This window comes from Rhea pennata, chromosome 1, assembly GCF_028389875.1.
Source record: "Rhea pennata isolate bPtePen1 chromosome 1, bPtePen1.pri, whole genome shotgun sequence".
In the NCBI taxonomy this organism is placed as follows: domain Eukaryota; kingdom Metazoa; phylum Chordata; class Aves; order Rheiformes; family Rheidae; genus Rhea; species Rhea pennata.
The window spans coordinates 212,998,343-213,142,521 of NC_084663.1; the positions used below are offsets into that span (position 1 = coordinate 212,998,343).

General features: G+C 44.4%; 3 protein-coding genes across 4 annotated transcripts in view; all 3 read right to left on the reverse strand.

Moving 5' to 3' along the window:
- Positions 1 to 2,215: 2,215 nt before the first annotated feature.
- CAPN5 (calpain 5) lies at positions 2,216 to 71,294 on the reverse strand. Its single transcript, XM_062567415.1, has 13 exons — positions 71,220 to 71,294; positions 47,851 to 48,027; positions 28,661 to 28,792; positions 15,235 to 15,443; positions 14,259 to 14,451; positions 13,130 to 13,323; positions 12,282 to 12,359; positions 11,577 to 11,772; positions 10,423 to 10,545; positions 9,231 to 9,427; positions 8,745 to 8,866; positions 6,546 to 6,682; positions 2,216 to 6,220 (listed from the first exon to the last, which is right to left on the reverse strand). The coding sequence occupies exons 2-13, from the start codon at positions 48,010 to 48,012 to the stop codon at positions 6,038 to 6,040; spliced, it is 1,926 nt and encodes a 641-aa protein (XP_062423399.1). The 5' UTR covers positions 48,013 to 48,027; positions 71,220 to 71,294; the 3' UTR covers positions 2,216 to 6,037.
- OMP (olfactory marker protein) lies at positions 22,145 to 22,624 on the reverse strand. Its single transcript, XM_062567417.1, has one exon. The coding sequence runs from the start codon at positions 22,622 to 22,624 to the stop codon at positions 22,145 to 22,147; it is 480 nt and encodes a 159-aa protein (XP_062423401.1).
- Positions 71,295 to 90,371: 19,077 nt separating the features above from the next.
- ACER3 (alkaline ceramidase 3) overlaps positions 90,372 to 144,179 on the reverse strand; it is a 62,507-nt gene continuing 8,699 nt past the window's right edge. For both annotated transcript variants that reach the window (XM_062567418.1, XM_062567419.1), the window contains exons 2-11: positions 132,349 to 132,459; positions 124,187 to 124,239; positions 119,787 to 119,839; positions 117,951 to 118,032; positions 115,639 to 115,674; positions 107,513 to 107,571; positions 104,679 to 104,780; positions 98,179 to 98,283; positions 96,889 to 96,934; positions 90,372 to 96,662 (exon numbers count right to left, since the gene is read on the reverse strand). In XM_062567418.1, coding sequence (XP_062423402.1) covers positions 96,609 to 96,662; positions 96,889 to 96,934; positions 98,179 to 98,283; positions 104,679 to 104,780; positions 107,513 to 107,571; positions 115,639 to 115,674; positions 117,951 to 118,032; positions 119,787 to 119,839; positions 124,187 to 124,239; positions 132,349 to 132,459 — 701 coding nt within the window. In that variant the 3' untranslated portion in view covers positions 90,372 to 96,608. The remainder of the gene's footprint in view (positions 96,663 to 96,888; positions 96,935 to 98,178; positions 98,284 to 104,678; positions 104,781 to 107,512; positions 107,572 to 115,638; positions 115,675 to 117,950; positions 118,033 to 119,786; positions 119,840 to 124,186; positions 124,240 to 132,348; positions 132,460 to 144,179) is intronic.

A 144,179-nucleotide genomic window follows, 5' to 3' on the forward strand; every position in this document is an offset into this window, starting at 1 on the left:
CCTGCTCAGTGTGCGAAAGTTGTTTCTGTAGATGTGAGAGCAGATATTGATGAGGACTGTAAACTGCTTCACTCCCAGACACATCCAATATGCCACTAATACCCTTGGTAATGGTCCAAAGGAGCAGCTCATCCCTGGGCAGCCTGTTACTTGTGCCCGGCCTGCTGACCGTGGGCATGTGGGAAGCCAATGAGAGAGGATCTGCCAAGGTCATGGTGCTGGACCTGCTCATCTGCCTGTGCCATTTGATTTAGACATGGGATTTGACTAGTGCAAGGAGCCTTGGACAACTGCTGCTCAGCACAGACTGTCCCAGCTGTGGTTCACCAGCTAATCTCGGGGTATTTAATACCTGGGACATTAGCCAAAGATGTGATGGCTGGGGATTTGAGGAGTGCTGAGAGAGAGGCAACAAGCCCAGATCCTTGCTAAAAACGCTGCTACCTCTGCAGCCCTGCTCACTGATAATCCTCTGGAGTGTCAGGAGCAGATAACCATGTGGGAGGAACTCTTTATAGGCCTTGGGGTGGGGAAGCTGCAGGCTATATGGGACCCTGGGCCAAGGAGAAGAATTCCAGCTCCATCTTGTGGCCAAGGCAGGATGTTCTTCCCTGAAGGTGATCTTGGAAGTGGGAAGGAGGCTCTGAAGTGTCAGTTATTTTAGTTACTTAAACATTAGTGAAATACTTGGCAGATGCCATTGCTGGAAGCATGAGGAGATGCTGTAGGACTCTTCGGGAGCCTGTGGTCCACTCCTCTTCCTCCTGTTGGGCCATCAGTGTGTGCAAGCTGCCTGTATGTCTCTGTGCAGATGTACTTGGGGCCCCACACTAATTCCAGTATCTCTGCATGTGTTGTCAGCCCCTCATATTGTCCTGCACCATTTAAACTTCAGGGCCAGCACAGGCTCAGATGGGATGGCAGAGCCTCCTGCTTCTGAAACACCTCCACTTTCAAACCTTCCGGGAGAAAAAGCCCAGCAGGCATGGCTGCTCCAGCATCAGCAAAACTTATATGTGGATCCTGGTGGGGAAGCATAGACCCCACTCCTGCAGGACAATTTGTGGCCTATCCAAGTTTGTGTAGCCTTTTCTTTGAATGTGCACAAAGCAGGACTCTGTGAAGCCCCCAGAGAGCTGGCGAGACCACAGCTCTTGTGCCATGCTCAGAAACTACAGTCTCATGCACAGACCCATAGGTGCTCAGCCATGTCTCCTGCTGAGGGGGTCTTTCAGGAGAGAAATAGGAAGTTCAGGAGGTTGAGATGTCTCCTGCTGGCAAGTAAGGAATTGTTCTGGCAAGCTATTTAAGTGATGGAGGCAGAGAAGGAGAATGTGCCTTTATCTCCTTCTCCTAAAGGTTTGGGCATGAACTTTGTTCCAGGGTATGATCCCAAGAGCAGGAGGAGCTAGAAGGGTTCCCCTACCCCACAATTAAAAAGAGTCTTTCTGGATGCCTTTTGTCTTTTCTGGGGATCCCAACGACAGGCTGTAGATGAGTGCAGCTTCTCTGTACTAGAAACACCTCTAGTACAGGCACCTCTAGCGTACAGGCATCATGGGCTAGAAGAAGAGGGGAATACAATCCTGAAGCCAGCAGGGCTGGAGACTCCTGGGGGGGGGGGGGAGGGGGGAGAAGCATGCTTACCGCAGAGCATGGGGAGACTGGAAGAGTCAAGTTCCCTCAGTGATGACTGCTCTAGTAGATAGAGTCTCCAGAGATTAGACTGGAACAGCCCTTCTTTTGCAGCAGTTATTGCTGGACATGGCTTGCTCAGACATCCTTCCCACCACGGTTTGTGAGACAAATATGTGTGTTACCACCCCTGCCATCCTGTCCTGCTCCCCTGCACCTATTCCTGGTGCCTGTTGCTCGTGTCCCCATCCTTGCCAGTTCTCCTTTCCCAGGAGAGAGGATTTGGTAGCTGGAGAGCAGCATACAGTTGTGGCATGGCTACTTTGAGGTATGGGATGCACCAGGTTTACACCCAGAGGAGGCGACCCTTTTCCTCCCATGGCTTTGCCCCATGGCGAGTGAACACAGATGGGTGTAACCTGGCATGAAGCTTTCCTGCAGTTTGCCTTGCTGCAGCCTCAAAGTCCACAGAGAAAATCATTCAAATGGAGTTTACTGAATTAAGTAATAAAAGGGCTCTGCAGAGCCATCTTGTGCCTATCCAAAGCTTTCTGGAAGAACACAGCAGTTTAAAGGGATGGAGTCTGAATAAAATATTCACAATTTATTTATAAGAGGTTTACAGCTGTACAGTGTTGGCTTTCTGTTTGGACCACTCTCTGATCTTGTGCAGCGTGACACTTCAGTGCCTTTGGAGATGAAGACATTGATAAACTGTTTTAACATGCATATGTCACAAAACAGATTTAACAGAGTGTAATGACAGTTTTTTTTGTGACTAACGAAACAATTAACAAAAGAAACAGGCAATAAATCAGAGATATGTCCCACACCATCCATGGGGGACTGAAGAGTGATAAGTGGATCCTCCCATCCTTCAGATAAAAAGACTTGAATATTTCTGTCTGCTTAATTGAAATAGAAAAGACATCAACATTAGCAAAGGTAGGTTGCCTTCCCCAACCTGCTTTAAAAACAAGACATAAAAAATGTAACAAAGGCAATTTTTGTTACATTCTTGGAATTAAGGGGAAAAGAATGTGTCTAGTCTAACTTAAAGTTTTCCTTTTTAAAAAATGGGGAGAAAAAAGGACAAAACTATTATTAAGACATTTTGGTCCTGATACAATATGTTATTTTTTATAAAAAAGGGCTACTAAAAAACTGCCTTTCCTCTCATTATGGCTTGATTCTCTGTAGGAAGGAAGGAGATTGGCACAGTTATTGGGGAAGCCCCCTCCTCAGTAAGCTCCAGCACTGTTCCTCGGGGCTTACGGTGCTTCTTGACAAGAGTAAGGGCATTCCTTGGCCAAATGCCTCTAGCTTGCTGAAGCTATTGATAGCCTAATTTCCTGAGAAAACAAGGCTAATGCAGGTGTACTTGCTACATCCATCTGCCTATGATGGTGCATCATTGATCCCTGTCCCAGTAGCTTTTTAGGTTGATTTCAGCTCAATTTTCTAGCGAGAAAAGCTCTCAGAGGCTCAGATTTCCCAAAGATTCATAAATTGGGTAGCTGGGTTGGCACCAGAGATTGTGCATTAACTGAAGAAAAGGCTGCAGTATGAGCCTGCTATTAGATGCAAAAAAATCGGGAGAATGAGACTTCTAAATGCCCTCAAAGCAAGAAAAGCTTCAGTTGGAATTAGCAATCTCCCCTGAGGTCAACTAACAGCCTGATGGACCTGGGATGCTCAAGGTAAGACTTCTCACAAGACCCCTTGTATTGAGGGTGCTCTCGGTCCCTGTCCCCTGTCATCACAGCATCTTCCCACATTGCTCCTTGCCCCCACAGCTCCTCTGTAAAGGCAGCTGGAAGAGCTGGGAGGGAGCTTCAAAACTTTCCTGCACCAGGGATGAGAACACGTCTACTTCCAGCTTAAAAGTATTCGTGGCTGGTGTATTCTCATTCCTTCCTGCGATGTTCTGTCTTACCTAAATAGCTCTTCTCCCTCCCAGGTGAGATATTTTTAGGCACCCCATTCCCTTGTACCTCTCTCTGTGAGCACAACCCTGTGAGGTCTTCTCCTAAGACAAGGTCCCCAATCCATAAAGCAGAGACATTGGTTTTGGCCCATCAGTGCTGCTTCCAGTTATTTTCAGTGATTAGCCCCCCTCCCCCCCAACAATGGGATTAAATCAAAATAATTCTGAATAAGAGGGCTGCCCAAATTCAAGGATTTGGTTTGACCTTTGTAGGGGTCAAGACATTGTTTTACCAAACCGAGTACATTTGAGCCAATACTGAAAGCTACCAAACTGATCCAGGTCCCAGTGATGGCAACAGGAGTCAGAACGTGCGCAACACAAGCCAGGAAAAATTGATATGCAGAAAGAGCATCCTGTGGGCCACTGCCTGCCTCTACGTCCTGCAAAATAGACCTAAGAAAAGGAGCAATTTGATCAACAACATAATTCAAACCCACCAGAGATGAACATCTAAACTCTGAAAATGAGGAAAGGAAAACCTGCAAAAATCCATTAAGTTGTACTGTACACTTCTTGATGCACCAAGAATTGAACTGGCAGCTAACCTGATTTTGTAGATCACGTTACAGACCTAGCAGATCTTTATGGAATTAAAACCAAAACCCAAACCAACAGCCTTATACAGCACAAACATTGACATTTAGTAGGACAGACAGAAACTCTGCTCTCTGTGATAAAAGAAGGCATACATATTAACCTGTCCTTGCAGATAAATTCTGCTTAGGTAAGAATTTACTGAGACTGCCTTGTACCGATTTTAAGAAGCTGTTTACAGGAAGCATTACATCATGTGTATTCCCTTCCCCTTGCATGCAGGTGACTGCAGAAGATTTGCTTCATACAAAATCATTTACATCTGACAGAAAATCCCTTAACTTGCACCATTTCAAAAGGCACATGAAAAAAAAAACAAACAAACCCTAAACAACAAAATAAAAACACCTTCAAACCTGCCTTGACCAGCTACTGAAAGGACAGCCAAGGGTCTGTGACTTTGCTTATCTGGGATGGTTTTATAAGAAGCCAGATTCTGCCACCCAGTGGAATAAGCAGGATGAACCCAGTATTCATTGCAAACAAGGCACAGAGCATGGCCCTAGATACAGGACTGCTCAGTCCCTGAAGATGCACTGGGGTTGTGCTTGTGAGACTGGATCTAGTCCAATGCAGCTAATTCTCCAGGCCCTCAGGCCAGAAATTAAAGTGAGAGATGTGCACTGACACTAGTACTACATAAATATGCCCAGCATTTTCAGGCTGCACTGGGAGCAGTGCTCCTCTTCTTTCCTTTAGCACAAACTAACATCCTAGTGTTTTTTATAAGAATTTGGGAAAGCGAGGCACAGAGAAATGATGCACTGGAATATGTATGCAGCAGCAAAGATTAAGTCCTGTCAGAGAAAGCTCCCCAACCCCTGGACCTGCTGCTCTGGCCTTCAGAGGAACCACTCTCTTCCTCTTCTCTGAATGCTGAATATCCATAGCAGACTTACGCCTGTGACAATGCACCCCGGCAATGGGGCTCTGGCATCTCTCCTGCACTCAGCAAAAGGCTGGGCTCAGTCTGTAGGGATGGAGACTGCATGGAGCGATGGAGACAGCAGGCACCAAGACAGTTCAATAGGCACATGCAGAAGACCAGCACAACTCAAAAACTGACCCTGGAGAACTGTTGTCCAGCTATGTCTGTTGGTGGCTTTGTACCTTTAGAGAGGTGTCAGGCTAAACAGGGCTTGTGTGAGACAGCTGATCCATAAAATGATAGAGCCTTTAGTCTTGTTTAATAGCAGGATAGCTTTGCCCCTGTTAATGGGGATTTGGGACTGTGGGAATGTCCTGGTGCTTCTTCTTTCCAGATGCTGTGTGTTAACCTGTACCCAGAAAACGTCCAAAAGCCTCAGTCCATTTTTACACTTGGCCATCTCTTTTCCTGAGATGCCTCCGCAGATAAGCAACTGAATGGCGGTTCACTGGAAATGACTCTCCATACACTAGTCTAAAATTAAGTAGACACATTGAGGGTGCACAGAAGTGCCTGGTGGAACTGCAGTGGATACGCGTGTGCGTGGTGGCATGTGCATGCCAGCCCCGTGTAAACAAACAGCACCATGGCATCCTGCTCCGGCTGTCAGAACACACAGCGTGCCCACAGCGATCCCACGGGACACATGGTGGTGGTGTGGGCTGTGGAAGACGAAAGTCAAAGAATCATTTTGGTTCCTCCAAAAGGCACCATTTTTTTGAACATTGAAAACACAAGATTGGCTCTGTTGAGTGCAATGCATGCGTAGGTCATATACACTTGCAGTGGTATATATGCTCTGTGTGTATATATTTATATATGTGTGTGAGAGTATGCATATATATGTATAAATATACATATGTGGCACTAGAAGAAGAGTCCTTGAGGATTTAGACATTAGTGAGGATGTTACTACTGAGCAGCCTCACAGCGATCGTTCCGGGAAGATCATTTGATCTCCTGTTCCCCTTGTCCTGGAGATGCAGTGTGTGCACTGACTGTCGGTCACTGGGATCCCCCGTGAGTGCCACTTGGCCCAAGAACTCATCACTTATTAAGCTGTGGTTCCAGATCTGGAGAAACAAAACAGACAGGAGGGCAGTTCCTTGCAGCCAACCTTTCCATACTGGGGAAGAGATGAGGTTACTGGGGGCATGTTCTGAGCTGGAGCTGTGGAGGTGGTTGAAGGTGTGGATTTCACTCTGCAGCTGAGGGGCTAAGGACATGGATTGGTGGTTGCTGGGGCTCAGCTGCAACGGTAACTGGCTAAGCTACATGAATTGACTGCGCTCAGCCATGGGAAACAGATCTGCTGCAGAGGGCTTAAGCATGAGGAAAGAGTGGATAGGGAGGTCTGAGTGAGTCGGGCTCTCAGATGACTGCTCATCTCTCGAGTACCTGAACAATGATAGGTTGTCCTGGCTTCTTGCGGTAGAAGAGACCTTTCACATCAAATTCTGGAGCCACTGTGTTTTTCTTCACCGGTGAACGAACCTTTTCCCCTTCACATTTTATGATCACATAAGGGTCAGCTCCTAGGGAAAGATAAGGGAATTTATGCTTTGTTTTAACTATTGTAATTCCTCAGAGCCTTTTTCCAGAGGTCCTGTCTAGCAGTTTTCCTCCATACCCCACCAGAGAAAATGGGTATTTATCAGAAAGTTCAAGATAGTTTAGAGATTTTCAAACCATAGCTGGAAGCTACCTGAGCTTCCAAGAGACAGAAAAGCAGTCCCTCATTAGTCAGTACTTCTGCCTTACAAAGCAAGTGCAGATTCTGGGAATTTCAGTAGAGAATGAGTTACTGCTATGGAAATTTAATTGCCAGATTGCATTTTCTCATTGTGGGCTTTAGTGGACATGACGGAAACACAGACCAGGTGGATGTGTTTTCTTGTCCAAGGGCAGAGTGGGAACAAGGAGGAACAAATAACTCCCTTCTGGAGGCCAGGAACTCAACCTCCTCTCTAATTGCCAGACCACCTCCTCATTTTCTCCTTGCAATGTCCATGGCTCCCCTGGCGAGACGCAGCTGCTGGATTTCACAGCTGTTTTTCCAAACCAGTCTTGTCTTTTGGGATGTCTAATGAAATCCTCATATTCCACCATCTGGAGCTAAATTCCAGTCTGTAAATCATTATTTCCAAAGTGGTCTGAAAGGACTGGGCTGGGAGATGGGAGAGATGCAATTGCACTGGAAACCACCAAACCAGCAGGTTGCTGGCTATGGGAGCAGAACAGCTGGAATATAGCTGGGAAAAGCCATTCCTGGGGGCATTTTCCTGAAAACATATTTTATGGCTGCAGGATCCCTGTCTGAAGGAGAGAAAGATAAATCTTGTTTCTATGAAGAATTTAGATACTTCTGGCTACAGATCTCCCTACACTGTTACAGGTACACCGAGCTATTGTGGGTAACCTGAGAAAAATCAGTCTACCCAGGGCAAGATTTACCCCCCTCAAATACCAGACAGGAATGGAGGACTCCCTTTGTGGCATCTGATAAGGAAGGAAATTGGTAGTACGTGCTCTCGGATAGATCCTGCTCATTACCTCTAGAGCTCCAGTGATATGCTGCGTAGCTTATAAGTTTGGAATAAATATATATATATTTAAATTAAAATTTTAATTCACATTTTAAAATTTAATTTTTCATTTTTTAATATTAAATATGTCTAAAAAGTGCTGGCATAATCCTTGACACATTCAGACCCATATGCTTGGCTCAGAAGAGGGGAAAGAAAAGCTAGGGTCTGGTCCATTCCCATTGTGAAGAGGCATTTGCTTCTCTAATCACAGCCTCTGGACTTTCCTCCTCTACTCCAATGATCTTCCAGTGCAAGTCATCACTACCACTGGGTTTCTCAGTCCAGATGCTCCATGAGTACTGAACATGGAGCTCTTGCCATGAGCTTCTGTATGGCTGCAGGACACAGGATTGGCATGGTACAGAATGTCTTTCATTCAGGAAAAATGTTGTCTCTCAAAATTGCGTCAGAGCATGGACCATAAAAATGACTCTTTACAGACTGAGGCAGAGGGAGACAAACAGTGTGCTATGCTGACAGTAGCTGAAATGATCTCAGTGCGGCTCTGCAGAGCTACGTAGAGCAGGATTCAGAGAAAATAAAGGCAGAGGTCCTTGACCCATGCCATCCCACAGCAAGCTCAACTTAACCTGTCCCTTACCAATAGTTCAGCTTCCCCCTCACACATCGCCCTACTCCATTGCTTCTCACTCCTTCATGTTAAAAAGTTTTTAAATAAGATTTCTGACTTTCACAACTGCTCCTACTCAGTAGGAAAGCCTAGATCTTTATAGGACTACTGTCAAGAGCTTTGGTGAAGTTGTGGGAGTGTCTCCTAAGAACCCTAGCCAACAGCTTAAATGTAACAGCTCCCAGATCATGTCCACACCAAGGAGTTTGATATTGATAGTCCATGGCCCTTCTCCTCTGACAGCCAGACTCCTTCAGTGAAGGAGTATCTGAAGATAAAGCAAATCCCAGCCACCTCCCATCTCATGAAATCACCCATATCTTTTCTCACTGAAAACCATCTCCTTTGTGACCAGACAACAGGCAGGGAAAGTTGTACCTCCTTGGGTCTCCTGGTTCTTGAGCCCAGTTGCGCCAAGGACGTGGATCTGCGACACCACTTGTGGATAGCCACACATTCCACTCCAGCAGGTGTGTGGAGGCTCATCCAGCGTCAGTTCTCTGCCAGGGGAGAAATATGCTGCCTTTGTGAGGTGCTCATCCTTACCCCATGGGCAAGTCTGAGCATTTGCTCTAGTGGGAGGGATGGACTATGCACCATCCCCTGCCAGATTCTGCACTCCACCTCCAAATTCCTTCTCAACTTAGAGTGAGGGGTGCTCTACCAAGCCATGCTTGGTAGCTTCTCTGCATGACTGTGATGAGAGCTGTAAATGTGCCCTATCTCTTGGCCACTCTTCAAAAGAAGTCAAATGTCAGCTCTAGGCAAGACTATGACCAATCCCAAACAGAACAAGCATATATCAAAAGCACAGGGATCTCTCCAAATGACTAGTTCCTCCCCACCATCATTCTTGCTCCTTACCGGCAATCTGAAGGCACATCTGTGAAAATCCTGAGAAGGAACTCGCCTGTGTGACCAGGGTCGAAGGTGGTGGGGATGATGACGTAACGGCCTTCCTTCAGGTCTGTTCTCAGGAAGACGCTGCGGGAGTTGATGTAAATGGAGCTGGCCACTTTCTGCTGCAGGGTGTGCATCCGATAGTTCCTGTTCAGCTCAACCTGAGCAGAGACCACAGTGTGACCATCAGCAGCATGTTAAGTGCCAACATATTGGTATCCAACTTGGAGGGCTAGCCTGCAAGGATCCCACAGAGATAGCTGGACCAGCACAATGGTCCCAACTGGGTCAGATGGAGAATAAGCTTGGATGTAGCTCTCTCACTTCTGTTGGATCAAAGACTTGTTCACTGTTACATCGCTGCCTGGCACCAAGGTCCCAGCAAGCAACACAAGAGGATCAGTCTAATGGATTTCAACACTTGGAGGTACAGACAAACTATTGCTTTTAGCAGGGAAAACCTGCCTGCACTGTCACTGCCCATTTCTGAAATCTTTACTACACTGAAGAGTTTGGACGGAGTGTCAGTCTCTTCCCTACCTCTGTAGCCTCCAATGTCAGACACGATTATACTAGGCAGCAACATACTCATGGTACTTATTATGCTCAGATGATTTAACACTCCAGATTTGTAGAAAATCTCGTTCAATATGAATGAAGAAAGCTTTTTCCTGACAAACTGTGGTGTAGTAAGGAAATTGTAATCCTTTCTGGGGATTGTATCAGCCGAAGGAAGTGTGAACCGGGTGAGGGTTTTGGGTGCAAGGTGGAACCTGTGCTCGGAGATGGGGAGAGAGGAGATAAGAGCTACAGTCCCTATGCATGGATGCCCTAAAGCACAACCCAGGCAGGTGTCAGGAGTTGATGCCTGTTCTTGTCCATCTTTCTCCCTTACTCTGATGATTTAACTGTTTTTTACCAAGACAGAGCAGGAACTGTTCCCCATATACTTTTTCAGACATAGTCTTTATGTCTTTATGTAGCTATCTCTTCACTATCACTTGAAGGATTGCAGGGTGGGCTGAAGGTACACCACAGGCAACCAGTGTAATGATTAAATGCATGATACCAGTTGTCATGCAGGACTGGGATATCACTCCACCTCTAACATATCTACCGGGGGGTTTCTAGCCAGCATGAAGGATTCATGGTCTACCTTATGGATATCGAAGCCTATGGCCAAATTCTCGCCTTTGCCCTCTTTGCGGCTGGTCCTTTTTGGCTTCTGCTGGATGGAGATCAGTACTTCATCTTCTGCCTTCTTAACATCAAACACGTACTAGAAGCAAAAGGAGGAAGGTAAGGGAGGCGTTCTACTAAGACAGGAGCACTGGGCATGGGTGCGATGGACACACAATGGAGTTAACCTCAGCTTCTCCCCACCAGCCTCACTGCAAGGACAACCTGGCTTCAGCTCCAGCATTAAGACCCTGCACCCACTGCTCTTGGGACTTGGCACCATCTTACCAAGCCAGAGACCCCTTTGGTCCATCTTATAAAAAACTGGCAAATCCAGGGCTGGTGGCTGAATTGCCCTGCAGGATCCAAGGAGTCTAGATGCAGTCTAGTATCAAAGCATTTCACCCCTTGCAGTCTGCCACAAAAGTCCATCAAAGGCATGGAAAAAGGGACTGATGTTAACAGAGACCTAAGAAGCATAGGAAGGCTAAAACACAGCTGGAAGCAGAGGACAACCTTCCCACATCCATGATGACAGCTTCTACAATGGACCAGACTGTCCTTCATCTACTTGTCAGGGCTAACAGGAACTTGTCTTGCATGTTACTGAGAATCCTAGTTCAGAGCAGGCCAGAATAGCTTGTTCCAGGAGATTAACTCGAGGGCAAGGCCTTTTCTGAAAGTCCAGTTAGAAGAAATGTCCCAAGAGGCTACATCTGTCCTAGTAAATATAACAGCATCAAGGTTTGAACAAAGGAACTGGAATTTGATCATCTGGATATCTATATTGCTAGAAATGGGCCCTGGTTCTGGTTGACTAACACCAGCTAACACTCTCCCACATCCACATCATGGCGCAGTTTGAAGTCTGCTTGTGCCAGGGGCTGTCTACACTAAGGACTTGGATGCAGTTTCTCTGTTAACAGGGATAAGATTAAGAGTGTTGGTTTGGATGTTGGTCATGCTGTGCCTGGGATCTCAGTCAGAAAATGGTCCTGGACACAGTTAATTTACTAGTACAGAGGTAGCATTGAGTCTAGCAGCTGTTTTGGCCTTCTAGGTCCCTGTAGGAGACTTAAAGCCCTGGAAGTATGTGTGAGGCTCTGGAAGGCCCTCTGCTCTGTGACTCACTTGTGGGTTTTGCAGAAAGGTGTCCTTGTGGTTGATGCAGCCTCCAGAGCGGTTCTTCAAGGGGTCTTCACTTCTTGTCCATGCCCCACGTAGCACTGCCTCCTCCCAGGTCTTGTGGATGCTCAGATAGGATGTGTTGATGAGACGGCACTTGATGATGTCTGTGAAGTATTTGCAGAAGTCTTCAAAGGTCATCCTAAGACAGCAAAGGGCAGAGCTGTGTTGTACTGTTCCCTTCCTCTGGGAAGGAAATTTCTGCAGGGAATTTCTTGATTATCTGCTCTGGAGAGCCCACGTGGAGGTAGTCTCTGATGGCAGATGACAAACAAAAGGGATGGCAATACCTTTCTGCATGAATGCAGTGAACTCCTTCAGTTCAAGTAATAGCACCATATGTTTTTGGAGTGGGAGGAGTAGAGTGGTGGCCCTTCCTCCACTTACGGGTACACTTTGTATTGAATTGTGTACCTGCGAGTCTATTAGCACATTCATACCATTGCCACAGGACACTTCAAGTGCCCTAGTAAAAGGGACCACAACCATTTAAAGCTAATTATGGGCTCAAGGAACAAGTTTCACTAAAGATTCCAGAGCTTGGGTGGCCCTTTGCTCTGGATAACTGGTGTATGGAAATGACTCTTACCCCTCATGGGGTGGGAGCACTTTCTTGACACGGCTCATGCGGGAAACCCATTAGGGACTCACCAGAACTCTCCATCATCTTCCACCGTCATTCCCATCTTCTCTCTCTCACTTTTGCTTATTTTCTGCCACTCCTCAGAGCTGTGGGAAGAATGCATGATCATTACTGTGAGGGCAAGGGGACATACAGGAATTCAAGGGGCTACTTTGCCTTAGTAGGATCTGTCAAGGGCATGAAGCCTACATAAAGCTCATGCCATGCAACAGGCCTTTAGACCAGAGAAAGGGGTGCAGGCTTGTCCTCAGGGATGGCATAAACTAATCCAGTCTCTGCATTGGTCTTTTTAGCACATTTTTCCAAAAATGGGCGGAATGCAGTATGTCTTGGAGCTTTAACTTTCTTCCTGACCACTGTAGCTGAACCCATCTCAGCCAGATTTTGTTTGGCTGCTGCTGTCTCAAATGCTGTGATTCTGGCCAAAGGCTCTGGCCCTTGTTTCATATGGCCTCATGTCCCATAGCAGTCAGTGGTGCCAGAAACCTCCTATGCTGAGTACTATTTTGGTTGGAATAGGATTGAGAGCACAAAGCTGAGCTACAACCATCCTTTATCTTGTATGAAAATGCTGGTGATTTCACCACAACAACCACTAGAACCTCAGTGACACAAAGGAAGCTTTGCAAGCTCAGCTACCCTCTTACAACCCTAACGCAAGGGCTGTATCTACCCTAGCAAAACAGCAGGGCTAGGTCATGTGTTGAAGCAGCAACCCACAACTGCCCCTACAATGGCAATGTCCATGTAGGACACTACTGGAGTGGATGTAGCCAAACTGTCTTACACCTCAAGGCTTGCTTTAGCCCAACCTTCTCCATCAAAAGCAGGCAATGATGTTGCTTGCCCTACTCACGTGTCACTCCAAGGGCCGTTCCACTCCCGCTCACCCCATGGGTTGCGCATGCGGATCATGTCCAGCTTCTCTGACTTGAAGAAGGACAGCAGACCATGCCCTAGGCGGACCTTCCGCACATCCGTCACTGCGTACGCATGGCCCTTCACCAGCCCACATGCCAGGCGGGCCTCCATATCTGCTGCTGACATAGCCTGGGCAAGGAGACACAGATGGTGCTCATATCAGGGCAGATGTGATTGCTTTTGCTTGCACCCTGGTTGCAGCTTTGAATTTCAGCTTTTGCCTTCATAGAGCTCTCTATCTTGGCTATAGGGAGGGCAATTACCTGGCAGGGACTGGGACAAAAGAGAGCTCAAGTTTTCCTGTGGATTGTTCTGAGCTGAAAAGAAGAGCACTGTTGCTCAGGGAGAGATAAATATCAGAGAGATAAGTATCATGTGTCATTTTAGATGTTAGATCCTTTCTGGCCCTCACTTGCTGCATGAGATCTCTAAGTTCCCACACTGTCAATCAATACAGCTTATCCTGCTGGTTATACTGGGAGGTCACGCACCCAGTGTTGCGGAGATGTCCACATGCAGACATCTAAATGTCTTACTCTGGAAGTGAATCCTCTCCTAGCATTTAAAGGGTGGTGGGATCAGGGTGGGATCTTGGACACAGAAATAAGAAATAAATAGGCTTTCCATCCAGGCTTGATTCCTTTTATCATCCATAGTAACAAGTAGGAACCCCTAGGCACAATTCATCTGACCTATTTTAGATGTCTCCAACAGGGTAAAATGAACTGTATCCTAAAATGCCTGTTCCCTTCCTTTTGATGAGCTCTGATGTGGACCATCTGCAACGAGAACATCGATATCTGGTCACACAGCTTCCACCCCCTGCAGAGTGTTTTCAGAGTATGACTCCAGCAGGAGAAGACAGTCTTTCCAGGGATTATCATCTGACAAAAGACATTCCATAAAACAGCAGCCAGGTGTGAAAGTGGCTCCAGATCTATCTGCAGAGCCCTGAGCATTTGGGGTGCAGACAGACTTTACACCATATGCGCAGGGGGCCCAGCCAATAGGACCCTCAGTCTGCCTCCAAGGAGACCCGTGACCATACAGACAATATTGCTTACTTTGATGGAGCAGCTGATGAGGCCTCCTCGGTTGTGCACCTTCAACACGCGCTCAAAGAGGAGGTTCCGCTTGGCTTCATCGGTGGTGTAGTCTCCTTCAGTCAGGTCAATAGGTTCAGAGACCCCACCAGTAAAGTCTACCAGGGCATCAGCTGTGTTGCCTCCATCCAGGGCCTCATAACAGCCTGACAACCTGAAAGAGGGCAAGAAGGATGGAACAACAGCACTAGCTTGACATTTTAAGGGGTCTGGGACAGTTTCTCGGGCAGCTGGGAGAGCAGACATTTGTTGGAAGCCATTCAATGGATGGGAGAGAAAAAAGCAAAACATGGTGAAGAAGCAGTACCTCTGCTGCTTGTAGCATTCTTGTTGTCACAGGACAAAGAAAAGGAAACTCAAAATCCCTGGTATAGCTGTTATTTCAGCCAAAGAGCAGCTGGAGGATATTCTACCTTGAAGGCAAATTAAGGCTTGTGAGGACTTTTGACCAAACCCTATACAAGGAAAGGAGAAGGGATGAGGTTGGACATGGAGATCATGTTCATGAATAGCCTTTGGGTAGTATTCTGAGGGATTCTCAATGCGGTACTCTTCCAAAGGTTTGCTTCTAACCTAGAAAACTACTGCTTCCTTGGAAAACAAAACAAAACAAAACGAAAGACCACATTCTCAGCTCATGTAGGAGGATAGAGATTCCCATTGCCTCCCTGTACCAGCATAAAATTTGACACTTCACAAAGTAACCAGCTACACTAGCACTAAACACCTGCAACTCCGATATGTCATCAGATACCTGGTAAGCTCACAGCATTTCATCACTGGACCCATCATCCAGTGGTGCAAAGCAACTGAGGATATGCACAGAGAGAAACTCCTGAGGTGCCCATGTCCTAGTTTGCTCTGCAAACTGCAAAGCCCCACTGCCTTGCAGAGCTAACAGCAGTCATTGGACTCATACTTCTGCCCAGGTACCTACTTGGCATAAGCTTTCTCCACCAAAGCACACCAGAACTCGTTCCTGGAGTTGGAATGGCAGTAGATGAGCTGATTATGGAGTGTGGGCAGGCGGTCATCTATCACCACATCCAGCCATTGACCAAAGCGCCAGAACTGGAAGTGAAAAATCCCCGCATAACTCTCAGGTTTCTCAGGGTTCCACTCCTGCTCCTTCCAGTCTGGAATGACCTGTGGGGAGAAGACAGTGGAAAGACACGAATCCACATTATTTCTCTTCCTAAATGTCATTCTTATCCTGGAACTAATGTAGAGAACATAACAGAGAATCACAGAATGGTTGAGTTTGGAAGGGACCTCTAGAGATCATAGAATCAGTAAGGTTGGAAGGGACCTCTGGAGATCATCTAGTCCAACCTCCCTGCTGAAGCAGGGTCACCTACAGCATGGTAGACAGGGTTGCATCCACGCAGGCCTTGAAGATCTCCAGAGAAGGAGACTCTACAATCTCTCTGGGCAACCTGGTCCAGTGCTCCGTCACTCTCACAGGGAAGAAATTCCCTCTCACACTCAGGCGGAACTTCCTGTGCTTCAATTTTGGCCCATCGCCTCTTGTCCTGTCACATGGGACAACTGAAAAGAGTTTGTCCCCATCCTCTCGACACCCTCCCTTCAGGTACTTGTACACATTGATTAGATGTCTTCAGTCCTCAGTCTTTTCCCCACGCTGAACAGGCCCAGCTCTCGCAGTTGTTCCTCATAGGGCAGGTGCTCCAGCCCTCTGATCATCATCGTAGCCCTATGCTAGATTCTCTCCAGTAGCTCCATGTCTCTGTTGTAGTGGGGAGCCCAGAACTGGACACAGGACTCGAGATGAGGCCTCTCCAGGGCTGAGGGGAGGGGCAGGATCACCTCCCTCCACCTGCTGCCAACACTCTTCCCAAGGCACGCCAGGAGACCATTGGCCTTCCTCGCCACAAGGGCACATTGCTGGCTCATGGTCAACTTGTCATCCACCAGCACTCCCAGGTCCTTCTCTGCAGAGCTGCTCTCCACAAGGGCAGACCCCAGCTTGGACTGGTGCGCAGGGTTATCTCTCCCTAGGTGCAGGACTCTGCACTTGCCCTTGTTGAACCTCACAAGGTTCCTCTCTGCCCAGCTCTCCCGCCTGTCCAGGTCTCTCTGAATGGCAGCACAGCCCTCAGGTGTGTCAGCCACTCCTCTCAGCTTGGGATCATCAACAAACTTGCTGAGGAGGCACTCTGTCCCCTCATCCAGGTCATTGATGAAGAAGTTGAACAGGATGGGACCCAGGACTGAGCCCTGGGGGATGCCACTAGCCACAGGCCTCCAACTGGACTCCACACCACTGATGATGACACTCTGAGCTCTGCCTTTCAGCCAGTTCTCAATCCACCTCACTGGCCACTCGTCTAACCCACACTTGCTGAGCTTCTCTAGGAGGATGTTATGGGAGACAGTGTCAAAAGCCTTGCTGAAATCAAGGTACGCAACGTCCACTGCTCTCCCCTCATCTACCCAGTCAGTCATGCCATCATCAGAGAAGGCTATCAGACTGGTTAAGCAGGATTTCCCCTTGGTGAATCCATGCTGGCTACTCCTGGTCACCTTCTTTTCCTCCACATACTTAGAGATGACATCCAGAATGAGCTGTTCCATCACCTTTGCAGGGATGGAGGTGAGGCTAACTGGCCTATAGTTTCCTGGGTCCTCTTTCTTGCCCTTTTTGAAGACTGGAGTGAATATGTGACAGGAAAAACAAGGAAGACCATGGGGGAGATGGACTGGCTTATAGCCTCTCTGGGCTGTATTTTGGTGTTAGTTCTTCCAAAGCAGATTAGATTAACATCTCCCAGAGCAGTTTAGCCTTTGTCCTGTCTTGGAGGATGAATTATAGGATAGGATCTCTCACAGCTCTCTTCCCATGAAAACTTTATTCTTGTTCTGTGTTTTATAATTTTACCCTAGACATCTGATGCTGCCTACTGATACAGAGCATTCCTTTGTCTGCCTTGGAATAGCTGTTCTTATGATCATACTTCTGTGCATTTTATTGTCCAAAGGATAGAAAAGGCCATCTTCCTTGAGCCTCTTGCTTGATTCTGGTGTGACTGGACTGGTCCAAGAACAAATGGTGTATTCATCTACCTGGTGGTAATGAACACAGAACAGGCCCTCTGCATACATCTACTCTAGTAAATAAAAGTGGGAGAAAACAAGGTCTCCATCACAGGGTCCGTGGTCACGCACAGTCCAGAATTGTTAGGTCGGTCCCTTACTCTTCTCCAACTAGATTCCTCACTGAGGGTTTAGGATAGGATAGGACACAGTATTAGTGCATGGAAAGAGACTCTTCATAAAGTCTCAGGCCATGATGAGCCTGCACTGGGCTTTGGCCCTTGTCCAGATGTCCAAGTCTCATCCTTTGCTTTGGCTGTTTTTGATCTCAAAGCCATAACTCATGCCCAGCCCTCTTTCTGCAGAACCTCCTGATTCCTCAGGATCCAGTCCAGGGCTTTTACCACTCCTAGGAATGAAGGACATCACTGAAATATTAATGATGCCATCAGCTCCATCCTTTGTGAGCTCATTGGCCTTCTTGAGTTGGCTGGATCAATAGAAGCAGAGCAGACAGCCATGGAAGAGAGGTATTTTTTGGAGAGTTTGGTGATTTCCAGGAGTGCTAATAAAGATGTGCCAGACTCCCTCTGGGATAGTGCCAGGGAAGGATCAGACAGCCTCCATATGTCCCCACCAATTCCTTCCTGACTGGAACTCATGCTAATGAATTGTCATAGAAGACCATTGTGTTAACCAATTCACTATTATTGTGGGCTTAGAAATGATTATGGCATCGATTAAGAAATGATTATGGCATTGATTAAAGACAGCTTCTCAGTCAGAGTGTGTAGCTATTGTTTCCCGCTGGCTGATTCTTGCTGTTACCATCAGGGTGGTAGGAGAAATTGGCACCCCACAGCTCTCGCTCTGTCCCTTCATTTGGGGACAGTGCTGAAAACACCCTCTGCCAGCAAAGGCAGCAGTAACTGGCATTTGCCTTCACACAGAGCAGGATCCAGACACTGGAGGCAGCTTTATCTACATGCTTAAACATTGACCCCAGGGGAAAGAGAGCAAGGTGTAAGCTGATACATTCTCTTCCTCCCATAGATTTCCCTGAATAGTAGTGAAGTCTTGAGGACATCTTGATCAGCAGCCACAAGAGAGAGGATGTGGATAGTACAAAGGGTAGGTGATGGGACCTCAGGGCTGCTGCTTTCACACTTACTCATTAATTATTAGTGTTACACAGCACAGAGGCCCTGAGCAAGGTCTCTGCCATGCTGCATGTCCTCAGTCTCCTAGGGGGACCATCCTAGCCCCTAGAACTCATAGTCCGAACAGACTGTTTGAGACTCATTTTGCCCTCCTCTGCTAAACTAGAGGCAATTTTGGCTGAATGGTTTCAGCTTGCAAGGCCAAATTGTCTTGCTGCAGTCACTGTGCTGTAGATAAAGCCTGAGGGCAACAGAGCTTGTGGCCAAGAAATCAAGCAAACACCACCTCCACCAGCCCTTTACTAACAAGCAGGTGGCAGCAGAAAGGGTGAGCAGCAGGCACTGGCAGATTCATACTGAACAGGCCATGGAGGGAAAATGCTAGTAAAGGTGAAACAGTATTTATTTAAATGCACTGAAAGGGGACAAGCCTAAAGGGAAATGGTTATTTAAGAGTTGTATATGTCATCCTCAGTTTGAGGGTAGATATTTAGCTATGGAAATTCAGAGGGTGACAGAAAGAAACAGCTCTGCCTCCCTCCTCAGCATCACTCTGTAAGAAGCCTGCTGCCTCTGAACATCCTATCCAGGTGCGTGGATTGCTCCTCCTGTCATCTCTGGCCCAGGTGTCCGTGATTAGGGATGGCTGTCCTGGCATGGCAGGGGACAGGTGAAAGCTCTGGATGTGGTGCTTATGAGGACACCATCCTCAGGACAATCACACTTCAAGGCATATAGTGTGACTGCTGCCTCATGTCACAACTCCTGCCTGTGACCAGACATGGCATGGGTCTGTGTGCCCTGAAGAATTAACTTTGGGCACATCTACTGATCCCAGCAGTGTGCTGAAGCTCAGATCCCTTCCAGAAGTCCTTCTCACTGGTGCTGGAAATCATGCCCTGGGCAACCCATCCCAGGATCCTACAGTGTCCAGGACTCGACTTGGCTGTTTGATGCTTAGGCAATGCAAACAAGATCTCCTTATTCACAGAACTGTGCTACTTTTTGTATAGGGGCTGCTAAAATCTAGAGCTGTAACACTCTTTTCTAGCACAAAGAAAGAAAGAGTTCAGAGAAAGGTAAGTTGAGAGCTCAGAAATACGAGGTTCCAGATCTAATCTGCAACTAAGTTAGTTTAGGACTTTTTTTATTTTTCTTAACACCGTCTAATTAAGAGAAAATGTATCTCTGATTATGGAGAAATGGTCCCAAGAGGAAATAGGAACTGGTAGATGCTGATTTCTCCAAGTAAGGGCTCTTCCACTGGGAACTCGCCAACACAGGAAGGGATTGGGTGGGGGGGAAGGAGGCAAAGACAGTGCCAATCTGCTGAACCACACATAAAAACTGGGGTGAAGTTCCCCTAGGAGCTGGGCTAAGGTGGTGCATCTCAAAGCCTTTACAAGATGCTGACATTGTGTAGGGAGAATTTCATTTACTAGTATATAACAGCTCCTCTATTGGAGAAATAACAGTGCCCTCCAATCATTTTCCACTCCCAGCTCTGACAGAAGGGTGAGATACACTTGAGAATCATCACCCCTCCTCTTCCCAACTTTAAAATCCTCTCCACAAACCACACAAATGGATAAATGCTCTCCACATCAAAAGAAAAGAGGATAATATTAATTTTATCCTCTATTTTATTGTTAATAGGAGAAGAGTGCGCAAAAATACAAATGACTTGAAAAATGGTTGGTTCTGCTTTACTGTGTGCAAGATTGGGGCAATTCCTCTCCCCCCCCCCCCCAAAAAAAAAGCATCAAGTAGACATGCACAGCCTCAGTTCTTAAGGGGAATCATACTGATTAGGCTTTTATTGAGTGTGGTACATCAATACCCAGCAAGGTACTTGCAGTAGGAAGTCTACCCAAGCTACAAGCAACACAGTAATGTCATTGTGAGACCTGGCATGCAAAAGCCCTTTTGGAGACTGACAGTGACTCCTGCTATTGGATCAAATGTTGTTTGCAGTCAGGAGCTCTGCCCTGGCATGTACTTAGAGAGGTCTTCTGTGGGAAAGTCTGCTGGGATACCAGAACTGGATTTGGCCCCCAGTGAGTCCATGTTATGGCCAAGCAGGAATGGATCCAATTTTCTCTCTGTTTACTGGGTCCTGCATTACTCAAGCTCTAAATGAAAACAGATACTACCTTCTCCAGCAGTACCCATGCAAGCCTGGTGCTTGCTGAGCTTTGTCTGCGGGCAAGACTCAAAGCTCCCATCATCAAGCGAGTAAATAGTTGATCTTCCTGCTTGCCCTTTCCTCTCTGCCTGGCATAGCTTGTGCATATCATCTTATATACGCCAAGCAGGCTGGGAAGGCATGTAGTCTGCATCTCTGGAGGCTCTGAAGAAGAGGTCTGACAACTCTCTGGAGTGGTTCATGCAAGTCAGTAGGCCATGAGAATGAAGGGACTTCATCCTGGTTTCCCTTCACTGCCTTCTCCGTACACAGTCCACTAAACCCACTGTCCATAGGTTGAGGGATCCAACACTTGAGTGCAACAAGCAGCTTCACCAAAGTATTTCCACTTGCTGGTGGAGGAAAAGGGGAAGTCCAAATTTATTCACAGGAACAAGCCAGGCAAAAAACATCCTCATGCTGCTAACTTGCAAAGATAGTGGCTCCCTGATTCACTGCTCCGGACACCAGACACAGCTTCCTGCCTGAAAACAGGCGTTTGAAGGGGTTCAGTAGATAGCAGAGAAAGGTTCTTGCTCTGTGGTCTGTAAAGTGTCTACTGTGGGGGACTCACCACAGACTCAGACCCACAAGCCTTCTCAGAGCTGCTGTCTCATTTGCCCAGCTCTGCAAACAGATGGATGCCTGCTCCAACTCATCTCAGTACCAAAAATCTCCAGGCAGCATGAGGTGAGCAACAGGCTGGAGTACAACTCCCTACACTAACCCCCAGCAAGAACCACTTGCAGCTGCCAGGAAAATCGGATGCCAACCTCCTTGAGCTACCTTGTCCAGCCAGTTCGCAATCTGCAGAACACAGCATATCAGAAGGTACTTTAGCTTCACGGCAGCACGAACAACCCAGGGACCTGGCCTTCAGAGACACCGCAGCCACAGTCACAACTGGAGTTACTGCACCTGCAAACATTTATCTTTGCAAGGGCAAGCACAGCATCTCTCACAAGCTCCTCTTTCGAATGGCTAGCCTAGAAATTGGAAGCTAGTGCTCTCTCCAGGTCACCTGTCTTGTTTCTAGGGTGGAAATTTCTGATTTTTACGTTAGGCTTTTGATATCCAGATACCTGGCTGGAGGGATCAGGACAGCCTCACCATTTCCATGCCAGCAAGATCCTGGCAGTCAGACCTGCTATTTCCCTGTTGAATTCACAAGCATGCAGTTCTATGCTCTAAGCAATTACAGTAACAAGCCCTCATGGCCCATTCTTCCTCCTCCCCATCATTCAGATAGAGGACAGTGTGTTAGGGGAAAGTTTCAAAGCGGGGAGGTGGCGAAGGTGTCTCCAGAACTGCTGTGAAGCTGTTTGCCACTTTCTTGCAGTGCTGTCCCTTGATGAAGAACTACATAAAAATGACCAAGAACTGAACTAAGAGAAAGAAAAATGAAAACAAAAACATAGCTAGAGCAAGATGGGCTTAGCAAGAGGGGATCAGGCTTTAAACACGACAGAGCCCTTCAGCTGAGCTGGTTCAAGGCCGTCGGCGAAAGCGAGGAGGAAATACATCACCTTGCGGATCTTGGCTAACTCCACTAGCCGCTCCCCAAATTCCTGGGCATCTGCCTCATTGCACTCCACATGCATGGCCCCTGGCTTTTTCCAGAAGATGCCTACTGGCTCCAGTAGCTGCCGGTTCATAAGATGAGTGAGATCAGGAGTCCAGTGCTGGGAAGTACCAGTCACTGTGACCTTCCCAGATCTCTCCAGCTGTATCTCCCAGCGGAGGAAGCACAAGTTCTGCTGTTGTATGAAATTCACTCGGTAGATGTGCTCATTGGGGCGCAGCAGCTTCTCCCCATCCTGGGGCTTCTCATTTTTCTGCTGTAGGCTCTGGACTCTCAGTCGCATGCACCGGGTGAGCTGGTCATCTCGGATGAAGGGCACCTTGAGCTCTCCTGCCTTGGCTGCCATCGCCTTGGCTTCTCTGCTGCTAGATCCTCAGCAATATTTGGTTCTCAAATAAGCCACTCAGGGGTAATAAGCCACCAAGCCCCCAGTGCTGGTGCCCCCTCTCCACGGTCCCAGCAGTGCTAGGCAACCCGGGCTGGTGACGCAAAGCACCCTCCGTGGCTTCCTTTGGGTGCCCTCTTGTCTTGTTTGCAGATTAGGAACTGATTGTGCTGCTGTGCACAGTAATCTATGGGGAAGGGAGGTCTGATGTCAGCCTCCCTGGCAACCTCCCTGACAACTGCTCCCAGGCAAGCAGGAGCATGGTTCATCATACCGAAATGAAGGTGCTTGCAGCCTGGTCACCATCTTACAGGGCTCAGTTGCAGAGGCTTTCTCTAGATGTAGACTCATAGGATAACTAAAGGTGGAAGGAGCCCCTGCAGGGGTCTGATCCAACCCTCTGCTCAAAGCAGGACTTAATTCAATGCTAACTGAGGTTGCTCTGAGCTTTGTCCAGTCAAGCTTTGAATATCTCCATGAATGGAGAGCCCATAGCTTCTCCGGGCTCATGTTCCAGTTTGTTTGACCATCCTTATGATGAAGATATTTTCCCCCCTTTATATCTAGTCAGAATTTCCTATGTTGCAGCTTTTGTTGTTGACTTTTGTCCTCACTCCAAGAAGATTTTAGCTCTGTCTTTTCTGTACCCCTATTAGGGAGTTGTAGACAGCAATGAGATTCCTTTTCACCTTCCCTTCTCCTGGTTGCACAAACCCAGCTCTCAGCCTCTCCTTGCATAAACTGTCCTCCAGGCCCTGACCACCTTGGTGGCCTTCGTTGGAGTCACTCTAGTCTGTCACTGGCTTTTACTGGGGACTGCAAAACTGGATACAGCGCCCAGTCAGGGACTCACAAATGCCGAGCAGAGGGGGGGAATCATCTCCCTTGTCTTGCTGGATGCATTTTTGCTGATTTGTCCAATTGTGTCACGGATCTTCATCTCTGCAAGGGCACATATTTGATTCACGGTCAACTTGTCCATCAGGGCCATCAGTCCATTTCTGCACGGTGCTTTTGGCCGGAGTCACGCCCTACACTGCTGCTGTAATAGCAAGAAGCCACAGAGGATGCTCATGGGTCTGCCTGCCGTTGAATAGACTTGCCAAAGTCTGAAAAGATGTTCACATATGGACTTCACCTTAGCACTCCTTGGGTTTTTAAAGTTAAAATGCATTCATGTGTCTGATTCTATGATTCTATGATCTCTAGAGATCTTTTTGAGTTGAGCTGCATGTGTCAGTATCACATGGACCTTGCATGGATGGCCTCAGCTCTTTTACCTACTATACCCTGCATTGCCTAAATGTGGTGGCAGTAGAAGAAGCAACGTTCTTGCATCTGATGATGAACAATCTGTGGTGGGGGAATAGCTGCCACATGCTATGTGATGTTACTCCCCTGCTCTGCTGAGGCACAAAATCAGCCTTCAGGACTTCTGCAGAGAGTAATATTTGACACTAGGCTTTGGAAGAGCTATGCAAAATGGACTTTGGGATATGAATGTCCTCAGAATACTCTGATCATGGTGTCCCATTCAAGACAGGCCTGCACTCTTGAAAGGGACTGAAGGGAAAGAAGACCAGGCTAAGCAGTGGAGACGCAAGGCTGACTGTATCACTTAGTTTCAGAGACTGGTTCCTGTCTCTCTTTTATTGAGTGGTACCAATGAAGCCTGTAGGAGTTGCTGGAAATGGCCTAACTGTCCCACTCCCAGGGACTTAATTTCTTTACATAAGATCTAGATACCTCTGAAGTGCCACAAAGATCTAGATACCTCTGAAGTGCCACAAAGAGGGTGTTACAGAGAAAGGTCAAATGTAAAGCCAAGGAGGGGTAGCCAAGTCTCAAATAATTAGAAAATGGCTCTAAATTTTCACTACCAGTCCCTCACTCCCATTTGGTGACTCAGATACCAAAGATTTAATGCCAACATCATCTCCTCACAGCAGCTGAAAGACATGCAGTCATAGGAAAAATATGGCTCAGAGGAGACAAGGACTGCCACTTGCCTCAGCTTCCCTAGCTCCACATCCACGGCTCAGGGGAAGCATTGAAGCGATGTGCAATGCATGCTGTGCCAGAAAACTTGGTGTTGAAAGCTGCTTCCTAATTACATCCAGAACAAGCCTTCTGAGGGAGGAGGAGGGAGCTTTAGACCAAGGTAGAAGAAAGAGTGTGAATAAAATCCATCTCTTGTGGTACACAACAATGTGCTACTCCATCCTATCTCCCTGAAGGACGTCTCTCTTCCCACACTTGCTCACCTCCATGGCAGAGAGACTGCTTTGCTGTGCACAATGGAGGAAGGGACACACAGAACCTAATTTACACTGTGATGTAACTTGGGATTAAATTTTTTAGGATCAACGGGAAACTGGGGCCAAGATCCCTATGCTGATATTTCAGCAATACTAACAGGCACATAGAATCATAGAATCAGTAAGGTTGGAAGGGACCTCCGGAGATCATCTAGTCCAACCTCCCTGCTCAAGCAGGGTCACCTACAGCATGGTAGACAGAGTTGCATCCAGGCGGGCCTTGAAGAGCTCCAGACAAGGAGACTCCACAACCTCTCTGGGCAACCTGGTCCAGGGCTCCGTCACTCTTGCAGGGAAGAAATTCCCCCTCACACTCAGGCGGAACTTCCTGTGCTTCAATTTTGGCCCATTCCCTCTTGTCCTGTCACATGGGACAACTGAAAAGAGTTTGTCCCTGTCCCCTTGACACCCTCCCTTCAGGTACTTGTACACATTGATCAGATCCCCCCTCACTCCTCTCTTCCCCACACTGAAGAGGCCCAGCTCTCGCAGCCGTTCCTCATAGGGCAGATTCTCCAGCCCTCGGATCATCATCGTAGCCTTACGCTAGACTCTCTCCAGTAGCTCCATGTCTCTCTTGTAGTGGGGAGCCCAGAACTGGACACAGTCCTCTAGATGAGGCCTCCCCAGGGCTGAGGGGAGGGGCAGGATCACCTCCCTCCACCTGCTGCCAACACTCTTCCCAATGCACCCCAGGAGACTATTGGCCTTCTTGGCCACAAGGGCACATTGCTGGCTCATGGTCAACTTGTCATCCACCAGCATTCCGAGGTCCTTCTCTGCAGAGCTGCTCTCCACAAGGGCAGACACCAGCTTGGACTGGTTGGTGCCCAGGGTTACTTTTCCCTAGGTTCAGGACTCTGCACTTGCCCTTGTTGAACCTCACGAGGTTCCTCTCCGCCCAGTTCTCCAGCCTGGCCAGGTATCTGCCTGGACACCAGCCCTCGGGTGTATCGGCCACTCCTCCCAGCTTGGCATCATCAGCAGACTGGCTGAGGAGGCACTCTGTCCCCTCATCCAGGTCATTGATGAAGAAGTTGAACAGGGTGGGACCCAGTACTGAGCCCTGGGGCATGCCACTAGCCTCCAGTGGAGGTGTGGAGCCTCCAACTGGACTCCACACCACTGATGACGATCCTATGAGCTCTGCCTTTCAGCCAGTTCTCAATCCACCTCACTGTCCACTCGTCTAACCCACACTTGCTGAGCATCTATAGGAGGATGTTATGGGAGACAGTGTTAAAAGTGTTGCTGAAGTCAAGGCTTCCAGAATGAGCTATTCCATCAGCCTTACCTCTGTCCCTGGTAAAGCAATGGAACAGCTCATTCTGAATGTCATCTCTAAGTATATGGAGGAAAAGAAGGTGATCAGAAGTAGCCAGCATGGATTCACCAAGGGGAAATCCTGCTTAATCAATCTGATAGCCTTCTAGGATGGAATGACTGGCTGGGTAGATGAGGGGAGAGCAGTGGATGTTGTGTACCTTGACTTCAGCAAGGCTTTTGACACTGTCTCCCATAACATCCTACTAGATAAGCATCATCTTTCATTTCATTCTGGAATCCAGATCAGAGACATATTGGTGTCTACTGACGGTTTAAGAACCTAGTGTTCTACTGTCTTGTCTGTTACCATGATTATCACTTTTATCGGAGTATTGATCAGTTAGGAGCAGAAGTTTGTCTTTGTAGGCACTAGGTCCCATCCCTTAAGAAGTGTTTGATCCCCGGCCTCCACAAGTCACGCCAACAGTGTGGAGAGGCCCGAAGGCCACAGAAAAACGGTACCTCAGCAATGGCATTGCAACTACACATGCAACTGTAGCAGGGAGCAAGAGGCCCATTACTTCTGGGCTAGTGAAAGACTTGAAGATCCTTGGCAGGAATCATGCTCCAAACAAGGCATATCTCTCAGAGCTGATGCCCTTGGACCTAAGAGTTAGTCTGTGCACTTGATTTCTCCTGTTTTGAAAGTTGCTGTTGCAGTATATAGCCACGCTCACCCCTTGCAGAGTACTGTTTGTCACAAGCTCTCAAAGAGAACATTGCTCTCTTTTTTACAGATGGGGAGCTGAGGCACAGAGATATTTCCTGAGGTTCCACCGTGCTCATCGGAGAGGTGGGGCACAGACTGCAATCCCAGTCTGAGCCCATGAGAGGGACTAACCATTGGAGAGTGCCTCCAAGAAATTCTGCCTCCAACTCTTCACAGCTGGACATCATCCCAGGAGAGATATTTTTAACCAAATGCATGTTAATGGGCTCCGCAGAGGGGTAAGTGGGTGAAACTTGCTCATGTGATAAACACAGGCTGGTCAACACAATTTGTGCAGTAGACAGGGCTGTTAGTAAAGGTCCCATCTAATCTAGAGGTCTCCAAAAATAGGTGTGTGCTGCTTGTCTATAGCCACAGGATGAGTACTGCAGCAATCTGAACATAGCTAGAAAGGAAGGCTTGGGAAGAGGATTGTAGCTTTTGCTTTTGCCTGAAAACAAGCCTTTCCAAAAAAGAGAGGGATTTAGGAGACAGGTAAAGAAGAGCCTGTTAAGGGCATGGAAGATGAGAAGTCACAAACAGCTACAGTAAAATTACCAAGGGAGGAAAAGCAGTGCAGCTGGCAAACTGAAATAATGAGGTCTCCAAAGGGACCCAGCTTCTGTTTGACTGGCATTTCCCAGGGCAGGGCTAGAAATGAATGGTGAGCAGGGAAGACAACCCACACTCTTCCTCTTGGGAGACTGCAAGGTGGAGGAACAAGCCAAACAACACCATGGACAACCCTGGGAACAAGAGCCATGACAGTCACAGCAGCCACGGAGGGTGCCTTACTGATTATCCAGAAGCCAAAAACTTCTTTTCTCATGTAAGGAAGAGACTCAATTCTAATAGAAAACAGGGATGCTGCAACAAACACAAATTCCTAAGGCTGAGCTTAGTGTTTATGATCACTGAAAGCACATACTGCAGAGGCTGGATGTATCACAGCACATAGAGCCAATGAAAGCGCTGAGGTGGGAGGGAATATTTGGATCCTCTGGTATGTTGCAGAAGGAGGCTGTGGGTGAAGCTTTCTGGTCAGTGACAGAAAGGTCATGGAGCTGCATGGTTCCTGTGGACCCTACGCTCAAAGGAAGAGTCTCTCATGTGGTAGGCAATCCAGCCACGAGCTGACCAGCCAAAGACTTTTGCTTTGGGGAAGCAGTACCTTGGGAGAGATGCTTATACCCTTGAACCGCCCTACCTGCCTGAGTGCATGGTGTCATATTGCTGAGATGGGCACACAACAAGCAGAGAGAAAGAGAGAGAGAGAGAGAGAACACCATGGGAACTAGGGAAATGGGGCCAAGCACTGCAGCTGAGCATCCTCAACTTTTTTTTTTGTTTGTTTGTTTGTTTTTTTTTTAGGTTATTCTGGAGTGAGGAGAGTCAGATCTGAAGGAGTCGCATGAGGCTTGATTCATTTGGTTAAAATGAGAGAGGCCAAGAGTTTGGCTTGAGTGTGATGAGGCTACAGTCACACCAAATGATTTCTCCTCAAAATACAGTCATTCAAGGGAGGTTATACACATGTGAATAGCTTCTTAGGATCTGAGGTATCCCAGGAAAACAACAGTTTATGAGCTCCACAAACACAACACAAGGCCAAGGTGCTGAAGGCAGGCACAGGAAACTGCTTACCTTCTGCCACAGGGACTCCCGGGATGCCAGGGAGGAGCAGGCAGCCACGAACCAGCAGTTCCCAACCTGGCCCTGGTGTAAGTCATGGGAGCTGATCCCATCCACAAAGAGACGTGGGTCATCGCAGATTTCCTGTGGAACAGGAGAAAACAGACACACTAGGTAAAAGAGGAGTCAGGGGAATCAGCAGCCAGGCTTCCTGGCAAAAGAAAATCTCTCTTCTCCTTAGGTCCCCTTTAAATCCCACCTGCAGCCTTTCTGCTGGCCTGGTTTATCACACCAGTGGCAGAAGGATCCTATCCTGCCTACGGCTCTCCTTGGGACATGCGTAGTAGCATCACTGCTGGAATGACACCTGTCCAACTCCCCAGGTGGCTATTCAATTCCAGCATCAAAACTGCCTTGCTTGGCTATAATTATCCTCAGTGAAAATGGCACATTATCACATCATTACAGCCCTTGTGACCCATCTCTTCTTTTAAGTCCATCCTTTGCTGATTGTCATAAGTCCTTCAGTTCTCCCTGTCCTTTGGTTGTTTCATAAGCTTCTCCTCCTCTCTCATTTGCTCTGGGAAATTTCTAGTAAAAAGCATTTGGAGCTGAGAGTATCACCCAAGGCCACAGTCTCCCACACTGGGGTTGTGGATTATACATCCAGAAATTAAATCCTGTGGGAGCAGGGAAAGCCAGGAATTTAGGTAAGGAATCGTAACACTTACTATTGGACAGTTTACCCAGGAAAGCTCAATGCAGATTGAGGGCTCAGTCATGGTTACAAGAAGCCGAGGCCCAAAAGCCAAGTGTGCTCACCCAGGGGGTATAGGGGCTATGTCCTCCAGATCCCACCACAGTGTAGAGAGAACTTCTGGTGAGTCAAAAACTTTGTGACTGGACCATCAGAATTAAATGTTCACCTTGACACCAGAACAGAGAGAGTAGACTGTGCACAGGCATAATGCAGTAGACCATGAACAGAGAATCCTTGGGTAGGAGAGAGCTAGGAGATGAACTCATCTCCCTGGCCACTTGGACACCAACCACATCGCCTTTCTTCTTCCTGGCTCCTACCAGACTATTCTCCCTTCTTCCCACTCCCAATTACAGCCTTGCCAAGAAAGCATTTAAATACCAGAGGGTGTCAAGAAAGCTTCATGTGAAACATTGCTTTTTTTTTAATTTTCTTCTGATCAGTCCAGTTTGGAAGGGCATGTCCAGCTGGATGGAGGGAGTGAATGGGACATTGTAAGAGTTGAAAGAAACTCTTCCACTTTGCTATTATATTTAATTTGAGGTGTCAAAGGAAAGGCAGACTTTTCCTTAGACCTGAAACAAGTCCTCCTTTCCTTCTTCCCCTCCATCCCTTAATTTTTCACATTGACTGCTGCACCCAGAATAACCTTAATAACCTTTTCCCCAATCTTTGCATAGGAATAATTGTGTTTCCTCTATTCATAATAGGGAGGAACAGGATTTACTGCTTCATGAGCACCTTCTGGTATTCCTACCTAATGCTGCCTCCTCTCAGCCAGCACCATACACTGAAAAATTAACATGGGCTCCATCTGGACGCACGCACTATGCAGAGGTCAAACATGAGACAGAGAGGACTATTTCACTTCCAGATGTGGGAGTTGTAGGAGGTTAGGATAAGCACTAGAGGGAGGCAGTCTAACAGCCACCAAAGCTAAGAGGCACCTGCACTTTTCAGCATCTCTGAGTGCAAAGAGGGATGGGTGAAGAGCTGTGGCATTTAACTCCTGTTTCATATTGCTGAGGAGGCAGTCAGCAGCAGGGGATGCATCTGCCCCATCTGTTGGCAACAGGACTCTGCAAAATCAGCTCATAGCTGGTGGGAAGAGGCACCATATTTTCCCCATTTGAGGACCATGGCTGCATTTTCTACCCTTGGGTGAATCTGCAGTGTATAAAGGGAGTCATTCAGTGCTTATATAGACAGAGGAGAATAGGAGTGGGGCTAAAGCATGAAAAACCTCCCACTTTACAGAAATTACCTCCAGGTAAAGGGTGTCTGATGCTCAGGGACCTTTTCAAGAGCACAGCCGCAAATTAGCTGTGACTGCCCGCCTCTCACCAAGCAAGAGTTTGCAAATTAAAACTCTGTGATTGCTCATTTTAGGAGAGGGAAGCCCTATGCATTCATCAAAGCTGAACCTATCCTAGCACAGACAAGGGGTGCAGTTAATTAGACTCTGTTCTCTCAGATCCGTGGCAGCACTGAGGGTGCCAAGGCTCATGAAAATGATCATGGCAAGGCAGACTCCCACTGCACAACACGCTCCTCATTTGACTCAACTCCTCAGCCTGCTAATGAAGATGTGTCCCTAGGTGCATATCATCCTTGAAGGATTAATTCAGACAGTTGTCTGGATGCTGCAGTAGTAGTTTCCCATCCAGATGCAAGCTTGAATGTGGAGTTTCAAGGTGCTTTTGGTCTGGCATAACTATGGCTAATGTCACACATTTGCTCTAACATGCAGCAGCCTGTAGACTTTTTAACCCCTTTCTCTAATAATGTTCAATCTGCCCTGACAGATTTCAGCTAAATTGCAAGTCTCGTAGGAGAACAAAGGTCCCTAAATAAAACAATCGTCTGCTCTGGCAGAGGGTGATGGCTTCTCCCCTGCCCTTGTGACACTGCATGTCTGGTGCCCATCCGAGGAGATGCATCAGGCCGTGGAGCAGGAGGGATATTTTACACACTGATCTCCCCAACACCACATACAGGCCTGGCTGGAAGGAGAAATGCAACATGGGCTCTACACATGACTTGGATAAGACCCAAAATGCTCATTGAGTCTTCCCAGGAGTCTGTCCTGAAAGGCAGACAGGGGCTGCCATGCTTCTCAGCATATGGACCGTGTAGCACCATCAAGCTCCAGGATGTGCTCTGTGCTTGGAGTTCCAGTGGTCCTAAGTGCAGAATAACCAAATAGTTGAGGGTGAAAGAGACCTCTGGAGATCATCTCGTCCAACCCCTCTGCTCAAATAGAGTCAGTTGGAGCAGGTTGCTCAGCATTGTGTCCAGTCATGCTGCAAATATCTGCAAGGATAGAGACACGACAACCTTTCTGGGCAACCTGGTCCAGTGTTCCACTAACCTCACGGTAAAGAAACGTTTTCGTATGTTTAAATGGAATTTCCTGTATTTCAGTTTGTGCCCACTGCCTCTCATCCTTTCACTGGGCACCACATAGAAGAGTCTGGCTCCATCTTCTTTACACCTTCCTATTCAATATTTATACACACTAATAAGATCTTCGTTTAGTCTTCTCTTTTCCAGGATGAACATCAACCTTTTCTTGTTTGTCAGATGCTTCAATCCCTTAATCATCTTTGTGTTTCTATCCTGCTCTCACACAGGGGAAGGCAGCAAATACCTCCTTGCTGTAATGCTGTGTAGATGCTTCCATCAGGGCAAGGTTCATCTGTGGGCCAGCTTCCCCATCAAAACCTATCAAGAAGATTTCCTAAATCCCTTAGACTGCAGCTCCCAAATTTTGATTTACTCAGGTTCTGAGTCCAGTCCACGCTGAAGCTGCTCAGGTCCCACTCACATAATGTGCCCCAATCCAGGCCGTGTAGCCTTTGACTTGTGTGGCTGCTTTTCCCTGTAGATTCTGCAGTTACTGAAGGAAACAGGAGATGTAGGATCAATGCACTGCTTTGGCGAAGATGTAATTTCGCCCAGGCAGACTGCTTCCATTGTGCACCACACTGAGCGCAGCAGGGCCATGGTGTACAATGCAGCACGTTCAGGGTGCAAAGCCCCCTCAGAGCCACAATGCACCACGCCCACACCCAGAGCTGGGCGATAAGTTAAAGAAACCAAAGGGAATTAGGTGAAAAACACCAGAAAAGACATCGAATTTTGCCTTGGAGTTGAAAGAGATAAAGGGCTTGTTTCACAGCTAGACTGAATTATAGGGTCCAGAGTTTGTACATGCAGGGAGATAAGAGAAACAGGGGTGGCTGTGGTGTTTGTGGAAGGTCACCACTTTGGTTTCATCCTCTCCTCCTGTGCAGGAGACAGAAACTAGGAGAAGAAAATCATTTACCCAGGTGGGGTTCCTCCCAAAAAGCAAACACTATGTCATCTTCCTGGTCCTGCAGGCCTGGGAGAAGACAGAAGCACAGAAATACCCACTCTGGGAGCCTTTGGGGTTCAAATGTCAGCCACCTCAGAGTCAGCTCAAACTGCACCTCAGCACATGAAGTTTCAGTAAATAGTGAGTCCACCCTGTCCTTCCCCTCAGCACAGCTGGCTCCTGAGTTATGGTGCTTCTAGACTGGACACAGATGTTCAACAGGAAGCAATATGCAAGGGGACAGCTGAAAGCTATGGCTGCAAAAAAGAAATCTTTGATGTATTGCTCTCAACTCCATCTTGGCCAAGAGAGCATTATCTGTTTGCCCCAAAGGAGAATGTGGCTTGGAACATCTCAAGGAGGCCTAGGCAGTATCAGAGCAGATTTGCCCTTGCTAAGAGGGACTGATGAAGCAGCTAGTGGGCTCCAGGCAAGAAAATATAACTTAGATCTAAGGCCTGTGTGGCTGCTGCTATGGAGAAGGTTGCTCCTGATAACATAGGGAGGGCCAAACGAGTGATTTGAGCTTGTGGTGATTCATATCCTCCTTCCCACATCCTCCCTCCTGTGAGAGATAGAGACAGAATTGGAACGGAGAGCCAGGGCTTGGAAAGAACTTTGAGGTCCCTCTTGAGGAAAAAGCTGATTGCAAAGGTAGCAAGACTGTCTTGGAGGAGCAGAGTGACCATCTGGAATGGATCTGTGCTAGTTCACTCCATCTGGCTCAGGAGTAACCAAAGTCCATTAGGGAAAACAAGACCCAGTCAGTGCAATTACCCTACACTCAGCAGTGTAATTTTGCCTCCCACAGAAAAGCATACAGGCTTTCCCTCCACTCTCTCCTTTAGTACTCTCTCCTTTAATACTTAAGTACCTCAATACACACATTTTCCTTCCAAATGCAATTAAATCAGAAACAATCATCCTTGCTTTCTCCTCCTTGCCCCATTCCACATACGGTAGTACTGAGCAAATCATCTTCTAATTGGCTTTATAATTGTTGACTGCCTTATTGTAAATATTTCGTGGTGCAGATGTCTGGGCTTTTGATTCACTGGGGATCTGGATCATGTCAAGCCTGGTGCAGGGAGAGAATAAGCTAAGGGGGGGAATAACTATGTGAGATACAACATCTGCTGCATGCTAGGATCATTTTTTGCTAACAAGATTTGGTAAGGAACAGACTAGTCTAACTGCACTGCAGAACCAGGACACAAGAGACTGTCTGTTTTTCAGGAACAATGCTTTTACTCAGACTTGCAAAATCAGCAACATAATCTATTAGCATGGCTGCGCTTTCACCTCCTCACGGACAACAGAGAATCAAAACGAACATGCATCCTAAATATCGTTCACCCAGCTGAGAGAGCAGAAGTGGCCAAGCACAGAGGACAACAGCGTTGCAATTGCTATATCATCTCTGAGTGGCAGACGTGCAGGTTTGAGAGCACAGCAGAGCGATAGGGCCAGAAAGCAGAATTAATCCCTTTGGATACAGCCCTAAGCTTGCAGGAAGCTTCAGGCAGCTTAAGACACAACTGACTCACAAGTCTCTGCACTGCCTTCTTCCTAACATCTGCACCAGGGTGCAGTTTTGCAAAAAGGCAATTACAAAATTTGCTCCAGAGTGATATAGGAAAGAGAAATAGGGGTGAGCTTAGAAACCCAAAGGACTGTGTTTTCAGAGAGATTAACATTTCTTTAATGTCCCAGCTTCATGTGCACCACCAGGTAGGGCTGGTTTGCAGGAGCACTGAATACCTATGCCCTGCAAAGCTGGGTTTTAGGGGTGTTGTATTGCCTCAGGCATCCATAACACCAATCCCCTTCGAATCCACCTCAACTTAGCTCAACTTATGTATCTGTTATCAACTCTCACCCCACAAAAAGGGCTTTGCACACTCCACCCACAGCAAACAGGACTTGCTTGTAAAGGGAGGCATCAAAAATATACTCCCCATCAACCACATAACTCTGCTCATACACCTCAGCGCCAAGCCATAACATTTATTTTGGCAACAGAAAGGGCATGGAGACATCTGCAAACAAGATTTAAATGTTAATTTGCAGGCTTAGCAGCCTTGACAGATTTCTCTGCGGTTTTCTCTTCTGGGGATCCAAAGTACAAATGCAATATAGAAATCTCTGTTAAAGCAATGAAATAGGGAGAGAAACACAATGTCACCTCCCTGGGAGCAGATAGACAGATAGCCAAAGAAATAAAGGATGGGGAGCAAATTGGAACAAGCGCAGAGTTTTTGGACCCTGTGTTCCTGTTTCTCTCACCCACACTCTCCGGGGACACGCTCTTGGAAAGCCTCACTGTTACTTATGGCCAGGACTTCTTTGGTCTCCACCCAGCTAAGATTGATGCAAAGGCCATCACAGCCAGGCTTTTAGCATTTCCATGCACTCAAATGCCACCCTCCCCAGCCTGCGGCTCTGACCGCAAGCTGCTTCTGCTATGTCTGGTAGCAGAGCCGCTGAGGAAAACACTCAACACCTCCTTCCCTTGGGTCCCAGAGGCTAGTACGTGTAGGCATGGGCTCAAGGGAGCTACAGCAAAGAGGTGCTAAAGTGGAAATGGAAATAAGGTCCTGTGGCTGTTTTAACATCTTGCGATAGATGTACCCCTTCTATTTGCCACAGTGTGAAGTCCATCTCCTCCCAGATCTCTCCATCCTCCATCACACACCACCCTTGACCAAGTCCCCTTGAGACAGCACCAAGGACTCACAGAGCCTCAGTTTGGCAACATTATGGGTTTAAAATACACCCATCCTCCAGTGCTCATTCATATGCTGTGGCGTGCTGTTTCTCCAGGTATGCTAGCATGTATGGTTGCAGGATCTACTCTGAACCAGGCAGGGGACCTGCTCTGGCTGGACACTACATGCACACCCGGGCAGCTTCACAATCATGTTAGCACAAGTGAGAGACCACGCGTCGCAGGCTGGGTGGGAGCTGTGAGCATGGCCACAGCTTGCATCGTACAGTTGTACCGTTGGGCCCCACCACGGAGGACATGGTAGTGGGAATGTGTTGGTGGGAAAGGAGTTAAAAACCACCTGCTGCAAAAAACCACCAGTGAAACCACACCATTTTGGGAGGAATTACCCAAAAACACCCACTCTGCATGTAGCTATTGTGAAATCCCTGAGTGAGTTGGTGTGGCTATAATTTCGGCTGCACCATTCCTGCCTCCAAGCGACGTAATTCAGGTTTGACATCATGTCGACCAAATACTGCCCTGTTTAGTAGTCAGCTGCCTGAATCCCAAATCCTGTGTCTCACTGAAAGCCAATCTTCTAAAACCAGGATTTATGAAACTAAATCATGCAGCTTTTTTTTTTTTTTTTCAATTATCCTAAGAGCCAAATTAGAGATGGAGAAAGAAAGAACACAAAGCCACAGAGGAAAATTACCTCCACTGAGCATATCTCTGAGCAAAATCTCCTAAGTACTTTTCCACAGGAATACCTCCCACCCCTCCTTGGATCATTCTGTGCCAGTGCTGGGAACTGCTCTTTTTTTTTCTGTTCATATCTTACTTATAGCATGGCAGTGCCTTGACCCAAGACTGAGACTTCACAGCCCAAATTAATCCATGACTATGTAAACGATGACAAAGAGGTTATCGTGAGTGTGGTCTACAAAGAAACTACTCTCAACTCACACCTATCCTGGTTACTGAAACTTTGGGTGTAGCTTTACAAACACAGAAACCTGCTTCATGAGACAGACCTTCCTCTAGAGATGTGGGTACATGAGCACCTCCGGGCTGAGATGGGAGAGGGGACAAAAAGGGAACATTATTCGGAGACAACTATTCATTATTCAGGCACAGGGGAAAAGGCTGCATTCCCATCCCTGCCAAGAGAAGGAAGTGCAGTGAGATTTAGTAGTAGGGTTGACTCAAATAAGGCTGTAAGTGCAGGGCTTTGGCCAGTGCTGGCTGGCACCTCCAATAGGAGTTTTATCAAACAGGATGAAGCCAGTATTTAATATCTAGAGTAGGGATCTTCCCACTGAGGCCACAGGCCGAGTTCCTGAAACTAGAACAGTTCAGAGAGCAGTCAGACCCAGGCAAGCTTCACCTCTCCTCAGTTAACATCCTTTTCCTCTACAGCGATTTCCTTCTGACCCGCTCAACATTCCCAATAACGCAGGCAATACACAGCATTTCTGGAGGAGACTCTGAAGCCTTCAGCTCTTGCCAAGCATGCTGCCAGTTTACTGAGACACACACACAAAGACATGGGTATGTTATCAGGAGACAGGAACATGCACAAGATCTCACAGCGACCGGTAGCACAGGCTTGTGGGTCTCTGCATAGACTCACCACATGTTTTACATGGACTGTACACAAGCTGAACATGCATACGGTTAGACTTTTAGCTAGTTTGTCCAATTATGAAGCACTCTGTTCACATTTTCCACCATTAATGCTTAACCATCTACATCAGTGGTATTTGTATCTACTCACAGTCAAACACCTATAGATAACACGATAGGCAATGAAGCTTCAAGCATCCACAAACACTCTCCCTTAAAATTGTTTATCTACCCTTTCTTTTCTTTAAAGGGAACTGGGAGGAATATATCACCAGAAGAGGGTTTCTTCCCAAAGATCCATAAAAATATCAAAGATTTAGGACAATTTTTTGGTGTCTATGTGAAAGAGTGGGTCATCCCCCTCCCCCAAGCTGCAGTCTCCTGTTTGGTCAGCAGAGCTCCTGCTGACCCATTACTGGCCTCGTCTATCACCCCAAAGGATGCTTCAGCTCTCCCTTGCTGCTCTGCTTTCTTTGACAAGGGTCCTGTAGCAGAAGGTGAAGTCCTCTAGGACAGTGACACTTCTGAGAGCTGAATGAGTCATCATAAGCCTCAAGGGGTGGGAGAGCAGTCTTAGCTTTCCGTCTGCCCTCCAGGGACCACGCACAGCTGCTAAAGTGCTGATCTCCTTAGCAGTACCTGGGAAGCCAGGGCCAAAAGGAGTGAAGTTAGAGAACGTGGCAAACTCAAGTGAAAGCATCATCTTGGGGTGCTCCTTTTGATCCCCATTTCTATGTAGAAGGGTAATCTAAGAGGGACCTATTGGCAGGTTTTCAGAGAGACAAACTTCCAAAAGAGGACATTAAGGGGTCAGCCGCTCGCACAACTCAGCACTCTGTCGTGCAGGCTCAGGACCCAGCTAGCTCAACTACTGAGCACCTAGGGTCTGCTCCACAACACTGTCACTGCCTAAAGCCTGTGTGAGCACTGCAGCCATCATTCTTTCTCAACGACACTTTTCCTTTGCTTTCCTTCCCTGAGTGTCCCCATGCAGGACGGGCCTTTCCAGATGGTCATGGGGGCGGCGGGGGGGGGGTGCCTGGAGCATAGCAAAGAACCAGACCCCAGGTCCCACCACTGCACGTGGCAGCAAGATAGCAGGGTGGGGGCGAATGGCCGAGAGCCTGGGTAGGGCAGTCAAACAGAGCAGCCTCAGCCAAGGCAATTCATCCACCCATTAAACTGTGTTTCAGCATGCAGAAATCTCGATGACTTGCAGTAGGCACCTTCACTTCAGACAAAAACCCCACCCTACCAACCTTTAGCTTACTGCACATTTGCAGTGCACCTCATGAATGACTTCTTGATCCTTGCCAGGCTTTGGGACAGTATTTGCACAGTTTCTGTGCTAATTATGTATGCCAGAAAGCTGCAGAAGAACAATGGTGCCATTCCACTTATTATCAGACAGTGTTGGGGTTTTATTTTAAAATGGGAAGACTTGGAGAATATAATACTCTGTACAAATCATTCAGACAGTGTCAGTCATTTGGCAGTCAGCAGAGAACAAGCCCTTGCCCTGGGAGGTTTACACAGATAAATGTTAGCTGCATTTATTCATCCCTGGTTGACCCACCAATGTTCCCAGGCCAGGGACTGTTGTCCAGTCCCTACTGAGCAAGACAAGAAGAAAAATAATGATGGAGAGAGGGTTTGTGTCCACTTCCTTACAAGCACAGATAGCTATCTGCCCTGATCACAGATGCATTACAGGGCTACCATATATTTAAAATCATTTTTAAGCACAAAATTCCTTTCATGGTTTACTAATCATGCTATGATTATTATTTATTATTATTGAAAAATATTATTGAAATATTTTTGAAGTTTAAAACTTCATTTTTACTGCTTAGTGCTATCTAAGCAGCATGGGTCCTATCTTGCAAGTTCCCCTCACTTACTCTGTCTGCCCTGACTGATTTTATAAGCGACAAAGGAAATGCTCCCATCCACATCTAGGACTAGAGTAAGACTTCAGATAAGAAAACTTTTAAAGGCTACTCTGACCATGATACGGATTATGCAGGGGTATGGCAGGACAGTGCAACTATTTACTCTGTCCTGGAAGAAGGTGGAGGTAAACTTTGCTGTTGCATTTTAAATAAACACTTCCAGAAGCTGGAAAGAGTTCCCCAAAGAGCAATGCACATGTGCAAGTCCAACACCAGGCTCCGTGCTGTTCTCCATTACAAATCTGACAAAGAAGGACTGATTTAATCATAGCCTGTAAGAAACCTCCCAGGGAACAGAAACACAAAAGCAAGGTCATCCCAGTACACGTAAGATGCAAAGGGTGTAAGCTGAAGCTAAATCAATTCAGAGTGAGATGTAAGATGCAAAGTCTGAGTCAGGGACTGGTCTTCAGAGCAAGTCATCCAGAGCTGCAGCGGATTTTCCTTACTTGGAAGTGCTTTAAATAAAACTGGATGTTGCTTAGAGGATGCAGTTCAAGTTTAGTTCAATGGAGTGTTAATTCAAGGAATTACCCTCTTGTTACTCAGAAGTCCAGCAGTTCCTTCTGGCCTTTAAATCCACCAAGTCGAGGAAGTGGTTTCTTTTCTGCTCCAGAGCTAGCTGCAGGCCAGCGCGGTTCAGGGTGTTTTTCCACCAACAACACTTCCTCCTTCTGCTTTGTTTAACCACTTCTTGCTGCTGCTGGAGTCAGACCTCCATTTTACTTGGTTTTACTGACCTATTGCCTTCGTGAGAGGACTTAATATGGACTTCAGCTAAATGCATGTGTCAGCAGGACTAAACCACCCTTAACAGGGATGGAGCACCCTGAAATCCCATCCACTCTGAGGGCTCCAGAATTAGAGCTTAGCATTGACCGACACAGTCACGTTGGTCCGTAAGAGCTCCCAAAGGAGTTGTGAGCACTGAGCGCAACGTGCCCTCAAGGAGGACGGCAGCAGCAAGGCAAAGGTTCCCATGAGACCACAGCAGCACAAAACACTGCTTGATTCAGCTTTCTCCTAGCACCTGCTTTGCTTGCTACAGCAAAATCAAAATCAACTCGAGCGTGCAGTCGGTGCTCTGAAAACACCTTATCAGCCACCTGCAAGACACCAAAGAGCACCGGGCCATCAGTTAATCTGAGTGCTTTCACACATGGCTGAAAAGAAGGAGGGGAACAAACCAGAGGCAAGACGGCATCTGCATTCAGGCTCTCTCAGAAGGGCTCACGACGGGAGCGGAGGTAGGCTGGGTGCGAGCAGCTGTGTCTCCATGGCCCCATGGGGGCATCTGCAACTTTGTGCTTCATCTGATACACTCCTCGTCTGCTGGCAGCGCTTGCTAGGAGGGATGTCTGCCCTTCTCTGCCTTCAAAGCATGGGAAACTGGGCTGGATGAGGCCATGAGAGCCAGCAAAAGAGGTCATCTCCTGACATGACTCACAGGCAGTGCAGCACCTCTGAGCCTGCACCAAGGCCAGAAGATGGGGCTGAACCCCAGGCCTGACCAGCTTCCCACCTGCTCCACAGACTGAATGTGGCCCTCCTGCACCCTGGAGCCAATTCTACAGGGATCTGCGCTGTTCTCTCCCACCGAGTTCAGAGAGGAGAGAGGACGCTCAGGGCTCATTTCAGAGATGCTTTCTGCTAATACTGTGCTGTTCTCCATTACATATGCAATGATGATAATTTCTAGCCACAGAAGAACCATCACATTAAAATGCAGGCCATGTATTTAATCCACTGATCTTACTGCTGGTTTTGCATTTAAGGCCATGTCCTTCTGATGCTGACTAAAGAGCAGACTCGCTGGCTAACTTCTTATCGAACACTGCAGTGAGCCACACTGATGCTGGGCAGCTTATCACACCGTATCGTCACTGGGGCAAGGAGGGAGAGCATGTTTGTCCGGAGCCTGGCACTGTGGGACCATGGCCCTGGGAGGACCCGGCGAGATGGCCAAGGTCAGCATCAAGTTCACTGAGAGCTCTGCAAATAGGCATAAATAATAACAGAAATTAGCCTTGTCCTTCAGAGGTGGGGAGGGAATCAGCTAGCTTAAAAACAAGAGCAATTCAGAGATGGCGTTAAATGGTGATCAAATCCTTTGCTGGCATTGCTGACTGATACAGATAGATTAACAAGAGAGTGGCTCATAATTCATAAACTGTGAAACACTAAGGCCTGTATGGACTTTGACTCCTATTACAGTCTGGTGACAGACTCCCAAGAGGAGGAGATGATCCCTCTGTCCACCCAGCAGGACACTGGAGAGGTAGCAGCAATGCTACACGTGAGCACCTCTGACCTCCTCCAGGCAGGACTAGAACTGCTTGATGGTGCAGCTGGCCAAAAATCTTGAAAAATCTAAGCAGAGACTGCCCTTGAATACAGATGCCAGAGGTCAGTATTTCTGCCAGAATAGGGTCCAAGCAGGAGACAAGGACACAGAAGGTTACTGCTCTCTGACTGCTGCCATTTTAATTCCTCCGTATGCCCCAGGTGCCCTCCCATATGCTTCAGGTGAGCTTTCAGAGCAAAAAACTGCAAGAACTTAACCTCTGACTTTCCCATTATCTTTACCCTTGGCTGCTCTCTGTTTTTGCCAGCTTTCCATACTGTGCTATACACTGGGGAAAAGACCTTTTAACGCAGAAACTTGCAGGCAGGCAAGTGTTGGTCATGCTTTTAGTAAATTAGTTCATTGACTTCTTTCCCCTTCCAGGAAAACCCCACAGGGACTGATTGTATAATCCTCACTCAGCAAGCGAAAGCAACTAAGTGCTTAGGAGAAAAGGGGATCTGAGATGCTCTCCCATCCTGCCCCAACTCCTTCTGGTTCAAGGACAGCAGTATCAAATCCAGAAGGTAAAGGATCTAATGAACAAAATGGCTATATAGTAGTCAGGGGCTTGCCTCACTTGCCTGTGTAGCAAGAATCTACCTTTGTGGTATTAATTGTGCTTAACAATTCTTGCAGAGACAGTTCAGCACTTGCAAGCAAATTAGAGGGGGCTATAAAAATACCCCCAAAACATGGTTAGAGGGCAAAACTCTTCTCCTCCAAAAAGAAGAGGGTGTGGTGTTCATCCAAGAGAGTTTCTCTGGTTGTTGCAAGCAACCAGGCTTGAACTCACAGCACAAAGGTGCAGCTCAGGTTCAAACACTACATGTCACCTTGAGCCACCCAGTCACTGTTACAACAACCTGCCTGGAAACCTTTATGCTTCAACCCAGCCTCTCCCCATTACACCGCCTTGGGTTCACCTGGCACTGCCCTGCTTTGTGCTAGTCAGCGCTGAGCTACTGCTGTGTCCCCTCCAAGCATCTTTGGGATCGCTGTAGGATGCTTTGCCCTTGTCCCAACCACCTTGGAGAAGACCAACGGGTGCTTCTGGAGGGTCCTGCAACGCACTTTTGTGTGGACATGGAAACATCTAGCCTATAGCAGTTTGGCCTGCCATCTAGGACAGGGAAGAAAACCTTCTCCAGGCTTGATCTTGCTCCTAGTGAGAAACTCAAGGGTCATAGCACACAGCCAGGCTGATGCTACGTCTGTTCATGGCCTAACTCTCCCACCAGGCCTAATTTACTTACTTTAAGTAAATTAATAAAAAGGCCCTAATTTGTCTTGGCTGGTGACCAAGACAGTTGCTCAGGTCACCACATGACCCTCCTTTCTCCAGAGAGAAAACAGGCCCTTACTTATGTTCAGGGGCACTAAAAACCCCAATTTAACCCCATACTAATCCTGTGTAATGTTTGGAAATGGCCTGTGCCCAAGAACAGAGTTTGGGACAGTGATGATTGGAACAGGTAAACTGTTTTCCCCTGGGGTAGCCAATCCTCATCCTCTTCATGCCAATGCTGGTTATGTTTCCAGGGGATCAACAGATACAGTCTGGTGCCCTTGATCCTCCTCACCCCTATTTCTCCCTGCCAGCCTGACTCTTATCATTCCCCTTCTGCTCTTCTCAGTACCATCTATCCACATCTACCTGGCTCCCAAAAGCCCAGAGCAGTATAACTCAGAGCTTGGGGTAAAGCTAAGACTTTCTCCATGAATAGTACAGCTTGCCTGAAAACAGAGATCTCCCTCATCTTCATGTGGTAGCAGGTAGAGGAGCTTAAAGTAAGATACTGCAGTTCGGCTGCTTGTTCGAGGCCCATAACGCTGGGTTTCATTTCTAATGGTACAGCTAAGTGTTGCTGTTCTAGCCAGCTCCAAAACACGCTTCGGTTCAGCAGTGAGGAAAATCAAGCAGCCAGTCTCATTTTTAAGTGGATGCACTAAAACAAAGTTCTTCAGGATCCCCTTTCAGGCTCAGGCTGATGCTACGACTTCCCTCTCCCTGATAGGTTCTGCTAGTAATCAGCTTTCTGGCTTCACTGTGTTGTAACACGAAGGTACCGGTGAACAGTCATTGAAGCCCAATCCAAGAGCCGAACAGCTGTTCCCTCTGCAAAGATCTGGCATCCAGAGCAGGGCTCCTGGCCAGCGGAAAGAGCAGGGAGGAAGGGAGGGAGGGAGGATACCCTACTGGAAAGAATAAGACTAAGCCCGTTCCAGGAAACGCTGCGGTGCCAGATGTGGGAGGAAGTCGAAGCAAAACTCAGCTTGACCTGGGAAGGGTTACTCAAGAGGGGAGAAGTCTACTGGGAGCCAGACTGGACTAGCAATGTCCGGTGCTAAAGGTTTGACTGCTGATGCCTGCAGCCTTTGGCAGGACCTGGGACTGGAGGATTTTATGGGAGGTCTAGACTGAAACCATCTCTGTTCTTTGCCTAAACGCTGGTCAGATTAATGCCCACAAAAGGACTGCTCTTGATTTATACAAGAGGAGGCGAAAAAGAGGATCAGATTCCCCCCCTCACAGGGAAAAAAAAAAAAAAAAACTCTGCAGTCATGCGAGTTATGTGCAATTTTTCATGGGGCTGAACAAGAGGGGCTGGCCCACACTGCTTTCTATCCTACAAAGCAGGGAGCTTGTTAAGCGAAGCCCTTCAGCCTTCCCCTTTCCTCCTGCCCAAACACAAGGGCGAGCGGTGCAGAGCAGTGCTCTTTGGCCAAAGTAGCCTCTGGCTATGGGAGCATGCAGAGAGCAGAAAAGACAAGGGCAGGTTACAGGTACTGGTTGGGAAGGAATGAACACACACACATGAGAGATGGGCTGACTGGACTAGCACTAGTGCCAAATAAATATATGGAAATGAGATCTTGGCTCTATCAAAGCAAATTCCCAGTATCCTGGTAGAACTAGTTCTCACATGTAAGTGCTTTGCCTGAAAAACTTAGCTTTTACGTATCAGTGCCCTGTGTAGATATTAGGTGACACCCTTGCTCTGAGTGCAAACAGTGGATTTTGATAGCTGACACCTTTTACTTCCCCTCTCCACCCACTCTGCTTCCACAGTGAAGCTTGGGGCATGATGAGCTCTCATGTTTTTATCATGCAGTTTCAGCTGAAACTCTCCAAAGCAAACCAACCATGGCCATGTCCCTGAGAGATAACAGAGGCACGTACACACAATCCCCACCCCGCAGACAGTATCACTGGGACTACCAAACTCCATTTCTGTGTCAGGAAGTCCCCAGATTAGCAGATGCCGGGAGCTGGGAGTCTCACTCTTTTTGTTTTTCTAAATAAAAATATGATGCAATTGCCTAAGGAAAGATTTCCTGGTTGTATCACAAAGAGGATGCTATAACTCAGGACAGCTTAATGACCACACCACCTAATTACCATGCAAGTGGAGCAGTAGATACGAACTTCATTGACATTTTGGACCCTAATGAGCATTATGCTGCTTTCCTCCCCAGACTGTTTCTCTTTGGAGACTACCCAGTTTCTCCCAACCTCCCTGAACATGCAGCCTCCAATTGTTGCCTCCAGCTCTTCCCTCACAACCTCTGAGCTTCACCACTAGGTACCACATGAAGGTCAGATCCAAGCACTTTACAGATGTAGAGCACAGCATGGCTAATTCTGCAACAGCAATCAGCCTGGGAACAAAGCAAGACCCATTACACTAAGTGTAAAGTTGTTCCAGAGTGGAGCAGGACTTTATTACTGCATTCATGCAGTTTCTTACATCCTCTCCCACCTCTCTGGCAGACAGCAAGGTGGCAAGATACAAGATCCTTAAAACACAGAGGCATTGCATTTGCTTTCTTGCAAAAGCTGCCAAACCCATTCCTTAGAGATCTGGTAAGAATTCAGGCAGAATTTGGGTCTGCAACTAAAAATTTCACTTTGCATTGGCTGCACAAAGCATTTCTTCTCCCAACTAAATTCAGTTACTTTTGCTGAAATTCACAACTGAGAGGAAAGAACCTGAAGTGCCTTAGAGAAACAGGCCTCTGGAAATGTCAGAAGTAACAAGGGCAGATGTGAGCTCAAATTCTTTTTTATGCCAATTTTGTGCTTAAGGCAGCTAGCCAGTTCTGGTCAGATGAACTCCTCAGACAGTGACATCGAGGAGTCTACTACTGCTTCACAGAGACTCCTTTTGGTCCTGAAACTGGTGGCAAAATTCTCTTTATCTGGTGAGGATGCAGCAAAAGAAAGGGACTATTTCCACTGCCAGTTAAGTGAATGAGGCCACTTGCAAGCCCACCTTCACCACCCATTCCCACTGCTAGCCTGGGCCAGAAGGAGCCCCCATTCAAACTGTAGGGCTTATTGGATGGGAAAAGCTCAAATTCACTCCATGCTTTAGCAGGGGTGGGCTTGGACCTACCTGTGTATGCTATCATCCAGATGCATATCAGGAGGTCCAGGAAGCCCTTTCAAAAAGACATTGTGCCTTCCGGAGCAACACAGCAACAATATACATCACCAGCTAAGCTCAGGTCTTCTCAACCAAGAGCAGATGCTACAGGTCTAAAGTACAAGAGCTGCAAATGTACCCAAAGCCAGAAAAGCAAATGGCAAATAGGTTGACACCTATGGCTGCCACTTGTTCAGAATGGGTCTCCCTTCTCCCTGAAAAGAAGTATCAGCAAGTATCATACATCAATATCTGTGATAAAGTCTGGATATCCGGATCCACTTATGGCTCATGCAGCAAACCCCAGGACATATGTGCGCAGCAAGAGATGAGCAAACTTTGCCCATCTGCAACTGCATCCAGTCCTCTGTCATTAGATACGGAGGGCTTAATTAATGAGTGTGGACGAGGGCAGTCTGTGGCTGGCCCAACTCTGAATGCAAACCAGAAAACAAGGCTGTAAAACATCTCCCTGCTATCATCTATTTTCTTTCAGACAGGTTACACCCTCAGACTGAAGGAAAGTATTTTGAGAAGATCAAGAAAATATATCAATCAGCTCCCTGCCAGCTAAAATGCCAGTTTAGCACCCAGAGTTTGTTGCCGCCCTGCTAACAGCAGGTAGGTCTTCCTCTGAGAGCATCTCAGCAGTACCATTCCCTTATGGGAGAAGATGCAGACAGAGGTGACAGTCCAACCTGAAATATTAGACAAAAGATTTGTCCTTGTCCTTTCCTTTAGTCCTAGAGAAAGGAGTTTAGAGAGTTGTGGGTATCACTCATCTGCTGTATCTTGATAAGCCTGGGCCCTGAGCTCCACAGTTCAGGCCCAGGTCCCAGCTCTGCTCATGGATCGACCAGCTCAGCCCACAAAGCACCCAGCTTGAACGGCTGACCCCCTTGTCCGGCACTGCGCAAGGCCTGACCACAGAAGGAAGCTGTGCACAGAACATCTTTCCAGTTACCTGCAGAAGGGGAATAAGCTGAACTGCACGCAGGGTCTTGCACAAACCCCTCAGCCCCTTGTGCCACACAAAAAGTCAATTCAACTCCTTCCCTCCCTTCGCACAAAGCCTTTTTGTGCCCCGTTCACCCAGGCTGCTCTTACCCGGACAGAGACAACACTGTCTCGGGAAAGACCAGCTGATTTTCTGGGCTGCCCATGGGGGTGAGGAGGACAACGGCTTCTCAGACAGCCCTGCCCCACTGAAATGTCACCAAGCTACGTGCAAAATGAACATGGACCAGGCAGCAAGGGAAGCTACTCTTCACTGCAGGGTAAGGCAGAGAACCAGATGTGTTAGACGCTGCAGTACTGCCTTTCTCCAACCCCACATACTACTACTGCCTGGGATTCCTCCTATTTCCTTCAGTCAAAGTGGCTTTGTGGTCACCTCCAGAGAAGATAGCCATACAAGGGCAGACAAATTCCCCAAGATAACCTGCCTCCAGGCTCTGAAATGTACTTTGCAGACAGACACCAGGGACAGCACAAGGGACTGAGACACCACTGAGGACAGGCAATGCTATCCACAGAAAGCCACAGCCTCCCACAATCACCATCAAAATCTCTCTGGGTTCAGGGGGGGACGGGTGCTGCTACAGCTGCTGAGCTCCCAAGGAACCAAAAATCACTGTGCCTGCCCAAAACTCATGTTCTTTTCCCGTTCCAAATAGGATCAGCAAGAGTATTTGGAGATACTGCTTTGCCCTGCCAGGCTCAGCAACAGCATCCAGCTCCAAGCCAGCTGCAAATCATTTCTCTGTCTTACATATGGGGGAAACAAGTCGCAGAGAAGCCAAGGGACTGTTTCGCTCCTGGGTTTCGTTAGGGGCAGAACAACCCACACTGGAGGGCAGCAGGACTCCCTGGCTTCACAGAGCAATCTGTTCCCAGCAAGAGCTGCAGGTATTCAAGCAACAGCTCCAGGGATTTCCCAAAGCAATTCCTAGTCTCTGGTTTTAATTCCTGGCACATTGTCTCCGCCACACCTGATCATATCACCTTCACAAGCACACTTACTTTTGGTCGCTTCCACTGGATGCCCTGGATCCTTGACTTGTAGAAAAGCGAGTCATCATTGGCAGGGAAAAGAGGGTCCTCAAAGAGGTGCTTCCGCCTCTGACACTCCTTCTTCAGGGAGTTGTAGCGCTGGTTCTCGTACGGCTTCACCGAGGAAAACATCCTTCCCCGCTGGCCCTGGGAGGACAGGCAGAGCAGAAGTGAGATGGAGCAGAGTCCAGCCGGGGACACTGGATCCTCTGCAACCCTGGATGGCAGCACTGTAAAGTCATGGCTGAAGTCACCCACCCAGCCTCTGCCCTTGCCTTCCTCTGAGGGCCAGCGTAGGGCCCATATGGCATGGTCTAGATCCCTAGACACTACATTTATAGTCCCTTGAAGCACTACTGGCTCCCTGACCAAAACAGTTTAAGTGACACTGGGAGGGATCAGCATGCTGCATCACCAATTTTAACACCCATGGAAAAAACATGTATCTGAGTGAGGAGAAATAGATTACCCCTTTAAGCCCATCCCTAACTTGTTGATCGCAGAGTTGGCTAGACACCATCAGAACAGGCGGAGTAAGAGACTATAATCAGTGTCCTGCCATGGGCACCAGAATCCTAGTGAATTGTAACTCATTTGGGAAAACACAGCCCTCCAAGCTGAAGGAACAGAAGACATCCCTGGCCAGCTGTCCCAGTAAAGACCTGGCTGTGAGCAGGTTTCACCAGGGCTGAGCTCTCATCTCAAGCTCTTCAATCGCAGCAACACAGATGTGCCTCTTCCCTGAGCAATGGTGGACCCTGAGCTTTGCTCACCCGTTGTGGCTTCCCAGCCTGCTCCCATGTAGAGGGGCAGCAGCTTTAAAGCCACAGGTTGTCTTTGTTGTGATCAATATTAAACAGTCAAAATCCCAGCTGCCCCCTTAAAAGATTGTGAGTATCATCATTTGGTTGTCGGGAGGTGATGGCCGTATATCTGCCTGGAGAGCCCAGGCTGTCTCTGGAGAGCTCGTGCCTGGAGAAATGCTTTCTGCCCCTCCCACACAGCCCAAAATTACACACGTGGTTCACGATTTAAACAGAGACACTCGCTTCTCAGAAGACCTTATCAGATCCTCTGGCTTGTTTTTAATTAAAAAAAAATCTCCTGGCAGAGGACCACGTGTTTTTGGATTAATTATTCTGTCTTGACAAGCATCTAGCTTCCAAGGCGCAGATGTGAATACAGCGATCCAGACGAAAGCTGGAAACTGTTGCCAAAATACCCCCAAAAGAGAATTGCACTTGAGATGCCGTTCTGCCACTCTGGTAGCTGGGCTGCCACTTTGGGAGGTGGGTACCACTGCCTTTGCTCTGGTCCGCATCCCTTCATCCCACAGGGCCGAGTCACCTTGGCACTACAGCAGGCACAAGAGAAGGGGGGAGCTCTGAATGTGTTGTTCTCAACTACTAAATCATAGACCTCATTCCATAGGTACTTTTCTAAAGTCTACCCTGTATTTATTTTTAACATCCACATACAACTGTTCTTCTTCCCCCAAATAGGATGTCCTGACTAATTCAAATCATTAATGACCCTAGTTTAGAAACACCTACACTGGTTTCCTGAAGAAATGGGGTTTGGGCGTACCACAGGACTTCTGCTATATTGAAAGCTGCAGGACCCCGGGTGCTTCAGTTCTGCTGCTCCCAGCAGTGGTTATTTGCAGGAAGACATCAGAGGAAACCTGTCTGCTGGCAGTTGCATTCATAATCCCATCTGTGATCTCCAGCACCATTCATGGCAAAATGATGGGTACCCCGTTTAGCGGGCAGATGTGTCCAGTGAGCTGACCTAAGCCATTGCTCCCAGCAAAAAGTAAAGAAGCTCTATGCTTATTCTGGTAAACATCCACAGATGCTGGAAACCTTCATGTATTTTGGGGCAAGAAAACCGCAATAAAGGTAGGTTAGAAGCTAATTTGGAAATCTCTCAGGTCCCAGGATTTATGTGATTGCTTACAATTGGGTGCCAGTTTGGAGGTAGTGACACATCCTTCCCTAATGAATTGCCAGGAATAGTGACAGGAAAGTAGGTGTTAGGGAGCTAACCCTGTCCCATCTCACCAGAGCAATCACTTTTGAGCCTCACTGGCAAAGCCTGCCTCTTTTCACCCAGGTAAGATGAAAACACTTCACTAAAGACTTCTGGGGGAGAGCAAAGGAGAGGCTTTAATTGACTGTATTGATCCATCTGATTAGCAGTAGGAGTGCTCATCATTCAGAACCTAAGTGAACCCAAAATAACTCTCTTGTTGGCTGCATCAAAGGATGCTCTACAGGCCTCTCTGCTGCTAGGGATCATTTGATAAGGCAGTTCTTTTGTATGCTTTGTGCCAGACAGCACTATTTCTCCAAATCACCTAATGGGTCACAGCCCTCCACCCTGAGGGACAGCGACTGCAAATAACTGAGCAGAAGGGACAATTAGGCCTTTACTTAAATAAGATCTCAATCACAGGAGAGGGACCACCCTGGAGATGTGGAAACATGCACAGGATGGACTGGGGCATGGGTCTCCCATGAAGAAACCATCAGCAAAGGATGGCTGAACTTCACCAGACCAACGGCCCACCTACCCTCATGCCATGTCTCTGCAGACATCAGAGGAACAGCGTAGCAAACTACATAATGATAATTCTCCAAGATGTTCTCCCAGCCTCCAGCATTTTGTTGCTGTCACTGTAAGCAATTTTCTCCCTCCTACAAATGAATTTTTCAGTGGCTTTCTGAGCCCTTTAGCGCCCACAGCACCCCACAACAAGGCCTTCTGTATCTTAGATATACACTGTGTCGAGACCCTGTTGAGAAGCCTTCCTAGAAGGTAGCCGCTTGTGCTCTCCTCTAGTTCCTGCAATGGAATAAACAGTAAATGGCAGCATTTTTCTGTAACACCTGTGATTTTTCAGTTCATAAAATCAATAGCTTACAGGTAGAAGACTGGGAGAGCAGTCCCAGCTCTGGGTTCGATGCATTGCATGATCTGGTCTGTTTGAACACCATGGCTAGGATCCAGCCTGTGTGGGCCCAGAAGAAAAGGCCTTAATTCATCTACGAGTCGCTGAAGGCACGTCAGCAGTGTGTTGAGGTGATGTGGCTAAAGGGCTTCTACTGATGCTCCAAGCACTTTCCCTTCAGCATTATGACCAGTTTTTAGATGCTACAAAGCAACACAATGCATCACCAGGCCTCAAGAAGGCCTTAAAATAAGCAGCATAATATCAAGACCTGAATAAAACATCAGCTTTCGCTTTGCAGAAGAGCTAGAAGCCTCACTGAGCAGCCAGGGTCAAAACATACATCCATCCTACTAAGAGGGCCAGGAAACAAGTTAATCCCTGATATCCAACAGTCCACATAATTTGTTCATTATCTCATTCCAAGAACCAGAAATCAGCTGCTCTTTATTTAGCAGAACTTTGTATTTTCCTTTTCTGGGGGATGGCCCAGGTCTATGCATCAGTTTGTCCACGGAGATTTCACAGGCAGAGAAGTGCTGTGAACAAGTAAATGCTCCGAGATTCCCCAGGCGGCCTGTCCAGGTGTGTGCTGGGGTCCACTGAAATCAGCAGTACCAGAGGACAATACTGCAGCATCAGCCCAGACTTGGCTGGGACCTGGAAGAGGCTTCTGCTCATCCTGATTATCTCCACCAGAACAGGGTTGGGCGCTTGTGTCCTAGTCCCATCAGGACAGGATCATCCTGCACGTGTCATGCCATTCTAACCACACTGCACCTTTTGCCAGGAGCACAGAGAAAGGCTGGGGCAGAGCTGCACAGGGAAGAGGGTAAGAGACAGGAGAGATGTCTCCAAGGGGATCATGGTGACTGACATCTCAGCAGCAAAGGAGCTACTTTCAAGTGACAGTCAGTTCGGGGCCTTTGCAGTGATGGCACTAACTGCTGCAGGGAGAGAGACAGTCAAAGCAGCAGATAGGAAAGGATGGTTGGCAGCCACCTCCTGAATGAATGTGACAGGGTGAGAGAGTAAGATGTTGCTGTAATTGAGACATGAGATGAATTGCTTGGACTAGTGAGTTAGCTGGGCTGACAGACAGGAAAGGACATTTCTATGGGACGTCATGCAGAAAGAGACAGCAAGATTTAGGAACAGAGCCTGGAGAGGAGTGGAGGTTCTGGTGCATTTCTCAAAGCCACGCTTGCGTTACAGCAGGAGTTATGGGTTTGATGTAAGAGATACTGGCTGCTCTTCTGCAGCCTGTCCCGTGGCAGAGGACTGTCACTTAGCTGCTCATTTGTAAAATTACTGCTCCTCCCCCAGGACCTCTGCAACAACACCTTGGAGCTGTGTTTTCCAATAGCTTTTGCAACACCAATTTCCATGAGACCTCATAATCCAGATGCCCCGGGCAGCACCCAGCCCTTTGAGAACCACACTGCAGTCCTCTTGGCCCAGGATTCCCATCCTTCCTATAGCCCAGCCTTGCTTGGGAGAAGTGCTTCAACTCCTTGCCCTGATTTCCCACGCCACAGTGATTGTCACCCCAACAGCCACCTGTCCTCATTGTGTGGCTGCTCTCACTTGAAAGAGGAGCTCCAACTCCTTTTTCTTGCCCTCATGGCTCTAACACAAAGATTGATTTAATAAACCAGGTAGGACAGATCGAGATCTCTCTGACCCACAGGCTTCAGTTGTGTGTACAACATAGACCCGACTCATTTCACTTGCTCACTTTCTTCATCACCACTGCTGCCAGTGGTATTACTCTGCCCCAGAAGGAATGTTGGCAGCATGGGAAGCGCAGGCACCGCTCATAGAGCATGCTGCAGTCCCCAGGGAGGAGGAGGCACAATGCAAAACTTAACCCTCTGTCTGAATGGGTGACTCAGTGATGGAAATGGACTTGGGTCGCAAAGGAAGTGCCAACCAGAATGAGAAAGGATATTGTTCAGGAACATTTTTAAAACTTGCAAAATAATTAAAGGCAGGGAAGAATTCTTACAGTGGTGTTAAAATTCATTACCCTCTCTTACTTGCATGCTTACCACTTACATTTCATGCTTACCAGACAGACCTTCAGATCTACCACATAAAAATGTTCAGGGCAGCCTAATTGCTTTTTGCCTTCTTGCACAAAGCTAGGGCACTCCAGAAGCATGGTTAACAGGCATTTTCACACCTAGTCCAAATTAGCAAAACTATACATAGGTGTTTGTGCATAGGGAGGGGAATCCATATTCCTATCCCTCTATGGGAGCTAGATTTTCAGAAACAGTGGTCTGAACACACCTCAGTTCAGCCATGAAGGAGTTAAGTGAGAAACTATTTTATTTTAGGAGGGAGCCAAGTGTATGACTCAGTTGTATTACAGAATCCCCCTTTTCACTTCCAGCGTGGTCCAGGCATTCAAGCCAAGCACTCCCGCCAGCTGGTAATGATCAAGGCTCAAAGCTCTGAAACCAGGATAATTATTGAAAGTACTTGTTTTGGCCAGGACAAATCTTGCTAAAAGGCTATTCCTTCCCCTTGCAGAAACCACTTCCCTTCCCTTCCAGCTCTGAGGCTCCTGTAGCATGGGCTTGCCACACTTACTCTACCACAAGACTGCATCCCGGCCAGGAGCAAAGGGTCTTGCTTGCAGATCCTACAGGTTTAACTCATCAATGCCTTTACACTAGACAAAATAGTTTGTCCTTAGAGGACAGGATTGGCTGGCCCTTTCTTTCTAGCTGTGTTCTCACTGAACAGCAGATAGACTTGACATCGTACTGCAAGGCAGAGGATTGGGGTCTAGAGAAAGACAAGGTGGGCACTAGGCATGTGGCTGCAAAAGACCTGACCTGCTGCACTCATATGAGGGTAACCTACTGCACCCTGAAGACTAATAGTAGGGTATTCAGAGTAGCCAGGATCTCTCCTAAAATTTTATAAAATACATCTTATTTTTCAGCCTCCTTGGTGCTCCTATTGACGGGCATTGCAGCTGATGTGGACTGGACAATGCTGTGGTTGCCTTCCCACCTATGAACATAAATGTCTAGCTCTGCAGAGAAACGTTGCCAATACAAGGAGAATTTTATACACCTTTTTCCTGTAACCCAGGAGAGGCACAGTCAAGCTGCGATGACCTCTCTTGTTTTCCCACCAGTGTATAGCCCTGAGGGCACAGGCAGAAGGCCCTGGCAAGACTCAGATGACTATCAAATGCAGAACAGCAAAACAAAACAAACAGTTTTGTCCACTTTTTGCATTAAACATGAGATAAGCATGTCATACCTCTTTTTGAAAGGCCTTTGGGACCAGCCATACATGGTCTGCAGCAGGTGAGCTGCCTTCCCAAAGCCCTTCCCATTCCCACACGAGTCTACTGCAGTTTTGCTCTGGATTCAGAGTGGTAGGGCACAGAGCCACCGGGACCACATAATATTCTGCCTCGCATTAGCAGCATTCAAAGTGAAGCTACACTGGTAAAAATGAAAAAAACAAAATGCAATTTCTCCAAGTTTGATTGTGATTAATCAGGGTAAATAACTGTTCAGGGAAGTCACAGGTTTTTCCTCTCCAGATGTTTCTGGACAGGGCTGAATATCTTTCTGGAGTTGGTGCTTTCACCAAAATACAAATTAATGTGCATTTACAGCAGTGTTTGGCTGAAACAAAATTATTGAAGAACAGAAGGCTGCACATTCCTTTCTAGTCTTTATCCCTCCCTTTTATCCAATGGTCAAACAGTTTCTCTATTTTCACCTAACAGTTGTAAGCTCCATCAGGCTAAATGTAGAACAACCATGTTTTTTTCTTAATTATACTTACATAAAGCTCTGATTTTGACTCTGTTTTGCTGCAACATGACTGGGATCGGAATCCGAACAGTAACACCTGAACATGGTGCCTTTCAGCTAGGGGGTTAATCTTGTGTGAATATACACCAGAGATTGTTCCCCCCACTCAAAAACTCAGTGTACATGGAGTGAATTTAGTCTCTCAAAAAAATCCTGATGGAGGTAGATGCTGTCTCGTGTGAGTGAATGAATCCACTGCACTGATGCACAGCTTTTTGTAAGCACATAAAGTATAACAAATATATTATTCTTCCCGTAGATTTCTACCTAGGCACAAGCACTGAATAAATATATTTTTAAAAAAAAAAAAAAAAAAAGTTTTTAAGCAGCAGTCACTGGAAAAAGTGAAATCACATAGAAGTGGGTGCTACCACAGCTGCAAAGGAGCTGGGGGCAAGGCCACGGACAGCATCCTCCAGTGATATCAGACAACCAACATCACATGTAAAGAGCAACCTGGGGTAGCTGCAAAGTCCTTCCAGGCTCTACCACTGATCACTGTGTGACCTTAATCAAATCATTTAATCTTCCTCCTCTATAGAGTAGGGAAAAGCATCATTCTCCATTTGAAGGGATCCTGATCTCTTCTCCAAAGCACTCCAAGATCCACAGAGGAAAATAGCAGCTGGCTATTAGCACAACTTAAGAAAAAAGCAATCTTTTGTAGCAAAAAAAAAAAAAAAAAAAAAAATCTGCAGCATATCCAGGGAAATGCAATGGTCATACAATGGCAGAAATCTAGTTCAGGTAACTCAGCAGTCACCAAAGTGAGCCTGGCAGTCACCATTTGCAATAAAATCAGCTGAAGGGCAAATGTCACATTCAGAGGATATTTCCAGCAATGTGCAGTGATTTCATTGTGCTAGTTTTATTCTCTCTTGCTTTTTCTTCTACAGCATCACTCCTTAGTTGCTTAACAGGGACAAGGCAGAGATGAGAGAAACTCGGCAGGTCAGTGGAAGTCTCCTTCTGGATTCCCCTGTTCTCCCCTAACCAGCTAACTACAAATAACTGACAGCACCCAGTGCTGAACAGGAGAAACTAAGTGATACTGGTTGCAACTGGTAAGGCCAGAAACGGGTACAAGATCAGCAAAAAGGTATATTTTCCCAATAGGACGCGAGCTTAGAAAAAAGGTACATCTCCACACCAAATATTGTATGACCATGAGTCAAACTCCGTGCCCATAAATAGTGCTGCAGCCTAGAGCCCATGGGCTGCATGACGGTGAATCTCCCCTTGAGTTGGGACACCTCTCCAGGCTACTCTCTGGGAGTTAAGAGAACCTCTGATAAGAAACCGTTGAAGAGGTAAGAAACCAAGACTTGAGCAATAACAAATGTTAAAAAGATTCACTTGCTATCACTACACTGTATCACCATTTTCAATAACTTTGTTTGTAATAAACCCAGAGTTAATATCCCCCCCACATGACAATTTGGTGTAATCAGCAGGATGATGGCTAATGACCTCATAGCAATGTACTTACGGAGGCCCAAAGTGGAGGAATCCCCCAAGCTCTCACCCGAATAGGTTCACAGTCATTAATATGATTTGGGAAGGCGGCCAGACTTAGCTAGGGGTAAAAGCAAGGACGGTCCAAAATGATCTGCAGGCCCCCAAACAGTGATGTCTGCTACTGCAGGTGGAAAGTGATTGCATCAAAGAACAATCGAAGGTCGGAGAAGATAAAAGGAGGACAGCAGAAGAGAAGTTGGAGACAATGCTGGTGAGGCAGTCTAAAACTTTTGACCCTGTCAAAGTACTCCAAGTGCTGACCGACCCAGAAACTTGGGATGGGGATATCTCATTTGATCCAGATAATGATCAACTCCTCCTCTCCCCCTGCGGAGAACAGAGTAGGAGACAGAGTAGGAAAAGTGGACAAAAAGAATAAAGAAATTGTGAGGAGATAGGATGTTGGACATGATGGAGGCAGGATTCTGGGGACTAGGAGTTTTCCTCATGGAAGATCCTCCTGATAACCCTGCTCTGCTGGAGAATCACCTTCATCTCTGACTTCCCAAGCTGCCTTTTGATCAGCAGGAATCAATCCTCGTGAGTTAGGGGAGCCATTAGTGATCCCCGTCCACACATCAATGGGATTGACTGAAGCAGTAAATCAGGCTGCCTGTCTACAAGTGATTGGGGGAACAAGGACAGCTAGGCCACTCACCTGTATCGTACCCAGTGGACCTGGTGTACCTAAAGCCATTGATAAGATTAGAAGATCACCACATACCTTGAAGGCATACTTAATTTGACGGTGGGAGGGAATAGAGCACATCCAACAACATAACAGGGCATTCCAGCAGCCTCAGCAGCAGCAGCAACCCCCTCCTCACATACCCATGTGGGCTGACCTCTTACACCAAGTGGTCACCCATAGACAGGAAATGCGATGGAATGAGCTCCAATCCTGGAGGCTGGAGGTTGCCAGACAAGGAAAGTGGTCAGAACTGCAGTCATGGGGGAAGCCCACCTTGCAGGCAGAAAGGGAAAGAAGAAATCAGCTATAGCACACAGCACTGCAGTTAGGTATAGCTAGAGCTGCTCTACTTGGGCAGAGGTCAGGGACAATTGCTAACCTAACAGATGCCTTTCAGCGTGTGTCCCCTGCAGGGCAGGAAACAAGATCAGATAAAGATGAAAGGGAATAGGAGGAGATTACTCCCACAACACCTCCACGTACAAATAACCCTTTCTCCCATCTCTGGAAGGAGATAAAGACTGTAGAAGCAAAAAAAATAGTGGATCCCAGACAGGTATTGGGCATCCCCATCCGGAGAATAGAGGGTTTCGAGTAGTACCACGTGGAAGGACCCCACATCTACCTTCTGTTAAGGACTTACCAAATCCCAACCAAATTCCTTATTGACACAGGGGCTCAGATGTCCACCCTCACAAAGGTGGCAGCAAAGAAGGCAGGGGTCACCTTGGGGAGGCACTGAGTCTGAGAATTCAGACACACCGGTGAAAGTGAGGTGTGCGTGGAAGTGAGGTGTGCCTGGTAGCGAGAAGAGAGCAACTCTGTACCAGCTGACTGTCACTGAGGGCAGGGACAATGTCTTGGGATTTGATGTATTGAATGCCAGACAATAGTTACTCCCAAATGGTAGTACCTGGGCATTTGGTAGACCCCAGCAGATAGGCTGGGAAGAGGACTCAGGACTGGCAGCAGGTCCAGGGGACAGCGGAATCCCAACCTGTATTTACATGGTGGTCAAACCTCATACCATTCCATCAAAGGGAATGGACCTTCCCCTCCAAATGGATTAGAGAGTTAGACACACACAGATAGGTGCTATATTAATGGAGCCTGAGGAGCAGCAAGAAAAGGAATGCTATAGGATAAGGTAGTGCGCTTCATGGAAGACTAGGGCACATCGGCAAGGAAGTAGTCTTTTTCTCCGCCCAGAGTCAAGGTTGACCACTGTCATGAAAAATCTGTGAACAATTACGAAATGTCCACAATGTAGATTAAGTTTGAAAGCAGGAAGTGCAGCTCTCCAACCAGTGCTTCACTTAAAAATGGGGAAGTCCTTGTGGTCCACCTGGCAAATTGATTACCTGGGGTCCTTACCTTGTACAGCCATGGGGTAGAAACACATCCTAACCTGAGTAAAAGTCACCTCTGGCTTACTAAAGCTAAACTCATGCTCCTCTGCAAATAGAGAAAATAGTGAAGGGGCTTTTGGGATGGTTCTCAAGCTTATCAGCACCTGAGAACATTCAAACTGACAACCATAGTCATTTTATTGCCACAATAGTGAACAACTTGGCAAAGGATCAACGGATACAGAGGACACTCCATACACCTTATTACCCACAGTCCAACGGTCTGTTCAAATGTGTATTGGAAGCACATCAATCAAATTGGGGAAAATGGTTATGGGAAACAGTTTACAATTTGAATAACAGGCAGGGACATTACAGGAGCCTGGTAACACGAGCCTTCATGCCCACAACCATCACCTCCCAAGGCATACCCCACAGCCAAGATAACCTGCTATGGTCAAACTTCCACATATAGGCACTATACCCATGATGTTTAGTTAACCTCAAAGCCCTCTCACTTGGAAGGCCTTGGATGATGGGGGAGAAAACCACTGTATCAGCTCAAAATGGATATATCCTAGTCATTAAGAGGTAACTGGATGCACCCTGCCAAGATGCACTATCTTTATTTTCACAGGATCAGTGAGCAAAGCTTGAAATTACGAATCCTACTGGCAGGACTGAAACTGGTAGTACTTCTTATTATTTTCCCAGATTGCTAACCCTTAACTGAGGAAGTACTACCCTGAAAAAAGTCAAATTCTTCCTGAGGGAATCCTATGTAAAATGAATTCATTCCAAATGATAAGGATAGTAGGAGGAATGATAACCCTAGTATTTGTTACTGATGGTATGGGAGCACTCCCACAAAATGAGGGATTAGAATCTAATGTAATCCTAAAACAAATACAACTCTGTAAAACAAATACAACTCTTCGATCGCCTTATTAATACCCCCTCAAGCTTGTTTAAATGACCTGGAACCGACCAAGGGGAACCCACTGCTCTTCCACCTCTACTTCCCACATTTAGAGGAAGACTTAAATAATACTTGGGCTAAATTAAGGTCATTTGCCCTCCGACTGGAAGCCAGGGACCCACTGTGGCACAATCACAGCTGGTCCTTTAGGGCCTAAAAGGTAAAACCTGCACTGATCAAAGTGTATCCTGATGGTACTACTGTACGGGGAAGGAAGACCACCATCCCATGCACTACCCTCCCTTGTGCTCTTGATCAGTGGAGCCAAGAAGATCATTCAATGAAATGGGAGTGGTTGGAATAACTTGCTCCATGGTGTGCGATACGCTCCAAAGTCAAGGGACATGAGTGTCCGACGTACTGTCAGGATAGAACTCGGCAGACACCAGGAGAAAGAAAACAGACTAAATTCTCCCTTTGCCCCAAATCATGTCAGTGGGGAGGAAGAGGATCATTATGGGGATGGGCTTGGAGACGACCCAAACACTCTTGCAACCCCACTCCCAAAAATCCTGAAGGGAAGATGCACACTCCCATTGCCCTGTAATAAATTAGTCCCTCCACTCACGACCTCTCCCCTTCCACAGCGTGCACTAATGCAAGGTTGTCTGTGTGCCAACAACTCAGCACTTAATTTCACTGAGAAACTCTTTAAGGATTATTTTTATCCTGCAGATGGGAGAAGGACCTTTGTAGCCAAATGCAAAAAGGCAACTGTGCCAGCCCTAAGGGGAATGGTTTGGGCATGCTCGGATTGCACGCTATACACCCTCCTCCCAACTATGCTTTTGGGGGTACAATGCTCATTAGTTTGCAATCCCATTGCTTTGTCCTATTACGCAGGCCTCCCTTTCTCTCGAAAGTGGGGATGAGTTAAAAGGTCAACTCTACGGTGAGACCTAGCACATGGAAAAAACGTTCAGCAAAATAAAATCATTGCCCACCAACAGGGGAAAACTGGGTCTCACAGAGTCCAGCCTGGCAAAAGGGCAAACACAGAGGGGTTGTGTATTCCCAAAGCAGGAAATGACCTTTCAGGCATCATGAGATGAGGCTGGGCAGGTGGAAAAGCAATTCCCGCCTGGCCAAGAAGGAACAGAAAACAAGGCAGTGCCAGGCACTAGAAGGAGGATACAGGCTGGAGCCAGCAAGGAGCTGGCAGCTTGATGCCTCCACCACCACCATGTTAACTAGCACCTTTTACTCACTAACTGACCCCCAAAAGCCTCTCCTTAAGAAAAGATCTACTAGCTTGCATGGAGATGCTGCACTTAGATCTGCTTTAAATTTCCAGCTAGAATGGGTTTTGACTGAGAATGCTGGGGTTAAAGGGAGAGTCTTTCCCAGTGCCTGCATGCTCATTTCCTGAAGGATCTAGGCAGGGTGTGAATGCCAGGAGCTCCCTTTCACTTGGATAACCCACTCCTAGGACTGCCTTTGGCCTCGGGACTTCCTCATTCCTTTCAAGGATGACTCACTGTTTGCAAATAATTAATTTTGGAGCTGCAGGACCAGAGGGCAGCCCTATTGCGGTCAACACCCAAATAATCCCATGTTGGCAGCAGTGCAGTTTGCGGTAAGTTATAGACACACACGTTGCTTGGCAGCAGAGCCAGCTCTCACAGCCTGTGCTTGAGTGTGCCATGGGGCTCACATTTCACCCTCCAGCCAGGTCTTCCCTTGGAGAAGCAGGACTCCATCCACCCATGCCCATCCCCTTCACTCTGGCTAATGTGAGGCCTTAGTCCTTTACAGCATGCATATCACAGAAGCTACTTGGGTTCCCGGGGAGCTACTGTCAATACCATGCAGGCAAGCTCTGCCTAGCATGAGTAGTTGCACACAAAATGTATTTGTGCCATGCTTGCAATGCCATCCAAACCAACCCTTTTGCTCATCACAGACATGAAAGTCAGAGAGGAGAAATTACACCTGTCTGAGGACATCCACAGGCAGGAGTTACAGCTCCAAGCAGAATCAGCAGCATTCCTCCACCAGGCTGGCAAATGCAAGAGGCTGGAGACGTGCAAGACTAGCAGGAGCAGAGGTGAAAGAAAAGGTAATGGAGATGGCAGGAGGACAGACCCTGCCCAGAAGCTGCAGGAAGGGGGAGGCTAATGTGACTCGAGGCTGCCAGCCTCGGCCAAGGGAAGCATGGAGGAGCAGAAGGTATTCACCACTGTGGGTCTAGCTCAGCCCATCCCACCCACAGTTCAGGGAGAACAGAGAAGCTCAGTGTAGGGTACCCCTTAGTCTATACACACACACACACGCACACTCTCAAACATAGAGCCAGCCTTATCATGGCAGACACTCATTACATTAGGGTTGCATCCAGGCCAGGGCAAGGTTAAACATGCCTGGAGATCAGAGGAGGTTGCCAGACAAGCACTGATATGTGAACTTTGCCAATGCCCAGCCCCCTCCCAGCCCTTTGATATATCCATGGCTTTTCTAGCCTTCCATGCCCCAGCACCCTCACTGTGACTCATGCCTAACCGGTTAATCATTACAAGGAGCAGCACAGAGTGCCACGGATAGCAAGGCAGTAAAAGGTCACATCTGAGTTAGCTTATGAGTTCTGTGGCTTCCTAATAAAGCCCTGCTCATGGCAGGAAGCTCTTTGGGGCTCCCAGGTTTATATACTGTGGCCTGAACCTAGGGTACCGCTCTGTCATGCGATGGAATAGTACAGGGACATGGACCAGGTCTTGCTTATGAAGGCTTATGTTAAAACATGACACTGCTCAAACAGCAAGTTTTCAGGCATCAGAGAAATACAGCCTAGGAAGAGCAGAGACTATCGAACACGCAGAATTAAGCCATCTCCATCTAAAGTCACTTAGTCAGCCTTGTTTTGAGAGAGTGCAAACAGAGGTCACCCTGACACAGGCATCGCTTTGAGCACAGGCTTGCCACACCTTGAGCTTACACGTAACACCCAGGGCTTCGACACCTGTTTCAGCATCTATTTTGCTCACCTCTGGTAACAAAAGGATGTTATCTTTGCAGGAGTGGACTGAACGCCTATTTCTATTATTTATTCAGGACTTCTAATTGAATGTCTGGACCAACTTCTTTTAAATCCAGTCACGTTGACTCCAGTGGAAGCCTTACACAAAAACAATAGGCACTCACATTGTTTTCTTGCCAGCCGGGCAAAAACACTGTGGTCTAAACACAGACCTGTGCCTCTGTTATGTTGATAAAGGGAAGGACAGAAGGGTAACATAGCATTGCCTCAGTTATCCTAGACGGCATTTTGCCTGAGCATTACGGATCACAGAGGTGCTTAGTTAAGAGGTTTGGGTAACTGGATAATTCATTCAGAAAATTCATCATTAGCACAGATAAAATGCTGCACATCCCCATGCAAATGTTACGCCTTCATTTGCTTCTGCAGCCTCTGGGATAATTAAAGTAATTGAACATCAAGAGATGCAGAGTCACACATCTGAGAAGTGGAAAAGATAATGGGGCTGCGGGTTAGTCTGTAGGAGACTGAATCAAGGCGATTGGCTCCTACAAAATTATACCTCTTAATTAGCTCTGCTGTTGGTCCCTTCCACCTCCCTTTGGAAGGGCTGATCCAAAACATCCCTCTGTCAAGCTTTAGCCTAAATCAAGGTCTCTTACAACACCAGCATCATCCCTGGCCCATAAGACTTTTCTCTCTCCCTCATCTTTAACCTTGATGTAGGCAGAGCCAGCAACTGTGTCCTCTTGAAGGCAAGGAGACACAACCAAGTCCTTCTGGTGCCTTCTTGAAAGACCAGCTAACGTCTCCTGGTCATGCCAGTACTGTGGCCTTTTACATGCTTCAGTTCAAATTAAGCAGAGGCTCAGAACAGCACCACAATTTCAGATGAAGAGGTCACTACACTGCCTCTGATTTTGTGCTCTGGACCCCAGATTTTGCTCCACTCAGACCTTTGCTTAGACCTGAAAGAGGAGCCTCTTTCAGGTAGACTGGACCACTCAAAATTTGTGAGATTTATAAGAAATCAGAGCAGAGCTCAGCCTACTGAGCTAGTAGTTTCAAATGCACATCTAAGCTCCGAGAAAGCTCCTGTGCTGCCTGAGGAAGGGAAAACACATTTGTGACAGATCTGGTGACGTGCCTGGCTGAAAGACACTTCTTCCTGGCACCTTGGTGCTGACCCACAGGAAGACTTTGCTCTTTGCTAACCTCTCCTTGCTGCTCCAGAGCTCTGCACTCTTGACAGACAACTCTTTCCCTCTTGCTGGCAGATCAAGAAACTAAGAAGCAAAAAGTTATTTTAAAGAGACCTGTTCCCAAGGAGCCCTGCTCCTTGTGTTGCATCTCCAAACTGACATTTGGAGATGAAACCCCTCTAAAATCCCTTCTCCTCTGAAGGTATTCACCATCCTCTGCCACTTATCCCCCTGGGGCTGTCTCTAACGAGCATCCTTCAGAAGTGGGGATTATAGAAGCATCATTAGGAGAAACCCTACACAGACAGGATAAAAGAAGCAGCCATCTGCCCAGGTCAAAGGACTTCTTCCAAAGAAGAGTTTCTCTTATTTTGAAGACCTCTGCTGCTCCACAGCAGCCCAGCACAGCCAGCACTTGCTCTTGCCACTGTGTCGGGCAACAGGATCTGCCACCTCTGCTTTCACTGCAGTGAATAATTATGTCACTGTGTGTCTGAAAACTCTGCTCAAAGCCTGAGTAGGCTTGAGCATGTGTGACAGGTACTGTGGGGCACCAGCCCACCTGCAGGAGATGGCTCAGGGCATGTTCCTCTCATGTGGTTAACTGCAACCAGGGAGAGCATGGGCTACGTGTAGGGCAGAACTGGAGCATAGCAGCTCCATGATGGGAATAAGTCTCTGCCTTCTCTTCAAAGAGCCAGTAGGTAAAAGCCTTGCACATGCTGCTGGACAGTCTTCCAGGACTTCTCTGAGGCGCTTCAGGAAAATCACATTCCCTCCAACACTGAAAACTCAGGGATAACACAGACACGGACAGGGCCATAAAAGGAGGGTCTGGGGGAAAAGTGCCTCTGTGCTTGGCTACCCTGAATGTCCACCACTGAAAACGGGCTGGTATTCACTCTGGGCAGCACAAAACCAAGAACTTCTCAATGAACAAACCTCCCCCAGCTCCCTCTAAAAGGTACTATAAGACTCTTTATTCTGTTGGAAGTCCTTGCTTTATATCTCTTTAGATAACCTCCAAGCTTGCAGCAGCCCTTACAGCAGCGAGTCACAAGGATCCCTCGAGACATACCCTGTGACACAGGGAAGAGTTCCACTTCCCCGCACGAGACAGGAGTCTGCTGTCTGCTGTCGCAGCCTCTGCCACAGGCACTGGTCCTGCTGACAGCCACATCTTAGGCACTCGCAATAAAACATTGCCCTCCTCACTTCTGTGCAAAGACCTGCCGTGCTGCCAAAGGTCGTGCGAGCAGCCGACAAACACAGCGCTAATCCAAGACCCACGCAACGGCAGGTCACCCGGCTTCCTGCAAAATGAGAGTTTGCTGCTGCATCTTTTCTCCATGCAAGACTTCCCTTCACTTGGCAGAGAAATTGCCTCCTTTAATCATTCCCAAGCTGCTCTGTCGCTACCCCGAAGCAATGCTTAATACTTATATATCCTCGGATAACTGGTAGGACCAGCTCTGCAAGGCAACCCTGCTCTTGGAGCAGCAGGCATGTAAGTGTTTTATAGGAAGCTCTCGCTTACTAGGGTGTGGCTTGCCAGAAAAAAATAAAAAGGAAAAAACCCTCAGCAACAAACAAGCATGCTTCCTTCTTCTCTGTGAAAGGGCTGGGGGAAATGGCAGAACAGCTCAAAAATTGGCCTGGGAAAGGTTGGAGTCACCCAGGCTGATCAGAGCCATCTGCATCCCACATCAACAAGCTGGAGAACCTCAAACAAATGGAAACGTAAGGTAAGCCAGGACAAAGGCCTTGTATTCACTGACAGAGCAGATATGTTTTCTCATCTGGAGGATTTGCCATGTGAATTCTCTGGAGGTAAAAAATAAAAAGGCAGTAACAACAACAAAAACACAGTGGAGGAAAGCTATGTGCTTGCCCTTTTCATCCTATGGTTAGAGAAAGGTGCCTTCCATTGTATCTTAATTCTGTGCAACGTGATGGCATATGTCCCTTTTCTGGATGGTAAAAAGGAAGCCTTACACTAGGCTGCCACAGTCATATTTGATTAATTATTGCCAGCCCTCAGGATAAACCTCAGAGCAATAAAACACAGCTGCAACCTCCCTCATATAAAGTTGAGCTCCAACAAGGGAGATGATGTGCGCAATAATATGAGGAAGGCCCTACACAGCAGCGGCCAGGAGGCATCTCCCAAGCGTCATTTCAGAGCCACTCAGGAGACTTCACAGCCTCCCAGTTCAGAGCAGAGTTGAGTTTGCTGGGATGCTTTACAGTCCCTTATCTCTCTTAATCTACTTGTATTGCCTCACAGGTGATCTTTACATTTCCTGGGCTTATAAAAAGTTAAGACTCACACAAGGAAAAACCCTGTAGTGTTCACCAACCCCCGCAGTATCGATGCAAACTGAGAGCCTTAACTGTGCACTCCTGGCTTCTCTGCTTAATGGGTTGTCACAAGTGCGCAGGGACACTGCCAACTCAAAGGGAAGGTTTCCCCAGGGCCATATGCTGGACAGTATCAGTATGCTGCCAGACACAGTGAAGAAACAGTGTGAAAGGTTCACAATGGGCTGAAATCACAGGTTACAACAGAGCAAAAATGCTGCTGGAGATGGAGACGGACAAGAGCTGGCCATCTCCGCACAAGGACAGGGAACGCATCCTAGTTTTGGAGAATACTTTAAGGTAAAACAAGTCAAAGCATTACTGAATTGGGACATGCTCCCTAGAGTGCTTGAAAGCTGCCCATGGGATGTTTGAATAGGCTGGAGGTAAAAAGCCTGGTCCAGCCCCCTTTGAAGCACTAGAGCAGACCCAGAAGAGTCGGTTCTCTGACCTACATGTTGCATATCCTGAGAGCACACCACACGGCACTGCAGGGGGATCATCTGTCACATCTCCAGCACCAGGTAGTAGGATCCTCAGCACAGCCTCAGAGCACAACGATCCGCAATAGCGGCTGAAAATAATTTATCCTACAGAAAGGAAAAAGCTACCAAAGCTCTCCCTGACCGAGAGTGTGGAGGAGAAAGGATTTCATCCTTGAGAGGGTGAGATACTCAATGGCAACCATTCCTATTTCTGCCGTGACCTCAAGGAGTTATCCCTACCCTGAGGCACAACTGGTGTCTTCCCTATACAACAAGTCAGTTTAGTACAAGCATGCCAGCACCAAAAAGGCTCCATGCAGGTACAGCTCTGTGGTGCAAACTGAGCAGGGAAAGAGTTAACACTGTGGCTGAACACACGTCCAGACACTCAACCAGTGCAAATCAAAGCTGCCCCAATGAAGCCAGCGGGTCTGTGTCTGTTCTCTGTGGTGCCTAAGAGCAAGCCTGGCTCTTTATCCCTAGCTAATCAGCTGGAAGTGAATAGAGACGGAGTAATCACAGCAGTTCACTCCTCATGCATGACAGTTTACGGGGACATAGGCTGGGAAAGGAGCTGTATGGAGCACCATCAAAGCTGCAGCACAAACCAGGGCCACACAAGCCCTTCGCTGAGCCTGTGTGTGCCACGAGCAGCTTGTAAGAGTAGGTGAAGGCTCGGGCAATAAGATCTCAGAGTCTCCTTCTCTGGAGATATTCAAAGCCTGCCTGGATGTAACCCTGTCTAACATGCTCTAGTTGACCCTGCTTGAACAGGGAGGTTGGACAAGATGATCTCCAGAGGTCCCTTCCAACCTTACCGGTTCTATGATTCTATGATCTCAGTGAACAAATAGTATCTAAGCATGTCCCATGAGATCTCAGCATGAGCAAAGGATGACCAGACACCTTCCTATGGGACAAAATCCTCCTGCAGGTAGGTTTCATTGCCAGACATTTGGAGAGAAAGGAGTTGACGTCCCTAAAGACTAGTAAGGAGGAGGAAGGAGATGTGCCTGATCCCAGCCTCCAAGACACAGTCGCTTCCTTCATATTCCCCTCATATCAACCTACTGCTGCTGTTCCGCTTGGACTAAGTGTAAAAAGAAGGTCTTGGCAGCTCTGGGCTGGCCAAAGGTGTCTGGTAAACGAATACATAAGTGTGGATTAAGAGCATGCACCCATTCTTATCATCACCATACCCACGTACAAATGCAATCTAAATCTGCTTTTCGGATCAGATCCAAAGCCTTCTTAAAGCATTGATGCTTTATAATTAATCTATGCAGCAAGCAGGGAAGGGAGGGTTGGATTTTTTTTTTTTTTTTTTTTGAGGCATAATCGACAGCAGCATTTATCTAGGTGAGATAGCTGGATTTCATCCGCTTCATGCTGAGTCGAGTGCTGCATCAGGCAGATGAGACACCAGCCCTGCTCACAGAGCCCTTCCCAAAGGGGATACCAGGACAGGGTATCTGGACCAGAGTGTCGCAGCCTCCTGCCTCAACAAGTCCCACATCCTCCTTCCTATTACAATCAAGCTTCCCCTTAGAAGCGAGGTGATGGCCCCAAATTCACGCTCTCCTACCCTTCTCCTGCGGGATGCAGTTACAGAGCCTCTAGATAAGTCTTCCAGGCTAAACTGGCCCAGGATTCATTCACACCCCTTTGTCCCTGCGCCAACGCTGTCCTCCAGTTTAAAGAGCTCTTCTGTCTCCCTGCTCTTCACCCCTCCGATGTATTTATAGGCAGCAATCATATCCCCTCTCTGCCTTTGTTTCGCTGGGCTTTTATAGCCTCCTGTATAATAGGCTCTCCATCCCTCCGAACCTCCTCCGAGCCCTTTTTCTCCGCACCTGTTTCAGATTGAGTTAATCCATCTTGAGCACCAGCGATGAGATCCAAGCAGCATGTGCCGGGGCCCCCATACAGCTGTGTTAACTCTTCCGTAGCCTCATCCCACAGTGTTTCACTCCCTTAGCCTCCTTTCCCCTTGCCTTTCTGCAGTTCCCCCGGAGGTGTCCTTGAAACCAAGCCAGCCCCGAACCCCAACCTCTGCCAACTCAAAGGGATTTGCTCGCAAAACAGAGTGTAAAGTCTAGCTCTGCTGCTCCCCCATATGACCTGACATTTCTACTGGGGGACACCACCTTGTACCTCTCATCTTCTGGTTCCCTCTACCTGGACATTTTTCCCTCTCAGCTTGGTCTCATAGGAGATTCTTGGCATGAAAAACAAGAACAAGCTCAGATTCTCCCTTAGAGACTTTAAGCTGTAGCCTCCCTTCAGCTGCTGCCCACATATTTCTACCTTTTTGGAGACCCAGCTGGGAAAGATCAGCAATATTCATTGCTGGCTGAAAGAGCTCCCTTGGGTGAGACAGCAGCCTGCCTTATCAGACACAGAAGAGCTCCATTTTTGGTTTCATTTTGAGGTGGGAAGGAGCTGTCTCAGGAACAAGCTGCCTGGTAGAGCCAGGGGTTTGCAGAAAGGTGGGAAGAGGCCAGCAGAGCCTTCAAGGCACTGAGCATGGATTTTGCTGGCCATAATGAGGCCCCCATCAGAACCATTTCTTGCAAGAATGAGCAAGGACACGGGTCTGCCAGCACAGAGCAGGGTTCAAGTCTCAGCTCTGCCATAAACTTTCTGATCACCTTGGTTGTGCCACTTTGCCTTTTTGTGTGTCCCTACTTTTACAACCAAGATTATTATTTCTGAGTGTCCGGAGTGTCCTTAGGACACACACATGACCAAGCAGCTTGATTTCTATTCTAACGGGTCCACATAAGCGCTACAAAGACATACAGGAAAGCCGCAGCCCTCAAGGGGTAACGTGGCATGGGAAGGGTTGGACTCGGAGCTCACTACTGTGAGGACTGGGCTGCCATGAAAAGTGCTCTGCAGTCAGTAGAGCAGATGTTCGCGAAGAGAAACCACCAGCTGGGAACACAGGTGAGCCCAGAGGGGGTCAGAAGGCTGCAGCACGCTCTCCGGCAGCCACCGAGCTGCAGAGCTGCTGCTTAACTTCCTCTTTCTCAAATAACTTACCACTGGCGCCTGCCACACCACGCAGCTGAGAAGGGCTTGCTCCAGCAAGCCCTGCTGCTGCCTTCCTGAAGAACTGATTTTCCTTTCACTCATACTTTGTTCCTCCATTCTGCTGCCAACGGGAAAGTTTTTCCCAAACAATTCTGGCAAACTGTCAATTCTGACAAATGTGAGCCTCGGTTAATGACCATGCTAAGCAAGCCAGCTCCTATCTGTGCAGAGCCACCAGCACGTATTATTTGTACACATGTGCTGCAGGATGAATTTAGAGCTCATGTCCTGCTTGCAGGTGGTGGAGGGTCGCTCCTACTAAGAGCATCCAAGAGTCCTTCTTGGGCATTACGGCCTGGTTGCTGGAGCTTCAGGCCCTCTGAGTACAGGAATTACATTTAATGAGTAGTAGGAAGTCCCTGGGGAGGGGGGAAATAGGAGAGTGCATTGCAGCTCCTGGGATCAGGCTTCTCCAACTGTGCCCAGCTCTGCTGCTTTTCACCCTCCCTGTTTCTCGCTGGCCCTGGGGCAGTTCCCAACAGGTGACACCTGCTCTCCACCAGCATCTGTGAGCTTTTCCCTCCCCAGAGTGCTCCTGCCAATGCATGGATGGTGCCCGTGGGGTGCCCGCTCCCCACATCAGCCCTAGGCCACGCGCACCAGCGTAAAGAGCGCAGGGTGGGAGAGGGGAGCTGCGGCGACTCTGCCCTGCCCACGTTCCCATATAACGCCAGCTCAGCGCTCCGGTGCACCAGGCTGAGCCCAAGTGGGGAAAACCGTCCCCCGGCCCTGCTGGAGTCGAGCCCCTAAGCCAGGGAGGAAAGGCAGGCGTGGGAAAGGCTGCAGCACCGTGCATCGCAGTCACACAGATGCAGCAAGAAAAGCAGCTGGCGAATTTAACCGGATCCCCCTCCACCCTCCTGCCTCCCTCGCTGCCCTGCTTTTATCTCCATTTGCCATGTATGCTTGCTTCCCCCTGCCAAGCTCTGAGCTACCCCGGTATCCGGGCGGTGATGTTACAGGTAATAAATCCAAGCACTGCATTCGGGTGGATCTGCAGGAGCCAGCGAGCAGCCTGAGCTCACCTAACAGCTGCCGGAGCCAGGGGAGGTGAGAGAAGAGGAATCCTTTAGCCAGAGCTCCCTGGGCACCTCTGATGGGATGCTCTCCAGGAGGAAACGCCAGCTTGCAAGCCTGGCTCAGGGCAGGAAAAAAAGGGAAAAAGAGATGGTGCCTCCCTCTGCTGCGGTACGGGAAATCCAGATTTATATTGCTTTTTGGAAACCCAAAGAGACATTGGTGGGGTTTTATTGCGTCCCAGCAACTGCCTGGACTATCTGGGTGGCAGGATCTCCCTCTCTTTGACTTTCCATAGGACTCTCTGAAAGATCTTGGGTTTGTCTCAGAAACATGGAACAAAGAACAATACCAAAACCTCAGAATTTTTCCTGATGCAGAAATCTTGCGCTCCAGCCAACACCAGTCTCATGAGGCCTCGCTGCTCAAAGTTTCTGTCTAGCTTGGCTCCACAAGCGGTAACAGCCTGGACTCAAAGCAATCGCTTAACCGGTCGGGGCCTAACTTCAGGATGCCCAGAGCATCGGCATGTGTCGCCAATCACCCCGGGAGTTGCAGCATCTCCAAAAACTAGACCTCAGGCTAGCGCTAGTTAAGCAGCCAAGGGCAGCGACACGCTCCACGGCAAAGCGGCGCAGGAGGAGGAGGCAGGTGCCTGCATTTGGCTTTTTTCTTTTCTTTTATTAACTAAAAAAAAAAAAAAAAAATCCCTCCCAGCCCCAAGCGCATCCTGTAGCGCCGCTGCCCCAGAGCCACAGGTGCCCCGAGCCGCCCCCGCGGGGGAGGCTCTGCCCCGGGCCGGGCGCGGAGCTGCCCGCGGTGCCCCGGCCCCGGCGGGGGGCGCAGCCGGGCCGGGCTCGTCTTACCTGCCCGCCGGAGCCGGAGCCGGTGCCGGTGCTGGTGCCGGTGCCGCCGCTCCGGGCGCGCCGCTGCCCGCAGCGCTTCGCCTCCCCAAGCGCCGCCCCGACGGGGCGGGCAGCGGCCGCCGCCGCGCCTGCGCTGGGGCCGCGGCTCCGGCGCCGGGACCGGGACCGGGACCGGGACCAACACCGCCACCACCGACCGGGGTCGGCACCAACAGCCAGCGCCGGCGCCCGGCACCAGAACCGGCACCGCCTGGCACTGGTTCTGCACCAGGAACTGGCACTGGTCCGGCACCACCTGGCACTGGTCCAGCACCAGGAACTGGCACCAGCACTGGGACTGGCACTGCCTATTACTGATCTGGGACCAGACATGGGGACCAGCATCACCTGTCACTGGTCTGGGAGCAGGAGCTGGCCCTGGGACAGGGAACTGGGACCAATGCCACCCAGGTATCAGGATCTAGGACTGCATAGGACATGGGACCGACACCAGTGGAACTATGAACTGGGACTGCCCAGGCACTGGTACCAGCACCAGCACCTGCGCACCAGGAGCTAGGACCAGCACTTAGACCATCACTGAGACTGGCAGCACTCTGGCACCAGGAACTGGGACTAGGACCAGCTGGGAACTGGGATCTGCTCTACCTGGAAACTGGCACCAGGATCAGCACTGGGACTGAGCCAACTGTGACACTGTGCATGGGCACCAGCTGGGAGCTCCACACCAGGGCCACTCAGGCTCCTGCACTGCACCTGGGCACACTAGGGCATCATGCACAGAGGGAGCAGGGGACAGTAGAAGGGGGGTGGGAGGGATGCAGGGTTTGGGTGCAAAGGGTTCATCCCTCCATCAGGGGTGATGTGAGGCAGGACCGGCGTGGATAGAGGAGCTGCATTTTCCAGCCCAACGGACAAAGGTGGTTCCCCTGCTCTGTTTTGCAAGAGGGAAACTGAGGCACTGGGGAAGAGGTTCAAGGCCAGGCGAGTACTTGTCTCTCCTTCATGTTTCTGGGAGTGGACATGCAACAGGCATCACGGAGCTGGCGACAAGGCGCAGGTGGCCAGACTGGCTGTGCCTCACAGCAAAGCATGCACTCTCAGCTCGTAAACATACCCCCAAGAGGGGCAAAGCCAACCCAAATGGGGACATGACCCATCCTAAAGTATATCCCCCACCATGGGAAGGGGCTGGAGCAGTTTTATAAACCTGCTGTCACAGGTGGCTCCAATCTGCTGCTGCTCTATCGGTTGGTGTCAGCAGTCATTTGTCCCTCCTGTGAGCCATACTGCAGAGTTAAAACAGCAGAAAAGTAGCCTAAAAAAGGGAAAAGTGAGCAATTTTCTCCTGGTGTAGTGATCTGAAGCAGCTCCCTGCAGGCTCAGACCAGTGCCAAGGGGAGAGGACCAGCTTTTTGGCAGATACTACCTCAGTCTAGCCCAACCAAACTCAACACTTACGGGTTAGCAGCAGCTCCACCATACCCTTATTAGGCTAGGTGCTGTACAAAAGAGCCTGCTCTAAAAATAAAACCCAACTAGGAAATAGAGTGCTTGAGGAGACGGGAATGGACATTTATTCCTGCATTTGCAACAAAATTTTGGTGATAAGAAAGGAGGGCTGTGCCTGGAGCAGCTGAGGCCTGGCACAAGCTCTTGTTCCCACCGAGGTTTCCACCTGCTGCTGCACACAGGCTTGTGCAGTTCGTCTGCAGCCACTTCCTTATGTTTCTTACCATCTAAACCCTCCTGGACTTTCCGTATTAGATTTCAGCTTATGATAATTTTATTACTCATTTGATTCATGCAATGTTTGTATTGTGATTATTTTAGTTGATGTATTGGCTCAAAGCATAGGAAAGCTCCTGGAGTTGGGTCCTTGGAGCATTTTCTTTTTCCAGGACTAGTTCTTTGAGCTCCAGCTCATGTCTGGGGTTAGTATTTCTGCCTGTCCCTTTCCTTGCCCCCTCCAGCTCATCCGTTCCTTTACGACTACCCAAGTCTGCAGCTCCACAAACATTTTCTCTGGCAGAAAAAAGCCATTTTCAAGTATTTCCCTCCTCTTCATTGCTTTTGCCTCTGCCCTGCAGGCCTCTGGGCTGCAGGGATCTGACTGGGCTCAAAATTGGGTCAGTGACACGATCCAATTTTATGCACCTCTTTTCCCTCCACTTCTTCTCTTCACCAAATGCCACAACAAAAATCTCTCAGGGAAAAAAGAAAAAATCCTAAAATCCATGATGATTTCTCATCTGGGTCCAGACTCTGGCCATGTGTCCACTGAACCATCATACCCACTGGCAGGGAAAACTCCACCAGTAGAAAAGACGTTATCTCTGTCTCTAGAGGGTTTGTAAGGCAGAGGAGGACCCCTGCTTGCAGGATGGGGCTCCAACCCCAAGTCTCAAATCTTGTAATGGACCTAAAAACAGCTACCAGGCAGGGCAGGATGCTGCTGTTTCTCCCTAAGAGGGCAGGGAGAGCCACTGGCCCATTCTGGTTTGCAATGTGCTTAAATTAGGAGTAACTCCATCGATATTAATTAGTATCATCATCAATCCTTCCTCCCCACTGTGCAGACCCCTCCTGTGCATTAGCCACTGAGGGCTTCCTCCATTGGCAACAGGCATTTTTGGCATGTGGTTGGCCTCATCCTGGAGGCTCTTCCTCTCTGCATCTTCTTCCCCCGGGCACCCATGGACCCTGCAAGAATTCAAGCTACAAGGCTGGTGAAAGACAGGAATGAAGAAGCAGCAACAGACAAGGAGGTAGAGGGGGGAAAAGAAGAAAAAAGGAGCTCTCCCCAGAGACGAGTCAGCAGCAGGAGCCCTGCTTTTATGTTGTTAACGGTCTAGAAAGCTTTAGGGAGAAGCTCCTCTGTTGAATTAATGCAGCCAGCGGGTCCCTGCCTGATGTGGCATGTCCCTTCCCCCCTGCGGCAACGTGGAGCCCAAGCCCCCACTCTTGTTGCCGGCCCAAATATCAGTGATTAATGGCATCCCGTTTTCGATTTCAGCCTCAGCAAGGGAAGAATTCTGCAAATAGGATTTATAACGATGTTTCGATGTTCCTCAGTCACATGCAAACGAGGCTGCAGCGAGGGGAACTGTGAGCAAGGCTGTGCAAAGGGGAAGGAGAAAATACGGATGCTTTAAAACCATACCTCAGAAATGAAGTAGAAATAAGGGAAGGTAACGGTCAAGATGGAAGAGGCAAATTGCACCCAGGAAGTGCTTCAACAAATAAAAAGGAATTCATTATCCCACATAATTTCAAGGAGGAAAGAGAGGAAACGCTTGCAAGCGTGTGGCTGCTTCCCACATTCTCGTGGGTGGAGAGGGAACAACTTCCCATTGCCCCATCTCAGTGATAAGCCCAACGCTCTTGAGTCTTGCAGGTTGCTGTCTTCTCCTCCTCTCTGAAGACACTGAGACCTGAACTTGCTGCAGATCCTTTGGACTGTTTGTCCTGGTGGCGCATCATCACTTTAATTAAATGACGTTTTTCTGAATCTTTAATGTTCTTTGCCCCAGTTGCAGCCTCTGGAATATCAGTAATGTATTCTCCGTTCTCCTCTCCACATGATTGCAGCATCATCTCCTACTCACTTGATTTATTTAAGCAGGCCTTCAGATGCTCCAGTAATGGGAGTCATATACGTCCCTCTGCAGATATGTATTTATTTATTGCTGTTCATTTAAACTGCAGAGCCAGTTGGCAGGAGAGAGACAAGGCCGAGGTCATAAGGGTGCTAAATTATTCGCTGTCAAAAATAGCTGGTTGAGACGGTTAAACGAGAGGTCGTTCAAGGTCATATTCAATCACTGATGTGAGAAAAAGGGTGTTAATTATCTGTTTTATTTATGGGGGTCATTGCAACCAATGGACCAGCAGTTGCAAACAAGAAGGTAAACTACAGCAACTATTCTTGCTTTTTTTGGCAGCAGCGGCTTGTGGATGAGAAATCAAATTACTGTCCTTGAGCACGACGGAGAAGTTTAGTCTATTAAAACGCAGTGTTGTGATGAGCACTTAGATTCCTGCAGACCTCCGTGTAGCCAAATCTGGGGAATTCTCCCAGCAAAGCCAGGCTAATGGAGATTTTGCCCTTCCCTTGGTAGCCAGTCCAGCAGCTGAGTATCCTTTTTGTTAATATTTGTATTACAGTTCCTGCTTGAACTTCACTGATTTCACCATCCAGCTAGTAGATCTTGCAATGTCCTTTTCTCACAGTTTAGGAGTTCCTTAAGATTAGGTATTTTGCCCTGGAGCTCAGGGACCCTGGACCTGGGCTGACTTCCAAACCTCACCATGGACCTGCCTTGACATCATGGACTTGCCTGTGAATCACTGGACCCAATATTCGGCCATTTAGCATAACTAACAGCAAACAGTTGCTGTCATTTGAGAGCACCCAAGTGGAGAGAGCAGAAGGACTTTTCCAGTCTTCTCTATCATGCCCTGTGCTGACTGGTACCACTCATGTCGGAAAATCAGTAACTTTGGCAGATACATCCTGGAGACATTGGAGACAACAAATACAGATCCACACCTTATAGCTCCCAGCAGCACCTACTATAGGTGAAAAGCACTGCAATAATATAAACAATTCAATTCCTGAACACTATCAATGTCTGGTCAGAAGACACCTTTTCATACAAAGGTCCATATCATACGCACTCATCACTGGAAAGCTCATTTTTTCATATCCTTTCCAGGATATGGAATATCCTCCAATGACTGAAAAGAGGAAATCATAACACATTGAAAACCTGGACAAAACTCACCCTCTGCCTCAATCCCCTGGCAACCACGTTGGCAGGGCCGTGGCCTGCTGTGGGTTCAGCGCAAACGTGAGCACAACTCACCTGCACAGAGTGGATGTGCCCGTGTTTGGATCTGCACAGCGGCTGCCTTGCAAACAGCTCCTGCTAATTGATAGCTCTGCTGGGAAATCCGCACTGTTAAATTCAGTGCTTAACTGTCTGTATCAGCACTTATTTCTGTATAGGCACAAATCAGAGCTTTGGAAAGGACCAGCCACCATCGAGCAAGATAAAGAAGGTGAAAGCAAGAAGCTCGCTTGAAGAGTAATAAAAACATGAAATGGTGATTTATATTAGAGATGTGATGTTTCAGCTGAGATCAGGGTTTCATTAGAGAGCCACAGCCCAGAGGGCTGCTAGGATTCTGGCATCTGAACAGCAAAAAAGCTAAACGGACAGCCAAAAGGTAACTGTCTGGAGAACAACAGAGGAAGACAAGGGGTGCATGATCATACCTACAGAGGTAGTTCTGGTGTCACGGAAATCAAGCTGTGGCAACACAGGGCTGCCTGTGCACTTACTCTGGTCCTAGATCCCTGCGGCAGCTGAATCACCCTTTGGGGTGACTCCAGGTCACATAAGTGTGGGAAATGGGGCTTCAGGCTTCCCCAGTCCCAGCCCTGTGCCCTGGCCACTTGAGCAGCCTTTCTCTCAGCAGCGTATCATTCGAGAAGAGCTGGGCTTGTTCTAACAGCTTTCCTATCCAGCATTGATCTGATCTCCTAAGCAGAGGCTTGCCTGCTTACTCATAAGCAAGCAACCTCAGAGGGAAAAACACAAGTGCTGAAAAAAAGATGGTGTCACAAAGCTCCAGTCTAGTCTAGTGATGTACTGCAATACTAAGTCAAACAGCCCTGGCCTGAAGCACTTTGGGGTTATTCGCATGCAAGGAGATTAACCTGGGGCTTTAGCTAAACTTCAGCTGGCTACTTACTGGTTTTCAGGTGGCTTGCTGAAGAGCTCAACCACAGTGCAGAGTGAGGAGTCTTCTCTACCCCAGATGCCCCTGCAGTACCCCACCACCTAAACAGCAGCTTGAGTGATACAAATGTAAGTGTTTCCCAGCCCCCTTAACAACAAACTTCCCAGCCATCCTTTCTTCTGGGCTCCAGGAGCCAAATGTAACCCGGCGCCTTTATGCCCGGGCTTTCAAATGCTGTGAGCCTGAAGTCATCTTCCCAACAGAGCAGAGAAGCCCCTGAGTTGCTACGGCTTCCAGACATAAGCTGATGGGCCAAGAAATAGCAGAGGACTGAAATACAGCCTGTGGTAAATGTCTATTTTACACATGCCAGAATGGTTTATCTGTCATACACTTTTTACTGGACTAATGTAGAAAACAAAGAGATGGTATCGCCCAGAGTCATGTTCCTTGTGTTCCTCCTCAAGTGAAGAGACCAAAATCTTTCCTGAAAGCCCAGTGCAATACAAAGATCAGTCAAGAGTGACATAGGGGTGCTGCACTCTGCCAAAGCCCAGAGACATCAGCAGATAAAAGTGGTGGCCAAGAACTGCCACCATCCCAAGGTTTCTCTTGGCACGAGCAGTATGGTTGTGGTTCTGCTTGCTAGAGTGCTGGGAAGCCAATGCCATCTGGCTACAAAACTCACAGGATTTTGCTCCCTTTTTCAAGTGTGACCACCCAGCTGGAGGCGACCAGGGCTCAGCTACCTTGGCAGGGATAGACCTCTGCATTGGAGCATTTTAGGAGTTTAATCAGTGACCTTGATTTTTCCATGAGGTTTTCCATAGTGAGGAACAAGATGGTTTGAAAAACAAGAGAGTTGCCAGCACCCCCATGTCTTTGGAGCAGAGAGGAAAGAAAGGAGCAAACAGCACTGCCATCCTCTCAGCTGCTCTTCATTTATCGTAAATTAGAAGCAGCTCTAACAAATGCTGACATCAGACTGTCCTGCCAACTGTCTTCCAGGCAATTTCCCTTCTGATCCTTTTCCTGACCCCATAGACAAAATATATATATATACACACATACACACACACATACACATCTATCTATCCCTGCTCCCTATTTCTGCTTTCAGCTCCCAGCAGACAGACATCTGAAGATGCCGTTTCCAGCAGTCCCCAAGAGCATACAGAGAGCCAGCAAAGGCAGAGCTGCACATCAATGCTTTTCCATACAGCTCTTCTTGCAGATAAGCAGCTTGTTGTGATATTAGAACAACTTCTGATCCTGGCTTCACAAGCCTGAATCAATGCTGGGATCAGTGGAATTACTTTGGATTTACACTGGTGTAACTGAGACCAAAATTTCGCTTGATAACAGCATGCCTCTGCTTCAAGTCATGTTCACTGTGCAAAACACTGGCTTATTTCTGACATCAGAAGGACCCACAGAAAGGTAGTATTTGCTCTTCCTAAGAAAATCTTAGAAAATGTCACTCCTCCTTTTAATTCTGCTGTGTTTTGAGTTTCTATTTTTTCTCAGTCCCCTAAAAATACTGCATATCTATAGTTTGTAGAAACATCAAGCACTGCCTGACTTTCCATTTATAGTAGTTTTCTGGCCCTATGGTATCTTCTCACTCAGCTAACCCCACACCTCTGCCACCTGGCTCAATGTTACTCCCATAATAACCACGATCCTCGACTGTAAGGGAATTACAGAAAACCACCAAGGGGGAAAAAATCAGAGTAGACTGACAGCTATATACTGTCTTCAGTCCATGATACTCCTGACAAATTATTCTCCAAAGCTACTAAACCCACCCTGTGTGACTGTCAGATAACTTGCTTTGAAGAGAAAAGCAGAGAACTATTGATTTGAGTGAAAAAACTTTGCCTTAGATAAAGTCCTACCAGTCTCCAGATGTTCCATGAAAAAGGTGGTATCTCAAATGTCACTATGAGGTGCAGAAGAAATACAAAGTCATCCATAGGCAAGCTTAGAGCAGCTCCAAAACCTATCCATCTGCAACATCCTACTGTAAAACATTCCCAAATAGCATCGCCTCCCACCTGACAGAGCTGGTGACAAGGGGACAAGCTGTTCAAACGTGCAGCAGAGAAGGCATGGCAACTAGCACTGTCCAGCTGTAGTCCAGCATGAGGACATCTTGTGACCATATCCCATTGTGAGGAAGAGTGCAGAGCTGCTTGAATGGATGAGACGGCTGCAGAACAACAGGATTTCATGAGAAATACTCAATATGTCCCTCCTGTATCAGAAGAGATTTTGTCCTTCCAGGCACTGATCCTCAGATGTCACCTCTGGGCTGTCCTTACTGGCTTTTGGGGAGGTCATGTCTGGAGGAAGATGAGAAGTGAGTAAAAGCTGGATCTCATAGGAACACCTTTGAGCAAGTCCTTGCTCCTACATACTCAGAGAAAAGCTCCCAGCAGGAGAAGACAGGGCCAAAGGCAACACAGGGATAGATGATTCCCCACAATACAAGACAAAATTGTTGAGTAACCGGTGGTTCTGAAATGACAGATTTCCCTAGGGGTTTACCCATTCTGTGCAGTATATTTCTGAAGGAGCTGCTTCCAACATCCACCAGGCCTGTGAGCTGGCCACTCGCATCTGTTGCATTTCAGGGAGGTTTCAGAGTGGCTGAAGATAACCTACCAGGGTGGCTGTGTCCCAACAGTCACTTCACACCTCTGCACCAGCAACAGTGTACTCGTATTTCCATTGCACCATGAGAGCTGGTCATCCAAGAGTTTTTTCCCCACCATTTCCAAATAAGATATTTTCACTCAACCACCTACTCACCAAGGGACATCTCTGGGACATGTTCTGGACACTCCTGGGGTATCTTCTCCTACTTACAGTTTCTCAGCCTAACCTTTCACCCTAGTGTTAATGTGCAACAACTCTCCAGCACTTGTGCTGACTCCTACAGTTGGTAAGGTACCAGCACCAACCTCAGCTCCCCCACCTCTCTCCAATTACGAAGCCTGATTATTAACTAGAGGGGTCACCTCTACTTGTCAGCTTCTTCTGGGCTTAGCTTCAAACACCAAGCAAGCATAAAAACTATTAGCACAATCAAGATTTATTTGTCGCAGTACAGACTGGCTATAAAGGTGAAGCTGATGGTGTGGGAAACACAACAGCAATGTAAATCTTAGTGTAAACTCTCAGCAGCAAGACACTACTCAATGTCCTTGTCTAACCCCTGAACCGTAATTCAGTTGCTGTGTTTGGGAATCCACATGAGCCTTGACTTGGTTACAGCTTCTCAGTGTATGTTCAGAAATTGTCCTCTTCTTGCAGTGTCTAGTGATTAACTTCTGCCCCTTCCCTCTCTGCAGACCTTGTATTTTAGAAGAAGATACGGTATTGCAGCCAGAATTAGCTGATACACATTGTGTAGTAGAAGGAGATGTTCTTAAATGTACTTTTTCAAAGAGACCTTTGAAACGGTAACTTCTCATTGTTGCCTGCCTGTTCGGGCAGTGGACTCAATTGTCATTTTAGAGAGCTCTGCATACACCATGAAAACCTTTTTATCTTGCATCATCACGTACTGGAAGAAGCAACAGTTATACAGCAATGCCGGCAAGATTGCTAGCTACTACTTGCTTTGCACGGATAGTCCCCTCAAATTCCACTGATACAGATGACGACGATGCAGATGGCAGGTGGCATGCCTTGATTCCCCCATTTCTCGGTTTTAGAGAACAGGACTGTTTCAATCAGGAATGTTGAAGGGAACATGACACTGATTTTAAGTGGTCTGTGCAACCAGTGAAGGCTCAGTCATCATATACAAAGAGATGAGGGACCTTAAAACTTCATCTGGTTTCTCAAGAGGGTTGTTTCTCTGCTCAAGGCGAAGATATGCCCAAGGGCCATCTAAGCTCCAGCAGACCTTGCTGAGTTGGCTATACGCACCCTTATTCAAAATCTCCCTCCCACTACTCAGCCCTCCAGATAGTTTTCCACAGTCTTTCTCGCAACAGCTCTGCATTTGTCAAGCAAATGAATAATGATGCAGTTTCTGAGCAGCCTGTGTGCTGCCGAGAGGCCGTTGCCTCATTAAGTCTGTGCCATATACATGCACACTCTCACACAAGGACGTTTCTGGCTCCGCTTCCGGGCAGCGTGCAGGAGACAAGAATTTTTTGGGTATTTCAGTGATTTCCGTAAAGGAGATGACATTGTGCAGTTTATAGGTTTGTAGTCAGGGCAATGGGCAAGGCACCAGGAACTCTCCAATCCTGCACAATAGCAGTTCTTGATCAGTCTTTCTGAGAACAAAGTATTGCCAGCTAGCAGGTAACATTTCCTGCTGTCTGTAGTGAGGAAGGAAGCACAACTACTCCAGTTTTCTTCTGACCCTGCAACCCCACCAGCTCATGCTGTAATTGCGCCTGATCATATTAACGAAGTGCAGCCAGAGCTGGCTGGGGTTTGGCGAGGATCTGCAGGGAAAAGACAGGTGCTGCAAGAAGCGGCGGGTTGATTCACAGCTTGGCTCTCTTCCCTCTGAATCAGCACAAAAATAATTATTATCCCAGGCTAGCAATAAGGGCGACCAGCCAGCTATTTAATTACACAGTTCTTATAATCCAAGGACCTCCTATTTTTTTTTTAATAACTGAAGTGATCTCACTTACTTGCCACCCTCGAAGAGAGGGCTGTTTCAATTAGCAAACAAGTGTGTTGTGCTGGCAGCGTGTAAAGCATTGGGGAAAAGAGAGGCAAGACAAAACGCTTATTTTGCACCAAATTCTCAGTGGAGTCTCTCGTTCTCTTTGGGCAATTGCTTGCAGTTAAAATCCAGCCCCAGGAATCTCCTTGGTGGTTTCAGCAGATCTCAGCTGGTGCAGGGCTGTGGAAGGAGAGACACTTGCTGCTGCACAGGGCCCATGGGACAGGCTTGGGCTACCTGGCCTGGGCGCTGAGCCGTTTCCAAGGATTTTACACCTTTGGTCTTGCTCAGGGGGTTCACGGAGCAATGGCACCTTGCACTTCCATCTTTGGAAAAAGGAAAAATCAGAGCCAGCACTGGTTGCACACGATGTGCTAACCCAAAACCAGCAGCGTCCCCTGCCCTTGCTCTTTTGGAGGAATGCAGGAGGTCCTTGCTGCCTGTCTCTGTCCTGGCATTTCTGTAGACACTTCCTAAACTTGCTCGATCTCCATGGGAAAAGGATTTCTAGGCAACTTGGGAGGCCGGATATACTAAGACTCAACTTATGAATCCCATAATAAACTGAAGCTCTGGTAAGGCCTATCCAAACCAGTTTTCTCACACCTGCAAGAGCTTCCTATATCTGCAGGAGCGTGCATTTATGCCCTCTCTTGGGCAGCAGCACAGCTGTCTGACTCATGTCCTTCCCACTCCAAAACTAGAGAGTGGGGGGTGAAGAATGCTCTCTGTTGCACCCAGAGCAACGCCGAGCTGATTGCTGCATGCAGCATAACCGGAACAGTGGAGAGCTGCAGAAGAAGCAGAAACTGTGCAAAATCCACCGAGGTGATCAGCCATGGGGCACTAAAGCAGTGGGTCACTGGGTCCAGTGCTGCAAAATCCTTCTGCCCAAGGAAATAAATCCATCCCAAAGCAGTCCAGGTTGTTTCCTCTTTGCCTGTGGGGTTTTACTAAGTCTGATGAAGCCCAGCCAGTGAAATCTCTATTCATCACTATTTATCTTTGCTAAAAATAGGCATTGGTGCCAAGAAGATACAGAGGGAAAGAAAAGAGAGTATTCAGAAATGAGAAGTTTCTATTTCAACTGTGAGGACAGAAAAAAAAAATCTAGTCCAGTGACATCCATAGTTTTCCGTAAAACGAAAAGGAATATAAAAAGGAAGAGAGATAATCCCCTGTCACGTTCAGCTTATTGCAAGAAGCAAAACACAAAGGAGAGATAAGGTTTGTAGCTCATTTAGATACTAGGGAAGACTTTCCAAGTCTTGTTTTGCAGCGGGAAGGCAGGGGAGACTGTGGCATCCCTGTGCTTTTGGGTACAGCTCGCACGACTTCAGTGTGCACCCTCTGCACTGGTGGCTCTGAAAGTGTCCCTGTTTGCTGCAGTTCACGTAATCAGAGATCCCCACAGTCCACTGGCCTTGCTTGTCCAGCTGACAGCATCTGACCACTGCCCAAAGAGCACAGTAGACCCAGCAACTGCATTTTAGACCCTTACAGGACAGACAACTCCTGCAAAAGTAACCTGAAAGCTTGTTATTTGCCTAATGCAATTTTGCTAGTGCGCAGGAGGTGGCAGCATCCTTCCAAATACAGCACTGCAGCTAAAAAAGCTAGTCGGCAGATCCCAGGTTTTAACCTGGAGGGGGTGAGTTAATCAGTGAATTAGCTTATTTAGGGAGAAGAGGCAGTGTCCATTGCTCCAAGCGCCTGGATGAAGGAAGCGTTGAACTGAAAGTCACGCTCCAGTGCTACCCAGATGGCTACTGGGCTCCGCAGGGGAAAATCCTGCTGCCTGATATCTGGGTCAGGGCAGACGACTGCAGAAATCACATTGGCCAGTAGCAAAATAAAATAAAATAAAATAAAATAAAATAAAATAAAATAAAAGTCAGCTACTTCTTATTAATGGAGCCAAGAAAAAAAAAAGAAACAAGGCCTTTAGCTGAAGTTCAGTAAAGTTTTGCACTTCACATGGGCAAGGACCATGTCTTCGCAGCTTGTATAGGTGTATAGATGTACAACTCTCTCTGGGGCCAATGCATAAGACTTACAAATATTGTCACACATTTAACAAATAACACCGGGAACTCATTCGGCTTCACTCACTAATTTGCAAACTCCTGAATTCAAGCTGCCTGCAACAGGAGCCCTCTCTGATTTCACTAGACTGCATATATATTTTTAACATACACCTCAGTTGCCAGTATATTCACATTTCACTCTTCCCTGATCCAAGATCTCTTAAGCAGCAAGAGCCAAGCCAGGCATGGATTCAGGCAGGAAAACACCGTTGGAAATCGTGGGCTGTAGAGGGATGCTCTCTTGCAGCTCCAGCCTTCCCAGTTCAGCATGTTCCTGCTTCAGATACTCATCACTGCCCTTGCTGATGGTAACTGCTTCCAGTACTCTATGTAGCACTTTTAAATCTACTTTAAGCAATACTAGTCAGGTTTGCTCATGCTGGTAGTTAACTTAACTAGCTAGTGTTAACTCCTCCTGAGCATCACTGAAAAGCCTGTGCTGCCGAGTGGGGATGTGCATGTGGAGCTGCAAAGCAGGCTGATAGCAAACTGTCAAATTCAGGGCTAGCAGCAGAGATGTTGCATCTTCAGCAGAGACAACTCCATAACACTGATCAGCCCTCCAACTTAAATTAATGCCAGCAGCAAGAAAACATAGCTGGTGTTTGTTTGCTTTTAAAATACCCTGCATAAAAATATCCCCTCCCTAACAGCTCTGCTTTGATGTTGTTGCTCACAGTTTCATTGCTGTTTTAATCTTGTAACTAGTGCTTAATCCTGTTCTAATTCCAGACAAGCTGAGATGTTAAAAACGTTTAAAAAGAAAGCTGAACAAATAGAAAACACCCTTAGAAAACTTCAAGCTAACAAAATCCTGTTAAGCAATGACTCAAAAGCACCTGGGTGGGTTTGCCCGGGTGCAGAGTGGATTTACCTGCTCCATTCATCACTTCTCTCACCTGAGGCCAGGAAGGCGGACTCGCCCCCAGGCTAATACGAACACTGCAGGATTTTAACAAATTTACTCCGGTTCCGCTGCTCAGTAGTGAATCAACATGCCAGCTACGAGGGAAAGCACAGTTAAGGTGAGGCATCTGCATAAATCAGTGCAGTTTTGATGCTCAGTTGATCTATAAATGTGAGAGTTTTTGATGTCAGTTTACATCAGCACAATTATTCAATTACGTGCATTTTGGGGAGATTATGTAAGCTCCTATTACCATTTACCTGCCTGATCTCAGAGATGAGAAACCACTGGCTCAGACTCCCGGTGTCTGAAGGTGTCTCTGGGTGCTGTGCTGCGGGTGCGCAGTGCCACAGGGCTTCCAGGGAGCTGCACCTGCCAGGTGCTGGCTGGTTCACGTGCTCACCCTGTGTGCACTTCGGTGCTGTTAACTACTGCTGATTGCATTATGTTGGTATGTGCCTCTTGCATGTAAATTATGGAATCAGTCTCCAAGCAAAGCAGATTAATCAGGGTTGGGCATTTTTCAGTGGTTATTTGGATTGTGGTAGCAGCTGGAAAGTGTTGTGCACTGAGAACCTTGGGTATTGCATGGGAGCAAGCTGGGGAAGCTGGATGGCAAGTAATTTAGGAGGCAGGACGCTGGTTTAACCACAAGGGTTGAGAAGCATGTCTAAAGTAAACCCATGCAGTTTCTGTCTGTAGGTTGCAACGTTTTACCGGTTACATGTGACACTCCATGCAACACTAGTTCCCTCTTGATAAACATGGGTTTCTCCTTGAGGTGAGTGAGATCTTTGCAGTTCTGACTGTCTCTGTCACTCGGGCTGCTGTTCTGGGTGCAGGGGTTCATCCTCAACCTTCTGGTCTTACTCTGTTGTTCCCCACTGGCTCTCAGGTGGCTGGAGCTCCATCCAGCCCAGTCCTTGTCCTGCCTCTCCTGCTGATCTCTTCTTGGGCCAGTAAAACTGCAATGGACTCATGGGTCTGTCCTGTGGCTGCAAGGACCCATCCAAAGAGCCTGCTGGATTGGGATCTAGCACTGGACCTACCCCTTTGGGCAACTTGACTTAGCCCTGTCCTGGCTTCTGGAGATGGAGCTGTTTGGAAATACATACTTCAGCTTTTAGCCCTTCACCAAGCTGAATAAAGAAAAAACAAGGAAAAGAGAACTGGAAATTAATAAACCTGTAACTAAATGTGCAGTCTTGAAATGGAGTCATCAAGCTCAAAATTGAATTTTATGTTTGGGAGGAGGTCTTTCGCAGAACCACAACACTATTTTTTCCCAGGGAAATTTCAAAGTATTAGTCAGTTCTAGGTTAGCCACAAGCCCAGAATGCAATGCTAGATTTTACACAGCCCAAATTCAGATGGCATTCAGCTGCAGAATTTGAGTGTGCCCCTGCCTGCAACACTGGGCAAGCACAGCTGAGATGACCCATCCAAAATGCTAATGGATCCCCTTTGCGATAGATTCACTAATTCTAGGGGTTCCAGGAGAAATGTTTAAGCATCACCCCCCACTCCCAAAGGCTGACCCCTGAATACGTAAATACGTAGCTCCATGTTGTTGCTGCAGAGACATGGCTGCACACATGCAAGCACATGGCTGGATTTTTTGCTGTAATACTGACATGTGGAACTGGCCTTATACCACCTGTGTACCTTAATCAAACACACATGCAGTCACCAAGTAGGGAGGAAAGCGCACGAAGATTGTATGGTTGCTGCAAGATGGAGGTATGGGAAGGCTTGAATCCCTCCATTCAAGCTGCAGCATAGGGTCTTGGCACTGGAACAGGTTGCCCACAGAGTTTGTGGAGTCTCCTTCTCTGGAGATATTCAAAAACCGCCTGGATGTGATCCTGTCTAACATGCTCTACGTGAGCAGGGAGGTTGTACTAGATGATCTCCAGAGGTCCCTCTCAACCTTACCGATTCTGTGATTCTGTGGCATACTGTGGTCCTGCCTGTCACACAAGTGACACATGAGTTTCTTTAGCATGGCTACAAGTGGGATTTTTGTGGTGTCTGCCTTCCTCCTGTTCCTTCTTCTCTAGGATATGGTAATGGGCTCTCTGACTAGGACTTCTGATAGCCTGATAGCCTTCTGATAGACAATCTGATAGACTTCTCTGATGGAATGACTGGCTGGGTAAATGAGGGGAGAGCAGTGGACGTTGTGTACCTTGACTTCAGCATGGCTTCTGACACTGTCTCCCACAACATCCTCCTAGAGAAGCTCAGCAAGTGTGGGTTAGACGAGTGGACAGTGAGGTGGACTGAGAACTGGCTGAAAGGCAGAGCTCAGTCCTGGGTCCCAGCCTGTTCAACTTCTTCATCAATGACCTGGATGAGAGGACAGAGTGCTTCCTCAGCAAGTTTGCTGATGATCCCAAGCTGGGAGGAGTGTCTGATATACCTGAGAGCTGTGCTGCCATTCAGAGAAACCTGGACAGGCGGGAGAGCTGGGCAGAGGGGAACCTCCTGAGGTTCAACAAGGGCAAGGGCAGAGTCCTGCACCTAGGGAGAAATAACCCTGCGCACCAGTCCAAGCTGGGGTCTGCCCTTGTGGAGAGCAGCTCTGCAGAGAAGGACCTGGGAGTGCTGGTGGATGACAAGTTGACCATGAGCCAGCAATGTGCCCTTGTGGCCAAGAAGGCCAGTGGTCTCCTGGGGTGCCTTAGGAAGACCGTTGCCAGCAGGTGGAGGGAGATGATCCTGCCCCTCCCTTCAGCCCTGAGGAGGCCTCATCTCGAGTCCTGTGTCCAGTTCTGGGCTCCCCAGGACAAGAGAGATATGGAGCTACTGGAGAGAGTCCAGCATGGGGCGAAAAAGATGATCAGAGGGCTGGAGCACCTGCCCTATGAGGAACAGCTGCGAGAGCTGGGCCTCTTCAGCGTGGGGAAGAGAAGCCTGAGGGGGGATCTTATCAATGTGTACAAGTACCTGAAGGGAGGGTGTGAAGGGGACAGGGACAAACTTTTTTCAGTGGTCCCCAGTGACAGGACAAGAGGCAATGGGCCAAAATTGAAGCACAGGAAGTTCCGCCTGACTGTGAGAGGGAATTTCTTCCCTGTGAGAGTGACGGAGCACTGGACCAGGTTGCCCAGAGAGGTTGTGGAGTCTCCTTCTGTGGAGATCTTCAAGGCCTGCGTGGATGCAACCCTGTCTAACGTGCTGTAGGTGACCCTGCTGAGCAGGGAGGTTGGACTAGATGATCTCCAGCGGTCCCTTCCAACCTTATTGATTCTATGACTTGGCAGAGTGGCCAGAAGTGAGAGAAGTAACCAAGAGCTGCTCTCTTTCCCTAGCTGCTGAGGGTCCTGAACTAGCTGATGTGTCCTGCTAGGTAAGCCTCTACAGGTCCAAGATTCTAGCTTGGAGGCTTCTACCACAGCAGTTATACAGCAATTATCCTTTTCTTCCACTGAAAGAAGCAGGAAAAAGATTAGGTTTAGGAGGGACCTGCCATTTCCCATTTCATCAGACAAGCTGTATGCTCCAAGTTGACAAACATTCTCCCAACTCCCACCTTTTCCACTCCCAGCATGTCAGGTGTGTGCTGCAGAGCGGCTCTGACATAGGAGAGAATCCACTGCACTATCTGCCATCAGTACTGCACCTCCAAGCAAGGCCTTGTGCTCAAAGGGTCCCAGCAAAAGGTATGTTCTCCAGGTGGGAGCCCAATGCCACAGGACCTCCTCCATCACCAGCCTCTGATAAGGGCTGGGCATCACAATAAATATGATGATCTTCTGCATCAGTGCTCCCATAGGCCAAGTGCTCTGCTAACATCACTGACAACCTGAATCAGCATCAGAGGATCAGGGCAGGACAAAGGAGTGCAGTGCAAGTAACCAGTGCAATGAGCAAGCGGGTTTTGTATTGAACCAGGAGAGGGGATGAAAGCACAGTGAAAACTAGCTCCGCAGGGAGATAATCTAAAGGGAAACATGAACGTTTCCTATGTGAAGAAGAGCTACAAGGACCCTTTGCCCCTGCCATGTTCTGTTTTTGTCAAATGCCTCCAAGCTCCCTCTGAAGGCAATTAAGTAGAGCTGATGGAGACGGCAGCTCTTTGCCCTCTGCAACAGCCTTTCCAGCATCATGTTGCGAGTTTGTATTTGGGAAGTCAATTGTTGCAGCTCAAGTCTTGCCATGCCTCTTTCACAGAACATGGGTTAAAAGTGACTCAGGCTACCGCCGACTATTAGGAGACAGAGAGCGCTGAAATACTGTCTGCTCTGAGGCAACAGGGCCAGGATAACACACACTAGAATCAAGGATCAGGAGACACGAGATGTTGCCAAAAAACTAGATGGACCAACTATGTCCATCGTTAAAGGGTGAGGGGATGTGTGTGTGTGTGTGTGGAAGATTAGCAAACAGATTACAAACTAGTCATTTTTACTTTAACTGCTGGAAGAGGAAAAAATCAAAAAGATCAAGCACTGAGCATTTAGGAATTTCCTAAGAGGGAGGAAAAACCTCATCCAACATAGACTCATCATCAACAGATTATGCCAAGCAGGTCTAATGTCTTTCATGAGAGGTAAGAGGCCTTGTGAATAGGTCAGAAGTAAAACTGTCATATATCATACCTTGGTTTTAGCAAGGCTTTTGGTACTGTCTCCCTTTTCCTCTTAGACAAGCTATGGAAGCACACTCTTGATGAGAAGAGACTGTCAAAATGGAAGAATGGATCGAATGAGCTTTTGCAAGGTCTTCTCTTGGTCTAGTATTAGTCAGTGCTTCCACGAATGTTCCCAGTGAAGCAAATGGAAATCTAATTCACAGAAAAACACTGAACTGAAGGATAATTGAGGGATACTTCATTCACACTCTGAAGCGGCATGGATAAATGGGAGAACTAGAAAAACTCAACCCAGAACATGAGGATAAATGCAAAATTGTGTTTTGGGGCAGAGATATTTAATAGTACCAGTAAAGGGGGCGCAGTGATTGGTAGGCAGCAATACTGCCGCAAATCGTCTGGGACCTGTAATGCTTTGACCACATACTGTCACGAGCCAACAATACTGGCTTTTGGAAAAAGGCAAACACCTTCACTGGCTATATTAAAAGAGCGTTTTTGGGGGATCCCACTCAGAATCACTGGAAGTCAGTGTCAAGCTCCAAGCAACATGTTTCAAATAGGCTGCAGGTGGAGAGGAACCTGTTATTAGATATAGGCAACGTGACCTCCACAGCAAGGCCGAACAAACTGGAGTTTAGTGCAGTGTGTCACAGGTGAATAATACTTTTCAAATGAGAGACAGAGGGAGATGGAAAATAAAAGAAAATAATTTGTTCTTGTCCTCCTAGAGCTGTGGGGAAATGGGCTTAAATTATAGAAAAAAAGGCTAGACATCATGAAAAAAAATAAAATAAATATTAAGGATAATGCAGCATTAAGTGAGTTGCCAGAGCAAATGGAAAAGTGACAACCTCTGCAGGTCATAAAAACATCTTTAAAAAACAAAGTACTGTAACTATATATATATAAATAAAAGAGTACAGCGTAGCCTACCTCTTGGTAAATCCTTCTCAGCTTACTGTCTAGGATTTCTCTGGTAAATGTACAGGCAAATCCTGCTATTCTGCTTGTGTGTCCACTAACTGAGGCATCCAGCTATTGAATAGCATTCAGACAAACCGACCAGCTCTGTGCAACACAAAAGCCAAGAAATGCCTGGGGAAAAAAAACGTATTTAAAACAAAATTCTTTAATAATTTGAACTATAAAGACACAAATTAGTGCTTGACTGCCACATGACTAACAAATCAAATACATTAAATATCTCAAAGCTACTGTGCTTTGCAAAACGAGATACGCTGATACGTACAAGCCTAGTGTTAGTTACCAGTTTGTCTGGCACGAAGAATTAGTATATCAAAATTTTCAATAAACATTGCTTAATGCACTGTGTTTTACAAGTCAGCTGCTATTTATCTGTCACAGTGTATCTACCTATCAGCAACAATATACTGAATTTCGGAAAAAAAGAAATACATTAAAAGTAATAGTGTCAGTGTAAGAAAGTTTGGTCACGTAATGAGCAGGCTATTTCATGTCCGTTATAGCTGGACAAATGTTATTTCCTAAAACAGTAAACAAGGCATCATCAGTGCATTAAGCTAAGTTCAATAGTTAACAAATAGCCAGCGTTAATTTGGAAGATCAAGAGAAAAATCTGTTTCTGTTCAGTCTAAGGAGTAACTAGTGTTCATATTCTTGGAGATTCTTTCTTCCCAAATCTAGGGAGCAATACTACCTACAGCCTAAATTCTTTTACAACCACTGATCAAGGCTTTACTTCAGGAAACAATTTGATACATGATTTGTCATGTGCATGTGTGAAAGCCCATCTCTAGTCAACATTTGCTTTGAAGGAACATAGTATGTTCCAGGGGTTTGGGGAAAGAAGGATGAAGTTGAGATAGTGCTTACAACTATGCTTCAATATTTTGGTGATGAAGGGCAGATAATCCAGGGAGTTTTTAACTTTGTATTTTTAAAATTTTAACTCTCTGCTCTCAACATCAGACAGATGTGTGTATTCAACTCTGCAAAAAAAGGTTTAGGTTTTGCATTAGCTGGATTCTGAATCTGGCTTGTCTTAAATCTGCAATTACATGTTCAAACAAAACAAATCTAAACACCTTCAAAATGTGAAAAACGAAGAGTTCTGAAGCAAAGCAAGAGATTCAGGTGTCAATTCTGCCTTCTAAATTACACGTACAAACTGCCTGGAGTATTTGGCTGGGAGCTCCAGAATGGGGCTCTGCATAAAGTGCTTGACTGACTGCTGTGCCCTCAAACTGCTGCTCACTGAGCTATACTTGCTAAAATAAACAGCAGCTGTGAGGCTAAATCCCTCATCCAGCTTTCAAAGTCTGAAAGGATGCAACAACATCTGGGATGGAGGGAAGCTGTGCACATGGTTTGAGCCGAGCAGAGACAGCCATAGCTGCCTTCCAGAAATGTAGTTAAGTGGAGCACGGTCACTCTTGCAGTAGGAGCACTTTTAACAAAAAAACCCCACAAACCAGCAACTGCCAAGGACCTTGCCTGTGGGTCCCAAGAGAAAATACAGTCTACTCCTGGGAAAAAGTTGTGACAGAGAGATCAGGCACTTGGCAGCAGCAGGCAGTTGTGAGCAAGACACTGAACAAACAAAATCCAAAGCAGTCTTCATAGTTACGCTGTATATTCTCTGTAGTTATATTATGGACTCTCAAACAAAGCTAGCAGAGAAAACTCCAGATGCGTAAGAAACATTTTCTTTCATGTATCCAACAATCTATGTCATGTTCCACACACACAAAACAACAGTTGAATAATCTATAATGAACCAAATGTGATATATTGTCTTCATGACCTCTATGGAAAGGAGTGCAGAATCAGCATTAGAAGTTAAATGTATAAATAACAGAACATTCAAGCTTGTTACATAAGTACATAAAAAGTGCAGTTATCATCAGAGGGATGGCTGACGTAAGTCTACAGGATTCTGTGCTTAATCTCTTGTTATTCTCTTTCCATGTAAAATTTATTAATCTCCTTCTGGCTTTCACTTCTCATGGGTAATAAAGATTCCATCGTTTATCCTTGTTCATAATAAGGTCCCACAGTTAAATAGTACTTTGCATTTAAAGCCTCCCACTGCCTACTGTAAAGTGTAGACAGGGAGAGAGGGTTTTTCTAAAGTAAACCAATCGTTTCACCTGAATATGTTAATTAAAATGATGGGGCATGCAGGCCATCAAAATGAAGACGTGTTTCTAGATTCACAGCTCGACTGAAGACAAAAGCAATGCTGCTTCATTACAGTTTGCCTTCCAATAAATAGTGTTTACTGAATCACTTCATCATCTGCCATCAAATGCCAAGAATACATTCATGGAGAGAAACAGATTTAAAAACTGTACTACCAAAATTGTTCAATGCAAACTAGAAGTGGCACTAACTGTGAGAAACATAAAGTGATACTGGGGGGATCTTCTGTTGCTCAGTTTCACATGGGAGAGCTAGCTGAAGAAGTCATTTAACTGTTAAGAACTAGGTGCTGGAAGCATATGCACCAAAGCCAAAAAGAATCAACTGTGTTTCAAATCATACAATTTTCTTTCAGCCAAATAAGACAGATCTGGGAATAAACACAGCACAATACTAGCTCAAAAAAGAATTAAAATTAATTATAGAACTGTTTTTCCCATCACATCTCTTAACATGTCACATATCAAAAAAAAGCTGTACAATGTTTGTATCTTAGCATTAAATCCAACTTAACAATATTGCCAAAAAGACTTCAGCTGTCCTGAACTAAAAACCTTCTGCTCATGTCTCTTTCTACAGCAGTCAGAATTCTGCATGCAGATGAAAATGGACCGAGTGCAACCTAAAAGTCAGAGACGTGGGACAAGGCAATACATTTAGAGAGTGTACAGAATCAGCCACAGATCAATACAATACTGTTGCAAACCTCTGGGGTTGAATGTCCTAAGTTAGGCTGCTCTAACGTCTGCCCTTTACAAGCAGACGTAATTAAGGGCACAGGTATTGTACAACACGTGACAGAGGTAGATCGGCAAGTGATAGACTGCATATTCCAATTCTAACTCTAGGGTAGTTTTCTAAACACTTGCTGGTAGTGTATCTCCCTTGTGCTAAAAGAAAGAGCATTAAAATGAGGTCCAGAGATGACTAATACTGCTAGCCAGCTTCTAACACTGCCTTCAAAACACAGATGAGATTCTTCCTGATGGCAGATTTGTTTAACATGTCTCATCCTCAGTTGATAATGCCTGTCTTGAGCTCTATCCAGAAAATCCTGATTCCTGGAGTAAGGTACGGTGTTGACCTGCACTGTGAGAGTCCTTGTGAGATTTTTCTGTTATTTCCAAGGAAGAAGTTTTCAGATCATGGTGTGCAGAACTACTTGCTGCTGATCTGTGCCAACCTGATGGTCAGATGGTGACAAATTTTCTGGTTCTTCACGTATGTTAAGGAACAGAAGAGTTCATTGCTGTGATTCAGTCTGTTCAACACATGCTATAGGATTCATGTTAAAAGACACCTGCTACTTCCTTTTAAGTAGCTGTTGACTATATCCCACTCAAAATACAGGATCAAGGATGACCCACCTTGAAAGATGTAGTACATGACAGGTTTGGGATATGCTGCTCCAAGGATCTTAGAAAAAACAGCACCTCATACAAGTGATATAAATAAAGAACAATTTAACAGACATCTAACAAAATACAGGAGAAAGGATTTACATCTTTCCAGGCACTAGAAAAGGTAGTCTGAAATTCAGTGACATAAAGTTAAAACTGGCTTGCCACACTTTCAATAACACTTACAAGTTTAGTAAGGCTGAAAACCCAAAGACCTATAATTAGATTATTTATGTTTAAAAGGATATACACATAAATTACATTCTTCAGGAACTAACACAACTTGAAAAAAACACTACTGGAAAGGTGGCAGAAGTGTGCACATTTCAGTCATTTATAATGAAAGAACAACCCAACCTGTATAATGTTTTTTAAGATAAAAACGTTAAGTGAGAAATGATTTCTGAACGAAAATCTAGCAGCAGCATAATATTAATACAAGAGCTCTTCCAATTTGCATAAAAAAATCTTGACAACTTAATTCAACAAGATCTGAAAAGAAACATATACCTCCTTGTTGCAAGTGTGTAAGACAATCAATAAACTTCTTTAAAATACACTGTTGTAGGGATGCCTTGTGACTAAGAAAGTGGCTTCCTACTACACCATAGTTACTGCAATTACAGATAAGTCAAACAGATCCCCCAAATGCTCCATGAAGGCCACTGAAACACAGGGTTTGTTTGTTTGTTCTTTTTTTTTTTAAAAAAAATAATACCATGCTAAGCAGATATCACTAGTGACTGTTCATATCTCTAGTTGCTGCACCACTCCTATTATGGAGCTCTTTTCCTTAGTTTAGGAAAGCATGTAAACACACTAAATAACGGGAAAAAAAAATCAAACATAGTGTGCAGAAGCAACAGCATGCTTGGGAGAACCTGGAGATGAACAGGCAGGCACTTTTTTTAAGCTACATTTTTAAAACAGTTCTCAAATCTCTTTACCAAAAATACTCCTTCTGGGTAATTAAAGGCACCTGATCCAAGACAGCATTTTCCTACCTCTGTGCTAGTTGTTTCAACCTCTTTCAGTCCTCCAATTGTCCAGCACAGAGGCAGACCTTGCCTATGGAACTAAAGCCTACTGGTAACAGATATTTTTTAAACTTATCATTCAGGGACCCTTATAGTGATTTGTGGATTACAGGTTGAAATGCACTGTTCTCAGCATGTACTTAAACCTCACTGCACCACCGAGAATTAAGCATCTTTTTCTAGTGCTGTGTTTGGGTCTATTCAATTCTAAGGGTCAGGGGTCAGTCACTATGACCAAGAGCCATGATTTTGCATGGAGATTCGCATCACTAGGGGTGCTACCAACGTACAGGGAGGATAGAGTTAAGCTCCAAGCAGAAACAAACACATATTAAAGAGAAGAGACAATTTTAGTTAGCACTGATCCTACAATACAGACTTCAGTCTGACTTTTCAGCAAAGCAAGGAAACTTATGCTAGCCAGGGCTTTGTGATGTGGGAAACAGGCTCCATAAGTAACCCCAAGGTCTGGAAAGTCAAAACCACAGCCTCTGATATGAGGTATCTTTTGAAAAACTGTGTTTTAATGTTTTCTTTATGCTTACTTATCGATTTTGATTGGCTAGGTAGAAAAAAATATGCAGAAACCAGAGGGTTTGTCCCCAGTGAAGACCCAAAGGTTTTGTTCTAGAAGAGATGGTCACGAGGAATGATCTCAATCTTTCCACAGAGTAACTGCATCATGGGATTAAGAAGAATCAAAGAGCTGCCAATTTTATATTGGAATATCCTCAATGTAAGTCTTGTTTTTTACGCTTCGTTCAATATTTCTGAAAAATAAGATGCTTTTGGAAGTCAGACCAATATTTAAGACTTGCAAAATAAGGGAAAGACATGAATTCAAAACTGCATTAGCATATTTCTAAAGTGGTTGTGAATCTGTAGTAGGAATGGAATATGGGGAGAGAAAACAGAGGCATGTAATACTTACATGCCCAAACTGTACTTACATGTACAGTTACCCAACGGACCCTGCAGACTCCTGACAGATCACTACTGGTCAAAAACTAGGAATTCAGGTTCCATACACCAAACGAGAACCCTTATAAAGGTTCCACCATCTTAAGTATCTTCTCTTGATCGCATCCTGGAACATCCTCCATGGTTCATCTCAGTTGGACTAAAGAGAAAATGGAAATCTGGTGCAAAATAAAGTAAATGGCACTATGTATCCCAACCTTTTTTGCTTAAAATATAAATTGCTAATGAGGCTGTGGAGAAACAAGACAGAATAAAGCCCTAAATCATTATATACTTCATTAACTGTATAGAAGTGCAAGATTAAAGTTGTTCAGATTAAGCAGTCAGTTCACTATAGGCCACACAGATGCTTAGCTTGGCCAGCAACGGCCTGTTTTTATCATTCAGTTACTAATATTAGCTTAAACCACAGAAAGAACAACAACTGAACGAAAAATGTATGCAATCCACTTCAAAAATGGTTAGTTTTCTGTGACCAGCACGAAATATTAGCTCAGTATCATCAGCTATACAATATATACATAAAAATATTGTGTCTTTTTTTTTTTTAACAACTTAGAATAAAACCATACTAAATGTTATTTCCCTAATGTGTCGACTCTTCACTTTGGCCTTGCTAGGAGACCAAGTAACACAGAGAAGTCCTTTTATAGCAGTGGTACTTGAATTGATCCATAATTTTGACACTTCAACTGTTGAATCTATTCAGCCAGGCTAGGTGGTTGAATGCAACTGCCTAGATCTCAGTCAAAGCTTCTTGGGCGGCTCCACAAGAAGAATAGGCCATATTCCAAGAACAAACTGTAAAAAGAAAATCAGGGAGAGGGGAAAGATTTCTTGGAATGTTATGCCTCTTAAAACAGAAATCAAACATAATTAACATCACTTCAACTGTATTTCTTGGAATCAATAGAGAAATCAAAGACAGAACCCTAACAAGGACAGCCACTAAACCTCAATGCATGTTCAAACACAAGACATCTGAATGAGACAGTGCATCAATGAACACAATATACTGGTTGCTTACCTTCACCTTTGGCCTGTGTTTCAGAAAAAGTGTCCTTGTGTATAGACTGAGGGAGAGAGGAAAAGTGTGCTTAAAATTCAATATATAATAAAGCAGAAAAAATAATAATGATGTACTAATTCCAGTTTCATTTTCCAACTACAAAAGAATTGCCTCTGTGATTGCAGGGATAGCCATTCTGCCTAGGATATGTTAGCCTACAGCAACTCCCTTAGTGCTAGACAGCACTTAGCAGACAAATTTCCGCTGACTCTATGTGGGGAGGAAGAGGGAAACCCAGACAAAAAAAAAATTTCCCTCCGTTAGGGGAAAGATTAAATAGGAACTAGACCCTGCAATTTTGGAAGGATGAAAACACATCAGTGTACCACAAAATTCAGCAGAATTGCTCTGTGAGTAACGAGTTACCAGGAAAACGAAACAAACCAAAACAAACCCCAAAACAACCATTATCAGAGTATCAGAGTAGCTGCTGGAATTGTACTTATTTTCCTTTCATTTTCCTTTTATTAGTCATTTAGAATCTTGTATTTGTTTGATGTAGGAAAACTGATACCTAATCAAGTTTTCTCAACTACTCAGAATACATCTCTTAAACAGACGTTATTTTATAGTTCTTGTTAAGTGGTAAAAAAGCTTTTATTACATAATGAACAAACTACAGAAATTCCTCAGTTTGCATTTTAAATTCCACCTTCAGTTCTCATTCCAGCAGATGGTGGTATAGAGCAAAAATAGAGCCAAAAGCTGCTGCTGCTGCAAACTTGCTAATTTAGGTTCCTGTTGAGTCTCCCTCTAAAACTAGTATCTTGTGCTTCTGGGAACAACACCTTGGTTACAACCACTTCAACCATCGCTTTTCTGCTTTATAGTGCAATGTCTGCAAGTTTTCAGGAGTGACAGTTCATATCAAAAAGATTAGTTAATACTTCTAAAATTAAACATGTGCAGTGATGCTCAAGCACTTACACAAGAACAGAAAGGTGTTAATAGCATATATTTTTAAAATAAAATACTGTCAGATACATTTTCAGTGTAATTACTACACGGTTCCCATTTATGAATTGCATCGTCCTGAAGAACTATGACTATTTAAAGACTTATGATTACATTTTGAAGAATGTAACTAGTCTAAAAACTCTAAAAACAGTAATAAAGAAAGAAACCTTCTCTAGTTTAATAAGTTATTTTCCTGTTCTTCTGGCTGATACAACAATCTGAAGTAAATCTGACCCTGGGAAAACTCCTAAGGCTGTTTTATTATCATCCAGATTAGAAAACATTTCATACCTCAGAAGGATATGAAGGTAAGAGCCCAGGCCTGTAAGTATATGCCACCAAGCATGAAACTGTGTCACAGCTCCCACAACAGGAGGCATCTTCTCTCGTAGTGCCCTGCAGAAAGAAATACAACACGATGTGTTTTTTAAAGCTAAATGATCTCAAATAGCAGTGATTACTTGCCAGATTATTCGTACAGATTCTCTGTCCCAGGCCTGTGCTTCACGTAGACAGGCTTTCAGTAGGTCTGCAACACCAGTTCTACTGCCAGTCTTGAAAGAATATTAGCAAACTGGCTTCCTCACATATTTACAGAAACAAAGCAATCCAGGAGGCTCCTGCAATGCATTGATGGTAGCTTCTTGTCACAAATGGTGGAGGAGCCTACAAGGAAGGGTGTCCTGCTGGACCTTGTCCTTACCAACAGAGAGGGACTGGTCAGAGATGTGAAGGTTGGGGGCAGCCTTGGCTGCAGTAACCATGAGATGGTGGAGTTCAGGATCCCGCAGGAAAGAATTAAGGCAACAAGCAGGATTGCAACCCTGGACTTCAGGAGAGAGGACTCTGGGCTCTTCAGAGACTTACTTGGAGGAATCCCATGGGTTAAGGCCCTAGAAGGAAGGGGGGTCCAGGAGAGCTGGCTACTATTCAAACATCACTTCCTCCAAGCTCAAGATAGGCGCATCCCTATGAGTAAGAAGTGCAGCAAAAGGGGCAGGAGATCTGCATGGGTGAGCAAGAGCTCCTGGCAAAATTCAGACAGAAGAAGAAAGTACACAGACTGTGGAAGAGGGGACAGGCTACTTGGGAGAATTATAGGAATGCAGTCAGAGTTATGTAGAGATGCTGCGAGGAAGGCCAAGTCCCAGTTGGAATTGAGTCTGGCAAGGGATGTCAAGGACAACAGGAAGGGCTTCTTCAAATACATCAGCAGCAACAGGAGGACTAGGGAAAATGTGGGCCCACTACTCAATGGGCCGGGGGCCCTGGTGACAAGGGATGCAGAGAAGGCAGAATTACTGAATGCCTTCTGTGCTTCAGTCTTCACTGCTAAGGGCAGCCCCCAGGAATCCTGCAGCCTGGACGTGAAGGAGAAAGTCCGGAGAAGGGAAGACTTTCCTTTGGTTAAGGAGGAAAGGATTAAAGACCTTCTGGGCAGGCTGGACATCCACAAATCCATGGGCCTGGATGGGATACACCCATAGGTACTTAGGGAGCTGGCGGACGTTGTTGCCAGGCCGCTCTCCATCATCTTGGAAAGGTCCTGGAGAACTGGAGAAGTGCCTGAGGACTGGAAGAAAGCCAATGTCACTCCAGTCTTCAAAAAGGGCAAGAAGGAGGACCCAGGCAACTATAGGCCAGTCAGCCTCACCTCCATCCCTGGAAAGGTGATGGAACAGCTCATTCTGGATGTCATCTCCAGACATATGGAGGAAAAGAAGGTGACCAGGAGTAGCCACTGGATTCACCACGGGGAAATCCTGCTTAACCAACCCAATAGCCTTCCATGTTACAGTGGCTGGCTGGGTAGATGAAGGGAGAGCAGTGGACATTGTGTACCTTGACTTCAGCAAGGCTTTTGACACTGTCTCCCATAACATCCTCCTAGGCAAGCTCAGCAAGTGTGGGTTACACAAGTGGACAGTGAGGTGGATTGAGAACTGGCTGAAAGGCAGAGCTCACAGGGTCGCCAGCAGTGGCGTGGAGTCCAGTTGGAGGCCTGTGGCTAGTGGCATGCCCCAGGGCTCAGTCCTGGGTCCCAGCCTGTTCAGTTTCTCCATCAATGACCTGGATGAGGGGACAGAGTGCCTCCTCAGCAAGTCTGCTGATGATGCCAAGCTGGGAGGAGTGGCTGATACACCCGAGGGCTGTGCTGCCATTCAGAGACACCTGGACAGGCGGGAGAGCTGGGCAGAGAGGAATCTCCTGAGGTTCAACAAGGGCAAGTGCAGAGTCCTGCACCTAGGGAGAAATAACTGTGGGCACCAGTCCAAGCTGGGGTCTGCCCTTGTGGAGAGCAGCTCTGCAGAGAAGGACCTGGGAGTGCTGGTGGATGACAAGTTGACCATGAGCCAGCAATGTGCCCTTGTGGCCAAGAAGGCCAATGGTCTCCTGGGGTGCCTTAGGAAGACCATTGCCAGCAGGCTGAGGAAGGTGATCCTGCCCCTCCCCTCAGCCCTGGGGAGGCCTCATCTCGAGTCCTGTGTCCAGTTCTGGGCTCCTCAGCGCAAGAGAGACATGGAGCTACTGGAGAGAGTCTAGTGTAGGGCTATGAAGATGATCCGAGGGCTGGAGCACCTGCCCTATGAGGAACAGCTGCGAGAGCTGGGCCTCTTCAGCCTGGGGAAGAGAAGACTGAGGGGGGATCTGATCAATGTGTACAAGTACCTGAAGGGATGGTGTCAGGGGAAGAGGGACAAACTCTTTCCAGTTGTCCCGTGTGACAGGACAAGAGGCAATGGGCAGAAACTGAAGCACAGGAAGTTCCGCCTGACAGTGAGGGGGAATTTCTTCCCTGTGAGAGTGACGGAGCCCTGGACCAGGTTGCCCAGAGAGATTGTGGAGTCTCCTTCTCTGGAGCTCTTCAAGGCCCGCCTGGATGCAACCCTGTCTAACGTGCTGTAGGTGACCCTGCTTGAGCAGGGAGGTTGGACTAGATGATCTCCAGAGGTCCCTTCCAACCTTACTGATTCTATGATTCTATGATCTACTCATCCATACAATGAGTGATCAGTTACTTCTTGACTTAAATTTCAAGGAATATATTTATGGCATCCCACAGTCCTAAATGAGTTTTATTATTCTACCAAGTCCTATGAAGTACTGTCCATAGGAAGAAAAGCTGAGGATAAGGTCTGACAGAGGAAATGGGAACCATAAAACATCATCATTTCATGTTTGGCAATCTTGCCACCTATTCTCCAGCTCCATGGAAGCTTAGCTTGCCTTCCTCTACTGTATGCTAAATAGGGACAAAGTGGGTGTACAGGCAGAAAGCAGAAGGTGGAGAGTCAGAAATGCTCTGCCCACGTGCTTAATCTTTGAACTGTTATGGGGCAGGAGCTACTCAAGAAGTTAAAGGATAGAGATGGAGAAAGAAATGGAAGGAACTGAATTGCCATGGCTTCTCCTGTTCACTATAGAGTTATGCTGATAACGATGCCTATTTTGGTTGACAGTGGAGCAAACATTCACATCTGATTGTCTTTTTTTCTGACATATATTTTACATTCAGTCAAAACAAAAGAAAAAGGGAAAATATAATGACTGCAGATTTTAAAGAAGAAAAACCTGCAGCTACTGTAACACTTAGTTAGTGTGTGATGCTTTAGTATTTTGTGCCCCTGACTAAATGCTAATCCCTGAGCTGCTACTCAATTTCCAGAGTTGCTCAGTCACAAAGACAAACACAGAGTCACGATTCAGTTAGCCAGGAATGACACAGTGGAACACCCAAACTGTCACTCCTGGCACAGCCTCATGGCCTTCTGATGGCAGGAAAACGCAAAGTTCAAGTTTTGAAAGTTCATGAATCCATCCAGGGAAGCTGAGTGCTACAGAGGTATCATTTTTTATCAGCTCCAGACTTCATGAAATATGGAAATACAAAAACAGAATGAAAATGCAATTTTGAAAATTAAAAGCAAAGAGCAGGTGGGTGGATGATTCACAAGTTAGATCTTCAGAGAATAAAAAATTACAAGGAACTGGAATATATTTTCTCCAAATGTTCCAGTTATAATATCATTTTGAGAAATTCAAAGGCTCTGCAGACATCTGATTAAAGCTAATAAACAAGCTTAATTATCTTCTTTTAGTATCATAACTAAACAAGTATAATAGGAAATATACTGACATTATACTATTTATATACTGTTTTCCCCTTTACAAAATAAAGGTGGAAAAAAGTGCTTCAGCAGCTGGTGTAATCTTTGAGTCCAGGAGCAAATTCCAAAGCCTCAAGGACTTAGCAGCTCTATGAACTGGGGTTATGATCTCACCACTGATCTGATGCTGCTGCGATAATCAGCCCTGGTGTCAGAATTTGCAAAGTCATTGTAAACTAACCCACCTGTGTAGTCAAATAACTTTATGCTAGCTATATCAAGTGTTTCTAGAGTTGAAGCACTGTGTACCATATTCATTTTTGACAGTTTCAGGAAAACTCTGTTGTGATAAAGTTCCAATTGGCCTAACACAGTGTAAGGCCTACAGAGCCAAAAGGGACAGATGGGAAACACCAGACTTCTTCCTTCAGCACACACTGATCTCAGCCTACACCAACATACTAGGACAATTCTGTACACCACAGATTGAAGTGTGTAACAGTGTATGTTGAAGGACAACAGACAGATCAGAGTCAGATGGAACTTTCTTGATACTGGCATCAACTTTTCATCTCTTCCAGCTTGCAGTGGAACACAACCATCACAACCAAGCAAGAGAGAGGTGCCATGAGGCAGCTGTCCAACTCCAGGTGAACACACATTCAGAGAATAACCTGTTAAACTGGTGTTCTTACATGCATGGGTATGATGTCTAGCCATACAACCAGAGGGTGGCTTCCTGTAAGTCTTGTCTAGAGGACTTTTTACCTCATTTGGCAATAGACTAAACAGAAATGAAGCCTTTCCTAGCCTCCTTTACAAGCCAGAAGACTTCAGGCTAACAATGATTAATAAAGTGCAGGGTCCTGCACCTAGAGAGGAAGAATCCCATACACCAGTACAGGCTGAGGTTTGACCCAGGTGCTGGAAAGCAGCTCTGCAGGTAAGGACCTGGGAGTTCTGGTGAACAGCAAGGCGACCATGTAGCCACAAAGGCCAATGGCATCCTAGGGTGCATTAGAAAGAGTATTGCTAGCAGGCTGAGGAAGGTGATCCTTACCCTCTACTCAGCCCTGGGGAGGCCACATCAGGAGTACCGTGTCCAGTTCTGGGCTCCCCACTACGAGAGAGACATGGAACTGCTGGAGAGAGTCCAGTGCCGGGCTATGAAGATGATCAGAGGACTGGAGCACCTGCCCTCTGAGGAACAGCTGCGAGAGCTGGGCCTGTTTAGCCTGGAGAAGAAAAGACTGAGGGGGATCTTATCAATGTCTATAAATACCTTAAAGGAAGGTGTCAAGGGGATGGGGCTGAGCTCTCTTCAGTGGTGCCAAGCAACAGGACTAGAGGCAACAGGCACAAACTGAACCACAGAAGTTTCACTTGAACATGAGGAAGAAATTCTTTTCTGTGAGGGTGACAGAGCACTGGACCAGGTTGCCCAGAGAGGTTGTGGTGTCTCCTTCTCTGGAGACACTCAAAACCCACCTGGACATGATCCGGGACAATGTGCTCTAGGTGAACCTGCTTGAGCTGGGGGATTAGACTAGGTGATCTGCAGAGGTCTTTTCCAACCTCAACCATTCCATGATTCTGTGACAGCCAAGCACAATGAACTGACTCATGGAGTTGCTGCTCATTCTGAGACATTCAAATAGCTGCTGTTTATTGGTGACTAATATACTGCATTAGCTATTTCTTTAACCTGCCAAGCTACTGCTTGTAATGTTTTCCTGGGAAACGAGAAAAGCAGAAACTAAACAAAAGCAGGATAAAAAACTAATTTGGATGAAATCAAGTGTGAACAGCAGATTTCAGTGTGCCACAGATCCTCAATGCAATTTAAACTGAACTTAAAGAGAAATACCAGCTATAAAAACCTCTGCTTGTGGATAAGAAAAACTGAGTTCAGATTCAGAAATAAGCAAAAATAACAAAGCTATGGCAGAACGCACCTTCCCTATCAGTGGCTAAGCACCAAGTATCTAGGAATTACAGGTCTCTACAGCTCTGTGAGTTGCCTTGCCCTTTGTACCCTAGTTTTCTAGCCTGTAGAGCCCTGTTAGAGCATATGACAACTTCCCTGACTATGCTTGATTTCCATCAGAGTGCAAACTGGTGCTTCAGATGTTCAGGGGGATGCACTCAGGTGCTGTTCCAACACAAAGTCCGACTGCAGCTGAATGCACATCCTAGGGGTGGGGAAGCAGGCTACAAGCATACAGGTTAGAAGTTTCCCATGGTTTCATTGTTGGGGTGACATAACTCTTCTCAGGCAAGTGCTGTTTGAGCACTTCAACACTTGAGAATGTTATTAAAATGAGAGAAAAAGACATCAGAAATCAACTCTGTTGAACCAGCTTAACTGGAGAAATTTTGTTATTATTTTGCCCTTAAGTTACCCTAATTTCCATTACAATTCATAATTGCTTTGAGGAAATAAAAGTTATTTCACACTACAAATAGTTATCTCATCAGGGAACTTACAAAAATCTGAAAACCAAGAAGAAATTGTTCAGCACTGAATCTAGTCATGAGCAAACTGGATAAAGCCCTTGCGAATGTTTTAGTAGTAATGTACCACACATACCACAAGTTGGATCTGAACATACTGCACAGAAAAAGCAAAGCTGTGTGCTGAAAGATTATTAAGAGCTATCTGGACAAATTGAAAGTGCTCACCTCAATTTATCACAGAAAATGTTGTCCACGTTCCAGAGGAAAAAACCCATTAAGAATACAGTTAAAGATGTATAGCCCAGACCTCTAAGCCATGGGTATACCCTAGAGAGAGAGAGACAAATAATGTAAAATTTAGTTCAAGATGCAGCTTGTAACATAGATAACACTACTACATACAAATAAACTGCACTTCAGTTAATGATTCTTGATTAAAAATAAAGATTAATAAATCCACCCTTAACTTCTGTATTCATGCTGGGTCACAGAACTGTTAACTTCCTAGTGGAAGTTAATGGCGGCATTTGCTGCTTTCTAAGGTAAGAAGTCCCCCCAAAAAACCCCAATTCCAGTCTCAAGAGACTACCATGAAATAGTGTTTTTTTAAGTGTTATGAATGCACAGTTTAGATTTCATGTGAAGACACATACCTGAGCTTTTTTTCCAACGTTATACAAAGTGCACATTTCAGAACTTTGAGCACAAGCAACAGAAATGTGCAAAACAGATAGGTACAGCTTCTTCCATAAGGCAAACTAATCAGATATGTGTTGTGCACGTTAACAACAAGAATACTGCCAATATAAACTGGCAAAATCAGTATTTGTTTAGTCAAACAAACACATGGAGCACTAGATGAGTGAAGTCACACTGTAATGTTCCCAGCTCAGAATACATGTTCTAGAGACACAAGCAAACCCAGGACACGAAAGAGCATTAAACAGTTATACACACTGGTAATTAGGTAACTATAGCTGAAATGGTTCAAGGAACAAATGCAGTTGTTTTGTGAAGGAGGCAGAGGTTGGCATGACTTAATAACAGAGAACATGCTCTGTGAACAGAGGACAACACATGCCAAGTTATAATCTTGGGAATCAATCACAGAGACCTAAGAAACAGATGAAAAGTGTAGGGAAACTAGATGGGAATACAGTTCAAATGATGAGGACAGGAGGAGGCAGAAGTCTTGCTCCAAAGGATTCTGGAAGGAAAAACATTCTGTTCCTTCAAAATTTCTATGCTGAGTTCAGACTGACTTCCAGCCCTACACTAAACAATATGACTGATATGAAGCTAATATTAAGGAAGTAAGACTGAAAAGAAGCAAAAATACGTAAGTTAAAACAGGCTTGGACAAGTTTTAGCATTATGAATGGAGACACAGAAATATATTTTAGCAATGTAGAGAAAGTAAATCTGAAAATGGAAATAGAGCTGACTTGCAGAGAAGCAAGAGGGTATTGTCAGGTTGGCACTGCTTCTCTAGCAGCAGAATTAGTTAAAAATGTACCTACTCCTTCCCCATCTCAACTTTATGACCACTGTTTGCATCAGCACAACTGAAGGGAGAAGCTGGTCTTTGTAGGGCCATGCTGTAATGAAATGATGTGGCCAGTGAAGAAAATACACACCAGAACAACTGCAATCAAAGGGGAAAAAGTAGGTGCAACATCAAAGACAGACTTTGCTGAAGCAAACCTAACAATGAATGACACCCTGGGAGGGAGGATGGTAGCACTATTGATAGTGACAGAAGACGACAAAATGCTTCAGAAATAATGACAATACGCAAGTGTTTGGAATTTGCAAAACTGGAAAGATAGCAGGCCTAAAGGGTTGTCTAAGTAGACATGCATAAGTTTAAACTGAATGGCTAGAACTGTGCTAAATTCTTGTGCAAAGAAAATTAAAGTGATTGGAACTCGATTCAACTTAGTTTCTTTTGGAAGTGAGTAAAGGCAGTGTCAGTTAAGATCTCTAGGGTAAGATTAGAATTTCTGTGTTCATGGGTTCAAAAAGTGACTTTAAACTGATAATTGTTCCTATGGCAGAAGGAAAGCCACAATCTATTTTTTTTTCTTAAAGTCTGTGAACATTTATGCTTGGTCTGTGAAGATTTTCTAGGAAAAATTAAATCAAATGAACTAAAAGTGCAATTGCAAGGTGGCTCAATGAGTCTGCTTTAAAGTCACACCTTTTGTTAAATTCTTCCTTGTGTTCCTAAACAGTTATATGTGTAACCTGAAACACAGCTTAATGAAAAAAATCACGCTTAGCTTAAAGACATAGTATAGAGAAACCAATATCTTTCAGAGGCAACCCCATATTCATGAGAATGCCAACTGCTCACAGTAGAGAGCAGGGGCCCAGGAATTGGGCCCCTGAAAGCTAAACAAAAATATTTATTCCAATACTGATTCAATTCTTTTTTCTAGAGTTTTATCCATCAACTCTGTGCTCTGATGCTTCTTATCAGTGTCTTCCAACATTTCTGAAATCCTTTCGCTGCTTATAAATACTTTTAATTTGAATTTTCATCATGTATATCTAGCTTTACCTAGTCAAAACAGTAAGTAAACCTTTTGTATTAATATACTTTCTATCTGAACTTTGGATACTGGACTACAGGAAAGGAAAGGAAAACATTAACTGATGCTTCATCTCCACAGTCCTACTTTTACTTTTCCCCAAATATCAATGCTAGAGTTTGGGCACCAGCAATAGCCTTCCCATTTTCTCCAGCTCTATAAAGACAGAAACTTTTTCCCCCTTGAAGCCTCAGGCTAATGCTGAAGACATTAGCAGAACGCACTTAGTGGTGAAAACTAATCATAAGCACAGGGAAGCTACTCTTGTTTAGCAATATCCCTCTGGCTTCAAGAAAATACAAGGAGGTGAGCCATTCCCTTTCAAACCAAATAGAGCACATGAGCTAGCATCACATATTTAGTTCCAGAAAGTTTGTCAATGCCAATTTCTCAAGTTAAGCTCAAAGAAAAAGATGCAGACACTAAGTTTTAGCCCATCTTATAATGAATTAAATGGCTACTTACCATAATACTATATATACAGATCGTAGAACTATAATGGAAACTAGCGTTCCATACATGATCTGGAAATAAAAATAGAGATAAGATTCAGCAGTGGTATTCAAGGAACACTCCATAACATATACAAATAAGGAACACATAAACAAAATACTACAGAAATAAAACTTTCTGAAGCCTCCGGTGATTTTTATTTCTTAGTCTCAAGAAAACAGTTTCCCATCTAACTGTCTCGCCAACAAAGTCTTTCAAAAAAAGTTTCAAATAAAAATATGATTACATCCATGCTCTTCACACAATTACAGGAAAACTCAGTGTGTAAAATTGTTTTCCTTTTTTGAATTAGAAAGCAAACACTAGGTGGCACTCAGTAAGCATCCTGAAGTCAAAATGGTAAGTAATTCCTATCATCTCTTCTGCATTAAAGTTATAGCTTCTTCATGGATATTTCAGATTCATTTTCTTTACTGAAAGCAAAAACTTGAATAGAGTATGCAGCATGATCACCCTGAACACAAGCATGGAAGAAGTTTTCCAGGAAGCATTTAAAATCAACTATTACAGGCTGTTGGGAATCTAACTACGCAGTGAGAAGCCTGCATTTTCTGAAAAAGGACACGATCTAAACCTGGCTTAATGTAGGCTTGATGAAGTTTAATGTAATGGCTTGACTTATAAAAAAGGTCCAAGCGATCATTTCTTTTCTGTGTTGAGATCTCTCAATCTCCCTGCCTGTCTTTATTCAGAGGCTTAGAATCCATGTAACACTATCCCCAATATATACAGACTAAAGAGAAGAAATGCAGTCAGAGCTACTCCTGAACACGACGATGCAGAAGCCACCGCAGCAGTGAGGGTCTCTGGACACTGGCAACACCAGAGTATTTTCTAGTGCTTTTTACCCTAATATTGCATTCTTCTTGCCAAAAAAAAAAAAAAAAAAACATTTGTTACAAGCAGTTGTGCCTTCTTCTCTGACTCTCTCCAGTGGCTCACAAGCCCCTCTCTATTTTTCGCTTTTCCATCCACTGAGCTTCCTTTCTCATTTTTGCTTTTAATTAATTCCCATCTAACTCTCCCTTGTTTTTACATAAACAGAAGGAGAAACTTCTGCTGTTTTTAAAAAACACCGAACATCACAGAAGCAGCGTATTTACAAGCGAGCGTTCTTCACATGTTCTACTGACTTCCTCACCCCTTTTGTTCTTTCAGACTACAGCGTCTTCAAGACAAGGACTACTTCTTACTCTGCCATAACTAGGGCATTCAGCTGTTACTATCCTGCAAGCACACACCTACTTCTAGTCATTTGACAAAATACAGACTGGTGCTCCAATGTGAAACAAAAACTACCTTTTACAAATACATAAAGGCAAATTCCAAGTTCATTTGAACTTCAGGGATGAGGTTAGTAGCACACAACGTATTATCAATGTATATATACAGAACACGGCACACAATACAGTCCCAAGGTTGCACAACAAGACAAAGCTCCGGTATTGACTACGTAACGCCGTTCAGCAGAAGCAGTCCTTTATCTGCATTAAGAGTGAGATCAAGTAACTCCAGTAACTGAACTGTATGTTGTGCTCTGGAAAGATAAACAAAACAAAATTGCTCGAAAAGCTAATTTGTTCTGGACCAAAGTTCATACAAAACTGTTAACTGACTTCCAAATCCCCTTTCTGGGACACAGCACATAAACCAGAAAAAGTCCTGCTAGACATAGCCCAAGTACCAAGTGCTTATCAGGCCCAAGCTACAGTTGGAAAGATCAAACTCTATGACAAACACAGGCTAACTTTAAAAGTCAACCACCATTTTACTCCGTGAACCTCATTTAGAAGAACCTATTCTGTTTTCCTAATCAAATCCAGTAATTTATTCCAAGAAGAGGAAGGCACTGAGGAAGAAACTCATAAAAAGAAACCCAGGAGACAGTTCTGCCCCATTTCCTTACTGCCTTCCCCTTTCCTACAATTTTGACTGCTAAGGTCTGCTGCGCAGACACAGAAAAACCTACTCATGAAGAGACACATCTCTATCATACTCGTTAACAGCATGAGCATCTCTGAATTTTTATCGTGCAATTCACTTGCTCTATGGTTCTTTGAACAAGGAGTTAAACAGTGTTCAGATTGTCTAGAGAAATACGGCTTACAGCCAGCCCAAAGTCCATGTAAAACATCGGCTAAAATGCTACTTTTTTTTTGCAGCAAATGCTAAAAGCATGGAAGAGCAAAAGCTAAAGGAAAGCTTTCTTCATAAAACTGCTGACTTGGTATCTCCCAGCAAGTTGCTTAACGGCTCGCAAAAGAAGATAGTCTTGTCGGAGGGAGATTAAAAAAAAACAAAAAAAAAAACAAACAAAAAAAACCTTACAGTGACTGAAAAAAAAAATATGCCCACAGTTGATGCTTCAATTTCTTGCCGTTTCCGCTCCCCACACAAATAGGTTGTTAGCAGTAAAACACATTCGTGTTTAAAAGCCTGTGAAAGGCTGGAACAACAAAGTGTTCTTCTCCGCATGCTCCAGTCCTCCTCTTCACACTGAAGGCAAACACCGAGGTGCTGCTGTGACATGCAGAGGCTGTAGCTGTACGTCTCGCTACAGCTGTTTCTTACTAGAGGCCTGCAAACAGAGCGACCCAACGTAGCTCAGTCCTTCGGGAGCACTGCTTATTTTTATTCCTCTACTACTTGTGGATTTGCGATTTTAATCATGCAACAAATTTGTCTGGTATTATCTTTGCCCCCAAAGAAGCATAAATTAAAAGCCTCACTTTATCCAAGTCTACTTGAATTTCTTAATTCCTTTAAATTCCTTTGTTTTTCTGCTTTAACTAACACATTGTTTCAGCGACAGACAAAAAGCCCGGCTAGTTTTGTGCAATTCTGCCTTAAAGCGCCTTCCAACCGTAAGCCACATAAACCCACTAGCACTACAGTTTAAGCAAAAGGAAACAGCAGCACCTCAGCATCTTCTGCTGTCACTAGACGGACGGTTCCCTCTCTGCTGCCTACGAAGCAGATAAAGCTGCATGTATTTCAGCGTTCAAGTTCCTGTCTTTGCAATGTGGAAAACCCCCAAATCTTATTGATACAGAGTATGTTACCTGACAAGAAGGCCAAACAAGAACAACGTGCTTCTAGCTTATAAACAGCAGGTAAGCATTTGGGCACCATTTGGCAGTATTTTCAGAGATGAAATGTAAACAGTTCAGTAATTCATACAAATGCACTTCTTATACAAGTCACAGGGAAGGCTGAGATTTCACACTGGGGAGAGTGCACAGAACAGATTCTCCGTCTATACATCTAGTAGGGAAAGCCTCAAGAGACTGATTTCTACTGATCCATTTGCTCCTGGCTTTCTGCCAATTTTTGTTAATAAAGTTGATTTGTCAGCCTCAAATACTAACGCATTGAGAACTGTGTTGAGAGATTTGGGGTTCTGGCCACTACTTATATATTAATATACAAACCATCTATCAAAAAGCAGTTATCTTAAATCCTTGAGGCTGGAAATTGTACTTATAACAAAAGAAACAGACTTCTACGTGTTCTTGGATTTCTTGGGAAGAAATTTAAGCGCAGAAAGAGGAAGGAAAATCCTTACCATGACATTGAAACATTTAGGAATTCTGCACAATTATGGCTGTTTAGTACTATACGCTGTCCAAACACACTTAGGAAAGAGCTAACAACAGAGCTAACTCTGATGATCTGCACTTGGTTTAGTCCTATTTAAATGCACAGATGATAAAGCAACACACAACTCACTGCTGCTCCACAGAGCAGAGCAGCTCTCCAGAGCTTCTGGGACACAGTCTACAGCAGTAAATTGAGCTTCTCCTGGGTTCTCCTTCGACGACTTGCAGAGCTGATCCCCTGGACAGTCTGAACACCTCTCCACATTTCCTAAGCTATTCTGCAGGTAAAGCTACTAGCTGGAATAAGAGCTGTACTTGTTTTTCAGCAGACATTCCCAAACAGGCAATGTAATTGAGAGTGAAACTTCCCTCTGATTAGTTTTATACATGATCTTGAGCAGGGCAATGCTTAAGTATAAAGACCTCCATGGTGAAGACATGCACTGAAAAGGTCATTTTTAACAGACTGTCTGGTAACTTGAATTATCTAGAAAGTAAGAAACATGTTCTGCTAAAGGCGCTATATATTAAGCCACAAGCCTTCAACTATCTGTTGCCTTAGCAGCAGGGGGACTCTGGAGAGCTGTAAGACACTGAGTGGGTCTACAGAGATTCCCCCAAATGAGGAATCTTGTAACTTTGAAAAGGTTGTACCCTGCAATAAAGTATTCTTCATGTAGTTTCATGCTCTCATATGTACCCCCACACGCACTTTCCATGCTATCCTAAAATCATTCTACTCCTTCTTTGGATTTACATATTGAAAATATCTGTGAAAGATAATCCTGTTCATTCATTTCTCATTTAGTCAACAGAAATGCCTTTTTCACCCCTGTTGCCTCTCTATCTCTGTCTTCTCTCCTCCCCTCCCTGCTCCAAAGTCATCTTAACTGGTATATCCAATACTTGTATTTTATTTTCATCACTGATGCAGCAAATTGGCTCGTCATATTTATGCTGTGATAAACGAATACATGCAGGCACTCACTTCTCCATCAGTGTTCAGTGGTTGCCTTAGAACAGGAACAGTTGGTATTTGCCCCCCTAAGTGTAAGCTGTTCCACTCCGAATCATTTCAAATATTGTCCTGTTTCTGTTACTCCAGTCCTAAAGGTATTCTAGCTACCCTTCTCACCCTTGCTGTACTCAGTGATGCCTCACAACTTCAGGTCATCATAGACTCCATCAATATGTGACTCCTTTTTTCCTGCTACAGATCATTAAACAAAAACACTCCCACTACAGATCCTGAGAAAGTCCAGACAGAGGCTGCTTTTCATCATCTTTTTTTTTTGTCATTTTTCCCCTACCCTCTTTGCAATTCTTACACCCATCTACTTCTCCAGCTTGCTTAATTTCTCACAGGACATATTCAATGTTTTTGTCGTGACTAGACAAAAGAGAACTTTTTAATCACACTTCCTAATGTAGAAAAAGTAGCTAACAACAGCAACAAAAAGCTATTAGGTTAGCCTGGACATTTCATCTCATTTTATATTTACCTTTTTAATTATTTGTTTGTTCAAAATTTGCTTCGAAGTCTTCTAGCAGATGACTATGCAAAGAAAACGAGTATTTAGATCTATTTCGTATCTACATAACCTGGCTAACTAGATGAATCAGGTTTTGATCACTGCAGGAGTATACCTAGTAGGTAACTAAATTACGATGGAAAACGAAAGTTTGCAGGTGGCAGCTATTCATGCTATTTATATTGGAAAGAAGGCTACCTGTAAGACATAAGTTTAATATTTTAACTGTCAAGGTCATTTCTTTTACTTACAGGACTGTCTTGTATCTACCTGTCTATTGATCAGTCCATGCCAGCAGCCAATCTTACCCCACCCTTTCCCTTGTGTAAGCACAAATAAATATGTGATAAACAGGGATGAGCAACTAATCTGATTTAAAACTAATCCCAAAGAGAGTTTTAACCTGTTCAGTTCCCCAAACAAATTCATGTCATTAAATTTAAATTTTTGTGTCCAACAGGGAAGAGGGGAGAAGATACAGCTGTTTCCTATAACAGTGATGCTTGCTTATAAAATAGGTATGAAACTGGCACCTAGGCCTGTTCAGTGCAATTGAGATTAAGCAGTAATAGTCTTCCAGCCATAGAGATTAAGACATTAGTAAGACAATATATGCTTGTAAGGGCTGATGATATCTTAACTGATAAAAGTCGGGGAAAAAACAAAACTCCAAAAACCTCCAAAACCCCAAAAAATGTCAACTTTCCTCAAAACATGCAGGTTGTCAGGCAGGCAAGTATTTTCTCCTACTAGCAGAAGACTAGTGTAGTCTCCAACTGGTCGGAAAATGTGCTTCCCATCCCTCCCACAACTGAAGCACAGAGACCCTTAAAGTCTGCAATATCTGAATGAAGAGAGAGATGATGTCTGTTGTTACTCTACCATGAATAACAAACGGAAATCCCCTTCATGCCCTGCTGGCAGCAAGCAATTTACGGGAATAGATTGGGAAGGAAAGTAAGAAGTAATTCACTGAAAAATGAGACTTGGGTCCTGACTACGAAATATAATAGAACCCTTTTTCATTCTTCTCCCTAGAAGGACAGCAACAGAAATGCACTGAAATGAACAGTTTAAAGCTGGCCATGTAGTTATTCTCCTTTCTGCAAGGCTGATAAATGGAGATGAACACAGGGAAATGCCTAAGTCCTAAAACTGCTTTCCCACGCAGCTGGGGACTGAAACCAAGAGTTAAATTATGCGTGCATGTATGTATTTAGGTTTACATTAAATCTGCACAATCCATTCAGTTGGAAAATATTTACTGAAATTACATACAGATTTTTTAGTCTACTCTAAAATAAAGGACAAGTATTAAGAAAATAACCTTGCTTAGCTATGTAGTCAGAAAATGTTTCCTCTGGATTTACAACATAGTTTGTTAAGATTATGGAGGGAAAAAAAAAAAAAAAAAAAAAAAAAGCAGTATTTGAACACTTGGAATTTGTCCATAACTGCATGTAGTCTACAAAAATCAAATTGGAAAGACTTGTTGTAAAGAGTCCAGCACTTTTATATGTCTAAATCTTTTCCACACTGATTCCTCATGGAAAAATTATAACATGGAATTCATATTCTGAATCTAAGAGAAACCAGATGCAAAAAATTAAAGTTGTGGGGAAATAGTTTAACTTTTTCTTATTTCTTTATTTCAGACAAGTCATATCTATCACCTTAATATCCCTAACACAGAACAATATCTATGTGAAAGCACAAAGCTGGGTTATAGTGAAGCTATGATATACTTATTACAATAAATGTATACTGAATATTTGATCTGATTATGAAATAAAACAATTCAACATAAGTAATGAATTCTGCCATTGCTGATAGCAAAATTATTTCAAAAAATTTCATTTACAACCAGGATTATGAGCAGTTCAGTAAAAGCATCATAAATTGCCATTTCAACCCCAGCCAATACGCTCTTGCCAAAAATGTAGATAGGCAAAAAAAGAAAGCATCTAATTAACACATTAAAAGTAACATGTAATGTTATCCTCTTAATTCAGAGGTAAACATTATTGATTCTATGAGGGAATTTTATGCATCAGTCCTTTGCTAACCAACCAACAGGAATCACATATCATTTTTTATGATTGCTGATCTAGCAGGCATATTTTGACAAGTGATGGCACTACCAATTTCATAAATTAAGGTTTTAAAGCTTCCTAAGAACTCTGTGCTTTTACTTGGCAATTTTTCAGCTGTTATCCCTAATCATAAAGCCATAAAAGAGGAAAAACTACTTACAGGATAGATAAGCAACCATGATTTGTAACCTGAAAAGGCAGGTGATGCAAATCCTATCCCTAAAGGTAGTGAATGCATATCACTACTGTTAGGCTACTACAAAAGAACAGGTACTAAAGGTACCAAATCTATCATTAAGCCTGTAAGACTGTAACACCTAGCCCCCTATATAATCCTAACAGACATGTCTGTGTTTAAATTGAGCTTGAATTTACACAAAATATAATTCAGTAGTTAAAAAAGTCTAATATGTTAGAGGAGAGGGAATGGGGCTGAATCACGCAAGCCAAGTTATGCTGGGGTACAGTTTCACAGCAAGCACTAATGGAATAAAGCAGACAATATATATATAATATAAACTAAGGATTAATTTATACTAATACTCCCTCCCTCTCACACACCCCTTAGTTTATATTATATTTTACCTTAAATTGAGGTACCTTACATTTTATTTAGGATCACCTCTTAGTACACTAGTAACTGAGTATTAGATCAAATACTAAAACAAAACACTTATTAAACACATTCTAGTTTTTCAGACCACTAAGAAACAGGATGGCAATATGACAGGCAGCAATACTCAGATTGTGTTGGCCTTCTATTCTCCTTCCCTTTCAACTATAAAATTCTACAACATTTCTCTAAAAAAGCAAGATTTAAACAAGATTAGCTTCTCCAATAGAGTAAGATTTACCTGATGGAATACAGGCTCTTTCAAATTTAAGTAAACCTGCAAAGATTAAAAAGATAAAAAAAAAGTAATTTGCAACACAGAATTATCATAATACTATTAAGCTAAATATTGTGAAGATTTGTTCTGTTGGAACAAAATCAGAACTGCCTATCTATCCATCATTAGAGTTGACGAGCTCTGGTAAAGCCTCTGTATTCTTCCATAGATTTTAATTGTTTAAGTATTTTAAGTTAAAAAGCACAAATAGAGGTATTAATATGTAAAATCTTATTTAATAAAGTTGCAAAACATGAAAAAAAAATTAAAACACAGAAATTCATAGAATAGATTCACAGAATAGAATCAGTAAGGTTGGAAGGGACCTCTGGAGATCATCTAGTCCAACCTCCTCGCTCAGCAGGGTCACCTACAGCACGTTAGACAGGGTTGCATCCACGCAGGCCTTGAAGATCTCCACAGAAGGAGACTCCACAACCTCTCTGGGCAACCTGGTCCAGTGCTCTGTCCCTCTCACAGGGAAGAAATTCCCCCGCACTGTCAGGCGGAACTGCCTGTGCTTCAGTTTCTGCCCATTGCCTCTTGTCAACTGAAAAGAGTTTGTCCCCGTCCCCTTGACACCCTCCCTTCAGGTACTTAAACACACATTGATAAGATCCCCCCTCGGTCTTCTCTTCCCCAGGCTGAACAGGCCCAGCTCTCGCAGCCGTTCCTCATAGGACAAGTGCTCCAGCCCTCTGATCATCCTCCTAGCCCTACGCTGGACTCTCTCCAGTAGCTCCATGTCTCTCGTGCTGCAGAGCCCAGAACTGGACACAGGACTCGAGATGAGGCCTCCCCAGGGCTGAGGAGAGGGGCAGGATCACCTCCCTCCCTCTGCTGGCAACGGTCTTCCTAAGGCACCCCAGGAGACCATTGGCCTTCTTGGCCACAAGGGCACATTGCTGGCTCATGGTCAACTTGTCATCCACCAGCACTCCCAGGTCCTTCTCTGCAGAGCTGCTCTCCACAAGGGCAGACCCCAGCTTGGGCTGGTGCCCGGGGTTATTTCTCCCTAGGTGTAGGACTCTGCACTTGCCCTTGCTGAACCTCAGGAGGTTCCTCTCTGCCCAACTCTCCCGCCTGTCCAGGTCTCTCTGAATGGCAGCACAGCCCTCGGGTGTATCAGCCACTCCTCCCAGCTTGGGATCATCAGCAAACCTGCTGAGGAGGCACTCTGTCCCCTCATCCAGGTCGTTGATGAAGAAGTAGAACAGGCTGGGACCCAGGACTAAGCCCTGGGGGACGCCACTAGCCACAGGCCCCTAACTAGACTCCACACCACCGATGATGACCCTCTGAGCTCTGCCTTTCAGCCAGTTCTCAATCCACCTCGCTGTCCACTCGTCTAATCCACACCTTCTGAGCTTGTCTAGGAGGATGTTATGGGACATGAATATGACTATCTTTGAATATCAATATGAATATGAATATCTTTGATATTCATTGTATGAAGGAAACATACTCTACTCTGATTTGGTATTATTAATGTTTTTGATAATTATACTTCAACATTTTGATTCACTTTTCAAAAATCTTGTAGGTTCTATTGTTAAAGCAGGTCATTCAAATTCTGTTTTTGCAGTGAGAAGAGCACTGTACCTTAGGCATAACATGCCAGGAGTTTAAATAAACAAACAAATAAATACTAAGAGACATAGAACGGTCAAGTTCTTTATAGGTAAAGACCTGGAATACTTCTTTAAAAAAAAGTGATTATGAATAAAAATCTGCACAAAACTCATTTTATTCAGATAGGGAGCACACCACACAGAAAAGATGAATAGAGCTAACCATGATGCAGTTACAATTCTTCTAAGTTTTAAAACAGCTATGTTTCTCTCACTCTGGCTTTTGTTTTAAAATATCAGTCAATGTATTGGATTGTGTATTATAGTGTATTTTTCGCAGTCTATTGAACAGGATTATTCTCATTTCTGTAGACGAGTTAAATCAAGGCCCAGACATGTAACTACAGTTTGTCCAAGGTCTCACAACAAGGCAGTCAGAAGTGACTGCTTTCCACATAGTCCCGTTTCTAGAACCTGCAGTACAACTTTTCTTCTTCTTTCTACATGAAGTGTTTTAAAATCATGTTTGCTTACAGAAAAGTTTCATATTTTTCTGGCCAGATTGTATTTTTCTCATCAAAAGAATAATTTTCTCTTCTTGGCTGGAAATGAATGAGATTCTGTATTGCCTGTATAAGATTCTTCTAGTGGCAGGAAAACTGCCAATCTGCAGGTGAAAATACTGTATTAGGTAAGGTTACTTACTATGCTGACTACGAAGCTGTATGTTATTAACAAGAAAAGCAGCGGATAATTGACTGTGTTCTTGTACTTGAAACATTCATACCTGGAACAGAAAATAAAGGAGAGCAATAATATTCCTCACTTACCACATAAAGGACTTATTTTTCAAGGTATATTATCAGACAATTTGGGAGAACATTGACGCAAATGAGTTTTGGGACTTTCAAGAAATTGCAGCTCCTCCTCCAAAGATTCGTCATTTCAATATGAAAATTCAAACTTTTCCCAATAAATGCTTAAGAAATATATTGTGAAAAATCAATATGCTTATATATAACATACAAGAAATAATCCAGTCGATAGATGTAGCCTGGGAAGCAGAAGCATTATCACCCGTTAAGCATATAAGGTGCTTAAGGAGTGATAATGGTTGTCAAATTAAAAATGAATTTAAAATGAAATACAGCTGCCAAAAAAACATTACTACATCTCTGAGTTAAAAGTCAGTGTGGAAAAGGGCCTGACTTACAAAACAGTGAATGCTGGAGATCTGCTAAAATCACAACTTGTTTATGGCTTTACTATGGTCACAGTGCAGTTAATTTGCTAGTTTGGGATTGGTAGAAGTGTAAGGTAAAAACAGCTAATTGCTACTGGTATGCAAAACAGCTAATTAAAATTAGCTTTGAGATCCTAGCACTACACTTCAGTGGACCAACCCTGCCAACTACCTTCAAGAAAACCAAAAAGGTTATTAAAGGCCTCCTGTTTTGCTTTCCGTAACACCAAGCGTTAGTCATTCTTCAGAGCATTTTAATTACTATCGAACATAATACATAAAATGTTATTACAGCTGTATGTGCAGTAACAGACATCAATGCATTTGAAGACGACAGAGCAGCTACACTCAAAATAAATGTAAAGGTGATTTCAAAGAGATAGGGTAGTTACTCAGATTATACTAATGTATAAACCATAAACTGACAAATGTTGGTTTAGTCCTATAGCATTCCACTTCAACTGCAAGCTGCCAGAAACCTTCACCAAAAGATACTCCATAATTTTCAATAGCTGAAGATTTGATCATATGTTCAAATAGGAGGAAAAAAAAAAAAAAAAAAAAAAAAACACACACTTCTGTCTGCAGTGACTTCTTTAACATTTGCACTTTCTGAGTCACAGAACATATTTTAAATCTAGGCCTTGAAGTAACAGGTAAGAAAGATAGCACACTGTGTCTTTGCAGTCACCAAATGCTACATGTTTGCCACTAAATTAAATTAGAGAAAACCTCCTGTCACAGCATACAGCTGTAATGCATGTTCCAAGATACCCTCTATTACATACATATCCTGCTCTTTTTAGTATTTTGTAGTTTTGTTTTTATTTTAGAGATGAATAGAAAGCAGGTTTAACCAGAAAGCCGAGATTCACATTTGGAGGCAGAGTGTATCATAGAAACATAGCTCCAATAAATACTTAACAATAATAATTTAGTAGGCATTACTGAAGTTAATTTTGTTATATCTTCTGTCCACATACTAAACGATGACTCTACCATACATACGATCTGGTTGTATACACCACTAATTCTTTAAAAAGAGTTAATTTTTTTCCTGGCTAAACTAACACTGGTATAACATCTTTAAATCAGCAAAAGCTAGGACTAAAGCCAGCCTCATGCTCTAATGGCTAAATCACAGTGCCTTACTGCTGGTAAAATTGACATCTCATCAAAATCAGCAGAAGTTTCACAGAGTCAGCTTCACTGAACACTAGACTGGGCTTCACATATTCTATATTACAAATATGAATGTTTCAAGAATATTCAAGAAAAAACATTTAATAAATACTTACAGGCAGTAGACAAACACGCAGCAACTGTATATCATTGGCAGTTCATCCAACAGCTACAAAAAACAGAGACATCAAAACATGAAAACCTACTTTTAATTCACATGCTTGGGTAAGTTAATTAAGGTGAAACACATTTTGAGAAAAGTTTTTAAGTCATCTGGATATTCACCTTCTTGACTGCGCCTGAGTGCATGGCAGTGTCAAATTCTATTCAACTACTGAAATTACCAGCTACATTAGTAAGCTTATTATACTGAACTTTTTGAATACTACATTTCATAAGAAACACGTCTTCAAAGAATCACACCACTTTCAATGTTCATAGTCTTTAAATATTTATAGAAACCTTATTAATTTATTTATTTTTTTAAAGTCACATTCAACAGGACTGCACCATTTATAACCTGCTCAAAACAGTCAGTAGCATCTTCTCATTTCCATGCAAGATTCACAGAGAAACTGTAATATCTTTTATCCATAACATAAAATAGAACTTTACCCCACTAAGAAATGCTTGATATGGGTTTCATCTGTTTACTTTCTAATTTTGAAAATTGCTTACATTAACTCAAACTTTTTTTTTCCAAATTACAACTGCCAAATAATGCACTTTTATTATCTTAAATCATTTTATATACCATTTGTAGGAAAATACTGGTATGTTACAGCTGAAACAGTTACTTCTCCAAGGATTCTGCACAGCAATTTTGATGAAATATAGTAAACATAAGAAAGGTGATCTCTCAAGAATAGGTACACATATGTTCAAATTCATCATGCATTTATCTTTAAAAATAAGGACATCATCATAGCATTGCTTTTTTCTAAAACTTTTCTCAATAAAGAACATTAACTTTTGCTCATAAACTTAGTTAACTGATTTCCTTCTGAAAGAGGATTGACAATCATAAAAATGCAAAAGCAAACAGATCAGTTAAGATCCATTGCCTCTAATTTCTAGTATGTCAAGCAAACATTAATACTTAAAACATCTTAGAATTGTTACTCCACCACTAGGATTGGTATTTCCCAAAGAACAACAAGAATTAGATGTAACCTGATTTTGGTGTTTCTCCTCATCGCTTTGAAAGTTGTATGACTGTATAGAAAACCCCTTCCTATTACCGGTACAAGGTACTTAATGAGATCACATTTTTTCTGAACAAGGAACAACGTTAAGAGCAAGTCGAGCTAACACAACCCTTTTTATACAGCTATCTTGATTCTGCTCAACTGGGGAAAATTTTTGTAACTACACCGACAAAATCCTTCCTTTTGAACTTTCACATGGAAAAAAAAGTGATCGACCCTGAGAGTGAACTATTAGCTTTTCTTGGTTTTGGAAATTCAGGAAATGTTTCACAATACAGCCAAGCAGATCTAATGACTAGCAGCCACTGAAAGGACATGTTTGCTTCCTTACCCATACTCCAAGTGCAGCTTGCAGTCACGCTCATCTGATTCACAATGAGCAAGTTCAGAGAGCTGAACCAGCACAAAACTAACCTTGCAGAAAAAGAGAGTAATATTCCGCTGGTTTAAATCCCTGAACCTGTGCGCGTGCAGGTGAGGGACTGCAAGAGTCACCACAAAGTGTCAGGAATGCAGGTGGTAGAAAAAGAATGGGACCAGTTTGTAAAGAGGCATCAGATGGTTTTTTTTAATCTTCATTGTTATGCCACAGCCTTACAGAGCAAAACAGAAGCCATAGCTAAATTAAGTTATATACTAATAGTTATTAAGCAATTGAACACTATTCTCATCTAGCCTGATATAAATTAGCTAAAGAATTAATTCATGCCCATCCTTATTTAAAAGTATGCTTCATTTAAGAGTTCATAATAGAAAACTGGGCGGGGGGAAAACAAAACATTTTCAGTTTGAAAGGTTGGTTACACTTTTCAGTTCATTCGCTGGCAGCTTTTCTGGGTCACAAAGGTAATAGCAAAGAGCCTCTCAAAATATCTTTATAAGAATGATTTAGCTGCTTAAATAAGCATTTTCCATTGTTCTTCAAGCCACAATCTAACATGTTTTCCATACAAATAATATTAAAGTTGCAGGAGAGAAAGAAAGAGGGAGAGAGAGAACAGAATGATAGCTTCAGAAAAAATATTCAAAGTATCTGCTCTCAAGAACAGGCGTTTTTAGATTTTTCTTAATTAAGCAATCTAACTGACCGTTTACAATATTAATGTGGTGAAACAAAGCTCAGAAAAATTCTCTTCAAACAGCTACCACTGTTGACTTTTAATTGTACTAAGAAATAAAGTGAGGAAGAAAAGATTATTTACTGGTTGAAATGTTTCCTCTCTGGTGATTCATCAGTTAGCAGTCAGAGTAATTACAAACTACTTGCAGATTTAGCTAGCTGCCAAATTAACAAATATACTCTTGTCTCACACGAAGCCTTTTATTCCAGGGAGAAAGATGATTTAAGAAATTGCCATTCCCCTTATTTGCTTCTGTCCACCCTTTTTATACCACAGTTCACAGACCCCAGAACTGCTCTGATGGACCTATGCCATAAGCAGCAATTATGTGTGTTAGAAAAGCCTCTACATACAGAAAAAAAAACTCTAAGGATTTTTAAGCCTAGATCATTTCAATGACCTGTGATACCGAGTGGCACTGCTCACATCTGCACCAGGGTAAGAAAGACGAGGTGAACAGTGGACAGCTAGTGGATAGCTAGATTAGTGGACAGCTGAGGGAACAGAGGTGAAAAGGTGGAAATTTGAGGCAGTTTCAACACTGAAGAGAATACAGATAAAGCACATCAAGCTTTGTTTTGTTGAGAGAGCGCTGAGGAATGGATCTAGAAACCTTTTTCATGACAAAAAATCATGAGATATTCCTATATGATGCATGCTCCTCTGAGGCTGAGAATCTCCAACACATGCCAGAAGCATGAAGCAGAGCATTGTAAAGGCAAAAATCATAGAATCTTAGATGCAGTAAGGTTGGAAGGGACCGCAGGAGATCATCTAGTCCAACCTCCCTGCTCAAGCAGGGTCACCTACAGCATATCAGGCAGGGTTACACCCAGGCAGGCCTTGAAGATCTCCAGACAAGGAGACTCCACAACCTCTCTGGGCAACCTGGTCCAGGGCTCCGTCACTCTCACAGGGAAGAAATTCCCCCTCACCTTCAGGCAGAACTGCCTGTGCTTCAGTTTCTGCCCATTGCCTCTTGTCCTGTCACACGGGACAACTGAAAAGAGTTTGTCCTCGTCCCCTTCACACCCTCCCTTCAGGTACTTGTACGCATTGATAAGATCCCCCCTCGGTCTTCTCTTCCCCAGGCTGAAGAGGCCCAGCTCTCGCAGCTGCTCCTCATAGGGCAGATGTTCCAGCCCTCTATCATCCTCATAGCCCTACGCTGGACTGTAGTTTAGTTCAAATTTAAGATATCCTAACTTTTGTGTCTACATATGCAGGAAGTGTTTCAGGTCCCATCATGGTCAACAGAGATCCACGACTCAATTCAGTTGCCAAGGCACAAATGTTTACGGCTATCGGAGATGCTCTGGGGTCACCGGTACCTCCATCCTTATGGGATGGAAGCTAGAGGCCAGACAGAATACTTACAGGGACTAAAATGATGCTAACTATCTATATTTAGGCAAACAAATAAAACTTAGGACTGCCAATGGAGCCTAGAAACTGATTCAGCCCAGCTGTCTGGCTCTCTACCTCGAACTATATTGACTGTATCTATCTCCATTGCCTATAGTGGGAGCACAGACTTACAGCAGATGCTTTTAAACATAGGTCTCAATCTTGAACTGAATCCCTCCTGACTTTGATTCAAGGATGAATTTCACAAGATTTCTCAAATCTAAAATAGTACAAAACTCTTCTCTTTAGAAAAGGGAAAATACTGGGCATAAGGATTTGGTCGCAGTGAATATGAATAAATGAATACCTTCAACCTGAGAACAAAAGAAGAAACAGAAAGAGAGAGAGACTCATCTTCTGCTCTCTGTATAAAGGTACATCTAGATCAATAACAAGAATGCATTAAGACAAACAAAAGGATGCAATGAAAAACAATAGTTTATATTGCTTGCTATTAAGCCAAAGCTGTAGGAATTTAAAATAACATATCCAGTAAAAAGATGGCATAATTATCTAATGGAGAAAATATTTTCTACTAAAGCAGTAATTAATCACAGCACCTGTCCTACATATAAGTCTATATTGCTGTATATCTACTGGTGAAAATATCTAATGAAACAAGACCTGTGCTAGAAATTTGCTGAGAGTGGGACTCATGGGCAATAATATTTAAGGTAGATTAACTTATGTTCCATCATTAAGTTCTATCTGCCAAGAAATAACAATATGACTATATAAAGACTTGTGTAAAATGATTCACAGCTACTTATGAATACTGACCTGCATTTCATACTTCATGGTCATGTGGAAGCACCAAGATCCCAGTCCCACAGCTGAAATCAAACCAAAAGCACGGTTAGCATAGAAGTCCTTTAAAAATCTCCTTCTAAAAATACCTTCCTTAGCCCTTCTAAAGATCTCAAGTATATTAACTTAAGCATGTAAACTTTACAGAAAACAAAATTTTAAACCATCAGTATCCCATTTTAGGGAAACGGTCCCAATTTTCCATGGACACCTACTTGGCACTTCAGTCATTAATGATGTCCTTGAATTTTTGTTTTTGGCGAGGGTTTTTTTGGTGGTGGAAGGGTTGGGGAGAAGGAGGCACCTCTCAGCACTTTCTCCTATGAAGAGGTATGACACCACTTGGCAGGACAAGAGGAGGGAAACCCCAGAATTAATGGTGTTAATATTCTACTTTTCTTAATTTTTAGTGCATTACAATCTACCTGTGACAGTCCTTCCAAAATGAAAGCATCATTGTACAACTAGTTAACACGAAAAGCCTGTGACATTTCTGCTTTTTCTCCAGTTCTAAAAGTAAATTTTACAAGGAGCTCTTTTCACTTGAGAAGCAGAATACTGAATTGCTACTACAACTCTGAGTCTGAAATTCAGGGTAAACAAACAGAATTAACGTAGTATGGATTTGTTTCTGTGCAGTGAGATCCTCCTTTCTGAGATTTCTTCTTGGAAGCTCATCATTCTATTTGCTGCTTTTTATTTATTTGAAATATTTTACTTCTAAACTCTGAATTTGCATTTGAGATTAATTTACAAGACACATACTTTGCCTGGATTTTTTCAGCCAGACAAAGACAATATTTCTTGGAAGTTGGATTTGGCTTAGAGCAAAGCTGGTAGATATATTTAATATATCATTCTTTACTTTGAAATGTGATAAAATACTTATATTAAGCATCAGCACAATTTTATTTTGCAAGAGTAAGAAAATTACTGCGTCTTCTGCTCCTTCAAGAAATTATGCTTTACCTCAGACTCCAGTTTCAGGGAAAGTAAACTATTTTGCATTCAATCCTTGATTACTGGGTAGTGCTACTATGCTTTGCTGCAAGAGCATAACCTCCTTTTCTAAACACAACAGCTACATTTCATTGATGCATAAACAGATCACTAACAAACGGTAGGCATTTTGTGAAGGAATCCTAAGACAGTTGATAGACACGTCTAGAGATGTTTCTTGAGAGGCTATTAGGCTAGAATTGAGATTATTACAGGTATTTCTCTTCATTAAGTACATAAGCACGTAACTGTCTACTGAAACCTGAAACTGCAATACAGCTATATTTAAAAATATATTTCCAAGTACTTGAATGTCATAATGATTTGAGTAAACTAGTCGTGGCTGTCTGTAAAAACATACAGCAACTCCTTGCCCTTTTATCACTTGCAAGGCATTTCCGATTGTTTTCCTTCTGAAAAATCTTTTCACAAAATGATCAACAATTATTTTCACCTTCATTAAGGCACAAATGAAAAATTCCCATAGCCATTTTTCTGTGAATACAGAATATATTGCAACTACCATTCATTCTGAAGAAAAAAAGCATTAAGATCATCATTAAAACAGTACCATCCATCACCATGGCTGTCATGGCTATTTTATTATCTTCATGATAAAATCCTTTATGATTTGTAACAACAGTAATTTTCAAATGTGGGCAGAATCATCACACAGAAAATATTAACCATTTTTTTTATTAACAATGTATATAAGTTTTTAAGATTTTTTTTTTAATGTTATTGGGGTTATGTACCTCAATCAGCTATTGAACTGTATTGAACAGTTGCTCCTCTCTCTCCCATACCATTAGAACCAGTTATGTCTAGAGGTTTTTCCCCCTCTAGTCTTTGCAAAAATCAAGAAAGTTGCAGATACTAGTTTTCCAGGTCATTAATCCCATATCTATAATTAATTTCTAAGAACAGTTAATTAAAAAACTGTTGCTTCTGTACAATGATCACACTTCGAGCTTCTTTGATTATGAAAGTTTACTATGGACTGTATGTTTTAGCTATATTTTTTACCAAAAGAATAAGTCTATGAAGTAACAGGAGTTTGAATGGAATGATTATATATGATCTTTCCTAAAATAAAAAAACCTATCTTGGAAATAGCCTTAACACTGACTGTTGCAATCCTGACAGAGTTCAGGAATGAGTCAAGTTTGTTTGGCATTTAAGTGTACTCAGTGGAAAATCCAGGACGTGAGATGACTGGAAGCTGGTTATTCACCCATCAGGTGACGCTCCCCCTTCTCAACAGCCACAGCCATCGTTTCCTCGAACACTGGGGTGGTAACGTGCGTGACACCATCTTCTTGAAGAGATGGTTTAAACAAAGACTGAAGGATGAAACATTATTCTGTACCTAGCCCATTATGCCTGCTTATTGCAAGGGGATAACTTAAACAGGGTAAGTTTTACATTAAAAACACTAAAAGAGGTAAGAACCAAATTTACGATTTGCTACCTTTGGCATATGCTACGGCTTAACACAGAACTGTGTAAAATGCCTTATGAATCTGTTCAAGATGAAAAAAAAAAGAAGGTGAAGGAAACTGTGCTTTAACAGATGGTGAACTGAACAGCCACAGCAGAAGCATAAGCCATACTCTACCAGTAAAATAGTGAAGTTAGTGGAAAACTTCAGCAGAAGGCAATTAGTATCTTAAAACTGTTTCTGGACCAAGAACTGTGCTAGTCAGAGTTACTATCTTATGGTTTAATGTAAGGTTACTATTCTGTGGTGAATATATTGCAAAGTAAAACGAGGAAGCACATATTGTGTGCCAGGGATCACAGAGAAATACTTACTTCCTCTACTATATGTCAAGAGCACACCACCTCTTTCTGTCATGCTTGCAGTACAACTAGTAAACTTATGAAGTTCTTGACATTTATTTCTCCCCAGTAAATAGCTAAATAGTTAAATACTTCAGCTTAGTTGTCTTCACATGTAGCTTCTACCTGCAGCTCTACTGGAATACAGTCACCTTTAGATATACCTCACATCACGTAGTAACTTCAGGATCAAAATCCTTCTAGAGACTATGCTTCACAAAAGATAAAACTGCAATGAGATGCTCTACCAGGACATCCTCTGTCGAGCTTTGGACTTTTCAGAATGTAAACAAACTTGATCACAGGAATTACAGCAATTTTGAATAGAGGCAACTTGCCCGTGACAAACTGAGAAACAGATTTGCTCCTATCCTGTAAGCAGAGGTTTTCCTTTTGAGTGTTTCCTTTTACAAAGAAGCTTCAACTCACTGAAGGCTACATATCAGTTGAGGAGTTCTGACAGCATCTGAAGCAATACCACTTCCTCTTTAATGATCATAACTCAGTTTTCAAAGTTAAGCAGATACTACAGGTCACTCAGATTTTTACACTGAGGTACCTCTCAAGTTACAGGGGAAATTAAAAAAAAAAAAAGGCGTTATGCACAGACTACACATTAAGCCACAGTATTCCAGTGCAGTACTATGAGATCAGAAAAGCACTTAAAAGGAATGGAAATGCATGGTTAAACTAAGCATTATACGTAGACCAACATGGCCTCTTTTCTCCTGCACCAAACACAATTTATGGCTACAGTCAGTTGATACAATAGTTACCTTTAAGTGTCAGTGCTGATGTAAATGCAATGCTATCTACAAACTCTAGCTTATGCACAATTATTTCACATTGCTCCACCACCACAAGAGACTTCAAACTAACATCCTGCTTTCATCTATGAGAGAATTTGACATTATACAAGAGATCCAGCCACACTCACACATATGTACTCTCGTGCTTCAAATCTTAGAGGGACACAAACAAATACCCTCTAAGAATTTAAAAAGAGTTTTAGGAAGAATTACAAGTTTCATATAATCGGTGATAGCTCACTATGATATAAGACTATCCAACAGCCTTCAGAATTATCACAAGCATAATGCCTTTATGGAAAAAGTGTTTTATTAGGATTCCATTAATTCAGCTTGAATTTAAGCTATGCAAATGTTGTATGAAAATACTCTAAAGGAACAGATAGGATTCACTCCAAACACCTATATTTAGGTACATACACATGAACTGTGCGTCAAAGCTTCCACTAAAATGAATGGCATTATATGAGTGATTCAGCTGGCCAAGTATAAGGAGTTATTTTAGGATGAGCTAAATGATTCTCCAGGCTGACTGCAGTGGGAGACAGATGCCTCCGGCACAGAAAACACATGTTTAAGTGTTTGAACCTGGAGCTGAATCTCACCTATGGTTTACTAAAATGCTAAGATTGGACTAAAGATAAGCAAAACAAAAACAAAAAAGCATATTACATCACAAATGGACACAGAATGTAACATGAAGTAGGACAACAAAGTAGGAATAAATGAACATTTGTACATTCAATAATAGTTTCTCCCCAAGACGTAAGAAATAAGAGTGACCTTGGCTACTCCAAGGGTACAGCTCTACAAGTAAACTCAAGTATGGCTGGGAATGTTCCCAGACACTATAATACAACTGTCTGTGTTATTAAGTTGTTAGAACAGACTATGGCATCAATTTGGCCTTTTCCAACCAGCACTTTCCCAAGCAGCTCCTGGGTGTAGCCTGGCATTTAGAAGAGTCTAGGGATTGTGCCCAGAAGGGAATTTGTATGCAGTCACCTTGTTTTGGAGGCTAAGACTAACACAGATACGGGCCATTCCATCCTGGCTTCAGCACTTAGGAACATTCCTGAGCACATCTGATTTACTAGCATGGACATTGCTTTGTAAATCTTCTCGTGGGCTGCTAGGTAAGAATAAAGGAATTAATTTTGACTGAAGGGCTTCTAATAACTGTTTTCACAGACGCAGAGGTTCACCGTAAATGACATTTAGTAAGGTGTTTACCATTTCCTATGGCCATGTCTAATGTAGGAACTTTCTTCCCTCCTTTTTTTCTCCACTCTGCACAGCTTCTATGCACTAAGCCATAGAATTTTACTAAACAGGCCAAAGATAAATACAAAAGGCAACTGCTTTTCCTTAGGTCCATAACAGTTACCTGATTCACTATATTTTGATTCTTGATTCAATACTTCATTAAATATATTTCAGTACTTGATTCAGTACTTGACTGAATATACAAGACCTAGAGAATGAACCATTTGAGAATCTTGCCTTCTCAAGAAGCATGAGAAAAATAAACCTACATATGGTAAAATCTGATAATATACCAAAGCATTAAATGGCACCATCCAAAATATAGCTGAACATTCTCAGAAGTCTGATTTGCTCTACCTGCTTCATGAGATGCAAAATGCTACAGTAATTTCTTAAAATATATTCTTAATAATTTTTAGGTTGATTATTTTAGATAACTCAGCTATTTTAGATAGCTTTAGATAGCTAAAGCTTAAAAATGATATTCAGTTCCTATTGAGTTCATTGACAATACACCCTTTGAGCTGAAATGTAGCAGAAATGAGGACTCAGAAGAGTGTACTGTATCTCAAAGAACTTGCTGAAAAGTGCAATTCAGTCTTGGCACCACTATGAACAAGGAATTTATTTAAATAGCTATTTAGAAATCCCCCTTCTCCTGCCAACTTTGGTCTTAGCATGTATGTGAAATGAGCAGTACTTCCCTAATGCAAAATGCATTTGGTTCAAAGAGGAAATAGGTATCAACAACAGAAATGGTGGGATATAAAGTGAAGCACTGAACAGAGTGTGGTAACACACAAAGGAAATGATGATCAGCTAAATATTTGAAAGCATTCAAAAGAAAGAGCAGATTTAGATCAAAATGTCTAGAAACAACAGTTCTTATGTTCTTAAATGCTAACAGATTTTTGTTTTAATGTCCTTTTTGACAGTCGTCTTTAACTTCTGGTAAAATCTCAGTAATGATTTGAATATGTTAAAACACAACTGAAACATGCTTTTTCTCCCCTCTCAACTTCACAGTAGACCTGAGAAGAATTTCTGCTTTAACAGAACAACCCATAAAGGGTTACAAGCTAGTTAGATCTTCTATATGGTCTTTAATGAAGCATGGAACCTGAAGTGAAATCAGTAGTTCTGTGTTAGATTCATTATTTCCTTTATGGATTATGTCTGTACTTTCTTGTTACAAATTAATTGCAGAGAGTGAAATCTGTTTATAAGTAAAATCACTGTAAGGAAAAATATTTCCTCTGGCACTTTCTTAGAAAAAGTCATCTCTGTACACTTACTATATCTCCACTTCAGTACATTTCTCATTTTGTTACAAACACAGAAAAAAATGCCAGGATTCTGGGCACATTTCAACTATTCTAAAAATTCTACTCATCTTCTCACTTGCTGTTTTTATTCTGTAGTAGACCAAACAGAAGAGGTTTGTTTTTACCAACCATCTTGTTCCCGTTTTTCACTGAGAAAGCATAAAACCTTCTATATTTCTTTACATCTTTAAATTGCTGTAAAAGCTGCTATGAAACCTGTTCAGTGTTATGATTTCTGAAGCAGAGATAAGAGAAACATTTTGGGGAGTGACCTTTCACGCTAGGTCCAATGGACAACACAGAAGTCAGGCTATGTAAGCGTTTATCACTTCAGACAGGAGTCAAAGGCTTGTTCCTAGCCACAGATGAGCAGAGGGAGCCCAGCTGGAACCCAGGACTGCCCTCCAGCACTGCTGTCAAATACGCACAGTAAGCTCCTCTTCACAATCGCCAAGCACAACACGAAAGCGGAAGTCCTTGCCACTCACTGTCATTGAAGATGGACTTATTAAAAAAACATTCATATTAAATGACATGTAAGGCAAATGCCCATTCAGAGCTGCAAATCCCTCCAACGCTCTCGGTTTGATCAGCTTTGCTCTTTGTGAAATGTCACTGCCAGAGGCAGCCACAAGTCGTTGTTGAGAGAGTGATTCTCATATACAGAACTTTTACATTTATTCAGTTTAAAGGAATGGACAGTGCAAGATTCTTTGATTCAAGAACAAGCAAAGAGTTCACTTCAGCAAGTGCTTAAACACTGCTTCTTTGCCAGGAAAAGAATTTGTCTTTTAAAAAGGAAACGCTGACCTTTAGGAATTCCTTCTACAGAACTCTATTTTATACTGAGATAAAATTAAATAGTTACTCAAAACCATAAAAAGACTGCAAAGAGCTATTTAGGAAGCAATCACACAAATTTCGTGGTTACTGTTATACTGTTACTGCTCATCTTTAATATACAAGAGTAAAGCTGAATCAAGTCTTTAAATAACTGACAAACTGTGAAGTTGTACCTGGTGTACATTACAACTTAATTAGCATCAAGAATACTTCCAGCATACATATATGTACTTTCTGATGCTGTTTACCAACATATTTAAGCAGTCTTAAAAGTAACATTTATAATAAACCAACCTCTTATCATTAAAAAGGGAGAAGATTGCTAAAGCTGCTCTCTCTGTGATGGCTAACACAGAAATTCACTTTTACAGCCCCAATGGCCAAACCTGAACCATCTTAAAATATCTCCTTTTCTCAGAAGGGTAATAAATATGATCTCCAGTTGTACAATACATCAATTAAAGGTTCAAAGGAAGTTTCTTTCCCATATTTCTACTATAGAAAGCTAAACTCCCTAGAAGTGCCTCCATGTACCAGTATCACATCCTTCTTCCATCCTTGCAGAACTTCCCAAGTGATGGCAGGTAGGCTGTTAGCTGATACATGGCTAATTGAGATCAAACTAAAACTGGTTAAAGAGTGCTCACCCAGCTTCTCCAAGATCTTGCCCATTTGTTCTGTTATTGTTCCATATAACTGTATCAAATTAAAAACACTAATACAGTTTTAAGCTCTATAGAATCAGACTACACAAGACATCCTGCGCAAACCATCACGGAAGGACTCAGTGAGCAAAGATGCACTGAGCAGGACATAAGACCAAAGATGGATCACTTTACAACCTCAGAAAGTTATTTTGTGAATTCTAACTTTATATCCTTCTGACAAACAGTGATTTTCTGAAAACATTAAGAACTATAACAAAACTGAGCTTTAACGCTCACACACAATATTTGACTTTCATTACTTGGTTTGTTAATGTTTGGATATTGTTTTATTACTCATCTGAGCTCCTTTTATACTTAAAGAGCAAATTAAGTTTTACACATACCTGTGAGACACAAATATGCAGCTAAATACCGTTTTTCAAGGCCATCTTTATAGGTCTGAATCGCACCATAGATTGGAGGTAGAATGAAAATCAGGTTACTCACTGTGTTCCCTGTAAGACAGAAACCAAAAACAGGCATTTAGTATTGGGTTCTCTACACTTTAAATCAAGCTGCATTCCCTCAATAGCTGCAGTCCCTCAGCTGTCTTTAGACAGCTTCAACCTTTTCCTCCAGAAAGATGCACATTTTTGATACTCTTATTCTACTTTGACACATGATATGAAGTTAAATTTCACTCCAGTTTCGGTAACTTTATTTGAAGGCTAACGATATTTTAACTTTTATATCATTTTTCACGTTTGAAGAGTAATAAAATACTAATTTAGACAGCACTTACTTTCTTGGCAGGAAGCAGAAAAAAAGCATTGCCCTGATTACATAATTCATGAATTAAAATCCAATTCCTTAAGAAGATTTAAGCCCCATATAGTTCAAACTGGATATTTTAGAAGAATATTTTATTTTATTTTTATTTTAAAGCTGCTCTTGGAACTGTCCTCCGCACTCCTCTCAGACACTTTAGGGACACTGAAGGACTCGATTCCTAGATGAAATCAGTCCAATCTTTACTATTCACGTGCTAGTCACTGCACACACACACACCCCCCAAACAAACCTGGTGCTGCATCACAGATTACGATGCATGTCCTAAGACTGAAATAAGGTAAGATAAGGAAGAGTACAAGGCTAAAAACTGCTAATGCTCAGAATGATGGAGAATTGTCATGATGGGCAACTGTCAAGGCTCATCAAGAGCCTAAACATCAGCAAGACATAGCTGGTATCTATCTATCCTGCTGAAGCTGTGGCACTGCACAAAAATCCCAACACATGCGTTGCAGAGATCAGAGAAAGCAAGAACAATCTTCAGCTCTGAGGACTCTTCCAGCAAAGAGGAAGGTGAACAAACCTTTCTTTATTGTTTTCTTGTTTTAAGCTTATTTTCTCAGTCTTATTCTAATGCATTTTCAAACTTTCCTGGCACTAGTGCTAATGATCTATACAAAAATGCAACGAAATACTGAGAAGTGGGAAGTGAAACGAAAGGAAACGCGTAAATTTCTCACCAGAAGGAATGCAAATTCAGCTTTTTAGTCTAACCACAGATCATAATTTTGAGAATAAAGGTTACATATGAGGAACCAAATGACATGCAATTTGGCCAAACGAGCATGTGTATAAAAAATGCAGAACACTGCATATATTCACACCTTCATAATCTATCAGTTAAAAGTATATGTAATGTTGAAATTTAAACTCCTAATTTTCAATGCCCAGTGCAACTTATGAGGCAAAACAAGTCATTTCTGTGTCTTTTATTCAGCAGAGCATCTCAGAACAGTTTCCCTTTCTAAAGCACAGAACAAAAGTAAGCAGGCCATGCCCGTATTAATCTTCTCACTCAAGTGTCTATTTTCCATGAGTCTTACTCCTCAACATTATTGTCCAAAGAAAAGTGAAAACTATCAAATTGTGATCACATAATCCCAAAATACTATGGCACACGGGGCAGGGTGGCAGAGGGAAGAGGCAGGGGGTTACACCTATACTTTGGAGGTTTATATGAAGTTCAAACTCAAAGGCAAAAATTATTATTTCAGAACATATGAAGCAGAAGTTTATCTAGTTAACTCAAACTCGTTAGCTCTTCTAAATTCTCGCACATCAGATGCAAATATTAACCTGAGACATTCTTCATGACCAGATAAAAAGCACATCTGGAACGAACACTTCAAGAAACTAACTTTACTGCACAACCACACATTTGACCAAGTTACAGCAACTGAAACAGAGGTGCTGAAATCAAACCAGCTCTGCAAAGACACACAAGTTTGTACCAATACAAGAGGTTTTTTTCATACTTAATTTCTTAGGGAATTATTAACCTTGTACCACATTCCTGTAGTGATGCACTGGGCAGTGCTTCACATTCAGAGAGATCAGGTTTGGAAGAAATCTGGCAAAACTTGGTATTGTTTGGTACACTAACTGTTACCGTGTCCTCCCACATATCATTCAAAGATGTCATGTAGCCTCAAAAAACAGAGTAAACACTATACGGTATGGAATGGGGCCTTGATAGTGGATCTTCTGCTTTCTAAAACAGTTCTTAAACATGCCTGTTTTCAAGGTTTCAACACTAGCTGTAAAGCAGTAATTATGTTAAATTATTGGAAATTTAGGAGTGTTTAATCTAGGACCATCTTGCTGAGAGAGGAAATACCACAGCCCTAATCTAGCTATAAATTCCTGCCACTCCCTTTCTGCTCTTTTGGGCCCGTATTATTCAGAACATTTATAGCAGGGATTAGGCAAGCCTATTTGCAAAATATATTTATTGAAAGTTGTGTAAACTTTTTAAAAAGGGAATGAGGGTGGGGAAACACTCAAGTCCTCTGGCATCCTGTTAGCAAAACTAGTTCTTTCAAGATCACATATTTCAAAGCTTCTTCCAAACCCAAGGTGCCTAGGGCTGCACATTTGATAAAAGTCTAGCTAGTTTTTTCAGAATTATCCTCACTTACATAGAATTGTTCATAAATTCATTAAAAAGAATTTTGCTAAATCTTGCAACAAAAAGGCAGTGGAATATGAAGCAAAACTAGTGAATAGTACCAAGAAAGAAGTAAAAGGTGACACAAGTAACTACAGATCCGCTAATCGAACCTTAATTAGCACATGCAGATTTAAAACAAGTTTCAAAGGAAATAAATAGATATGGCAGTAGAAAACAAAAATTAAGTTATCAAAAAAAAAAATCCAACCCTTTTCTTTTTTACTTTATTAAAAAAAAAATCCCCACCCAAAACAGCAAATCTACTTGGAAAAATCAGAGATAGAAGAATATGCAACTAAGGTAAAAGATAGAAGGTATACAAAATAATTAAAGAAGAAATAATTGATTTTGTCAGAAAGAAAACCAATATGTGAGATGAGGATGGACCTTGGGTTTAACTTTGTACAGAATTCTTATATGTCACTACCGGATTCCTCAAATACTGTCCAAGGGAGTGATCTAGTTTTTCTTCAGTCACCACAAAGACTACGACATCTGCCAACAGCAAGGCCTGGATTACCACATAGGAAGAAAGGAATCAGTTTGTGGAAAAGACCAGAAATCAGACTAAATCTGATGGTCAAGACCATGCCTTTGAATACTAAAACAACCCCCCCCTAGAAATACAGGATTAATTTACTTGAAAAGGCAAAAAAGTGAATTAAGATCACAGGGTGACGGATGGCAAGGTAGGCACCAAAACGCTCAGATTTATTTCCAGTAGAGGCAGGGAAATAGTAATGTCATTATGCAAGCCAGCAGTGAACACACTGGAGTAGGCTCTTCTACTTTAGTTATCAAAAAAAGAGGAAACACATCAGGGCACTGAGAAGCACCTTTCAATTTCTACGATACAGTGCAACATTACATTACAAAAAGGGACAAAAATTGCTTATCTTACCCAGCCTAGCAAAACAAAGGCCGGAAAGGGTAAAGCTGTGCTCTGTAAATACACCATGGGTAAATGCTAGGGATGGAAAGGAGTTATCTGAACCAAAAGACAACACTGACAAAAGAACAAATAGATATGAACTAACCCTACCTAAACATGGGCTGGAAGTTTAGGGAAAGCTTCCAGGTGAGGAAGAGGCAATTACAACTGCTTCCCAATAGAAATGGGCAGCATGACAAATTTAATTGCTTTCAGGGAAAGATCAGTAAGTTCAAAAGTTGGATTACATGACACTGCAGCCTCTGAAAGTACTAGGTCAGACTCTGTCCAAAGAGAATATTTATTCTACGAGGTAAAACACTAGTTTAATTTATAATCATGGTAAATGGCAGAGAGACTGTGACTGAACTTGAAAATTGCCACAGAAGTTTTTCAAGACTATTTTCATACACACCATCATTTCAAACTTTTATTATTTATTGCAAGAACTCTATACTGTACCAGAACTAAATCAAATCCACATAAAACAAATTTAACAGGCTCCGTTTATGAGGACGGCTGTATCAGCCTTTCATCACATCTGAACACAGTCTTCTACAAGTACAATACCAAAAACTGACAAGTATTTCCTATTTTTCATCCGCTTTCAGGCTCATTTACAGGCCTTAAGAAAATTTACATCGTGTCATAAATGCACACATAAATGCACATCACCTGCACAAATACAGGTATTATATCAAATACACAAAAAAACCTAAAGATAATCTAAAGAGGAAATAATATTTACAGGCAATAATGGGCACAATACAGAGTACTTCTTACTCTTATCTGATGAGCTAAGTGCAATAAGAGAGCACAGAAAAATTTGAAGGTCCTTACTCATGTAAATTTTCAATTTCCCCCCAAAACCCAGTTAACTGTATTTCAGAAAGTCAAGCTGCAACAGAACTTAGTCTTGAAGAAATATTATGCATATTATAAAAACACCTGAAACACAATACAGTGAGTTAGAATGTAGGAAAGTTTATAGTAGGGAAAGAAAAGTGGTATAAAAAAAATCGCATCAGATATCATCTTCAGCTTTTGACAAGGTGACCAATGCGATTTGCACAGTGTTAAGAAACCCTTTCTCCTATGTTTGTACTTGGAATGAGTGTAAGATTTACAAGTTGCAAGGATCTTTTCAAATGTTAAAATGTTCTCTCTCAAACAAATGAAGACTTTTGACTCTGGTAGTTTCTGTAAGACACAAAGGACAGTAGAAATAAATTAGTGTTACCCTCAGAGAGGGAACAAGAAAATTTTTGAAATAAGAAATATGACTATACATAAAAAGCTCACTTCAAATCAAGACTGATGAACATGATATTTATTACAGCTTTTTGTTCTCCACTTAAGAAAACTTGCATCTTACTCTGAAACACGAGGAAGGGAAGTGGCTATTACTTTCTAAAATAGATAGCCAAGTTGTTATAAAGTCAGTGTGTCCCTTCGTAAGTTAGATAGAAAAAAAAATCTGAGGCTGAAAAAAAATCCATTCCACTTTGTACATTTTGCAGTGCACTGCACAGGCAGTTTTAGTGCACTACCTAGACTATGCAGCTTTTTCTTTTTCCATCGCTGCATGAAGAAAATACGAAAATAATTTAAAAACACAAAGCCTGTTGGATGGCATCGTGAAACATGCAGTACTTGAACAAACCCTACAGCTACTTTGAAATGTAAGGTGTAGTAATCAGGAGTTTCCTTTCTGGAATCCTTTCAAGCCGCTCCAGTGCAGACTGCAGCTCTTTATTATGGAGTTTTACAGAATTTAAAGGAATTCAGAAAGAAAGGACAGATTCAGGCACATCTGACAACATACCCATCTACATGGGGATAGCCTCTCTTTTAAAGAAAGCATTTCTCTCTTGGAAGGATCTCCCGGGATACAAAACCAAGCATGAACCCACTCAGGGGAGAGTAACAGGAGAAGAAAGGAAGTAGTCTTGTGGCCCAACACCACCAGATAAGGGGGAACAACACAGGATAAAAAGGTCTTTGGAAATTAGATTTGAACTGGAGAAGAAGGCAGCCTAACAGCTTAAAGAGAGAGGAGGATTTTAGGGCATTTCCTTAAAGGAAAAAGGAACTCCTTCACAATAGTCCTTGCTAAGGCACAAGTATTCCACAGGGCACCTATCACAGTATTTTAAGTGTCAGTAAGAGGAATAAATTTGAATAAAACCCAGCAAGTTTCCACTCAATTTATGCTATATATTATCAATCAACAGAAACCAAGACAGAGCCCAGAGAAGGTCCAGGTTTGCGTCACTGGTTTTTCAAGATGCAGGCATTTCAGAATTCTTCAGAAAACACAACTACACAAATTAAGCAGTTTTGGCCACTGACTTGCAACTTGTACTTTTTTTGCTTACAACTTATCACCAGGAGGACAGCAGAGCAATTCGATTTTCGCTTCCACCAGCTGTTTTTATTATATTCCACTTCAGAGTTCACAGTAACAACACTCTGGAGTGTCAGGAACTGAAAAATCCCGTTTCCATTTGATATTTCAGAATGAGCTCGGGGGAGAAAACCGAGTCATCCCAGCTGGAATATGGCCAGTATATGACTCCCTACTTTCTAATAAGCATAGATGCATCAATGTAAACTTCCTGTTACTCAGAGGAGCAGGACACTATGTTGCTGCAGGCTGGAGATCATGGACCAACTCTGATTTTAGAGAAAAAAATAAGGGGGTGAGGGATGAGGGATACCTTAAATGACAAGATCGACTTCTCCAGTCTCATAATTCCTCAGGTCTCTCTTACAGATGTTAAGCAAACCTTGATTTTATTTAGCTGGACATTGATTGAAGTTGCAACTAAGGCAAATAAGCTGCAACTTATATTAGCCATCATAGTTTATTAATAAAATGGGAAAATTATTCAAGCACATAGGGAGTTAAATAATTACTGAACTGCATAAGCTCTACAGAAGAGCCATTAAAATAGGTACTGTTAAATAACAATTCTAGTGAACAGGTTATTAGAGTGACTACTAGATGTCACGCTGTTTAAAATAAAATCAGATAGCTAAACAGCAAGTCTGTGCAAGTCACAAGAACTATAAAAATCAAAAAGACAGATAAAAATGAAAAAAATGAACTAGCATAAACACATTATAAGGAATAATATATTAAACACAGCTCTGTTTTGCTGTTGGCAAATATAACTGAAATGCATCTTAGCATTCTATTACAAAGAAATCTCTAAGGGAGAAAACAGAGGGGTTCAAATTAGAGCAACCAAGACTACTACAAAGGAAAGGAAAGGTCTAAGAAAAGGACCAAGCATCCAAATACTGGCCAGATGGCAGTGACAAGGAGGTGACAAAGAGGTGACAAGGAGGTCAACAGATTTACAAGGTGCAAGCATTGAAAGAAACTGTTTGAGCTGCTGAAGAATAGCACTTTGATCAGCATTAACAGACTGAAACAAGGAAAATGGAATTTCAGGTACGACATTTAGAATTAGGTTTACTCAGCAACAAGGATGTCTCCCAGAAGAAGCTATGAATCTTGGAATGATTTCAGATGAGACTAGATAACGTACTACAGGACACACTGTGAGAACAAGCTAGGGCAGGCAAAGAAAGGAAGCAAACGAGGCATGAATACAGTGTCTCCTCCTCAATATTAGCACCAACACAAATGCATACCACTAGCATGAGCACGCTGCGCTCCAGTCACACACATCCCAGCCCCAGCAGCAACAGCTAGCTGCTCGTGATATGTCGAAGTGCTGGGACAAAGCCAAAAACACTTACAGGCAGCATCTCTGGTGCAGAGCTGGTGGCCAACAAGGTTTTAGTATCTAAAGTCAGTGTCCAGCACAAGTGCTTCGAAGCCGCTTCTCCCTTGTTGGGCCATCGTTTCTCCAGAATACACAAATATATGCTGATGCTCTTCTAAACAAAGTTGCACAGGTTAAACCATTTAAGTGATTTAGTGGATGGGGGAGGGGTAATGAGGTAATTTTGGAATAAAAAAGATTAATAATTAAAGAACACAATTTGATTTTTATTCCCAGTGCTGGTTTATGAGTGGTTCCAACATGCTGTGTCAAGTGATACATTCTGATTTATGGCCTTACATACTTTATATTCCAGCGCAGAATTCATTCTTTTGGCATTCATAACACTAGTTCAACTATCTATTTTTGTACATGCATTTACTCTGATTATTGTATTTTATGTACATTTGTGTTCTTCAAAACAATCAGAGTGTAGAAGATAATTAGAAGAAAAGACTCTATATTCCTGAGTAACAAAGCATGTACAAGCTCAGTTCAAACCCATAAAATGTGAGTATATTTTCCAATGCACAAGCCTCCCTTTGGTACGCAGGTCCTACAAAAGCACGTTATTAAATTGCTTTCGAATTGCCCTAGGTTACAATTAAATTATCCCTTTCTTTATCCTCAACTCTCTGCAAAGTGGTTTTGCTACTCTGTATTGAAGACATCAAAAAATTAGAATCTAAGAGGAGACAGTACTAACGCTGACTTTGCCTCTTCTGTGCATTATACTAAAGAATGAAAACTAATACTACGCAAATCCAAATTTTAAGCCTTCATATAAACATATGAAGCTTTGTAAGATTCTGATGCCCTTGCAATCCCTTAAATGTAACATTTGTGTTCATAATGCAGTTATTTAACCTTGGATGGTGAAACATTTGTCCCTAGGCTGAGAAGTTTGTGTGTCCCTGCCCCAATCTAAAATATATTGGTTACCTATATGGCTTCCATTACTGCAGTGTTTAAGCAACTCCAGTCTTCAATGTACATAAGCTCAAAACCTTTTGAAAAAAGAGGACAGGTTAGAAGAGGGTGGTTGCATAAAACTGAAGACAGGCCTTCTAAACACCACAGTGTTCCTCTAGCCACCAGACCAAAAAAAAAAAAAAAAAAAAAAAAAAAATCACCTCTTGTAAATAAAGAGCTTCAAAGTAGAAAGTACATAAGAATATGAACTTTCTAGAAACATCAATCTTTGTTAGCAATGTTTAGCATTACGAAGTCATCCTCCTCCTGGCATTTGAAGAAACAATCAGAAAATGAGGGGAAGGTTTCTTAAGACCTAACGTGCCAGAAATTGGATTTATGGTTCTTTTGGGAGCCATAAAAGGAAGGATGACTAAATGTTTTCAGAGGCATCTGTCTTGAAGTCCTTCATGAGTGAAATCTAAGATCATGGAATCACAGGGTGGCTGAGATTGGAAGGGACCTCTGGAGATTCATCCAGTCCAACTCACCCTACTCAAGCAGGGTCACCTACAGCACATTGCCCAGGACCACGTCCAGTTGTGTTGTGAATATCTCCAAGGATGGAAATGTCACAACCTCTCTGGGTAACCTTGTCCAATGATCAGTCATCTTCACAGAGAAGAAGTGTTTTCTTATGTTCCAGTGGAATTTCCTGTGTTTCTGTCTGTGCTCATTGTCTGCTGTCCTGTCACTGGGCACCACTGAGAAGAGTCTGGATCTGTCTCCTTTATACCCTCCCAGCAGGCATTTAAACAGATTGATAAGACTCTCCCCCTGCCTTCGTGAGCCTTTTCTTCTCCAGGCTCAACAGTCCCAGCACTCTGATCCTCTCCTCATAAGACAGATGGTCCAGTTTCTTAATGATCCTTGTGGCCCTACTCTGGACTTCCTCCACTAGGTCCACGTCCTTCCTATACTGAGATCTGCATGAGATAGTGTTCCTCAGATTATAGTTAATAGCAATGTCTGGCCAACCTGTTCCAGTGCCAGTACACCTGGAAAGGTTTCCCAAGTAAATTTAAGGCAAAAACAGTGGCCACAGGCACACCATTTGAAGTATCAATCTAGCAAGTGCACTGAAAGCAAGTGTTCAAAGCTGGAAAAATGCAATCAAAGTCTAAATAGATCAGGCTGAGATGATATAAAGTTAAAATATTATATGAAGTAAGCTCCCTGCTGAAGGGGAGATTTGCTGCTATTACAGCATTCACTGGAAAACAAAATAAAACGTATTTTAAATGTTATTTTAAGACAGACTGACAATGAAGAATTGGAAGGCAACAGCCAAGAAGGGCAAGATTACTCTTGAGCCACTGCTAAAACTAAGTGGTGACCAATATGATGTTATCGGGATCATCTCTTTACTTTTCACCTTATTTAGGGCCTTCCAATACCCTTCTTCCTCTATGAGTCATAGCTGCTGTCAGCATCCTGGTTTCTTGTAAGTACCTGCACCAACTCCTCTAAGCCTAAGGCTCGGCCCAGGGTAGAAAGCACAGCTTTCAACAGCTGATGGTTTTGAACTATCAGAGCTACACGCAGCCCAGCATTTCCTGTCCTCAACACACAGAAATCAACTTGAGGCAGAACATGCTGTGGGTATCATCTCAGAGGCTCTGGTAGGATTCTTCCATCCAGTGTGCACTGAGATACGACAGTAGTGTATTATGAGAGCCCAATATGGTGACTAAATGATGCGCAGCATAGAAAAATGTACCTAGGCTTTTTTTCCAGGAATTTGTAGAGTTAGTCTGGGTAGCATTTCTTAGAAATCCAGATTCTCCCACTTTCTTCTCTTTCTTGCTGTCACCATGATTTCCTCCGGGTGTCCATCATAATTAAAAGTCTGTCCTACTAATATTCCATGTCATTCTTTTGCAGTTTGACCCACTTGGACAGTAAGAATATAAAGTGTAGATGCTATTTGACAAACATAAAATGAGGTACACAGGGATAGTGAAACCTGTTAGCAACCACAGCTTGATTCAGATACACAGTAGCTGTTTGAACACTGGTTGGTGACATGCTGTCTTCCCAGCAATACTAGTAGCAACTCCATACTTCAACTAACTTCCTTCTTTTTCACATGACTTCTTTAAATTAAAAACCTAGGGCCAATCAGAACATGCAATAAAAGAAAGATATTTGATTTGAGAAATTACTTTGGCTCTTCTCTTTCACTCCTAAATAGCCAGCCTTGAGCAAGAACTTTCAACTGTACCCAATTCACTAACCCTAGACTCAAAAGCTGTGGCTCCTTGTCCGAAACTTCTAACCTCAACTCTATTTTTCCTCCTCAGTCATTCTCTAAATGCCCCTTCAAGACAATTTTATTGTTCCTGCCTGAAAAAGAAAAAAAAACATTTTTGGCATTTGCCTGTTAGCCCACAAATCTTGGCAAAAGTTGTTTAGCTATACAGGGAATGAATCTTCTTCTCCACAAAACAGCAAGAGCAAAGACCATATCTTAAGTATTTCACAATCTAAACAAAATACAGGAAGACATACTGAAGGTTCAAGGATTAAACACCGTCTTTTTGTTATAAATAAAACTTAAGATAGTACCTAAACAGTTCACATAGTGGGAGGCAAGCACTGGGGCAGAAGTAAGTTGATGATATGAAATAGTTGAAAACCGAACACACAGCAAATAGTTCCCAGCACAAATGGTGGTAGAGGATAGGTCTGAGGTTAATATAGAGGAAGTATGATAAAAGCAGAAAAATATGAATTAATACAAGAGACAAAGAAATCAGCATGTAGAGGTTTAATAGCAGGAAAAAGAATTGAAGAGCTTGGTAGGCAATGTATTTAAAGAAAAGGAGTATTTCTCCGCAGCCTAGAACAGAAAGAGGAAGAAAGGCACCAGAAAGTAAAATTGGGATGGATTGAGAATTTTAGCATTAGATAACTGAATGCTGACATTAGACATTGCTGACGACAATATTCAGAGAGACCTCATAGAAACATAAAACCTAGGCCTTTAAAGATTTAACAGCCACTAAGTCCCAAACCTGGAAGTGAAAAGTAACTGTGATATCACAGACTGCAAGTCTTAGCAGTTTGCTTAAGAGAACAAAAACAACATCTGCTGTATGATTTCATTACCACAGTGCATTTCTCTGCTACTTTCCAAAGCATCTACACAATTCAGTTGAGTTTATTCTTGTTAGAGACAGTCCACTCACCAGTTTGAAAGAGGTAAAAGCAATACAAGCTGGCAAGACTCATCTGTTTTTTCACTCTGCTACTTCTAACGAAAGCCACAAACTCCGGTATTACAGCTGCTGCTAGCTGCAGCTCTATGGAGATGGCATTAAACTGTACTCATTTGCAGAAGCCAGACCTGCAGGCACAGGCGGCTACGAACAAAAGTGCATTGCTAACCTTCTTTCTAAACTACTCTTACTATTTTGAAAAAAAAAAAAAGAAGAGTTTTGCTTCTCCAGTTTTCTAGACTGTTTACTCATGCAATGGTCAGTCCTCTCTGCTTCTATGGGTCATTCCAAC

What these genes read in the sequence shown, in the direction of transcription:
- OMP (XM_062567417.1), bottom strand. Translation starts at nt 22,624, where the DNA reads ATGGCAGCCAAGGCAGGAGAGCTCAAGGTGCCCTTCATCCGAGATGAC.
- CAPN5 (XM_062567415.1), bottom strand. Translation starts at nt 48,012, where the DNA reads ATGTTTTCCTCGGTGAAGCCGTACGAGAACCAGCGCTACAACTCCCTG. An exon ending in TCCAGTGGAAGCGACCAAAA is followed by an intron (nt 28,793 to 47,850) that starts GTAAGTGTGCTT and finishes CCTGTTCCACAG; the next exon opens with GAAATCTGCGATGACCCACG. An exon ending in TCATCAGCTGCTCCATCAAA is followed by an intron (nt 13,324 to 14,258) that starts GTAAGCAATATT and finishes CTCCTTGCCCAG; the next exon opens with GCTATGTCAGCAGCAGATAT.